At 36.6% G+C, this 115,996-nt stretch overlaps 4 protein-coding genes and 1 long non-coding RNA gene across 9 annotated transcripts; 3 read left to right on the forward strand and 2 right to left on the reverse strand.

Annotated features, from left to right (window-relative positions):
- Positions 1-297: 297 nt before the first annotated feature.
- Cyp305b1 (cytochrome P450 Cyp305B1) lies at positions 298-43,749 on the forward strand. Of its 4 annotated transcripts, XM_062670832.1 has the most exons (11): positions 298-560; positions 1,542-1,679; positions 2,075-2,297; positions 27,691-27,831; positions 31,577-31,831; positions 33,692-33,910; positions 35,891-36,072; positions 36,291-36,390; positions 37,289-37,466; positions 39,516-39,775; positions 42,612-43,749. In XM_062670832.1, exons 4-11 carry the CDS (start codon positions 27,741-27,743, stop codon positions 42,788-42,790), a joined length of 1,464 nt encoding a protein of 487 aa, XP_062526816.1. In that variant the 5' UTR covers positions 298-560; positions 1,542-1,679; positions 2,075-2,297; positions 27,691-27,740; the 3' UTR covers positions 42,791-43,749.
- On the reverse strand, positions 3,773-16,707 carry Gk (glycerol kinase). The gene is given in 8 exon segments (NM_001114863.1): positions 3,773-5,900; positions 7,425-7,560; positions 9,583-9,752; positions 11,900-12,148; positions 12,899-13,050; positions 13,324-13,471; positions 15,832-16,005; positions 16,335-16,707. Coding segments are annotated over 8 exon segments (1,545 nt in total). The 5' UTR covers positions 16,578-16,707; the 3' UTR covers positions 3,773-5,627.
- Positions 43,750-43,783: 34 nt separating the features above from the next.
- On the forward strand, positions 43,784-66,533 carry LOC101745146 (sodium-dependent noradrenaline transporter). 2 transcript variants are annotated; one of them, XM_038011481.2, is made up of 13 exons: positions 43,784-43,883; positions 43,961-44,090; positions 46,487-46,604; positions 48,246-48,418; positions 49,263-49,438; positions 50,827-50,941; positions 51,024-51,155; positions 59,028-59,351; positions 60,200-60,319; positions 62,927-63,127; positions 63,381-63,524; positions 64,714-64,842; positions 65,742-66,533. In XM_038011481.2, exons 2-13 carry the CDS (start codon positions 44,028-44,030, stop codon positions 65,898-65,900), a joined length of 1,854 nt encoding a protein of 617 aa, XP_037867409.1. In that variant the 5' UTR covers positions 43,784-43,883; positions 43,961-44,027; the 3' UTR covers positions 65,901-66,533. The 2 variants fall into 2 exon arrangements, with proteins under 2 accessions (XP_037867409.1, XP_062524543.1); XM_062668559.1 differs by lacking the exon at positions 48,246-48,418 and having other exon boundaries at positions 43,837-44,090; positions 49,307-49,438.
- Positions 66,534-74,352: 7,819 nt separating this feature from the next.
- On the reverse strand, positions 74,353-75,605 carry LOC110385845 (uncharacterized). The gene is made up of 2 exons (XR_002431095.3): positions 74,895-75,605; positions 74,353-74,634 (listed from the first exon to the last, which is right to left on the reverse strand). It is a non-coding gene; the product is annotated as an uncharacterized LOC110385845 (long non-coding RNA).
- A 4,805-nt stretch (positions 75,606-80,410) lies between these two features.
- RDL2 (ionotropic GABA-aminobutyric acid receptor RDL2) lies at positions 80,411-114,505 on the forward strand. Its single transcript, NM_001195700.1, is given in 10 exon segments — positions 80,411-80,499; positions 109,173-109,273; positions 110,311-110,378; positions 112,012-112,238; positions 112,311-112,393; positions 112,704-112,841; positions 113,100-113,384; positions 113,752-113,933; positions 114,011-114,160; positions 114,341-114,505. Coding segments are annotated over 10 exon segments (1,488 nt in total).
- Positions 114,506-115,996: the final 1,491 nt, after the last annotated feature.

Raw genomic sequence — 115,996 nt, forward strand, 5'->3', positions numbered from 1 at the left:
CCGTAATACCGTAATCAAACTACTATTGAAATTAAGTACTTGTCAAATGTCAGTAGCAGTAGTTGTTGTATTTTTCCAACTGGAAAGGCAAATGTATCATACCATACGGCCTATACGGCCATATTTTATAACTTTTTTGTGAATAATGTTAATAAGAATTGAAATGAAATGAAAATACTTTGGAACACTAATCAAATAGAATGAAATTAAATTAGTCAATTCAATTGGCAAAATATTAGTCATTTACAATTTAGAAATCTAAACATAATGTGACTGTCAACACTGAGGTTTGAAATTGACATTTGACAACCTTTTGGCGGGAACATAATATCTTCCATTTCCCCTTCCTCTAAGTCTCGGAAATCTAAAGTTTTAGATTTGTATAAATATAAGCAAGACTTATAAATTAGTTCGCCAAAAAAGTTTCACTTCTGAAATGTGTACTTTGTACGCACGCACTTTTTTTTGTGCAGTAATTGAAATGACGGACTCCACCTGTAGATGCGCAAACTAAATATGGAAAACCACGTGACTGTATTAAGATTGTGAACAACTTTACGGTACGTAATTACCTACACAAAAATTTGTGTTTGCCCCGCTTTAGAAAGTAAATTATATTCGCATGACTCATAAAAGCTATACAAAGAATACTATAAAAAACAAATTGTTTTAGTTGAAGGCACACGAGCATATGGCCTATTTGATAATAACAGGTTACGTCGCTTATGGTGAAATGTAAAACTCAGATCCAGTCCTTCTGTAGACCCAGAGGTTACAAAAGATCCGTGTGATAAGAATTATTGATAATCCGAACGGCCTCTACTGTATGGAGTCAAATGAAACTAGATACTTGGGAGTTCCGACTGATAGAAATGGCAGAAATACCTACCTACTACGCGCGAGACCGAACACGTATTTTGTAAAGCAAGACCTTAAAAAACCGTGAAATGTCCATATGTAGTGGGTACTAAAATTACCACCAATTGCCAATGTTCATAATTATACCCGCTAACAACCGACAATTCCAACGCAGGACAGATTTTTTTACATAATTATGCTAAGTCACGTTATCCAAATGCAAATCTACACAATTTTAAAATGACCGTGTACAATGTAAATTACTATTTTGCATCAGTCCAGTATTCTTAATGTAAATGTTTTCGATTTCAATAATTTTTATTTACCTACTTAATTAAATAAAAGAAAACGTTGTCCTTTTAATTTTACTTTTGCATACAACTGGCGTTCATGGATAAACAACATCGCTAACGCCGGGTTAAGCTTGAGCTCATGCTTACGACAAAGGTATCTTAAGTGGCGGCCTTCTTCAGGATGTTGTATATTGTGTGCTTTAAGAAATCATTCGATAAATAACCATGCATTTAAAGTACAGACAGGTGTGGTCTGGATACTATTACAAGTTTTTTTTTATTTACACGCCGACACCGTAGTTTGTTTTCCTTCATGCAAAGTCGCATATAACCTCATACTTGTAGTTTTTTCTTTCTGTCTTATTGACAGCGCAATTTTATCTTTACTAGATCATTATCAACCACTTATCAACAGCCTCAAGAGCTACTTGACAACGTAGAACTATTGTGAATAAATGTCAAATTTCGAGACCGTCGTGTAAAGATTAGGACGTGCGTTTTGATGATCTACCGTTGCTTGCTCCGGTGGTAAGTCGATTACCTGTTATTCACTCATAAATCATTTTTTTCCTTCCTAAGCTGAGAGCCTTGAGAGGCTATATCAGCGTAACCTTTACTAGTAGGTGAGCTCACGGGGCTCAAACCTGACGACGTTGCTAACACAAACCCTAGCAAGAGCCGTGCTTCGCAGAATCTACCACCGGACCGGAAACGCGATCCACTGAGAAGATTCGGCGAGGAACTCAGTGGGCTGTGTCTTTTAGCTCAGGGTTAATTTACTCGTCGAGCCCTTCCTCGCAAGCGACGAGTTCGACGAGAACGATGACCAGTGCTTGAGGTATCTAAAAGCACCGTTAGTGGATCAGGAGGATTCGAAATGACGTGTTTGGGGCGACTTCGACTACTTTCCATTTTGTCCGCAGGATCGGGAATGTAGTTACCGGTGGCCACGATGAGAAGGTTCTCGTGTCGTGCCGCTTTATCGAAGTGGTCAATCATAACAAAACAGTATACGTAGGTACATATGCCTATTTAAGCCGCAGCAGCTGATGCTAATATTCACGATGCAGGAACAGCTCTTCCCGTCATCGCATAGCATAGGTATATTTGGTACCTTCTACCGCGGGTCAACTGTCCCTTCGTAAGGTGAGAATGAAACTTCTATACATAAGTGAGTGTAACGTTCACCCATGCGGGCCGCACCCACTTGTTCCTTCCAAACCCCGCTTTTCTAGGGATAACTTTCAAAAAACAGTGGTGAGGAGCGTCGATCTTTACCATAATCTACCTCTCACCAAAAACCCCTTATCTTCTAAGCAGATCGCGATTCCGATCTAGTGGTAAAGAGACTTAGACTTGCGAGGCCTGGTTAACCTATGAAGGCAATTCTCATGGCAATAAGCCTGGCGAGTCCCACCAACGATAAAAAGGCTATTGTTCACAAGATCAGTGTCACATCTTGGAGAAAGCTCGACATCACCCAAAACACGTCATTACAGATCCTCCTGATCCATTAACGGTGCTTTTAGGTACCACAAGCACCGGTCGCCGTCCTCGTCGAATCCGTCGCTTGCGACGAAGGACTCGACGAGCGAATCAACCCATAACCACAGCCTACTGAGTTTCTCGCCGGATCTTCTCAGTGGGTCGCGCAGTGTATGTGACACCGTTGAAACCACCCACTAAGATACTACAATGGACTCTTAGCTGGACGTCCGAGCTCCAAGCGTAACCTGAGCGGTAGTGACCGCGGTCAACACTATCAGATGCCTGGCCAGCCCATAGACTTCTGATATCGGCGGTCATCGGCGAAAATGACCAAGTCGACCATAATTGCTAATCCATTATTTCATCACTAATCAAGAAATAGCTTTATTGTAACTATGCATGAAAGTAACATAAATTCACATTAAATATTCACAATTCTAAAATCATTGTAGCCTCATTAAACCTGGTAAGAATTGTGGAAATGTCGGATGATCTAGTGTCGGATGATAGTACTAATGTTGTTTATCCTAGATCATTATGATCTCATGATTACCCTGAAACGTGCATATTCAAACTCTTGCATCATCACTAGAAATCCTGTCGAGTTTGGTTTCACTGGATTTTTCTGAACGAGGCCATTCATAAAACGTACTTTTTATTTAATTTAAACATATTTCACCGTTTTATTGTCGCAAGAGATCAGTCTTCCAAAATATTACATAGATTAAAATATTTTATACCTTTAACTATATCATATTGTACTCTCATTTTTATTTTATAAACAGAATATTGCAACAGCAATCTGATTTGTATTATTATGTGACATAAAACAAATTTATTTAATACACTAAGAAAATTTAAGTTAAAATCTAATCAGAAGCGTTCAAAAAGTGTCAACCAAACTGCAAATGTTAACATGATTAAAAAAATTAAACGTATTTATATATGAATACTCCTTTAAACAAAGTTTTTATTTGACGCGATAGCCAAGCAAGTTAATTTTTCTTTTATTTATTAATGCGCGCCATTGAAGGCGGCCTATTTTCTAAATAATAATACAACAGTTATGCGACCTAAATAGATCAAATTATGAATAATTTAAGCTTAATATAAAAAAAGAAAACAAGAAATAATGAACAAAAATATAATATTGAATAGAACAATCTAGTAACATTGAATCTTAACCAATAAGGTAAAATTTAGATGAAATAATAATATATTTTGGATATACGCAATTGATAACATTATTACAAATAATGTTATTTATATTTCTGAAAATCAACTTTTTTACCATTACAAACAATTCGTAGTAAAATATTGAAATTCTAATGTCAAGAAAATTAAAAACATTACAAACTACAGACAATATTTTAAATCGTTGCAATTTCAATTATGAGCTACTTGAGTAGTAAAATAGTCGGGTTTTGTAATATTTGTAAAGTAACGATGGCCTTTTTTAATAAAGCAAAACGTAGTCATTCTTATTTCGTATACTTGTAAGGCCGATAAATACCAATTACATTTAAAAGTACAAACGGTAATAGAAACAAATTCCTATACCTCTTGTATTAGGAATTTCTCACCAAGTTTCGCAACGTGTTCTTTTGTATAATCTGTGGAGCGGTCTTAAAGCACATACCGCAAGAAGTTTGAGAAAGAATTAGATATTACGCGCCATCTTGTGAATCGCCATTTTGACAAAGGGGCGCGCACATGCAAATTTAGGAAAATACAAGTACCTATAGCAAAAATGCAACATTTTAATGCAACATCTTTTATTTCGACATAAACATTATGAATTTAGGTTTTTAGTATATATGACGATTGAAAACTTTCAAAATAATATCAATGTGTGAAATGTATATACCGTAATATATGTGTATATATAATTATAAGCGACAACTATGGCTAGCATAGCACTAGAAAAGGACTTTTAAATATCAGGTAACAATTATGATTTAAAACTAAACCGATCAGAATCCAATGCTTAGACTACCTACTGAACGTTGGGGTTTCGAATTTAGACTCGTTGTAACAATTAGTTTCCATAATTACAGTATTTAATAAAAAGGGTCACAATAATCGCATAACTACAAATATAACGAACACATTGCCAATTACGTCACGAAATCTTAGGATCATCGTGATTTTTCTTTATCACATATCTTGTTGTTATCTGTACACACACATCAAATCAAATCAATCGAATTATAAATTTTAATATCACCACAAAAATTGCACTTAAATTAACGTCTTATACAACGATTCAAAATTAATGAAGCAATAAAAATAGAACACAAATGTCAAACCCTAATAAAAAAATGTCAAAAAAACAATTTAATCAAAATATGTATCTACTAATACATTTAAAACAATAGTTTCGTTTGCTAACTACTATATTCAAGTCTATATTGCGAGAATACTTTTACTACATAAAATAACGTTACCTACAATAGGTACTATTGAAACAGAGAATGTCACATTACATTTTTTTTTTATAATGGCAACAAAATTTCACTGTACTTATGTAACTGTTATTTCGATGTCCGGTTTCCTAATCAATGATAAATAAAAAAATATAACACTACACTAATATGTATACATATATATATGTCTTTCCCATTTGTTAATTACCTAATGCCTAATTGATACAAAAATATACTCGATTCTAATAAAAATGACCTCACGGACGACATGAACATTAACATTATAACAAATAATTTATTGCATGTTTTTTTTTAGCTCTTGGTTCCACTTTGAAAACGATACCTGCATTTTCTCATGTGTGACATGCCAGAAAATTTTGAGATGAGAATGAATGCAAAATATTTTTTCACAAAATGACTGGATGACCAGCCAGGACTATGTTTGATAATCTACCAACCGAGCTATGCAACCATAGTTCGACCAACGTACACTAAGATGAAAAAAAACTTAATGTCACATCTGTGAAGCCATTACAACAATTATATAAGGCACGAACTGTATTTAATTTTGTTCCCATCCCAACGATCTCTCGACGGCCATCTTCCACTGTTTGTATCTCATGTCGCGTTCGTCGTCGCTTATCTTTGGAGCATATGTGTTTCCGCTCGTCATGGGTATAGGAACACCCTGTATGTCTGTCTTGACGCCCCAATAGGCTACCATGGCGGCCCCCAAGGCAGTGCTCTCGGAAAATCCAGCTTTTATAACCTCTATGCCAACTAAATCAGCCTGCATCTGCATAAGTAATTGGTTTCCCGTCATACCACCGTCCACCTAAAATACATATGGGATTTGTTATTTGAACCTTCAATGAATTTCGTCCACTTTAAAACCCATCGCCCCGTGTACTCGTATCGCCGGAGTTAAAATTTAGGCGCATACTTTTATGTATTTATAACGAGGAAATAGGTACATCGTGATAATAATATAAAGTCAAAGATTTATCTGGTAAATTCGATTTTCCACGGATATTTAACACTATTCTGTTCGATTTTTTTATTTCTAGGGTAATTAACCTTAAATATAAATAATATAAATAAATAACCTTAGCTATTTAGCCTAACCTGAAACTATATAATATGTCACGAAGTCTTTCATTGGTAATTTTCATCTTTTAGACGTCTGATTAGCATGAAAATTTGCACACGCATCGACTGATGACAATATTATAGTTTTATTACTTTGGTTTCATAACCAAGCCTATTACTTTATTAAAGCGTTTTTTTGGCGATTTTTTTTATTATTTTTAAATAGCGGTACGAGACCTCAACCTCAAGTTTCAAAGTCGGGCTTCAGGATGTTTTATTTTGCTATGTCTAATAACTAAGTAAGCCTTTAACTATCTAATTCGACTAAGCTTGTACGTGGATATAAAACACGAAAAAGACACCGTTATTTGAATAAATGTTAAAAAAAAGTATTTTTCCCTGCCATCTATCTTGCGATTTGGAAACTACCACAGAAAACAGACGTTAAAAACACGTTTTCGCTCATGTGGGTAGATGGCGCTGATCGACAAAAGTCGAAATTCAAACATCATCCACATAATGTATCTACTTTTAGTAGGTACCTATGTAGGTTACAGCTATCTTTGTGGACAATGTCCAGAACTACCTGTCCTAAAAATGTATTGTATAAGCAGCCGTTACCCATATATCATTGAAATTTTAGGTACCTGAGGAATAATGTAAATGATTTATGTGTTTTAAAATATACTAGTGGTACGGCGGTAGTCGAAATTCGACTATAATTAGTTGAAATTATAAGTTTGAACATTATTAGTACATATTCATTACGTTCTATTGTCAAAGACTATTATTTTACTTACTATAATCATAGATTTCGCCAAGACTACGTTATAGACAAACAATATTAATTCATTCTCAATTTGACTACAGACTTTAAGCAATAACATAAGTTTGAAAATAAACGAAGAGTATATATGCGTGTGTGTGTGTGTCAAATACATGGTAGTGTATGTCATGTTTCTTTTATTGATTTAATGTATTATTCAGGCATAATCTAAAAAAAATTTAGCATTCTGCACTCCCTCTCTATATTCTCTATAAGTGTGGAAAATTTCATACTCCTCCGTCCGCGCAATTTTCGTAAAAAGGGGTATAAAGTTTTTGCTTCACGTATTAATATATATGTAGATACAATACTATACATAATATTCATGTCAATATGAAAAAATATTGTGAGGTTTAATTTCTTTTCAAATTACCGAATAAAACTATAGAATAATTATGTTTTTGTTCAATATTGTAATGCATGTACATTGACTTTCCAAATTACCTTCAATACTTGTAAAGGAATACCGCAGTCCTCGTTCATTGCATCGAGAATATCTCGCACTTGGAAACATACTGCCTCCAGAGCCGCTTTCACAATATGATTGGAATTAGTGTCTTCAGTTATTCCACAAATCACACTGTAACCAGAATTATTTACGACTCATTAATAAAAAATACATTATCATTATTTTCACCATTTTCATTTGCTCATTTGCATTTTGAAGTCGTCGTCGCCTAACGGATAAGACGTCCGATGCATTCGTGTTGAGCGATGCACCGGTGTTCGAATTTCAGGCGGGTACCAATTTTTCTAATGAAATACATACTCAACACATGTTAACGATTGATTTCCACGGTGAAGGAATAACATCGTGTAATAAAAATGAAACCCTCAAAATTATAATTTGCGTAATTACTGGTGCTAGGACCTCTTGTGAGTCCGCGCGGGTGGTTACCACCGCCCTGCCTATTTCTGCCGTGAAGCAGTAATGCGTTTCAGTTTGAAGGGCAGCCGTTGTAACTAAGTATACTTGAGACCTTAGAACTTATATCTCAAGGTGGGTGGCGCATTTACGTCGTAGATGTCTATGGGCTCCAGTAACTACTTAACACCAGGTGGGCTGTGAGCTCGTCCACCCATCTAAGCAATAAAAAAAATATATCATAAAATAAAAGATGAGACTCCGCTGTCATTTCAGGGCAGTCGTTGTGACCATACTGAGAGCTTAGAACTCATATCTCAAGGTGGGTGGCAGCATTAACGTTGTAGATGTTCATGGGCTGCAGTAACCACTTAAGGTCAGGTGGGCTGCAAGTTCGTCCACCTATCTAAGCAATAAATAAAAAAAGTTGCACACATTAACAATAGTCTATCTTATTACGAAGCTTTTAGTCGTTGCTCTCGTCATCATATCATCAATCATCAATCATAGAAAATTTTCTATATAAATGTCGGAAAGCGATTGATGCACCAGTTGCATTTGCTTTGGATGCATTGTTTATGAAACATTTAACATTCACACATACATTTTTTTTTTCAATAACTGGGAACAAATCACTCTCCGTCATCATCAAATTAGGTTTCCCTGTATTATGAGTACCAGAGACTGACATACATATCTATAAATATAAAAATGAATTGTTGTTCGTTAGTCTCGCTAAAACTCGAGAACGGCTGAACCGATTTGGGTAATTTTGGTCTTGAATTATTTGTGAAAGTCCAGAGATTTAAAAGGTAGATAAATATGAAAATGCTCGGAATTACATAAAAATAACAATTTTGTTTTTCCTTTGATGTGTCCCCCGTCAGACCGATTCCTTTTGTTTGTTTTAAGTTTATTTTATACAAAAGTTTAGGTATATTATTTATCGATTGAGGCACTACAAAGTCTGCCGGGTCAGCTAGTACTTAAATAAATACGTTTCATGATAATCGGTTCCTCTTGGCAGAGCAGTCGTGGTAATGTGGAATTCTTGTTTATTAAAGCCTTGACAGATGTTTCCCATAGTTTGCGAATTGAGGCTTGGCGCACACACTCGTTAAGTTTCTCTTTATATGCGTTTAAATATATACATAGTTGATAAACACCCAGACAAAGAGCAAGCAAACCTGTTCATCACACGAATGTTTGCCCGATGTGGGAATTGAACTCACGACCATCGTCAAAACAGTTACCGCTAATTACAGCACCACTGAGTCCAGCTTTATTAATTAATATCATTTTCTGTTTATTGAAACAGTAGCTTTATGCTTTTGAGATTCGGTTACCTTACCGACTTCAAAAAAGGAGGGGGTTCAATTGAATTGTATGGTTTTTTTTATGTTTGTTACCTTATAACCAGTGCTGATAATGGTAGCCATGAGAAAACCATATATGTCTTAAATTTGTATTAAGTACGTAGGCGACATATTTTTGACGTTATTGAGTTATTCATCAATAGAGACTCAATATCACGCCAACCGATTTCGATGATTATTGTTTTTAGTATATATTAATTTGTTTTGGAATATCTTTTTTTTTTTCTATTTTAAGGCGGTTTTTTGTTAATGCATATCTATTTAAAATTATTTCCTACTTATGCTGATAGCCTTGCGAAGCTATATCAGAGTTACCCTTACGCGTGTTACCTTAAATCTAAGTGTCGGTTTATATACTAACCCTCTAGCATCTTGACGCCAATACGGCGCGTATAGTCCACTAAAGGCGGGCACAAACACAACGCTACCGTTTTCTGTTGCCGTCTCTGCAATCGTTTGCGATTCCTTAGCAGTATCCAATAATCCAATATTCTCCTTTAGCCATCCTAATGCGGCACCTGCAACAGCTACCTAGAATGTTTCATTTTTAAAGAGTATATACTTCGCTTGGCACAAATAATAACAATAATCACTGTTTAATTTGATCACCTCGTTGGAGTTAGTCACCCTACATACACATGGGAATTACGTTTTAATGGAATTATTAATGTTTGGTCAGTGTGTTTAAGGGTCGGTTGTGCACGTTCTTATCGACTGTGTTTCGAGGACTTAACAGAAAAAATAAACTAGAAAAGGCCCATTTTTTTTTATATAGTACAGTTTTTTGGGTAGAAATTGGAATGGAATTCTACGAGTAACATCCAACAAGTGAATCGGTCTACACGTTTGGATTCGTCTAATAACAGAGCGAAGCAACGTCGCATTCACAGACACATCGATGAGAAACGGGAGCCAAGCAGCAAAAGCACTTAATTTCGAACACAATGAACTTGATTTTTTAAGGGATTTTATGACCTGGTAACTAAGACCTTTAAGTCATGTCTTATTTTAATTTAAATTCTTATTTTTATGAAAAATAATAATATGGAGTAAATGAAATGAAATGAAGATGATTAATTTGAGACATTAATCAACTGCGATGAAATTAAACGAAATGGGATGAAATGTAATCTCAGTAAAATGGTGGTCATTTATTAAGATTTTTTCAGTGGACTTTTTGGAGGATCCCGAGAAGTTACATCCAGCGACTTTGTTCCATTTTCCCACATTTGTGCACTTTCACGGATATTAAACAGTTAATAAACCACCGTTTTTACACATTTAAACCCGAAGAAGCACTAAATAGACAAAATAAAACAAATCACACAACTTCACTCCTCGCGTTCCCGCCAAAAAGTCCCACAATGAACTTGATGACTCAGGGTGGACATAGACCAGTGAATGCTGTCAATTGTGCAAGCTTCAAAGTCTGTGTCGTAGTCCCAGGTGCGTATGTGCATTTATGTGTTCTCTGAATCCTTGTCGTACATCATAGAACCAGGATACCTTGCTGGGCAAGTTCTGTATTATGCCCCGCCTAGGGTTCGATTGGTTTGTCCAGATCCAATGCATCTAATACTCATTTAACCGGCTATACCATATTAACTGTGCCATGCACAATGGTTCACGCAGAGATATTATTATTTTATCCTCATTATGGTTTTGATTACAACATTATTATTGTTGTATGTAGTTGATTTTTTTTATAAGTTCGATGGTCAGATTTTCATCATAAACCTGGCATTTAAATCAAGCGAGGAAATATCGACAGAGTTAGAAAATAGGAAACAATTGTCACAAGAATCATAAGGACACACTGCATGATCACAAGCTAGACCTTATGACTGATCTGTGAGAAAAAAGAAGAACCACTCTTTAGATGCTGTACTGCTGCGAAGTCTTAGGCAGCAAATAAATACTTACTGTGCAGAAAGCACATCAACTGTTCAAGATGATTAAGAATATCAATCTCAAAAAAAGTTCAGCATATGCTGGATTTGGAGTTACACAAAGATCCCTAATACTTCAGGTCGATCAATAGCTATATGTTTGTAATAAATGTTTTCAGTGTTTCTGATTGACTTCGGGGAAGGTAGTAGTACTAATGACTGAAGAGATTTCTGACATAAGGCACCTTTAAAATTGAAGTGGCTTTATCCAAAATTCTTGTTTTTGGTAAACACCAAAAATGTAATTGAACTGTAATCTTTTAGTTTTACGATTTTAATACTTTATTGTATGATTATGTATGTGGTGATTTTAAAGAGACGTAAAGAGTATTTTGTCCTTTTATAAACTACTAGCGACCCGCCCTCGCTTCGCTTCGGAAACATTAAAACACACATGAAACAAAAAAAACAAAAAAAATAATAAAAAGTAGCCTATGTTCATCAGGGACAATGTCGGCTTCTAATGGAAAAAGAATTTTTCAAATCGGTCCAGTAGTTTCGGAGCCTATTCGAAACAAACAAACAAACAAATCTTTCCTCTTTATAATATTAAGTATAGAAAAGAGACTGTTTAATTTTATAAACAGATAGAATACATGTTTATAAGTAGTTCAAAATATAAAACTAATTTTCTTAAAAGTTTTAATTAAGACACTTCAATTCTGAAGATGCGATATGAAGGGCAAGAGTAAAAATTAGTCATTAAAAGATAAAAGTTTCTCCGCTTACCGATCCTTCTAATGCGTAGCTTGGGGGATTGTTGCTACCTAATTGGTAAGCAACTGTGGTAAGCAGACCTCTTGTCGAGTTTACTCGAATATCGCCTGTATTATAAAGGACAAAGCAACCAGTTCCGTACGTGGCTTTTGCTTGTCCTTTCTGGAGGCACATCTGTCCGACTAACGCGGCTTGTTGGTCTCCGAGGCAACCGGCAATCGGTACACCTTTGAGAGGACCATCAGCAATGTATCCGTAAACCTGTAAAATAAAGATTAAAAACATACAAAATAAAATAACTAATTTACCCAGCAAGCACAAAGCAGCTTGCTTTGGGAAATTAACTAAACCAATAATTTCTAATAAAAGAAGTGCCTTATTAAATGAAATTGAAACCAAAACTTTTGATTCAAAGTAGCATTTTTATTATAAATTGATTTTAAAGTGGCAACTTTATACAATGTGTATGGTGTGTAATTTTGGAAACGCTCAGGATAAATTTAAATTTATTTTATCAACATATCAGCCACCCATCGGCCTTTTGGATAAGATCAAAGTTCTTTTCAGCCTAATAGCCACCCATGTAATATTTTTAAATCCAATTGCTATTATATTACATAATTTGGCTCTTATATTTAAAAATAAATTAATCCAGAAACAAGTGACAAAAATAAAACAACACATCTAACAATATCTAAATTGAGACTTTAAAAACAAATGAGGTTCATTTGTTAGCTAATAATGCAGGCCATAAATTAGAACCAATATAATTTTAAAGTTGTTTTGTATACGATTGAAAAAGAAAAAATAATGGTAAAAATGTGTTTGGCAGTGTCTTAAAGAAATTCAAGATATTCTTTGAATGTTTTTTTAAAATAAGTTACATTTACCTCAGGTTTTTTTGCCAACATTGCATATGAAAGTCTTACCTCTCAATTTACATTTGTTAGGAGGTAGATAATAATATTATATTCAGAGAATCTATAGTAAACACAACACATATAACGTTACCTCTGAACTGGATTTAATGTCTGGTAAGACGGACTTAGGCACTTCGAAAAACCTTAATAGCAGTGGATCCCAATTCAAATTCTCAATATTCATTAACATTGTTCTCGATGCATTGGTGACATCAGTGACATGCTTCCCGCCATTTGGACCACCTGAAAATATTTATTGTATAAATCTTACAATATGCACTGCAAAAAAGCAACTGAAGTAATATATGTTATTAATAGGAATAATTTCTTAACACACACAAATATTACTGTTTTGGTATTAAATTAAATTAATAGATTAGCCTCAGCATATAGCAATTACAAATCATAAGAGTGTGTAGTCAGTGTTGGTTTACATACATTTGTGCCTATGGGTGGATGAATGGATCCAACAGTGTGTGAAATATTTTAATTGTTGCTAATATTATATTTTCATACCTGTCAAGTTCCATATGATCCAACAATCAACAGTACCAAAACGACAGGTACCCTTCTTCATGGCATTCTTTACAGGATCAACATTGTCACTAAGCCATCTCAGCTTAACAGCACTAAAGTAAGGTGAGAGTGGAAGACCACATAATGGCTGCAAAAGTTTTTTTATATTTCATACTAGAGGTCCCGCAGTAGTCGAAATTCGACTATAATTAATTGGAATTGTAAGTTTGTACACTATTATGATTGTATTTTCAACGCCCAGACTACACTATAGAAAAATATTAATCAAGACAAACAATATTTAATCTATTCTCAATTTGACCACAGACGTCAACAACAAAACTTTGACAATAAATAAATATGATGCATGTGCGTGTGTGTCAAATACATGGTAGTGTGTGTAATGTTTTCTTTATTGGTTTAATGTATCTGTTATACATTATTTTAAAAAAATATTAGCATTATGCACTTCTTCTCTATATTCTCTATAAGTCTGGAAAATCTCCTCAATCCGCGCAATTTTCGTAAAAAGGGATACAAAGTTTTTGCTTCACGTATTAATATATAGATTTCATATACTAGTAATTACATCTATTTCATAAACATTGAATTTTCATTATTAAGATGATAACCATGATAGTAGTAGGTCTGATAGCATGCATCTGCAATCTGATAAATCGGTGAAATAATAAAAATATTTGACACTTGATCAATCAAATAATAGTGTTTATCTATAGCACTGAGATATGTGAGATTCGAAATAAAGTTTTACAAATTTGTTTTTAAATTTTAAATTGTTGTTAAATATACCACCTGATTGTCTATATCTACTACTTGCTACTCAAAGATGTTGACAATACTAGAGAAGCAGCCAAAAAATAATAATTAATAGATTTCATTCGATTCCGATCCGAAATCGAATCCGGATCTGATTAATATTAGCAACGCGTCAGGTTTGAGCCCCGTGAGCTCACCTACTTGTTTGGGTTATGCTGAAATGATCTCTCAAGACGAAAAAAAAAAGAAACTTCGATAATGAAATGAATCATTTCTAAGAGACTTTAAAAGACTAAAACATAAATTCTTCTTCTTCTTCTTTTAGATAATTTGGCTCCAACGCCTTTGGCATTGATTTTGCCAATGTCAAAGTATTTACAAAAATGACAGGTGCTTAGAGAGGGAAAAAATTACTAAGTCTAAATACAAATAAATTTGGTCGGTTTTTCCATACGTGAATCTGTGGTTTTAAGAACAGCACAAACAAATATATGTTAGACTAACTACTTTAGAGATAAATATTATTAGCAGATAAAAATGTACACAGAATATTTACATGTTTAGAATAGACTAAAGTTAATAAACAATTAATATTAATAGGCCGGGGAATGTCATTGGGAAGGATATCATAAAGAGGGGATACGATATTGGGGCAGTCGAAGAAAATGTGATCCAGGGTATCCTCATCTAATCCACACTCACAAAGAGAATGGTCACAGACCCTAATTTTGGCAAGAAAAACAGGGGAGCAAACATGGCCAAGTCTAAGACGGATTATAGCTGAGACAATTTTTTTAGGAAGATGGCAGTGGGAGGAAAACCAACGCTTAGAGGGCAGGGTCGGTTGCAAGTTACTAAAAACATAAATTAAAAACAAAAATCCAGGCACTCAGTAACAGAAATCAACATAATTACTTCAGGGGACTGGTGATCTACATGGCAGTCAATGTGTTAATAGTCCATAATGACCCTATAGAAGAGTGTGAAATTGAAAATATATCTAGACATTTCTATAGTGCTATATTGTAAACATCTGTGTTTGTCAATATGTTAGGGAAATCATAACGGCGAGGCGGTGCAAGGTGACTCCTGTGCGCGGCCCACTTTGTTTCTCCCGAAATGACGTCCTTCAGAATATTCCCAGAGATGAAATCCCGCCGTATCAACATGACGGGTACCGGTGTACCGGCGGGCTTTCGGCGCGCATTGCGGTACTGTAGGTTTAATGTAGCTGGTGTGGTGGAGCTCGTTGGGGTTAGTCGGTAGTCGTTTTGGCGAGGCGAGCGCCTCAGGCGCCCTTTTCCAAGGCGTAGAGGAATTGGGGTGAGTGTTGGGTTGAGATCTTAGCGCTCTTCGTCTCCCTCTTCCTCTCTGAAGGCGCCAGAGTCCGACATTTCGGTCTGTTACCCCTCTCGACTAGATATCCGTAAATGTATTCCCCAGTGTTAAAACATAACAAATAAATGTTTTGATGACTCACTATGTAATTTAGACAAACTGTTTAAAAAATCAGAAACTAGCTGGTATAATGGAAAAAAACTAATTGAAAAGGAAAATTTATACTGCACATTTTAAAAATGCACTACATCATTGTAGCCCTTCCTAGGATTATTGCTGTTAAGAAGTGCTTGTAGCAGAAAATTACTGAATAGTGCTTTTTTGCAAGTCATTTGCATGTATGGATATTTTTGTTTTTAGATAAGTTTATTTGAGCAGGTATGACAGGCTTACCTTTAGGTAATTTTTGTTTCTTGTTTTGTTTGGCACCGTGTCAAGAAGCTTGTCAATAGTGGAAGATGTTCTCATATCCAGCCAAACAATTGCGTTGTACAAAGGTTTCCCTGTGCCTTGTTCCCAAACTATAGTTGTTTCTCTTTGGTTTGTGACTCCAACTGCTATTATATCCTGGAGACATAGTACAACATAGGATTGCATTACAAAAATAAATTAATATTTAAGATCAAAACTTATCAGCAATGTCGATACCACAAATGTTAATATAATTAAAAATGTGTAATTGTATCAGTAACTGGTAACCATTTAATGTTTGACAAGCATGAGCCTGTCTGCACATTCGAAGTAGTTAAAATTTTACAAAAATATTTTCAAGTAAAAACAACAAACTTTACAAAGTCAATCTTTTGAAGGTCAAATGTTGAATACCTATCACGCAATAAAAGCATTACGATAGTGCATGCAATCATGCAATGTCAAACTATATTTTGAAAACAAACCTCTGGATTTCCCCCCAATGCCACCAAATTCTCCACTGCTTTTTCTATGCACGTTTTAACTACGGCCAATATTGCATACGGATCTTGCTCCACCCAACCTTCTTGAGGAAAATGCTGTTCTAACTCTTTTTGATGGTATGCAACCACATCGGAAGAATTAGCTTTGAATATAATAAACCGCGCACTAGATGTGCCTTCATCAATTGCCCCTACCAAAGGCCCAAATTTACCGAACTGGCTCATTTTTATTAAAAAATAAGTAAAGTCACAATAAAATTACATAAGTGTACTTTGAACATTTAATTTGCAAAACTCCTGCATTAATATCATAAAATTTATTACATACAGACTCGTACCTACTTCCCTATCCCCACTTCACTTCTATAATCAGCATCATCCAATCCCAAGATTCATCATTCAAATTAAAATTAATGAAGTTTCTGTTCATGACATTGACATTGACAATCAAAAAGGTACGAAAATAACAATGCCAATTACATTAGGTAGCACTTCTATGAATGTGAATTTGATACACTAAAAGTTTAATAAATAATCAGTTATTTTCTATGTCAATAAATAAATAAATACATCGAATATCTATAATTTTTAAACGAGAATTCATCCTTACTTTTATCGTTTCAGCGCCATCTTTCAAATTAAATATGAACTAAGTTCTACTATTTAGATATTCTTAGTTCCATTTGATTTCTATATTTCATCATAGGTGACGGATAGTACCTACCAAGTTTAATATTTTGAATTTTCATTGATATAATATCTCAACGACAATAAATGTTTATATTGCCTTTGTAGGCAGACCAGCATACGGCCCACCTGATGGTGAGTGGTTACAGTCACCCATGGACTTTAGCAATTCCAGGAGCAGACCCAAGCCGCTGCCTACCGTTAAGTACTCTCCACAAGCCTCGTTTGAAAAAGTATATGTCTTGATGATTATTCATATTGATTAAATTATTCAATAAAATGAATATGTTAGGTATGTACCTATGTTTAAGTACAAATTGAGTTTCGATTTTATTTTATTGCATAGACGGGTGTATGAGCTCACAACCTATTTGGTGTTGTCACCCAAGCTCATAGACAACAACAAGTAGTCAACAGTAGAACCAAACATTTAAATCGGAACGCATTACTGCTACACGATAGAATTATGCAGGATGCCGGTGCCTACTCCTACGGGCGTACCTACCTTCTTCTTCTTGTTCTTATCTCACAGTATGTGGGGTCGGCGCTGAATGTCCTGTTATCGTGTTGCCAAGCAATATGGCATGAGTTTTGCGATCGGCGAGCAATCTGGTATCAACCCTTATTTGCTTACAAGACGATCAACCTCCAGTAATTGCGCAAAATATATTATTTGCCAGTTTGATTTATATTGCCCGATGTTAATTCTATGTCGCGGATGTCATGCATAGCATTTGTTCACCCACACGTCATTACAAATTAGTGCGTGCCAGTGGCATTCGAATACAGGCTTATTCGTATCGCACGATACGAGTACCTATACCAGGCGTCTTATTTATTAGGGCACAACGTATTTGAGACTTAATAAAGGTACAGCACCTCTCAGTCGACGATGTCAATGGGTTCCGGTAACAACTTAACACGGATGGGTCACAAGCCTGTTCATCCTCTATACAAAAAAAACCCATGAAGATGAGACGGTAACGGTTGTGATTTCTTATTATTCAAAAGTCGAATTAATGATCGTGTTTTATTAATAATAAATAATTTTGTACAATAATCTTAATCAATATTTTTCATTAAGTTCTTGAGGTTAGCCGATGTTCATAATGGTGAGAACCTAAGATTAAAATCTTTTTCGTATTAACATCAACGTAATGTGTTAAAGTAGCAAAAAATGTTCAAATTATACATAAACATTAACTCCAGCGTTTTTCAAAATTCATCGTGAAAAACTTTTTTTTTTTCAGAAAAAGAACTAACAAGAAGGCTGTTAATATGTTTTGATTTTATCAGGCCACGTGAAACTAGCGAAATAAAAACAAAAACTTGAAGGATTTCAGAGTAATTTGTTCAAGAGTAGTTAGAGGGCACATTGACAAAGCATTATTATACCACGTTCTTACACTAATAAAGATTGGCCGCCTCTTCACAAGGGAACGCGCGATCCCGTTCGCTCTAGCTGTTGTTAAATAATAATAAAAAATGTCTTTGTAGGCAGACAAATGTTTCCCCCCGGCGAAGGTCATGGGGCAACCTGATGGGGTTGAGGCCTTCTAACGCGCCGCCGAGGAGTTCACTCATACTGTTATCATTGTGAAAAAACGGAACCGGTTGACGGTGTACCGCGTTCCGACCAGGGACACCAGTGGCACCATCTGAGTGGCCTAACGCGGTTTGCTCTCTGGTTGGAACTAGCCTGCCAGGTCAAGACGCGATACACCAGCAACTGGTTGCCTTTATGATAACAGTCCTGGTCGGCGTGTTTGAGTGTTGGTAGCACGCCGCGCGGATTAATCCCTCTCAGGTCACCTCGTGATCCCCACTGGGGGAGGCCACCGCCTACAGGGGCCTGGATGTACGCTTTGATCACTCCTCCATCCCCCGAATCGGTGCGGAGACGGAATAACTCTCTCTCGTTCCGCCACCTCCTTCGTCGAGCACCGCCGAGCATTGTAGCCACAACGGTCGTCAGCGACAGGTCCTCTCTCACGAGCGCAATAAGGTGGCGTGCTACTTCTGGAATTCAGATCCGGAAGATTCGGCCGTGAACGCCGTCAGGGCCTGGGGTCGCATTCTCAACATGGCCACACGGATCTCTGGCCAAGACCCTGCATGTTTGATTGTATTTAGCTTAGATGGGCGAATGAGATATTGAACTGCGTTGTACTCAGTGTTTACCAAAGACCACAGTTTAATCCGAGTGGATCGCGAAGAAGTATGCCAATTATCACCATTTAAAAAAAAACCTCAATATGATATAATTTTTCGGTAAATTTCTGTAATTAGTTAGTTGCGTTTATAACGTAAGAAGAAATTTTTTCAACAATTACGTAAGTTCGCAAGGCGCACTAAAAATTGAACGCCTATTAAAAAATCGTTGCTAATTTTTTTATCAGATTTCCATTACTTTTCTAGGAAAATATCTAACTGAACGTCGCTCAATTGGAATGATAGAGTGTGAAAAATAATAAACACGAGGTACATAATCAAAGGAATTTGCGGGATATATTTTCCGAGAACGGCGAAGTCAATTAATTAGCTTTGATAGGTCGGTGAAAATAATAAATTGCTTCCTGCAACGCACACACGCTGCAACATTAGCTTGAATAATATTAAATACAGAGTTGTGTTAATTAAATAGTTAATGAAATCTCGAAATTTAAAAGCTTACAAATGTGTTTAGACAATCTCAGGTTTGACAAAAGATGCCAGGCAAAGCCGATGTACTTTGCTTTGGAGTTCAGGAATACACAGTAAACATAAATTAAAAGCTCTATTGAATAGGCAACCATTACATATATGATTGAGGCTATGATTAGGAAGAGAGCAAGAGATCTTTTCTTCGAAGCAGAGCTCGTGGTCTGTTTGCATTTGTTTCCATACTCTGTTTGATTGGAATACTTTCAGTAGCATTGGAATAATAGTTACTATGATTCGTCACGCACATACGTGTTTCTACTGCGGAGCATTATATTTGTATTTAATCTCATACAACTTTTTTTAATATCGCTTAAAACGCACACCATAGGATAGAGCTAGTGGGGTAATTCTGGAAATAAAGTCTCACCCACTAAACGAAAATTTTTTGTTTAGTTTTCCTAAACAAATTTTTTTTTCCATTTTAGGCAGACGATCATACGACCCACCCGATGGTGAATGGTCACCATTGCTCATGGACATCAACAGTGCTAGAGGCACGGCCTGATGTCTGCCGAAATAAGGTCGTCGAAGCTTGAGGACAAGCTTCTAACCCTAGCTGTGCTAGGATGGCTCGATGATGTTCCTTCAATATGTGGCCAATAGCACACGTATGCTGTATTGTCATAGTCACCGGTGGTTGCCATCCGTTGACGGCTCCTACATACTTCCGAAAAGATCCAGCATATCTTACATACGTTTAAATAGTTACGTCATGGTTGAGATAGCGAGTGCAGTCATCAGAACGGGTTCAACCTTAATCATTTCGAAGAACATACTCTGAATTGGAATATATCTTTAGGATTTGGTTTATGTAACTATAAATTTGTCATACAATGACTAAAGGGATACAGAAACGGCCATGTTAAAATAAAATTACGTAACTTTCGTTCCATTTTGTTCTATTTGAAAACCATTCGGATTGATCATTAAGAGCAATCAGATGCCAAGTGACGCTGCAGACCTATAAGGTGCCTTAAGGTGGAGTAGTTAAGTCATAAAATTGAAATCGAAGCCGATGGATGCATCGGTGAGTCGAGCTCGTTACAGTAACCACATTGCGTCCATGTGTCGTGAACGCATTAGTCTGTTTTAATACATCAAAAGCAAAAAATACGAGAATATTGAATAGTGAATGTTATAAAGTTATTTGGAAACTGAAAGCTGTTAAAATCAATTGAAGTCTGGCTTATCATTTCTTAGCCTTGGAGGGCGCTGTTCAAAACGAGTACGTATGTATAAATTTATTAAATTTTGTCCATTGTAATAAAATAATGCGAGCAATACATTGCGTGCGAAATTTAAGATTTTAAATTTAGCGAATTCAATAACACCAATGATTTGTCAGTTATTTATTAGAGGAACACGTTCCTTTGTTATTCTTAAAAAATTAAAATTTAAGTTATAGAAATCCCTATGAAAAAAAAGACATACCGCTAAGGATAAATTAAATCTTAGTATTCAAATTTCGTCATAAAATGTAATCCTGATATGACATTAAACATTTAATCTTAATGATTTCGGAAAGCTAATTTCGTCATTAAGCATAACTCATTTAGTTTAAGTTTTAACAACGTTAGCTGATCCCATGTTCGACTATACTCTATATGTTTTGGAAGATGAATGCATTATTTTTTCAATGTTAATATATTAATATATTTATTATAAAATGTATTGAATGTGAATTTAAATAGTGAATAGACGATGGAACTTGAATTGATTCGCCCCTACCCCGCGACTTGTCCTCCGACCGCGTCCGACAATTTCGCTGTAGCGATCGACTTTTTTCAATTCATCAACTTGGAGCCGCCGCCTCCACTGCACAAAACTTCATCGCCGTTGTGCAAAAATACGCCGACGTATACGCGTCATTAAATACGTACGTCCTCCCCTCACTCCGCCGGTTATCAATGGCATACAACAGTAGAATGAGAGTCCTATCCGTAACGATAAGATTTTTTAACTGTGACGTGATCGTCGACAAATGAACGTGATCAGGTTTGTGATTTTTTGCGTGACCATCGAATTGACATCTTTTTAGTGCAGAAGACTGTACTTAAACCCGCGGGTCGCGACCCTAAAATCGCGAACTATAACATAGTTACGAACAAAAGCGTCACTGCTCGTAGTGGTGGTATCGTCATCCCGCTCGATCCCCCCGCGCTCGCCAACATCGAGGCATCAGTACATTTGCCGAATCGCACTGCGGGACACGCACAGATCATTATCGCGTGTTTATCTTCTACCTGATAAGATCATTTTAACCAGCAATATCGATGCGCTGCTCGGCATCGGAAGCTCTGTCATTCTGGCGGACGAGATGCCAGATGGTTTAATTTCTTAGAAGGACTCGCATTCTCCATACGGTCTTACTACCGCTTAGCTCGTACTCTCAAATCGGGTACAATAGTAACTATGCCCCTCACGCGTAGGCCACTCAGGCCGACTCGCGCCGTTTGATGATGACGAAAAAGAGCTGCTGGCCGATACATTGCAAGCCCAGTGCACGCCCAGCACTCAATCCGCGGATCCTGTTTATTTAGAATTAATAGACAGAGAGGTTGAACGCAGAGCCTCCTTACCACCCCCGGACGCGTTATCACCCGTCATACCGATGGAAGTTAAAGATTTGATCAAATATCTACGTCCTCGCAAAGCTCCAGGTTCCGACCGTATATCTAACAGTGTTATTAAACTTCTACCTGCCCAGCTCATCGTGACGCTAGCATCTATTTTCAATGCCGCTATGATGAATTGTATCTTTCCCGCGGTGTGGAAAGAAGCGGACGTTATCTGCATATATAAACCGGGTAAATCAAAAAATCATTGATAAACAATTCGTATTCGGCGCAAATCCGTGCCGCGTTTATTCTTGGCAGACCCTACCCCATGATCTGAAAGCGGAGTAAAATGTCGGAACAAGGTGACGCTTTACAAAGCTTGCATAATGCCCGTCATGACTTACGCGAGTGTGGTGTTCGCTCACGCGGCCCGCACACACATACCTATACACACCCTCAAATCCCTACAATCCCGCTTTTGCAGGTTATCTGTCGGAACTCCATGCTTCGTTAGGAACGTTTCCCTACACGATGACCTGGACCTCGAATCAATCCGGAAACACATGAAGTCAGCGTCAGAAATTGAAATAATCACTAAAAATAAAATTAGAAGACAAAATGACATTTATTTGAATTAATTTTATATAATATAATAATATATTGTACATGTCGGCGATAAGCGAGTATTTTCACACTTAAGATCCATTACAACAAAAATACAACACAATTTTATGACACGTTTCATAACGTGAACACTACTCTAAAAGCACTGCCTTAATTTTACATAGTCAGCCATTTTATTTGTTTTGATAGATAAATCAACTGCAACTTCTTTTATCAATACAATTGAATTGAATTACCTACTACGAAACGATTAATTAAGTGTAGCTTAATATTGAAAAGAAATATTTAAGTAAACTCTAACAATAACTCCCAAGTTATTTATTCTACATAAATTACTTTTTAATAAACAAACATTAACATTATTGGTGGGAACAAACTTAATTCAAAGATATTTATACCAGGGAGGGGAGTATCACCAAAGAGTGATCAGAAAGAGCGGCAGACCGAGGCTAGGTAATTTTGATATGAGTAGTAGACGTACGTACCTGCCAACTCGGCTTCTTGTAGGCTGCAGTGTCTTGGAAACGTGACTAGCGGACGACACTTAATGGCGGCGGTTAGCTTGACGGCTGGAGAGCTCTCCTCTAAATTAGTTGTTTTCACTAAAACAGGTATGACACTCGCGCAACGACGAGGATGATCGTCCGTAGTAGTTCGTAAGAAAAAATTAACACAAGTCCAAAATATTGAGACGTAAAAAGCGGCGGGTGCGCGTAAACGCGCGCGATGCGGTCGGCGAGAGTCTTTTCGAGTAACTGGTCATGCGATAGGTTCGATGACCGCTCGTGAGTTGACAAGTATTAGATCTACCCTCATAAAAAAAGAACCAATTATACATTCTGATAGATGGCGCCACCGTCATTATTTGCTACAACAACTACAATATTTTTTGAAAGTAATCATTAATTCATGTTAACAGGTTTTGTTATTAAAATTTATGCTTATTAATATTTGAGTATTTTGACAGCTGTATGAGTTTTTAAACAATAAATTAAGATTATTTTAAACGTTTTCGCATATTTTTTGCCTTCGTAATGCTAGCAAAGTCGAGGCGTCGAGGTGAAGCTTCACCGAACGTGTAAGCCAAACTCATAAGGCTCAGCCTGGGAGACTTTTCAGCATTTGCCCTAGCAAGACCAGTGCTACGCTGACTGTACCACTGGATGTAAATCGCGACCTACAAAGAAGATTCGGCGAGAAACTCAGTGGGCTGCGTCTGTGGGTTAATTTTCACGACAAATCCTTTGTCACATTCGATGGGCTCGACGATAACGGTAACGGGAGCTTGGAATACCTAAAATCACCGATAGTAGATCGGTAGGAACCGAATTGACGTGCTTACAGCGACGGTGAATGTTTACAGTTTGGTCGTCTGGATCGGGTATATACAGGTAGTTTCCGGCGGCCACGATTAGGGGGTTGCGGTGCCGCGCCGCTTTTCCGAAGAAACGTACGCTGTCTTCAGATTCTTAAGGATTGAATTAAGTTCTATGTCGTCTACATTCCTCACGTATCACGTTGCTCCGACAGCTATCCTGTAAAAATGGGATTAAATGACATGTAAGGTATTTATGAGAGTGCGGGCCGCGTGAGCGAACACTACGCTTGCATAAGTCATGAACGGACGAATGCAAGTTTTGTAGAGTTTCACCTTATTTCGAAGGGACAATATACTTAGCTTGTAAATCATCGGGCAAAGTCATCCGAGTAGGAACGAGGTTCGGTCGTGTACCTTCTTTATGTGGGGACGGGGAATGTTATCTCTTTGTCGAGGGTGATGCTTAGTCTTCAAGGCCCATGGTATGGGCTGGCCGAAGAAGGGGATGTGGCGAAAAATACTATCATGCTTAATACAGTGTAGAAATTCTAAGTAGATAGTATCGGGAGGGTGACCTCTTTTGAAGAGCACGGCGCTACTTTTTGTGGGGCTGATGTCGATGGGTCATTTTTGGAACTACTGTCCCATTTGACGACTTCCCTCTACACGAGTATTAAATTTCAGTATTATCGGCGAATAGAAGGTCTCCGGCGATCGGGCAATACCGTTAATATACAAACTTAATAATTAGGGGGACAGAGCGGAGCCTTGCGGGATTCTGGCTATTATTTAACGAGAGCTTCCTCTGCTCGTTACCGAAACGAACGGTTCGAGAAGAAGTCTCGTATGATGAGCACGACGCCATCTGACACGCTCATGTTATGTAGTTTGTAAATCAAACCGTTGTGCCAGACTTTATCGAAATCCTTCGTGAGATGGATGAAGAGGGTTCCTGTGAGGACGGGTCTGCGTTTATTAAGCTCTACTAAGATGTACTCCGTAAGGCGGTGCACTTGTTGGACGCACGAGTATCCGGCGCGGAATCCATGTTGCTTGTCGACTAGTGTGCCTTTTAAGGTGACAAAGTTCTAAAGGCGTTTAGGAAGGAGGAGTTCGCAAAATTTACCTATCGCTGGGAGTAAGTTAATCGGACTGTAGCTTGCGGGTTCGTTTTTTAGTTTACCCGGCTTATGTATGCCGATAACGTCCGCTTCTTTCCACGGCACGGGAAAGATGCAGTTTGCCACAACAGCATTTAATATAGGGGTTCAACATAACTATCAGTTGGTTTGGTAATTTTCTTAATAAGAGGTTACAGATACTGTCGGAGCAGGGGGCTTTCCGTGGCTGTAAGTTTGCTTACACAGCTTCGGTAGTGATAATGGGGGTGGTAACGCATCCAAGAGTGAGATTTAACATCCCGCTATAGACGACGCATCCGAATTCGGCTTGACTCCGTGGGACTCCCGGGGAACAGATAAGATGCTGTGGAAGCAATCCTCCGCATTGATTTCTCTGAATGGCCTTCCTATTGGGGAAGATAAATGGTTCGTCACGGTTGAATCCGAGTTACAGAAGTGGATTAGTGGGCGGCTTCGGCCAAGCTGGTGCTCAATTTATGTTTTCTCATCAAAACAGTGTCTACTAAATATTAAATATAATAAAATAACAGTTCATGTTACTAATGACAAATAAATATCAACATAAAATAAAATAAGCTAAGATCATGATTAATTATTTTCAATAATGGCGGTTAGCGCCCATTTATACGTTTAGAAAGAGAGTGAATATAACGAGCATCTTGGTGTATTGCAACAAGAAATAAATTTTATTCTGAACGAAAAAGTTAAGTTACCTCAGAGCTCTGAAGCGCCACTTAATTTCCATCAACTATCACTATAGCACTGTTCAAACTTTACCTTCAGCGCGGGGGAAACTGACTCTATTGATATAGTAGGAATTGTTTGAGTTAATCCCATCGTATCTTTTTTGACTATCGCACTACAGGCATCCGTGGTAGATTATAGCTCACAATAGAATCCTCCTCCTCGAATCGTGTTCCTCATGTCTGAGGGTCGTGACCACCATCACCCATGAGCTTCAATCTTAAGATGTTTTTCCACTTTCCCCTGTCCACGGCGTCATGCAGCGCGCTGTACACTGTACTGTCCAAAGTGGTGCGGATCTGATCGGACCAACAAGTCGGGCAGCGGCCTCTAGATCCGTTGCCTTTAACTTTCCCTGTGATCATAAGTTTTTCCACAATAGAATAGATGGAGTGAAATAAAACCATCTTCCCCACACTTTGTTGCTTGAGAGCGATGACATGTCTTATTACAAACACGATTTGCAAAAAGTCTTGAACGTTGATAAGCCTCTCCTATTATGTTATTGCTGTCAGACAGTGACCCAATAATCCCCAAGAAAGACATAAAACTTACTACTATTAACAATAATTTTATTGTAGGAGTCATGATATGGACTTAAATAGCAACGGTATTGCTTAGCGTTTCTTCCACTTATCAAACAGAAAATCATGGCTGTTTCCCACTGAAAATAGGCTAAATGGTAACGTTTAATATGCAAAATCATAACTATCTATGTATTAATAAACAATAATCGAAATCAATCAACTGTTTTTAGTAAAATGAACTTTTTGAATCAAATGATAATACTAGTAAACTGCAACCAAAGTTAGTACAAAAGTAAAAAATCCAATTTATTGTAAATACAGTTGTAATTATATTTCTGATATTTTTATCGTTCATCTAGTAATTAAAATTTTAAAAATAATAACAAAAACATCGTAAAAAGCGTAATAACAAGACATACCTAATAAACATATCATATCATAATAACAATAATCTAGCGCATTTATATGTACTAGCGGCCCGCTCCGGCTCCGCTCGGGTCTTTAACAATAAATTTCAACGATATTTGAAGTTGTTTTATTTTTAAAAATAAAAGAATACTCATTACGACAACCATAGTAGTTAGACATATCCTGTCGCAACACTTTTTGCAAATAATAATGTGTTCTACAAAGTCGTAGTACGTTATTTTATTCTGTCATCAATCGTTTTCGCAGGGCACGCAATATAAAGAATATTTTAGCTAATTTTTTACACCTTGGGTTACATTATTGGAGTTTTAGTAAAGAATCCAATTTTTTTTTTTAAATTATTGCCTATGTCTCTCGGGAATAGTGTAGCTTCCAAACAGTGACAGAATTTTTCAAATCGGTTCAGTAGTTTCGGAGCCTATTCAATACAAACAAACAAATCTTTCCTCTTTATAATATTAAGTATAGAAAAAGAAAAACAAAAGGTCGCATGACGGAAAAACATTAATAAACATGAAACGAGGACTTAAAAGATCGCATATTAATTGTTTTTTTTTGCATTTGAATTTAAGTTTTGTCTCGATTAACTCATATCGTTTGTTACAGTTGTTCATCTACATTTCTGAAGACACAACTATTGACGATTGCTTTTCGCAATGCTGCCAGTGCTTGTTTGCATAATAGTTATCGTATTAATCTGTTGTAATGTCATCAGAAGTGTAATCAAACCCGAGAAATTTCCTCCAGGTTTGTAAATTTACTTTCATCATAGTAGTAAAAAAAGGAAATAAGTTGCGGATGGATATGCTCTAATTGTAGGAGCGCTTGTTTAAAGGCTCAGTTTTTAAAATTCTCTTACTGCTTTGATGTTTATTCATAATTTTGACAAACTAACAAATCATTAAAAATTATAGTCGTGTTATAGTATTCCATACTACTAAGGCTGTCTTTCTAATCATTAAAAGAATAAGCAGTAGCAAATACATTATAATGCACACTCTGGCCACTAATACTGTTAAAATAAAAAACAAAATTTTTAAATTTAAATTAGGAACCTGTCATTCGCTTAGTAAAATGTGAATTCATCGCGATAGTATTTTATCTGATATTAAAATGGAGTAAACCGAAATGCTGAGATAGCATTTCAGAAAATAGATACCGAGCTAAAAGTATTTTTTAAGCCCTCTATCCGCTTGGTATTACGGAGTCGTTTTTGTACTGAGCTATTTATTAATAGGGAAAGATCAAATGCTTACCAAATTTTCTACTGAGCCTGTAATGCCGAGGACCATAGATATGAATTGAAACAAATAAAAATATAAAAGCTTTAATTGAAATTAAATATTGAGTACCTATTCAGGCTTCGCTATTTCATTAGTTCTAGTACCAGGTTTTCAAGTGGAAATACTCCTGTCGAAGCTCTCTGGTGTCACTAATAAATGAAAAGTTTACGCTCAATTCCATATTAAGTGTCGCTCGTTCAACGGGCTCGGCTTTGAAATGTTCTTGAACGAGGAATAAATTTCTTAAATTTTTGCTTTATAATGGACATATGGACTTAGGAATGTCTGATTATTAGTGATTACTGGAGATCAAGGACGTAAAAACGTCGATGCCGTCGCGCTCTTATCGTGTTATTTTTTTTTTGTTGCTTAGGTGGGTGGACGCGTTCACAGCCCACCTGGTGTTAAGTGGTTACTGAAGCCCATAGACATCTGCAACGTAAATGAGCCACCCACCTTGAGATATAAGTTCTAAGGTCTCAGTATAGTTACAACGGCTGCCCCACCCTTCAAATCGAAACGCATTACTGCTTCACGGCGGAATTAGGCAGGGCGGTGGTACCTACCCGTGCGGACTCACAAGAGGTCCTACCACTAGTAATTAAGCAAATTATAATTCTGCGGGTTTGATTTTTATTACACGATGTTATTCCTTCACCGTGGAAGTCAATCGTGAACTTTTGTTATGTACGTATTTCATTAGAAAAATTGGTACCCGCCTGCGGGATTCGAACACCGGTGCATCGCTGGATACGTATGCACCGGACGTCTTATCTTTTAGGCCACGACGACTTCAGAGTTAAATAATAATATTTATATTTATGTTATGTTCAATATTTATATGTGTCCTCTTATATGGAAACGCACAAATGTATCGCGACGGCAATTACTGTAACCATTCTTGACTAGGCAAATTAGGCTAAGCAATAACTGAACGTATTATCTATTTAGAAGTCCTAGTTTAACTCTAATATCAGTTTAACATATATTACTTATATCAGTAGCAGATGTACTTAGCAGTTGAAAAATCCGTGAAATTGATTGACGTTCTTGATTTTCAATTACTGATATTGTAATTACTAGAGGTCCCGCAGTAGTCGAAATTCGACTATAATTAATTGAAATTGTATGTTTGTACACTATTATGATTGTATTTTATACTTCTATAATCACAAACTTCGCCAAGGCTACACTATAAAAAAATATTAATAAAGACAAACAATATTTAATCTATTCTCAATTTGACCACAGACGTCAAGAACAAAAGTTTGACAATAAATAGTATGCATGCGTGTGTGCGTCAAATACATGGTATGTAGTGTGTGTAATGTTTTCTTTATTGATTTAATGTATCTTATATGCCTAATTTAAAAAAAAATTAGCATTGTGCACTTCTTCTCTATATTCTCTATAAATGTGGAAAATTTCATACTCCTCCGTCCGCGCAATTTTCGTAAAAAGGGATACAAAGTTTTTGCTTCACGTATTAATATTAATATATAGGTATACTTTTATTCAGTTGAGTTTCATTCAGGCTAATAAGAAAGGCTTGTATATATAAAGTATTGTTGTGATAGTCCTAGAGTACCCCGCTGGTACATAAGGCCCTCACAAGTTGTCTCCAAAATTCAATGTCAAAAAATGTTCGCGCCAAATGACGTTGTTAAAGGGTTCCTTTCGGTTATAGATCAAATAGTTATTTCATATAAAATGTTAATTAACGGTATATATCTATTTATTGTATGTATATTATATTTTCTATAATAATGTATTGTTAATGCTGCACCGCTACATACCAACTATATTTTCCAGAATTTCTCTAAATTAAACGGTTGCCTGAAAGAAATCGTTTTTAGCGATAAAACCGCCTAATGTACAAATCTATTTGACTGTTTTTTAATGTGAATTGTTTTTTGGTGTGCATTAAAGTGTATTCTCTCTCTCTCTCTCTCTCTCTCTCTCTCTTTCTTGTTTTGGGTTTCACAAATTACTTAAATTGAAGGACATGCAGGTCTTTAGCCCACAGAGTCCCGATCACGACGATGGGGATGCCATTGTTGTGTCGGTGCCCACAGATCCAGACTTTCTGAACCAATGGTTCATGGCTCCTGGTAGCCTTACCGCGCGGATTAGCTCACTGTGTTTTCACGGTCAATACTCACTGGACTAACCCTCCTCCTTTTGCATCCGGGCTTGGGACCGGCAATAGCGGAGTTTTATATGTGTTGTACAAAGTATTATTCTATATTAATGTTGTTAATGTTGGTGATTGTTAAGAGTTCAAGATTATTTAGACTTTAAACAATTATCTGTACACAAATTAATTGCTGAAGTCAAGTGGACTAATTAAGAATGGTAGGTATACCTAGAGCCTAAAAATATCATTAATTTTATTTCAAAACAGTACACTTTTAAATATTTATAGAAACTAGTTTTATGTTGATGTCGATCAAATTTAAATATGAATTTACGTCAGTGTCTGAACACTTGCGCAATTCTGAATTTGTTATGCGTACTTAATTCGTAGTAGTATTTTTTTTTAAATTATAATCATTCAATATTTATGAGACTGAAGTCATTAAAATTGTTTTGTGTATTATTTACTACTACAATGTACTGTTTAAGCGCAAAATAACTATCTAACTAGTGCTTAGTAATTGTGATTGCTGTAATGGTAAAATGTTAACGAGGTAATATTCAATTTTGCTATTAAACGAAATACACTTATACGTTTTTTTTTTTTTTTTCTTAGATGGGTGGACGAGCTCAAAGCCCACCTGGTGTTAAGTGGTTACTGGAGCCCATAGACATCTACAATGTAAATGCCCCACCCACCTTGAGATATAAGTTCTAAGGTTTCAAGTATAGTTACAACGGCTGTCCTACCCTTCAAACCGAAACGCATTACTGCTTCACGGCAGAAATAGGCAGGGTGGTGGTACCTACCCGCGCGGACTCTCAAGAGGTCCTACCACCAGTAATTACACAAATTATAATTTTGCGGGTTTGATTTTTATTACACGATGTTATTCCTTCATCGTGGAAGTCAATCGTGAACATTTGTTGAGTACGTATTTCATTAGAAACATTGGTACCCGCCTGCGGGATTCGAACACCGGTGCATCGCTTCAACACGAATGCACCGGACGTCTTATCTTTTAGGCCACGACGACTTCAAGTTGAACTGTAAATGCATTTGAACATTTTAGGTCCGATATGGTATCCATTTTTTGGCAGCAGCTCAATTGTTCAACAAATGACAAGCAAACACGGGTCGCAGTGGAAAGCGTTACTGGAACTTTCGAAACAGTGGTCCACTCAGGTTCTCGGCTTAAAACTAGGAAGAGAATTAGTGGTCGTCGTCTACGGGGAGAAGAATGTTCGTCAAGTGTTCTCGGAATCCGAGTTCGACGGTCGACCGAACTCTTTCTTCTATAAGTTGAGATGTCTCGGAAAACGACTCGGTGAGTAATTAGTTGGATTTTAGAAAATCATTCTATGATAAACACGCTTGCATCTTGTATTGTGAACTAGGTTAAACTTCGTTTCCCCGAATTGTTTGACGCGGAAATAAATAGTACGATATTCTGATAACATTGTCTTTTTTCGTATGAAAGACATCTTGCTTTGCGATGTGGAGGTATTAATCGGTAAGAAAATAATTTTCCATGGGTTCTAATTTTTACAAAACATCTGATCTGCGATGGGTTGGACTAGAGCAGGGATTCTCAAAGTACTTTGGGTAAAATATCCCTTTTCCAAAATAAACCTAAGTACTCCATAGCCAAATTACTTTAAGATCTTATGTCTAATCCTTTTTCCTGAAACAAAATACTTACTAATTTAAAAAGATTGCGGTTTGTTAAGTTATCGTGGGTCTGATTCCTAAAAGTAAGAAACACAAAAGGAATGAATAAATAGACATTATAATATATGTCATATTTAGATCATATTTAAGTCATATTGAGGTCATAATGAGATCATAGTGAGGTCTTAGTGAAGTCACAGTGAGGTCATAGTAGGGTCATAGCAGGGTCATAGTGAGGTCATAGTGAGGTTATAGTGAGGTCATATTGAGGTCACATTGAAGTAATATTTAGTTCATTTTAGTGCGGTACTATTTTGCTAAAATGAGTAGGACTGAAAAATAATTTGGCTTATACGTTTTGTCAAGGACAACAAGAAATCGCAAGTCAACATAATTGCGAAGGCTTAATAAGGATTTCCTAGGTTGTGGATACACAGACTGAGATGACAACAAATCGCTATATAATAGTCCATTAGCAGTTTGAATATTCGTCCATAGATCAGTCTCCTTAGTTTCTAAGTGGGTAGCGATTGCGATCCGGTAGTAGCTCCATTCGCCAAGCAACTGCCTTTGAGTTGCTAGGTCTTCTTCGGGGACGTTCGAGCAGATGTTAGTAAATTTCACCCCTCCTACCCGTGCTTGCCTTACCCATCCACTTGTCCCGGTGAAACTGGCAAGGAGTCCGGGCCACCAGTAATACTTACAAAAAAGTTTGAATATCATATAGTCATTACATACTTGGCATATACATTGAAATATTTAACAGCTTTAGCATTTTTCTGATGTACTTACTGTAGGTAAGTACTGATACCTAAAATAAAATTAGAAATTTCGAGAAACGTACAAGGTACGAAAGGGTGATATACGTGAATTTTTGAATAACCAATATTTTCTGTTTGAGCTGTAACAATGTTGCTCCTTGGCAAGAGTTTTGCTGATTTTCCGTCTAAATTTCGATAGCCTGAGGTTACAGTTGCGGGCATCGGAATAGTTACAGCATACCACAAAGCACAGTTTCCTCTAATGAAGATTGTTGGTTCAGTCTCTACCTTTCTTTGTTGTAAGGTCCTAAACTATAAAACCTACTTTATCTGCATCATTGATTCTTAAAGTATGTATTTGTTTTCGTATTGATATATTATTATTTATTGTAATTTACAGAGTATAAATTAAATTTAAGATGCTAAAACACTTTTATTATATTCAACAGACTGAGGTCACAAATATAGCGAAATCTATTAAAAATAGGTATACATAAATGTGTTGCTTTGTTTGAAACTATTGCAAATATCGCGTTTAATACTATGCTGTTTTTAATTTTAATTATATTGAATGATATTTAATAAAAGTGAGATATCTAAAAAAAGTTTGATGTTTTTTATGGAAAATATATTTTATAATCATTAAAACCTTATATTTATAGCTTACCCTAAACCTCGCCTTACCTTAAACTTTGTAATATACATATTAAAGGTAACATTTTTAATTTTGTGGTAATACTATTTCAACATTTCAGGCGTCACCTTTGTTGATGGTCCTCTTTGGCGAGAACACAGACAGTTCACTGTAAAACATTTAAAGAATGTTGGTTTTGGTAAGACATCGATGGAGCTGGAAATCCAAAACGAATTGAAGTTGTTACGTGAATACATAAATGATAATAAACATAAGCCAATAAAAGTTGATAGTATGTTTTCATCGGCCGTAATGAATGTTTTATGGAAGTATGTAGCAGGTACGTAAAGGCTGGCTCCGGCTTCTGGCTCATTATAGTTCGTTGTAAGCGAAAACCACAATTTTATCTTTGCATTGTCTGCGCTAAAACTTTGATTACTTTACCATGGAAAAGAACCAGCTTCTTTGAATTCTGATTCACAATCGACGAGCGATCGAATTCGCCTCTAACGACATAATTCTCATCATTTGTTACAGTCCGTGGGTCTTTGTGTTGTGAATAGCAAAATTTTAAGACTACCTTGTCATTTTCGCAAAATAAAGTGATGATTCTAAATACGTATGCCTCTTTTTAAATAATGCTTGGTAGATTGGCAACAATTATTTGGTGTAAAATTTAATAATACTAAATGCTTGCTGTAAAAATATAATAATTATATTTATTTGTTCCATTGTAACAAAGAAAACTACTTAAATGTTCTAACATATATACATGCGTACATATAGATATATGGGTATAGAATAACATCGCTGTGCAAAATCTTATAGGAATAATTTGCCTATATAAATACGAATAAGTACCGGTAGTGATAAGTATTCTCTTCGCATAGATGTGTACCACTAACTGGTTTCGATTGCGAAATTAGTGCCATGATAGTGATTATGACAATAATGTTGAGACGTGGATCTATTGTCCAAGATATTCAATGGGTTCCGGTAACCAATTAATACCTCGACGGTAAAATCCGTCTGCTGATTTACAGTAATACATGAACTATAAATATTGAACGAAACGATTTAGTATTGTGAGATGAGATGTAACTAGAGTCTCAATCTTTTATTAGATTCAGTTAATCTTACAGTCTGAAAATGATAGATAAGTAAGTGTGTTTCTCTACGTTCTTAAAACCGTACGTCTGAGATCGTGTAAGGAAATTAGAATTTAGATAGGTATAAAAGATACGCGGATTTTAGTCCAATTAATTACATCAATGAAAGCGTAACAACGTTTTCATTTTTAAAAAAAGAAAATTAAACTATTATTGTATGGTAATGAGATTGCAAAAGTTTGTCAGTTAGACGATAGTTTAGAGGTTTCTGAAGTATTTACATAAATTACAACGTTTTTATGAAACAACACAAGGAAATAACATCATGTAATTAAAGTTGATTTCAAAGAATTCGAATCATGAACGTGCTACGCTTGTAAATCTTGAATGTCAACACAAATTTCCTAAATTACCTGACAAGCTAATTAGCGAACTTCTATGTCGAGTTCTCATGCTAAGACACGAGTTTGAAATTGAAATCGCAGTTTTGTGAGAATTCCATCACACTGTGAGGAATTCTCGGAACCACCGGTGCGTCATTTAATCCACAACTTGATACTTAATTATGACAAGCAAGTAATAAGATGACATAATAATGTAATGTTAATTTTGTGATTCTGGTTTATGTGTGGACATTTTGAATGGTTACTGGTTGGATAAAAATGTCGCACAGAGACAGTTTATATACTGAAATTTTTTACTGCTTCTTTCGCCATTCATAGGCAGAATGCTGGTACCTACCCGCAGAGCTCCTTACGTCACATCAGTATTTAATAGATATACATATTTTATACCGAGCTTGGCTAGGTTTTTTTGTTGATAAATTGTGTTTTTTAGAAATTATATTAAAATACGAATTACATATTGATATTATATTATTTGTTACTTTCTTTCAATAAAAAAAAATTTATTATTAAGTTGATTATCGATAAGGTTGATTATTGAAAACACAAATAAAACAACATTTTCTGAAAATAAATCGTAGCTAGATCGATTTATCGCCCCCGAAATCTCCTGTATACTAAATTTTATGAAAATTGTTGGAGCCGTTTCCAAGATTCAGATTATATATATTTATACAAGAATTGCTCGTTTAAAGATATAAGATAAGATAATATATTAAATGTTGATCCTTAACGAAAGTTCGACATTTATGGTCTTGAAGAGGAGCATCCAACTCCTGAATTAATTTGATTATGATTACTTTCCAGGCGAGAGAATCAGAGAAGACAAATTAGAACGTTTACTTGAACTATTCTATTTGAGATCGAAGGCGTTCACTTTGACTGGTGGCTTGCTAAGCCAAATACCTTGGTGCAGGTTCATTATACCCGGCCTAAGTGGGTACAAACTAATAGTTGACTTGAACCAGCAGATATCTGAAATTATTGAGGTGAGAGACTATCGATTTCACGTTCACAAAGATTCTAAGTCGAATTCCGGTAAGTTTATTTCACGGAATGTAATTATAAAGAATTTCTATAGACTCTTTAATCACATTTTGACTTTTTCGAAGCGACTCGATGAGATTAACGAATATGTACAGTAAAGCATAAACAAAATAGTTATTGTTAAAAAAAAAACGAATTAATATTTTTTTTATAATTTCAGGAAGCCATAAAAAAGCATTTAAACAAAGAAGTGCAACAGAACGATTTTATATATTCGTTCTTAGATGAAATGAACGAAGAGAACAAGGCATCATTTACGTGTAAGTTTTTTTTTTAATTGTAATAACTAATGTTCAACCTATAATCGAAATTCGACCCTTATCACCGACACCTCAACTCATTTCATTCAATCATTTTAATGAGAATAATTCTTTTCAGTAAAAATTACATTATCAGCAATAAGGTTAATAATTACTTAGAAAAAATAAACAATAGTTTAAAAAAACTAACCAAATACGCTTTTATAGAAAATCCAACTAAAAAATAGAAAATAAATTTTAATAAAATTGAATTAAAAATAGTGTAAGAAAAAATGATTTTATTGTAAAAAAAGCATGGGGTGCATGGTATCCGTAGTTATAAATATTTTGTGAACAGATATGAAGTAGAAGGGTTATTTTGATAATATCCTGAAAAGCACCCCACGCTTTTTTACAATAAAATCATTTTTTCTTACACTATTTTTAACTCCGTTTTATTAAAATTTATTTTCTATTTTTTTGTTGGATTTTCTATAAAAGCGTTTGGTTAGTTTTTTTAAAGTATTTGATTTTTTTCATTTTTTAGTTGAATATCAATTTTTTCAATTTTTTTTTTCATTTTTGTTTTTAATATTGTATTGTCATCAGTTCTTAATAAGTGTACCAAATTTCGAGTTAATCCGACGTTTTGAAGGGGGTCAAAATCATGTGTAAAGATTCCGTTACAAACATACATACGTCTGAAGCTAATAAAAGCGTATCAATAGTCGTTTTGACATACAGACGAGAAACTGGTAATCCTTAGCTATTTTGTCAGTCCTTATTTAACATATATGGATGGACATATACACTGAAATAAGTATTTAATTAAAATCAATGATTTACGTTTTTTTTTTAATAATTATCCAGAGTCCTTTGAATTGCTAAACAGAATTAATTTTTTTAAATGGTTTTACAGACGATCAGCTGAAAACCGTGTGCCTTGATCTAATAATAGCCGGATCCCAAACAACAGGGAACGCTGTTAAGTTTGCTCTTCTATCAGTTTTGCGAAACAAAAACATTCAAGAAAAAATCTTCAACGAAATAGAAAACACCATTGGCGATTCTATGCCTTGCTGGGCTGACAGTAGCAAGTATGAAAACATTTTTTTTTAAGTCGATGGTTCACGAGTCTCTAACGTAATTGAGGACAACTGATAAGTACTTATATTCGATAATAATATAAATGGGACTAGTCGTAGCTTCATAGATAAGGAAGACACCCGGTGCATTCGTGGATCGTTTTCAAATTTGGGGCCAAATGCGAGTTATTTGATTTAATTCTCATAACCTTAATATTACCGTAATTTTAAGTACAGTAAATTTGTTGTTATAACAACAGGCACGTGGTCCTATTACTATATATTCGTAAACAAATTCAAATTGTAACTTGTTTGCCATTTTTCCAGTAATCCGTGTTCAAATTCAGTAATTTTATTTAATCAGTATATAAAACAATAATAAAGGAAAACTAACTGGATATTAGAACATTATTAACAACAAAAGAAGTACGATTTATAAACTTTAAAAAAAGTTTCTATTTAAATTGTCATCCGTGTTGCCGTTATCAAATGCGTAAAATTAAAAATATTAATTAATATTGTATAATATTATCAATAAATGAGTGATTGGCTTGATTGTGATGAAGCATTTTTTATTCAGAACACGCCTAAATACAAAATAATGGAAATTTGAGAAAGTTTAAATTCATGAAAGCATTACTTTAAAGGACCCTCGTATTGAGCGATGCGTCTGTGCCTCAAAATTTTCAGGTACTAATTTTTCGAATAAAATACATAATATGTATTTAACAAATGTTCAGAAATTACTTCCACTGTGAAGGAATAACATGATGGATTATGGGACGCTCCGTGTGGAATATCCCCCTGATTGGCGGCTATTCATAAGTAGCTTTATTAAGTCCCTGTCGCTGTTGTTAGTGCTACATATGGTTCAGTCTATCTTTTAGTTCAGTCCGACTTTACTACAAATATATCTAGGTATCTCAGCGGTACAGGTATTGTTTGATGCTTCCAGTGCTTCTCCTACGAAGGCTTTCATATGGTCACCACAGAATTTCCCAAGGCTATTTCGGTACCTACCTAGTTGTCGGGATATTGATACTATAGATTTCTTAAGAGGGAAAGGTTGATTTTATTTTATTCTTCATATTATTTTCCCTGTTCAAACTACAAAGAATCAATCAATCTTACCCGAATGTATTAAGCATGTTTCTCTAACTGTTAAAAATGTATTTACTTAACAACAATTGGCCGTGAAATATTTCACGTATTTAAGCAATGAAAATAAAAAAAAAAATATCTTCAAGACCCGATACAATATACGATGATAAATATTTTATTATAAACCATCTCCCGCGAACTAAGACAGAATTATAAGCATTTGAGTACATTACTTTGATCTGTCTTTCATCTGTCCAATAATTTTACACGTAAGACGTATGTACATTTGGATATTCTCCGAAACAAATTTAACGTTGTTTCTGAGAAAAAAAGTACAGGGTGGTAGACAAGCTGTAGGTGGCACTTATTTGGCACTCAGACATACTAATATCCACTCAGACTTTCATATTGGACTTGATGTTGTTTATAACATCAAAGCTAAAAAACAAATTAAAAAAATATGAGAAAAATTAAGTGATAAGTTATTCTTTTACTGGTTGTTGAACATTGAGTGAACTCGGAATGTTTTTATCACGAAAACGTCTTTTTCAAATGTAAAGTATGTCCTTTATTGACACTTATTTTTATTAGTTTCGCCTGTACATCATTATCTTCAATGCAACGGAATCATTAAAGGTACTTTTTACATACTTTAAGGCGTCCAAATAAGTTGCTCATATTCGCACGTTTCAAGCTCCGCGTCGCAATTTATATTTTATCTATTACTTTTATGTTTTAATATTGGCTACGATCGTTACAATAATAAATAATAACTTAAACGTCACAAGTTAGGCATATACAATACATAGAACAACGTTAAATATAATATTACTCTAACCACTACTCAAACAATTATAGACACGAAATATGATTATATAAAATGAAAAAGGTGCTTATTACTGTAACGGTTTCTAGCAAATATCATTGAAATATAATTTTAAAGTACTCTTTTACTTACAGACTCGTATATACATCGGCATTTCTGCTGGAAGTAATGAGAATTCACACAATAGCGCCCCTGGCTGGTCCTCGAAGAGTTTTACAGGACACAGTCATCGACGGCTACGTTATACCTAAAGAGACGACGGTTCTGATATCCTTGGCCGATATTCACTTGGATCCGAATCTGTGGCCGGATCCTCACGAAATAAAGCCGGAGAGGTTTATCGACGAAAAAGGATTATCGAAAAGTAATGAACACATCTATCCTTTTGGATCAGGTAAGTTACAAAACCTATACGTTTTTCTTAAAAGCCTTTGTGTATTTTTTTTTGACCCAATCAATGTAATGTTTTATTTATTTATTTTTATAGCGTTAGTGCGAAGTTGCTTTCAATTATCTAATCATTTTATTAAACATATTTCAAAACAAACGCTTTGTGATCGATAGAAAATGGTAATTAGTGTTATTTACATATGTACCCAAATATGTACTTTGAAAAGTTCTTCATAATTACGCGTTGTGAAAACCTAACGTTTGCATTGACATACAAGTAAGTCTGTCACAAAAAAGGTTAGTTCATATTGCTGGTGGCTTGAATTCAGATTTTTTTTAAGGAGAATAAATCATAATAACTATTATGACGGTTTCCAATTATCAAATTCTAAGATAAGCTTATAATAATTATTATAAGTATGCCAGTGGTTAGTTCAAATTACTCAAACCCGTTATTTAAGACAAAGGATCCATCTAGGATCTGTTTTAGTAACAGTTCATTTGTTAATAAGTGTGAATATCGCTACCAATTCTCAACTTTAATTCTATAATGGCTGTGCCGACCAACTCTGTTGTGTAAAATTAAAAAAATATAAAATATAAATATTGTTTTTTATGTTTTCCTTAAGAACTAACCAACAAATTTTATTTAGTTACAGGAAATTTAAAAATGAAAACATAAAAAGTCCATAAAACACCAATGTTTTTTTAAATAAATAATTTCTTAAACAGTTGGATTTATTTAGGTAGTAATAAATTCCAAAATTAAAAGAGGTGTGACAATTTCTTCTTTTACGTACTGACCCTTCAGTAATTGATATTCTATGATATGATTCTATGATATTCAACAGATACCTTTATTAATTTATTCCTAAAAAAACTTGGAATTTAATTAATATATTTATTTTATATTATACTATTATTAAACTATAATACTTATTTAGCAACTCTAATTGCTTATAGAGTATTTTAATTGAATTAATTTGTCATAAAACGAGCAGTCCGTAAAATTATCTCTTCTTCTAGTTAGAGTATCGCATGGCTGCCCGTACCTACATAGGATTTGAATTACGACAACAATGTTGAATTTATATGTGACATGAGTTGAAATGTACTAAAATTTGATTGTAAAGTATCTATTTTAAAGGACGAGAAGGAATGGTATTTGAATTTTCAATTTTATTGCAAGCACAGGAAGCCATCTCGACAATGCAGCTATCCCGGTCGCTGACGTAATTTCTGAGCTCGGTTTATTGTTTGGTACCGTTGGAGAAATCCACTTAGTCCGATCAAGTGACATTCTGCAGCGTTCACCATGAAAGGAATAGACGATACCGAATGCACTATGAGAATTTTTGCTCTTGAGATGTTCACATTGCACAGCTTAGAGTTGATCAATAAATTTAATGTGCTTTGTAAACGTTTAGTTCCTTTAAAACTTCCGTAATAAAATTGTGGCCTCAACTTATTACAGCAGTAATATTTATTTGTTGCTTAGATGGGTGGACGAGCTCACAGCCCACCTGGTGTTAAGTGGTCACTGGAGCTCATAGACATCTACAACGTAAATGCGCCATCCACCTTGAGATCTAAGTTCTAAGGTCTCAGTATAGTTACAACGGCTGCCCCACCCTTCAAGCCGAAACGCATGACTGCTTCACGGCAGAAATAGGCAGGGCGGTGGTACCTACCCGTGCGGACTCACAAGAGGGCCTACCACCAATAAGGGCAAATCAGTGATAAACGAATTGAGGTTGTATGTTATAATTAATTTTATTCTCACTACGAAGATGACGTAGTGTTTTGATTGTAAAGATCACGTCCTACTCTGTGTTAAATAGTAACCAGGGTCTACAGACATCACTGCATATGATATATGAGCAACTGTCGTATGATGCGCTTTAAATATGAATAAATATAAAATTTTCAAGAAGAATAATAATATGCCCTATCATCAGCAATCCAGAGTTACATTTTGCTTATTTTTCGTGCCTAGAAATTATATGCGATTACGTATATTTTGCACCAACTCAAAGAAATATTTACAGATTTTTTTTTCTTAGATGGGTGAACAAGGATGCAGCCCACCTGGTCTTAAGCGGTACCGGACTCCATAGACAATAACAACGTAAATGGCGCCACCCACATGAGTCTTAAGTTTTTTATAATGCAACGGCTGCCCCTCCGTTCAAAGCAAAATGGATTGCTTCGCGGCAGAAATTGCCAGAGTGGTGGTACCTACCCGTACGGGCTCACAAGGCATCCCACCAACAACAGTTACGCAAATTGCAATTTTTTCAGGTTTGATTTTTAATACAAGATGATATTCCGTCACCGTGGAAGTCATTCGTGTATAATTGTAAAATATAAATTTTATCGGTACTTGCCTCCAGAATTTGAGCACCGGCACTGTCGCATCGAGTTAACCGAGCGTCTTATCCTTTAGTTAGGAGACGAAGAGCGACAACTGGTCGTCATCCTCGTCGAACCCATCGCTTGCGACGAAGGGCTCGACGATCGAATTAACCCATAGATACAGCCCACTGAGTTTCTCGCCGGATCTTCTCAGTGGGTCGCGTTTCCGAGCCGGTGGTAGATTCTGCGAAGCACTGCTCTTGCTAGGGTCAGTGTTAGCAACACTCCGATTTGAGTCCCGTAAGCTCACCTACTAGTTAAGGTTACGCTGAAATAGCCTCTCAAGGCTATCAGCCTAGGAAGAAAATAAAAGAGCGACAACTACGACTGTGATTTCATCTAAACTTTTAAATATATATTCTAAGAAAAAAAAAAACTAATTAAATGAAAGTAAACTAATAATTTATGTTTTAAAACTTCAACAGGTCGGAGACGTTGCCCAGGCGATTCGCTGGCCAGGTCTTTCGTCTTTATCATATTTGTTGGGATCCTGCAGAAGTACAGAATAGACTGTGTCAATGGAGTATTGCCGTCTAACGAAGCTGACATAGGCTTGCTTGCGGCTCCAAAACCTTTTGTCGCTAATTTCGTATCAAGAGAGTAAATCGCCCAAAAATCTATCTTATGATTATGACCTGGTGGGCGTTAGGTTAATGTCTGTATGTGTTTGGTTTTAAATTACTATTAAGGTTTTTATATGTAGTTTGTAGTTTCAAAAGTGTAACTAGTAAGCATTTATTAGGTATATTATAGTTATTAAATTAAGTTACGAACAAACTGTGTATTTTCTCTTCTCACGGTTTGAAGTCACGTGAAGCGTGAAATAGTTTATTTGTTAAAACTTACCTCATTTAAGGGAGATATAGATTGTTCAATTCCTTACCGCAAGCGTACATTGAGTTTTCTTGCATTGTATGGTTTCTAAGAAGTCATTGTAGGGGCATGAAATGCAGGTCCATTGAGGGTCATTGAGACTCTGTCTTGTCTGTGGGCTAAAACAAGAAGAAGAAGAAAAATTAAAATTCAACTACTAGATCTACGACGTGTTGTGATCTGGCTCGGATTGGTGCCACCTCTCTGCCGCAAAGCAATGATTCTGGGTGGAAGGACAGGATAGACGCAGTACAATAAAATTTAGCCTACAAACTCATGTCTTAAGGTGTATGATCGCATAGCATTGTAATATCTATGAGCTCTTAAGCTGTCCTACTTTAAATTGGGTGATCCACTTCAACAACGGTCATCGTGAGTGTACTCATATTTCGCAATATGATAACCTAGCAACTGAAGAAATATTTTTAATCTGGTCCGCGCCCAGTCAAGTCAACTATAAATGCGTTTTATAATTATTATAAGGTCTTATAAGGTAGTTCAAATGGAAAACAATACTTATTTGAGTTACTCGTTTAAGAGTCAGTGAAATTGTCCGTCAAAAGTTTATTGTACTGTTTTAAATTCCATGTTTAAGGAGTATTGAATAATTTAAAATAAATTGTACTTTTACGCCTGTAATTGAGAATTTTCTGTAATATTTACTCTATCAAATAAAAACTGTTTCAATTCTTTCCTCGTTTTGACATTAATGAGTGTTAAAAACTTCAGGAATACGTATGTATTGCATAATGTATTGACAGACTATTACATCAGTAAATAACATGCTTTCAAAATATTAATGAAAACTTATCATCAATTTCGATGTAATTTTCCCTAGTGTAATGTTAATTTGCGAACTCGATATGGATACAATATTTTAATTATATTTTTTCGATTTAAGACTATGGAGCGACACTTTTAAGTCTTACATTTTTATTTAAAGTTTAATTATAAAAAACTAAAACAAAATGCCGCTTCCAAGCACTGTTTTGGATTTCACTTCAAGCGTGTCCATTTTTTCGGATAAAAGAGTAAGTTATTTTCTTTTTATTATTATTATTTAATAACGATTCTAAGATTATAGAAATTCAATCCTATTAAACAGTAAACTAGTCGGACACGCTCGGCCCCTTTACTGTCCCCTTTTCTGATACTAGTAATTTGCTTATTATTATTATTAAGTGATTTTATGACCTGGTAGCTAAGATCTTTTTTAAGTCATTAATTATAATTTATAATCTTATTTTTATGAAAAATGATAAAAATGAAATGAAATGAGCTGAGATGATATGGAATGAAATATAATCTCAGTAAAATGGTGGTAATTTATTGAGATTTTGTCAGTGGACTTTTTGGAGGAGCCTGAGAAGTTACGTCCAGCGGCTTTTCCCAGCGGCGTTTCATTTTCCCACATTTGTGCACTTTCACACATATTAAACAGTTAATAAACCACAGTTATTACACATTTAAACCTTAAGAGACACTAAATAGACAAAGTAAAACAAATCACGCAACTTCATTCCTCGCGTTCCCGCCAAAAAGTCATTTGCTATTAAAATCTGATTCTGATCAACAATTCTGACAATTTCATGGATTTCAATAATTTTATGCGTGGACCAGGAATTGAGTTTCTAAAATAAAAAATAGCCTTGGTTATAACGTTATCTAGCTGGCAGTTAAATTCCCGTCGAAATAGCTCCAGATTTTTTGGAAGTTGCCGGAACAAGCAGTAGGTATAGAAATTATGTTTTAGTGGAACCGTGTAAACTTTAATTTTATTAAGTATTTGGTAAAAAAAAGTACTGGTTTCTGACATTTCATAGTGCTGATATATATAACTACATATATAATATAATAACTATACTGAGACCTTAGAACTTATATCTCAAGGTGGGTGGCGCATTTACGGTGTGGACGAAAAAAAGGGTGACTAGTACAAAATACTACAAATAAGAACCTTTGTTATGATTGTAATAAAATTTTAATACGAAAACTGTTACTGTACTTGTAGTGAAATTTTTATTTACTCCGTAAAATTATAATGATCATATAATACATTATTATTTTAATAATAATAATGCCCCCCTAAGTCCTACATTACGCCCGAGTCGACCATCAGAACACGTGAGGGGCGGGCAACGTATGCTATATAAACTTATACGGCTAACAAGGCAAAGGCAAACCCAGTAAAATGGAGAATCATTTGAATAAAGAGCGTATAGGGCCGCTCCCCGAGGGCGATCGCCGGGGCACGTCTGTAGCTGGTGGCGGACGTGGCAGAATGCTAGCCAGCGACTCACGGCGTACCGGCTGGTCGGAAGTCGGGGACAGGGAGGTTTGGGGTAGGTCTACAGATGCTACAGCCGAAGAACTTAACGATGTTGCTTTGCGGGGTAGGGATATGTCTCCCACATGCTCTGCCGGCACATCGTCATCGACCACAGGTTCTATTAACGATGACGCAAGAAGGAAGTGGTCACGAACCGAACTTGAAGAACTTATATTTTGTTTCTATCTAGCAGGAGAGCCTGGCTATATAAAACGACTAAAAAATACCTTTTAAGACCGAAATTAACATATCATAAAGTTTAGAAAGTTCACAGGAAATACACTATCCAATCAGGCACGATACAATGACATAGAGAAATTAGATGCGAACATCAACACACACATCATGCAGAAACAAGCTGCCATACACACAGTCACCATCATCACGAAAGTCTTGGGAGATACGGTCTTCGTAGGAGGGGAAACTGAGCCACCTTTTCCCTGAGGGTCTCGGAGCGGGAGCTTAGCAAGTCGAGCCAAGAGCTCGAGTAGAGGAACAAATAATATAAAATTAATATATTCTTATTTTAATTTTATTATTATTTAGATTCCTCCAAATCATTCCATAATTCAACCCTGTTGTATTATGCTTGCTTTTTTGTCTCTATTTTAATTATGAAAATAGTCAGTTTCCTTGACAGTTATATTATCATAAACCATTCGGCTACAAGTATCACAGGATCTACTTAACAATGGTAACAACTCATACTGGAAATTATATGGGGTCGATCTGTTTTCCATTATGCTTTCGAAGGTGTTTATATATGTAATGTACAGAAGGTACAGAAAGACTAACATTTGTCACACTATTACGTGCCGCAAACCAGAAAAAGGCTTATTAGCAGCTATTTCACAGAGGATGAATTTCACCGGAGGATTTGTATTGTAACTAAACTTGGCTCTCCACTGATCGTTTTGTTGGTACAGGGCAATCGTTTCTATTAGCTTTCACTCTTTTCTATTAACTTCTTTTTTTGTTACAAGAAAAGTAAACCGTATTTTGCGTAATATAAAAAAAAGTTAATTTATTACACTACTTCAACAGATCTTTCGAAATGTTAATTAATCCCTTTAATTAAAAACTGTTTTATTATTTTAGGATTACGCATTCGACAACCGCCTCCGATGGAACAGTATAAAGACATTTATTTACTTAGCTTGCACATATTCAGGTTCGACATACAATTTCGATTTATTCTCCAAAATTTGCGAAAAAGGTATTTATATAAGTTATGTATGTCATCATTCCAGTAGACAAGTAGATATTATACTGTCGCTAGGTACATTAATTAATTGATACATTGAACTCTGAGACCGAATGGCTGTCGCTTCGAATTACTATCAATTGTCAATTAACGGGGTCAGCCGTATGTAAGCGGTGTGAATTGTGATTCCAGTAATTGGGCGAAACACGTTTAATTATTATAGTATACTAATAACTACGAACAGTAATTGTTCCTGGAATATAATATGTATCAATCATGATTTGATTTTATTAAATTAAATCAAATATAACCGCATTCATTATTGTCATTATTAGATTAGTGATATCATTTATTTGTTTATGGTCATCGATTGTTTGTAACAAATGAGTAACAGAACAAGTAACACAATAGAAATAATACGTGCTTCCCTTAATCGATCGTGTGTTCGTTTCCTACCCTAATTCGATTTACATTCGGTAAAAACCCATATCAATGTCGAGAGCATAGAATTTTCAATGCTGATCAATGTTGCGTGAATAGGTGACATTGATAATATATATTTCACATTATAATACAAAACCGATATTATAAATATCAAACGTTTGACGTAGGTACCGAATGTTGGCCTTTATTCGTTTCGTAGAACCTCTTTCAATAATATAGACAAAGTTACCGAGCATCTTGAAAAATATTATTGAATATGTAACGGATTATTTATTGTAAAGTTCGTCCTTGTATTGGACTGAGAGGCGTTCATGTGTTGAGTTGCACTATTTTTATTGAAGCTATTATTCGAAGGTCAATGTTAGAGGTATCGAAGCGTGGAGCATGATACACTGCGTACTTGATTCAGTGATGCATACATGGTCGGTCGTGGGTGTTGTCCTAGCGCTATTTATGAATCAGTACGCCATGAAGCATGCACTTTTTTTACTCTCATAATAGAGGTTATTTAATTGACAAGATTAACTGTGATGGTGTTAAATGATCAAAAGTTTGCCGAGAATCGATATTACACACGAGTTTTTTGACGACAGTTGAATGACTTTTATTAATTTACGGGTTCTAAAGTCGTTTTTACACTTCATCCTATAAGTCTGCTGGGACAAAGTGTATTTTATTGTTTGTTGGACGATCCATCGTGTCACCTCGTGTCAACATTGATCAAAGCGCACTTCGATTATGGCGCTCAAACAAAGTGGTATCGACCGCGTTCAGCTTTACATAGACAGCCATTACGGGATTGAATGATGTTGTGAGATTTAAAATATGTATCGAAACATATCTCAAATTAACCCTTAAAACGCAAAAATATATCATTTTAAGGTTAAGTTTCTTTTTATTATTTTTATTGCCTAGGTGTGTGGACGAGCTCACAGCCCACCTGGTGTTAAGTGGTTACTGGAACCCATAGACATCTACAATGTAAATGCGCCACACACCTTGATAAGTCGAGAAGGAGAGAGATTGATGACTCGTCTTTGAAACGCAATCTCTTTAATTTATTAAAAACTATTATATTTTAATCAAGGATGATAATTTAAATGAAACATTTTGTATTTTTTATTTTAGTTTTGAGTTTCAACTCTTGTTATTTGAAACCTCAGTCAGGTTTCATGTATCTAACATTTTTATTGTATCTCTTGAATGCAGTGAGAATATATGAATTCGTTTTGTGCGAAGTGACGATAGGCATGCCTTATTTGTTCATGGATAGTTTTATTAAGCAATACACGAAAAAAAATGATTGCAACAAACACTTGAATCCGCTTCTACGGGGGATAAGCTTCGGTTTGTTCCTACAAACTGCACTATGGACATTATTAGTAAGTATTATGAAGATTTTTTAGTAAGAAGCCAAGCTCGAAGAGTTTAGCCATACGTTCCCGGTCTATTAGACAAGACAGCCGATGTATTCGGAATGAGTCGTGAGCGTGCTTCGATAGATAGATTAAAACATTGAGGCAAGTACCGTTTTTAAATTCAAAGCATACCTAACAATTTCCGCGAAAGCCTTTCAATTCAAAGGAAGATTTTAAAAAATTTTGACAATCTCCATAGGCATGATTGCTTTCCACCAACAAAAGCCGAGATAGTGGTACCAATCCATGAATAGCACGATTAAATATCAGTTCTCAATATAGGAATTAGCAAGACACGGACATAGAAAAAAATGTTACAAATGTTTTTTTTATTTTATTGCTTAGATGGATGGACGAGCTCACAGCCCACTTGGTGTTAAGTGGTTACTGGAACCCATAGACATCTACAACGTAAATGCGCCATCCACCTCGAGATATAAGTTCTAAGATCTCAGTATAGTTACAACGGCTACCCCACCCTTCGAACCGAAACGCATTACTGCTTCACGGCGGAAATAGGCGGGGTGGAGGTACCTACCCGTGCGGACTTCCAAGAGGTCCTACCACCAGTGATAATGTTGGGTTATAGGTCACTAGTTGTATTAACGCTTCGGAAATGGGATCGCATATTTAATCCAGCTAAAGGTGAGCACCAACCAGAGACTATTACCTATTGCCTTAGCTGTTATGTCCTTCAAGCCCGAATACACAATTAATTTATGGAAAAAATATTGGACGTTACATCTGAATTGACAACGTAATTTTGAAGTTAAGAACGTTTTACTAAAACAACGGTATCGAATGCCAGAACGCGGCGTACTTAGCGGACTCAATGCGCTACCTAATCTACAGCTTACAAGAATACCCGTTGTGGACGAGATGCCAAAAAGCGGAACATTGTATTCCGGTCCAAGACGTTATATCGAGATGCCGCGAGAACAATGTCACCAAGTTTTCCGTTACATCAGCTCATCTCAACTACATGTAAGTATATGATATCTCAAGGTGGATGACGCATTTACGTCGTAGATGGGGCTAAGGGCTCCTACAACCACTTAACACTAGGTGTGCTGTGAGCTCGTCCATACATCTAAGCAATAAAAAATACACTCAGTTGAGCTCTAAAAAAATTTTTTTTTTTTTTTTTTAATAAATAATTATTTACTAACAATCACGCCACGTTAACTGGTCCCGTGATAAGTTCGTAAAGAACTTGTGTTACAGGTACCAGATAACGGATATAAATGTAAGATTTTTATTATACACATACATATATTTAATATACATCCATAACCCTGGAAAAGACATTTATATTTATCATACACATATCTTCCCTTGGCGGGATTCGAACCCGCGACCCCCTTGTGTAGTGACCATGTCACTTACCACTACACCAGACGGCCGTTAAAATAGACGTGTGATGAAATTATTTTGTTATACTTTTTTTGCAATCCACTCTAAAAATAGAACGTAGGGTTATAAGCACACGTAGAATTAAATTAGTTAAAAAAAGAGAGAAATCTAACATTAATATGTTCAGGTGTTAAGGTTTTTCCGCTATTCTACTAGCCCTTGAAAGAAACTAACCTAGAATTACTTTGAACATAATATTACGCCACGAAGCCAAGATCTTGCAAACAATCTCATCCGTCTTTGCTCTATGCATTTATTTATGTGACCGTGAAAAGATTTCAAAGCGTTTCCATCAAGTTCAAAGTTTAAATATTTACATGGTAATAACAGTGAAAGGTCAAAGGTATCGCGATGAATATTTCTTGTGAATATAATTTCGTTGGTGTTTTTAGCATAATATTTTATTTGCCAGTGAGTGTTCTAGGATTCATTTAATAGTTAGCTGCGAATTGAAAGGTTTTTTAAATTTTTTTATTGCTTATAAGGATGGACGAGCTCACAGCCTACCTGGTGTTAAGTGGTTACTGGAGCCCATAGACATCTGCAACGTAAATGCGCCACCCACCTCGAGATATAAGTTCTAAGGTCTCAGTATAGTTACAACGGCTACCCCACCCTTCGAACCGAAACGCATTACTGCTTCACGGCGGAAATAGGCGGGGTAGTGCTACCTACCCGTGCGGACTCCCAAGAGGTCCTACCACCAGTGATTACGCAAATTATAATTTTGCGGGTTTGGTTTTTATTACACGATGTTATTCCTTCACCGTGGAAGTCAATCTTGAACATTTGTTGAGTACGTATTTCATTAGAAAAATTGGTACCCGCCTGCGGGATTCGAACACCGGTGCATCGCTACATACGAATGCACCGGACGTCTTATCCTTTAGGCCACGACGACTTCATATTAAGGTTGTTAAGTAGATCGTCGAAAAATTAATACGAATAATTTGTTACAGGGAGACATTTTCACAAGTTGACAGACACGTGTTGACTACGAAATTGTTCATAATGGCATTAGTCTGGATATTCAATTTCTTTTTCTCTACCATTCAAACCGATTTATTGATTAAGGTTTGAACAAATTTGTTTCTAATCGTACATTATGATGTTTAAGCGACAATTTAAAAAAAAAAAACACGCCTTTTGTTTACAGTTGTTTCGTTTGACAGCTATGTTTAGATTATTTTCAACACTTATAACTGTTTTGTTTATCGTGATGACAACGAAGTCATACGCTGCGACAGCTTTTGTACAAATATTGGATATAAAGGCACCTCACTCGTACGTAAGTTTTTTTTCCTTTTTTTATTGCTTACATTATATATGTATATAAATGAATTGCTGTTCGTTAATCTTGTTAAAACTCGAGAACGGCTGGACCGATTTGGCTAATTTTGGTCTTGAATTATTTGTGGAAGTCCAGAGAAGGTTTAAAAGGTAAATAAATATGAAAATGCTCGGAATTAAACAAAAATAACAATTTTGTTTTTCCTTTGATTCGTCCCCCGTCGGACAGATTCCTTTTGTTTGTTTTAAGTTTATTTTATACCTACAAAAGTTTAGGTTTTTTTATTAAAATTTATCGATTGAGGCACTACGAAGTCTGCCGAGTCAGCCAGTAATTAATATAATCTACCAAAAACAAAATCTAGCATAAGAAAGAAAAAAATGCGCCGCTGTGACTCTTAGTGTTTGTTATATACAAATTTTATTGGTTTTAACAATGCCTAAAGGCTCGACAATGAATCAACATAAGGTAACATCATGACAAGAACGTGGAAAGAACACAGTAGCGTATTTTTTTCTCTTTCCACATTTATTCATTAATTATCGAACACATGAGAAGTTTTATTTATTTTTAAGCATCACACTGAAATTATAGCATAAGAGTATCTGATGCAATCTATATTTGTTCTATTTTTAATACGCTTTTATTAGCTTCAGACGTATGTATGTTTGTAACGGAATATTTATTGAACATGATTTTGACCTCCTTCAGAACGTCGGATTAACTCTAAATTGGATATTGTTTGAATTCGGAACGTCAAAGGTGTCAACGAGCGACGTCCGCTATGACGCCTTAAGCGTCTTATTCACGTTCCATCTTGTTGTACGTTCCGCCAAGGCCATGCACGATGCACGATGCAAAAGGATCATGAATAGGCTTGACGTACGTCGATAATTATTATTAATTGTTTGCTGGATTTGCACGACCAATTTTTCATCCAGCGAGCGCCCCCACCACCGCGTACGTCGTGCAGATAGACAGTGAATAACGCTGACGTACGTCACAGCGGTCCTGCGTCGTGCGTGCTTGATCGTGTATAGACTTGCTGTACAGCAGATTTAACATTTAGAGCTTGTTTCGAGAGGAGACTGCACGTCAAAATGGATCGTGAAACACTTTCAAGATTTATTGAAAGATATAAGTTCCACATGTTTGTGGAATGTCTCAAGCTCAGACTATATGAATAAACCAAAAATAATAAACGTATTACAATTTTTAAGGCCCATTTTAGGGGAAGCTGCAAGGATTGAAAGCGTGCGTAAAAAATTATATTAATTATTTGAGTATACTCTGCACGTTTAAAAAAATCATCCAAAACCTCTTGCTATTTTTTGCCTCTCTTCTGCTGCTGCTGACAACATCAGAAGGACTCCCATTTTTGGCGTTTTGATAAAACAGCTGGCATTTTAAATAAATTAAAAACCTCATTTAATTCGTTCGATTTATTCTGTTCGCGCTTAATACATCCAGCACCGCGGCCTTGAGCTGACGTACAGCCGTGATGGATCGTGAATAAAGCGCTAAATGCATCGTGCATCGTGCATGGCCTTGGCGGGACGTACAGCAAGATGGAACGTGAATAAGGCGCTTTACCCTTTTCCATTTCCAGCCGTCAAGGGCGACACATCTGTTTCTTATTTCTTATAGTCCTTAATTTTAAATTCTTTATTTTGTCACTTATAGATAAATAATACAGTAAAAATATCAAACTAATAATACAGTCCACTCTTATTCACAACGCAACAGATATACTTATTATGGACCGATGACAATTCAATATTAGAAAAAATATTGAAATAATTGAAATTCAACTAAAAAATGAAAAATAAATAAAAGTTTAAAAAAAACTAACAAAATACGCTTTTATAGAAAATCCAACTAAAAAAAATAGAAAATAAAAATACATTAGAATTAAAAATAGTGTAAGAAACTATTATCAATATTGTCGTCCATAATTATTATAAAATATTTTTTGTGTATCTCAGGAACGTGGACAAGATAGGACTATCATAACAATTACATTATTATTTTAGCAACGTTTCGGTCTTTTATTAGACCTACATCAGGCATCTGAAAATTACACATAATTGATAACCTATAGTGCAGTGTAAGATAGGGATTATTTAAATTCATATTATGGTAAATATGGTAGTTTCGACAATTGTTGTTTTTTGTATTGTAGGTTATCAATTATGTGTAATTTTCAGATGCCTGATGAAGGTCTAATAAAAGACCGAAACGTTGCTAAAATAATAATGTAATTGTTATGATAGTCCTATCTTGTCCACATTCCTGAGATACACAAAAAATATTATATAGTGTAAGAAAATTTGATTTTATTGTAAAAAAAGCGTGGAGTGCATGGTATCAGTAGTTATAGATATTTTATGACCAGATATGAGTAGAAGGGTTATTTTGATAATATCCTGAAAACCAACCCACGCTTTTTTTCAAATAAAATATTTTTTCTTACACTATTTTTAATTCAAATTTATTTATTTGAATTTTCTATAAAAGCGTATTTTTTTAGTTTTCTTAAACTACTATTTATTATTGGCAGTAGTGGGAGTTGAGCATAAGACGCGCCTGATGCTAAGGGGTTATAGCCGCTCGTGGACAACGGCAATACCAGAGGCTAGGCCGCTATCTACATACTTACCTATTTTGTTATTCATTTTAATTTTTGACCTTACAATCAATGGCTACATAAAAATGGAAGTTTATTAAAATATAAACGAGCATATTGTTATATTCAACAAAGATTCTATATAATTATGTAAATTAGCTTGTTCATGACGTAAATATAGAAAATACCTTTATAACAGAAAGCTATATTATATCAGGTAAAACTAGCTAATTATTGTTTAGAAGCTCGTGTTGTGCAGAGAAACATTATTAAGTTTGTAATAACATGAAACTAAATGAGAAATTCTTAGCATCAACAACCAGTTTCCAAGGTTGCCTGCTTGTTTTTCAATAATCTCTCTCTTATACAAGTAATATTATATTATAATTTGCTTTCTCTAGAATATTCCATCGCATGTATTTTGATAGACTTAACGCCCTTAAAATTTACAAGGTTGTCTGGATAACGTATGTGGACTTTAGTTCTTGTTCTTGTGTGGAAATCTCCAAGGTATCCAGTAGGGCTTCCCGTTAAGCGGAATAATTTCAAATCGAGTGGTACAATTTCAAAGAAATTAATTTACAAGGACTATGAAGCCATCAAAATGTTGTTCGTTTGTCCACTTCAAAGGCATAATATGATCATTTATCCAACTTTAACAATTATTACAATTGATTAATTTCTGTTGTATTAGATCTAAGTGACCATTTTAAGATGAAAGATTGAGTGATGCAGCGGTGTTCGAATCCCAGGCGGGTACCAATTTTTCTAATATATGAAATACGTACTCAACAAATGTTCACGGTTGACTTCCACGCTGAAGGAATAACATAGTGTAATAAAAATCAAACCCGCAAAATTATAATTTGCGTAATTACTGGTGGTAGGATCTCTTGTGAGTCCGTGCGGGTAGGTATCACCACCCTGTCTATTTCTGTCGTGAAGCAGTAATCCGTTTCGGTTTGAAGGGCGGGGCAGCCGTTGTAACTATACTGAGACCTTTGAATTGATATCTCAAGGTGGGTGGCGCATTTACGTCGTAGATGTCTATGGGCTCCAGTAACCACTTAACACCAGTTGGGCTGTGAGCTCGCCCACCCATCTAAGCAATAAAAAAAATGTTGATATTAATAAAATGGTTTAAGCATTGCAAGTCAATATAAAACCGAAACTAACTAGATATCGACCGTCTTCTAGCTTTAATGTTAGATTCAATTTAATTTATTTTTTCTTTTCTTTTGTCTATATCTCTGCTTTTAGCCTCTAGGACCAATTCTGGATTCGCTATGACTGGTAGTCGAACTCACAGTACCGAGCCTGAAAAAACTTGCTCACTCAGAAGAACAGAGAGAACAGTGTTTCGATAAATCTCGCACGGGATTAGAATCGCGACCCACTGAGAAGATCCGGCATGAACTCAGTGGGTTGTGTTCATGAGTTAAGTTGCATGTCGAATTCTTCGTCGTATTCGACAAGTTCGACGGAAACGATGACCTCTGTTTGGAATGCCTAAAATCACCGAGAGTTAATAGAGACTTTCCGAGAGAGAATTTCCTAGTCAAACATGCAACATTTTTTAGTTTTTACAATCCTTATTTTGTAAAAATTCTATCATCTACTTTGTATTTACATTGGTACATTGTAGTCAAATTAATCCAAATATATCTTAAGCATATCTTTTGGAATCACATAAACTTATACCGGAAAATAACCATATAAATTGAATGGTTTATTTCTGATTTACAAATTCACATAATCATGATGGATACGTATAAGCGAAATGGTTGTATGTTTACATCGGAAATCCATTGAAAATTTACCGATACACTGCGTAATTAATGTTGAACGTTGCATTTTCGTTGGCTCGCTGTCAACATTCTACGGAGGTTAGTTTACAGGCATCACTAATGGATACCTCGTCACACTAATCTCGTAACATGCATCCTGTACATAATTGGATATGTGACGGAGCATTCCAGTTTATCGAAAATTTCCATGTTTCACAGGCTACATCAGTTTTCGCTTTGAAATTAATTCGTTTCGCTGTTACGGATTTAATGATTACTAAATTCTGGTTTTAGAACTTCTTAATACAAAAAAATACGATATACCCTAAGGTATAGGTGAGGTTGCTCAGGCAAAGCTGATTTTGATATACCTTAATATTATTCCCGACTGATAAAAGCACGCTGCAGAGCTATTCAGGCGTAAATCTTTCATCTTGCGAAGTAATTAAGTGGACTTATCTGAACCAACCTCTTGGAGTTGAAACTCGGTATTTCTAGCACATTTAACATAGCGTCTCCTTCATTTTATATGTATGGTGTATGCTGGCGATGATTAAATAATTGCTCACTTGCGAATTCTAATATTAGAATTGTTCGATTAGGTAAATCATAATTTGAATTATTTTGTTGTTCTATGACTTTTTTTATTGGAAATCAAATCTAAGCATAGCAATTTTACCGAGAAATATAATAGCATTGGCCTCACGTGTATAGCAGCAAAAATCACATTTGTGGACTGCAATTGTATGGTGCGGTCACCACTATCACAACAACTCTATTGAAAACATAAACAGATAAGATACTGATTATGCATCGTCGTCGCTTATTGAAAAGCCACCTTGTCGTCTTAGTTTAGTATAATTTTAAAGATGTATGATAAGTCGGATCGTCGACTATGCGTTAGTGGGATTCAGATGTGTTTTACGAGTGCACGTTTATATTGTGTCAAATATCCACAGTAATGAAGTCGTCGTGGCCTAAAGGATAAGACGTCTGGTGCGATCGAATCGTGTTGAGCGATGCACCTGTGTTCGAATCTCAGGCGGGTACCAATTTTTTCTAATGACATACGTACTCAACAAACGTTCACGATTGACTTCCACGGTGAAGGATTAACATCGTGTAATAAAAATCAAACCCGCAAAATTATAATTTGTGTAATTACCGGTGGTAGGACCTCTTGTGAGTCCGCGCGGGTAGGTACCACCCCCTTACTTATTTCTGTCGTGAAGCAGTAATGCGTTTCGGTTTGAAGGGCGGGGCAGCCGTCGTAACTATAATTGAGACCTTAGACCTCATATCTTAAGGTAGGTGGTGCATTTACGTTGTAGATATCTACGGGTTCCAGTAACCACTTAGCATCAGGTGGGCTGTGAGCTCGTCCACCCATATAAGCAATAAAAAAAATCTTAATGATGTATAAGTCGGACCGTCGACTATGTGTTATTGGGATTCAGATTAAACACAGTGTGTTTTATGAGTGGACGTTTAAAATGTGTCAAAATAAGTATCCGCTGTCAAATATCCATAGTTAGCAAGCGTTTCTATAAGTGTACGACTATTCGTACACTTCTTGCAGACCATCCGACGAGAGGTTGCAATTTTTTTTTTTTTTATTGCTTAGATGGGTGGACGAGCTCACAGCCCACCTAGTGTTAAGTGGTTACTGAAGCCCATAGACATCTACAGCGTAAATGCACCACCCATCTCGAAATATAAGTTCTAAGGTCTCAGTATAGTTACAACGGCTACCCCACCCTTCGAACCGAAACGCATTACTGCTTCACGGCGGAAATAGGCGGGGTGGTGGTACCTACCCGTGCGGACTCCCAAGAGGTCATTCCACTAGTGATAAAAGAAAAAAATGAACTCATAAAGTGAACTGGGTGATTGAATCGCTGAGTGACTACGTGACTGATTTTATTTCACGCTTATAAATATTAACGAATTTTTCTACTTGCATATTGCAAGTGAACCTCATACTTTTACATGTCATGCTTAGGTAATGTTCTCATCTTGCAACGTATAAGATTGTGATTAAATTTTACATGCCTCGTACCACCGGTATATGAACTTTATGATTTGACTGGAGCGGATGATGTGTTATGTATTACCTTTGGACTGGTGAGATAAAATTGAATCACAGACTCCATTTTGTATTTATTACTAGTCACTTGTCGAGCCATATGATTTTCGTTGAGCGAAGATCATGATAGTTAGCAATAATGATTTTCTTACCCTCATTACTATATGATCAATTAATTTAATTAAGTTCGATCTATCGAAATGTCATTACTGCTTATATAATAAATTAATAACCGTGGTTTTTTTTTATTGCTCTTATAGGCAGGCGAGCATATGGTCCACCTGATGGTGAGTGGTTACCGTCGCCCATGGACTTCAACAATGCCAGGGGCAGAACCAAGCCGCTGCCTACCGTTAAGCACTCTCCACGAGCCTCGTTTGAAGAAGGATATGTCATAGCGCTCGGGAAACACCGCGGAGGGGAGCTCATTCCAAAGCCGGGTGGTACTTGGCAAAAAATATTTCAGGAAACGCACTGTGGATGAACGCAGTGGTTCTATACGTACAAAAATATGGCAATATACGTACAAAAATAAAAATCTATCGTGCACTAACATATCGGTACCAAGTAAAGCAGAAAAACGTATTTTGAGTATAGTTTGTTGAGCCGTTTATAGACCGTCTATATCTAACCCTCGGGGGATTCATACAACGGCCACTATATATAAAACTATACAGTTATATTATGTAGTTAGTACTAAAACGACTTTTATAGTTTAAAATTCAATTTTCTCGTTTTTCCTATTAAGAAATGTAGTTGCTTTGAATACTTAACAGATTTCGTGATCGAGAACGTAGCTCAGCTGTAATGGATACAGTAAAAGTAGTCTTAATGGTATTTCCGACTTGGGAAAAAAAACATAAAAAAATAACGAAGAAAATTTAATTGACAAATTGAAAAAGAACATTAGCAGTATTTAGACATTCTTTAAATCTGTTTTTATTGTATTTTCTTTTTGTGTACAATAAGTATAAAATTGGTATAGTACAGTCTCGAATGGTGAATTTCTTCGGACACGTTTTGCGACGAGATGGCCGGTCCATAGAACGCCTCGTTGTACAGAGAAGCGTTGATGGTAAAAGACCGCGCGGGAGGCCACCAATACGGTGGACCGACCGAATTAAAACTGCAGTGGGAGGTCCCCTAAATGAGTGCAGTAGAATGGCCTCGAGCAGGGAGAGATGGCGCAACATCGTGTGACGCATCAAGTCTGCCCCTTCGAACACTACATGACGATCACGACCACTCTGTCAAGAGTGACACGACTGAGAAGAAGAAGAAGAAGTATAAATAAAAATAACATTTAATTTAAATGGCTATGAATGTGCGGCAAAATAAAACAAACACTAATTATGTGACTGTTGTTTCAGACATTATCTATAGATCACATTTCATACACGTTTGGAATTGGATTTTTGGGACTGTATGACTACGGGTCCGTGTCGCCTTATACGATGGTCGATAATGCTGTAGTCGCTTTTACGGTAGCATTCACGACATCCGCTTTAGTTCGAGCGTGGATCGTGAGAATATTGTATTTGGCCTTGAAAAGTTGCGTAGAAGTGGAAGATTCTGTGAACCCGCATTATCTTGTATTCGCTATTTTACCTATGAGCACTGAATTTCTTCACACGCACAAATTGTATACGTTCTACATATATTTTAACATCATGTTCGCTTCGATGGCGTACCTCGTAAGTGAAAACAATATGCACGTTTAAATAAAACCACCTACTAACAAAATAGACGGGGTAGTGCTAAACAATGACTTAACAGCTCAAGCCAGTTTCTACATGAGTAGGTACAGTCTACTTTTAAAATTAAATGATTTTGAATCGCAAATTATCGATGTGAAACATCTATAGCCGCATGTAAAGCCGATTTCTGGCGTGGTGACGCATGCCGTGGCGACGCGTCGCCATGCGCAATCGACTGTGCGATTCTCTCCCACTCGATCCGGCGTTAAGCCATCTCTCTCGCTACACTGAGCTCGGATATCTATAGTGTATATTTTATTTTATCATTATGATATATTTAGTTTCTATCACAATCTGTTCTTTTCTGCATATTACTTTTACAAAATAATGTCGATGTTTCACATCTGCCAGGCGTCCCGTGACGGATCACATTTTTTAATAATAATACGCTATATTCGATAATAATATACAGTAATAAGCTACATGTTTATTATAATTATGAAAACTTTTGCTTGTATCTACCGCGAAAAAGTCATGTGTTCCGTTTTGGAGGACCGGATAGTTGTTATATCGTATATTTGAAATTTCGAATTTGTGTCTCAGGAGTCGTGAATTCAATGTGAATTTATATAGGCTGTACAACTTAACATTTTCTGAACCATGAGCTCACTGATACAATTACAACAATGAATCGTCTAATTTATTTGAAAGAAATAACCGTAACGTTGCTTATTTGTTGGGTGTTTTTAACAAATTTGATGAGGCAGTAAAATTCGAGTTATACATAGATATGAGTTCGAAAATTTGCTACGTCAGTTTTATTAATTCCATGTCATTTCTTTCAGACGATGTTGACGACAACCATGTCTAAGCTATTACAGAGCGAATTCAGATCCGTTAAAAACATTTACATTATTGGGATTCTTTGTTTTCTTGGATTCAGTTTGTCCCTTCCAATAATAGTGGTTAGTGCAAACCTCTGCGGAGTTTAACATATTGAAATTATTCTTATTCAAACAATATATTTGTATGTAATGTTATAAATATTGTAAATATTTAATTATTTTATTTCGAATTGAAATAATTGTAAATAACTTTTGCTCAAAGTCATGATAAATTTAAGCTTTTAATACAGGTAAGATTTATTTTAAAACAACAAACTTGTAACATAATACTACTAACTTAAAGTATCTTTTAACACGAGATGAGCTCGAATAAAATTCTTCTTTTTCTCCACCTTATCCCACTGGGTGGGGTCGGCACAGCTAATATTTCTCTTCCATTCTCTTCTATCAGCCGTCATCTCAACACTCACTCTTCTCTCTCTCTCATATCGTCATTCACACACTCCATCCATGTCTTCTTCGGTCGACCTCTTCCCCCTCTAGCTTGCACTACCATTTCCATACATCTCCTAGTCACATGCATCTTCTCTCTACGCATCACATGTCCATACCACGCTAACCGTCCGCTCCTTAATTTGTTGCTTACCGGGGCCACTTACACACTTCCTCTGATATACTCATTCTTTATCTTTATCTCGAGCTCGAATAAAATTAATTGTTTAAATTCGATATCTTAGATTTGTTTTTTTTTTTTTGATTTGTTTATATGTAGAATGTTAAATGTAAATCGAACGGCGTGAGGTCATAAATATTTTTCGTTAGTTTCTGTCCCAATGGAATTTTGTATAGTAAAATATATTTTTAAAGTACCTACATATACATATAAAGTAGCTCCGAAGAATTCGCGTAATTAGAAACGTTAAGTCGTATAACGTATACTCTAGTATTCGTATTCGCAAAAAGTTGCCTGCTCCATAAATTAGGTACTGTTTGTGAAGCTAAATCGTCAATTTTAAAAGGTAAAATAAAAATAGAATCCACAAAAAAAAAAAAAAAACGTGGCACCACAGAATGTTTAAAAAAGTCATTCCCTTTAAGCAACTCGACTGGCATAAAACATTCAGTGGTCGTACAAAAAATTCATTGTCCCAGTTGCTTCAGTTCGAATATCGTATACAGAACTGCCTTGACAAGGTTTCTTCGTGTACACAAAAACTTACTTTGCCTCCGTTTTTGGAATATAAATAAAAGAATAGTGTCGTATTTTAGGCCCTTAAATTCTTTTTTTTAGGTTTGCTTATTATCTGGCAATAAGCAGGAAACATCACACAAAATACCTTGACTTGACTTATTAAAAGATGACAAAATAGGAAATCTTATACCTTAATCTGAATTTCGGAAACGGCTCCAACGATTTTCATAAAATTTAGTATACAGGGGATTTCGGGGGCGATAAATCGATCTAGCAACGATTTATTTTTAGAAAATGTTGTTTTATTCGTGTTTTGCAATAATCAACTTTATCGATAATCAACTTTATGACTCTTCCCGACATCTATTGGCGAATAATAATACTATTTTTACTGCTTTAAAGATATAAAAAGATGGCGTTATAAAAAAAAAAAAAACATCACCTAGTGAATATTTAACTTACATAATTCCATTACGATTTGCATTTCAATATCATAATTTATACTATGTACATTTAAAACATCACCAGTCAGTAAAACAAAAGATTTTACTCTTACTATACTTGAGTAAAGTGATTTAAATGAATTTAATCACATATTTAGCAAGATTTATTAAAAGTCGGTCTTGCCAGTCGAGAATTTGTATAGTGACAAAATATGCTCTTATGAAGTAAGTAGCGTTGCTTTTTAGTTGTGTTTGTGTGAGATGAGCATTCTTGGTTATATTACATGATGTTGCCAAGAGGCTGGACGATTTTCTCATGAACTGCACTAATATTTTGACATCTTATACATATAAAATGTATATTACTCCCAAAATGGCGCAACTGCCATCACCGTTTAATAATTGTAAAAAGCAAGCGCACGATAGGGTGAAGTGGAGACAACTTGTGAGGGCCCTATGTACCAGCGGGGTACCCTAGGACTACAACAATAACAACAACAATAACAACAACAAAAACCATCATTGAAGCTTTTTAATGTCCACATTTAATCCAACGGAAAAATTTAGAAGCTTCTGTAGAGCTTTGAGCGTGAAATCGGTTAATCTTCTGACTAAAATGCTGCTCAATAGTAGTATTAGTCTAGTCTATTACTCGGTATTATTTGTATGTCATCGGTTACATAATAACTAATGCATGTCATCCAAGCTCTTGAATTCCTAAGACTTCTTTTAAAATACACGTACGGAGTGATTTTGTTCCATAGCTGCTTTTTGTAATGTAATTCTGTCTATCCGTTTTAATATCACAAGTGTTTAATAAGGATTGAAAATGGGAAATATTCACATCTCACAGTACATATTCATATCAGAATGACTAGTTCTGAATTCAAATGTCATATTATTATTGTTTTTTTATAGTGTGTGACGGTATTATGCTCAGATTATGTATAGTGGAATATGGTGATTTAATTTTTTTAACATTTTATATCAAGTGCCTTGTAAAGAGGAAAATAACATCTAAAGATGGCCTTTACTGCACAAAATTAATTTTAAGTTTACAGTTTTGTACAAAAAGCTTGTTTTTCGTTTCAGTCCGTGAAAACAGCGGGTCCAATAAAAGGTCTGTTATCTGGATTGAGAGCTACCGTTCTATATCTGGGTGGCTTCAGAGTGGCCGTAGTCATGTGGGTGTACGGGGTACAGAGATTTTCGACCGATATACATTTCTGGCTCGGCTTCAAGCCAACTAAGTTTTGGACAATGTGCTGGACGTTGTTGCCTATAGTGTTATTGGTAAGCGGGGATCGGATGATATTTGAAATGTTCTTACGTAACGTATTAGTTAGGGAATGTCCTTCAATGCGATTTTGCGGCTTTTGTTGCAGATTTAAAAAAAAAAAATCGCCTAAATCAATTCACTTTATTAACGCACGCGTCTAGTTTATCGTTAAAATGGTTTTGCTGACTTTAAAAGATATACTTTTTTTTTAACGATTATTTTTATGATATTTTTAAATTTAAGTGTTAATAAGCTAATACGTTTCAGATGTTTTTGATACAAAAAATCTATCTTTTAACTCAAGTGACAGATTTCAGTCACAACGTATCGGCGGTTTTGTGGATTGTAATATCGCTGACGACCGTGGGGTTTTTTCAGATCAAGACACTAGCGAGATATCTCGTTCGGAATGTAAGTTCACGTTTTTTTTTTTACACCTAATACAAGTGTAAGTTGGTTCCAATTTTGTGTTATTTTTTTAATGAAGTGAAAAAGAAAAGACGCTAATCTTCATAATTTAATTTGTATATTTTTATTAACTATGTCTATTATCAATTATCAATTACTAAACACCTTTTGAGCTTTAGTTTAATAAGGAATACAAAGGTAATAATTTAAATTTACCTGTCGCCTGTGTTTAATACCGAAAGAAGTTACTTGAGCTGTTGTTGATGGGAATAAAAAAAATAACTTTAGTCACAAAGTTGTCTCAAAAGTCGAATCATTAATTGGTGAATAAAATATAAGGCGCTTTAAATTGCTGAAATCGTATTTATGTGAGGTTGCCTAGATCACTTGACAAGTTCCAAAAAGTCAGAGAGCACTTTGGAGCAGATTGGAGCATTCCAACATACTCTCTCTCTTCGATCGGTTCCTCACTGCTGAGGATCGTGACTCCGTCCGATTTCGTCAACCAACTGTCTCCATCGATCCCGCCCTGCAGCCCAACATACACAGCCTTTTAAAATAAAAGCCGAAATATATAGCTGAGAAAAAAAATCAATAATACTAATATAATACAAATTGGATTTTAAAATAATGCGGAAAAAAGAAAGTGATTTTAGATATCTCAAATCAATACCATATTTAATTATTTTCGATTGATTTAATAACATATTTTGAAAATCGTTGACAACGCCTCGATTTTAATTAACTTTTCAGTAATTTTGTGTCCAAGTATATAAAATATAGTATAGTGTATTATATATATTTGCCTTCCCTGGAAATAGTCTATATATTTAAATCAAAATTATTTACCTAACTACCTGAAGATATGATTTATTGAATAACTGTTTGTGTTCTACCAAGTTTATTACTTTTGAACTAGATATCAATTAGTAGACTTCTATACTCGCTCCTTCACTAAATACGCGCGTATAAATAAATTTTAAAAGGAATATAGAAAAGAAAAAAAACTTTGTTACCGTACAATTTTTTACATTCAGAACATCTATTCTAATCTTAGCACTGCCAGTTTATTTGCAATAATTTTAAAATTATTCATTAACATTTAAAAACGTCAACTCTGATAACGTTAATATTGATAATTAACTAAACATTTACAGACCCCATTTGAGTCAAACAAAGTTGTCGCTTTCAGAATTTGGCAGCAGTTTTCAATTCCAATAAAAGATACGGACCGCCTGATGCGGAAGATCGTAGAAAAAGGGAAAACTACGACGAAACAATAAGTCATCGACAGTGTAAACACAACTGTAATATCTTGGACGTGAGTGTTTGTTTTAGCCCATATTAATCTGGAGAAAAGAGTCACAATACACCGACGACAAACTGTAAAATACTTTCTGATGTGATTTCATGAATTATAGCAAAATTATTCAAACTCAAATAGCTCCCCTTATCTATACTTCTATACTAATATTATAAAGAGGAAAGATTTGTTTGTTTGTTTGTATTGAATAGGCTCCGAAACTACTGAACCGATTTGAAAAATTGTTTTATTGTTTGGAAGTTACACTATTCCAGAGTGACATAGGCTATAATCTTTTTCGAAAAAAATTTGGGGTCCTTACTAAAACTACAATAATTTAACTAACCCTAGGTGTAAAAAATACCTAAAATATTCTTTACGTCGCGTGCCCTGCGAAAACTATTGATGATAGAATAAAATAATGTGCTACGACTTTGTAGAACACATTATTATTTACAAAAAGTGTCCCGACAGCATATGTTTAACTATTATAGTTGCGCCGCAACAAGTGTTCTTTTATTAAAAAAAACAACGTCAAATATCGTTGAAATTTTTGTTAAAGACCCGAGCGGAGCCGGAGCGGGCCGCTAGTAATAATAATATACCGAATTAAGCTTTAGTCGAGAACTTTAACTGCCGACCGCAAGGAATGTATTGAAGTCTCCGACTCAAATATTTGTATCCGTCGCGATGGCTACAATCTGGACCATCGATTGATAAATGGCCCCAATAGAATTCGCAACAAATAAAATGAATAATAAAAGCAGTCTGAGAATTGCAAGTATACAAGTCCAATAAATTTCACCGGTGAAATTCCTTTCATCGACTCGGAATCACATGTCAAGGCCAAAAATCAAAGATGCACGACTCGCTGCGTATCACTCTATAAAAAAATCTAAATGGTTTCTTGTTTGTAGGACGTCATCGATTGTGATCATATGCCAATTATGGTGAAGACAAAGTCCACTACATCATTGTCAAGCTTAGATAGGTCTATGACAAATATTTATGAAGCCGATCCTTTGAATACATTAACGACTTCTAGTGGTTGGTTCAAAGCAGAGTCAGACAACTGAAGCTTATTTATAGATTTTTTTATTTTAACTTTTATATGCATTTGTGATAAGTTGAACTGTTGACAAGGAAGCATTTTTGGAAAGTAGAATTCATAAATGAAATTAAAACAACACAAAAATACAAATCTCAAAAATACATATCTGTGATTTATTCGTGTAGAAATATAGATTTTCAGAGATCGCAGACATTCAAATTTTTAAAACCAATTCGATATATACATCAAGTGTGGCTATAATATAGCAGCAAAGAGGAAACGATTCTAAGCACGCTTGCCACTCCGAGAGATAAACTAATGGTACCATACACTAACAAGATTCGCGGAACGTTGAGAGCACGGTTGCAAACTCCAAGAACATCAGGCCATCCCGCAACTTCCTCGATAATTATTTTAAGGGAAACTTGCAGTCGGGCGTATGCCGAGCTTAAAAGCTGTGTTTTGTTTATGCTGCGGCACTTCAGTCTATCGGTAATTTAGTTTTAATAATGTTACGTCTGCGGCTGAGTGTGTTGTCATTTATCATTTTAGAAAACGTGCTAGAGGATAATGTTTGAATTATTAGTATTGTGTATGTTTTTCATTTGTATGCTTTTGTGTGCTTTCAATAATACCAATATATTTTTAAAAGTTTAAATTGATTAGTTATTATTTAGATTATACGATTTCAAGATCTTTGAGATTTGCTTCTAAAATCATTTTAAGTTTAACGCGACTTCTTTTCTCTACAGTGTGTTATATGAAATATTGTCAGGCATTGCAATTTCACATTATAAGATTCAGTGTTCGCGGAAAGCGATTCCAATATCATTCCATTTTACCGTTCAATTTTATTTGTCTTCAATATCGCGAATTGTACGGTTCAAAATGTTTGACTTTCGGAGCGATGTCTTTACAATCAATGTCGTTTCCTATCCTTTCAACAAACATCTTTCTAGTGCGTTAAAACTTTATTTCGTTTATTTTTGTTGTATTCTTTCCGAAATGAAAGTAGCGCAATACTTTTCGCTTACATTTTATTAGCAAAATAAGGTCTCGCTCACGGCTCGCCTTCTGGTAAGCGAATATCGGAGATATACATGCGAGCTATGAATGCGACCGCTCACTTTTACCCACGACACTGAATTCCCAATAGTGTTCCTCAACAACTTTCTCACTGTTAAGAACGGAAAGTGTTTTTGTTTTGCGGTTGGGGAAGGTCATCCTTTAACCAGCCGTGTGAGCACATAGTATATATACGGTAGACACAATACGCTCAACCACTAAATGCTGGTTAGGGATCCCAGTGTCTTGATACAAGTATAATACCCGGAGAATGTTGCCTATTCTCTAGTAAGCCCCATGTTCGCCTTTACGACACCTACGGGAAGAGATGAATGGTGCTATTATAGACCCACACCACACACTAAAAGTTTTAAAGCTTATTTATACAGTGGAAAGAGAACTCATTTTGGACTAGCCCATACTATGCCCTTTGAATCATATTGAATCACAATAGGACCCGCATTTGATCACAAGGAGCACTAATTGTATGGATGAGCGTAATTATGAAATTCGACCCTGGAAGGTCTAGAATATCTGAATACTTTGCTGATTTTTGTCGACAAGTTACCTGTGACTATTTATAAACTGAGAAACCCAATTTAGATGTATCAGTGAATGTTCTAAATTTTTAAACATGTTTACTTAAGCAGCTTTGATTTATTATTCTATTTCTTATTCATTTAAATAAATGATGCTTTAAGTAGGTACACGACTTTCTCTTTTATATAGGTATATACTAAAAAAAGATTTTGACTTTAAGCAAAATGTTTTAAATAAATGTATGTTTACGTTTGAATAGGTATCTTTTGTTCTAAATTTTAGAAAGCTGATTTTAGTGTATAGTTTTTGGTATTATTTTAAAATCAGAGTTTCGAAATTATATCGTTCTAGACTACGTTGCAGAGCTCTAGCTACATGCAATACAATGAATATCTTAGTTTCCTCGCTTGTCCAGTATAATACATTATGCATATACATATACATAGGTTTGGTTTGTTTCGGTTTAATAATCAAGTTGCTCGGGGACTGAAATCCTATTCAGCATACATGGAATTGATTGTGTGCCTCACAAGTCTATCGATATGTACATACGTGAAAACATGGTAACGCAATATTGACTAATGATGGAACTACTAAGTGAAATAGAAGATTGAAGATTAAAAATATACATGCGTGGAAAATGCGTCTATTGAAAATATAGCTCATGGCACATCTGCTGCTAAATGGTTACCGCAGTCTATTGACTTGATTACGTGAATGCCGTTCCCACGTTGAGACATGAGGTCTAAGTATCAATAGTGTAGTATCAAATAACAACTGTAACATTATTAAGAAGCGTGAAATTTATACATTTATAATTAATGTTGGTAAAATATGTAAATATTTTTAACAAAGTTCATCGAACTTCTGACACTGCCAAAACTTGGGGGTACCGCACCAGCTTGTTTGAGACGATGTGCGTGCTTATCGGGACGACTTCCTGAGACTTCGGATTACACATAGCGATTCGATCTCCGCTCCAGGGGGAACCGCGTCCCAACGAGCAGAGAGGCTCCAATATCGGAGGACCGTGCTCGAGTCGTGGTCTTACCGACTGACAAACCCCGCCTACGGGCGACGCAGGTGCTCACGGGACACGACTGCAATGGCTGCAAGGATACGCGGAGCTCATGCTCGTGTACAACTATGCTTTCGCGGAGCAGCGCGGCGTAGCAGTGGAACGGGAGAGGCAGAACTCTTCTTCTCTCTCAGTGCCGTGTCACCCCACGCAGCCGGTAATCGGAGAAGCGAATTCGTCCAGCTCTGGCCCCTGTAAGAAGGCAACCTCCTCCCGGTGATGGTCACGGAACGACCTGAGGCGATGGAGGCTGCACCGCACACTACCGTCATTCTGCCGCGCTGGCAGCAGGAGGATAGGACGAAGCGTTGGCAGCTGCGGCCCCCGTTGCCGTCGTCGAGGTCGTGAAGAGTAACCCGGTTGGCGGTGTATCGCGTTCTGACCAGGCAGGCTGGTTCTGACCCAGCAGGGTATCCTGGAATATAAGTGGAATCACCCGGGCGGCCTGACCGGATGCGGTACCATGGAGACTGATAGCGTTGGTCGTCGTCGATTGCCTCGACGACCGTCAGTCGGGCGTCTTCGGGTAGGCGCCGCGGGTCTGGTTGTAATGTTAGTCGAGGGAACCCCCCTACTGTAGCCGGGTCCTGACCCCGGGTCGAGATTGGACGTTGGGTTAGAGAGTGTAAGATTAGTCTCTTAGGGTAGTTAGACTCTGGGCCTGCGGTCTGCTCCGCGAGCGACTTTATATGCCCATTGATGTCAAAAAAATACATTTATGCAATTTTTATTTTTAATACGCTTTTATTAGCTTCAGACGTATGTATGTTAGTATGTAACGGAATCTTTGAACATGATTTTGACCTCCTTCAAAACATCGGATTAACTCGAAAGTTGGCATACTTATCAAGGACCGATAAAAAATATTGAAAAGATTGAAATTCAGTAAAAAAATGAAAAATAAATAATAATATTAATAAAATATAGAAAATCTAATTAAATGGAAAATAAATTTTACATAAATTTGAATTAAAAATAGTGTAATAAAAATGATTTTATTGTAAAAAAGCGTGGGACTCTTTTCAGGATATTATCAAAATAACCCTTCTACTCATATCTGTTTCATAAAATATTAAAATTTATAACTACTGATACCACGCACCCCACGCTTTTTTACAATAAAATCATTTTTTCTTACACTATTTTTAATTCAAATTAATTAAAAATTATTTTAAATTTTTTAGTTGGATTTTCTATTAACGCTTATTTTTTTAGTTCTTTTAAATTATTATTTCTAATTTTATTGCTTCATGATCAATGATCAGCCGTGATTTATATTAACTGCTACAACAAACCGACACCTGTGGACGGTAATTAATCGTGAATATTTGTACCTCGCGGCGTACACAGATTATGCTATAGGTGATGATACTTTGAATGCATCCATACGCAAGCGTGCAGCTTTGAATACGTTGCGCGCGCGTGATCCCATTATATTTCGAGCGCCTTACTACTGAGCCACGAATGTGTTTATGTAAATCATTTCATGTAGTCACGTCACTAGGCATATCTGTTCAAATATTTTTGTTGCGTGCGCGTCTTTTCTACCAGCACCAAATATAAAGAAGCAGTGTTTGTATTACGAATTCCCGGCTGAAATAAAGGGAGCCGGCTGATTCTTCGTTAGATCGACATAGTTAATCTCCAAGCTAGTCCAACTTGAATTAGTTTAATTTTAATAAGGATGTTAAGTAAATTCACCAAATTTAAATGTAATAATACAAGTAGCTGTATTTCACCCGATCGCGTATCACTATCAAAGTCGTCGTGGTCTAAAGGATGTATTCGTATCTAGCGATGCGCCGATGTTCGAATTCCGCATGCAGGTACCAATCTTTCTAATGAAATAAGTACTTAACAAATGTTCACGATTGACTTCCACTGTGAAGGAATAACATCGTGTAATAAATAATCAAACCACCTCGTCCACCAATATAGGCAATAAAAAAAACTTCATTGAGGCGATTACTAGCGTAATACGTAATATATTCTTAAAAATAATATACGGTGGGCTGTGGTCTTGGATGTAAATCTTTGTTGTTATTAAAGAAAAAATCTTAAAGATAATATAATATTACCGCATATTATTATGTATGTATGTACCTATGTGTCTCTATTTTTTCGGGAACAATGTAAAAATATTTTATTGGATAACAACAAAGTCTTACTTACGTAAATAAATACCGGGCCAAAGAGTATTCTTCCGCGACCGTATATCTGGTTACGTTAATGCTTAGGTTCCACTAAGACAATTGTAATAGCGCACGTGCCGTACAATGGAGACACAACAACGCCATTACGGCATCCTCCTGCCCGGTAATTGTATTTGAGGGTGCATCCAGTTGGAAATGTACGGTCATTGAAAAATTGGCGTTGCGGGGAACACGGTCCCGGCGTAGAGTGCACTCCGGGACTTGTGTGGCAACGGCAGACTCTCAACCAATAATGTCGTGGAAAATGTATTTCAGTGACGGACCCAATTACAGTAGAGTAGTTTGCTTTGAAAAGCAAACACGCTGGATTTGAAATCACAGGAAACGGTCGTATAGCCGAAAGCGATTTCTTTCGTGACGCGGACAACGAATAAGAACAAATTATAATCTGCGCTTTACGTTTTCACAATCTGTGCTATTCGTAATATTTCAATGAAAAGTGTGGATATGACAATTACATATATAAAAGAAACTCATATATCACTACATAGTATAAAACAAAGTCGCTTTATCTGTCCCTATATCCATATGTATGCTTAAATATTTAAAACTACGCAACGGATTTTGATGTGGTTTTTTTAATAGATAGAGTGATTGAAGAGGAATGTTTATATGTATAATAACATCCATTAAATAGTGGAGAAATACTGTTTTCTGTATACTACTATCTGTTTACTAACGAGGAGGATGCCCATTAACATTTTTATAAACGTCACTAACTTACAAGTAAAAATATACAACTCAGTTGATGACCTTCCCAGTTAGTTACAGGTGCGACACATTCGGGTAATTGGATTATAATATGATATATTGTTTTTGTAAATTAGCAATGCAAACAAATTGTTTTGGTTGACCCTACGAGCAGTAAATTTAATGTTTAGTGAAAACTGTGATTGCAATTTTTTATCTTTTTAACATCATCATAATCATTGTTAATTATTTAATATTTTTTATTTTAATATTTTTATAATTAAGATAAATTTTGCGTATTTAGCGAAATGTCGCTTAGAACAGCCTTTCACCTCCGATATCTATACACAGGCTGGTGTTTTGATAACTCTTTCAAAAATATCTGCCTCAGCCACTCCTTTACAACTAACACCCTACTAAAACTCCACCGAAACCAAATATTATTATTATTATTAATACTTTATTTCTGTTTTTTTTTTTTTTAAAACCATACCATTTGGTTAGTAAGAATTACTTATAATCTATGTTAGTAACTTAAAAAATCTAACACATAACTATCATTATAATGCCCACGTTGTACTGTAATAATTATTATAGAAGCTTCTGTAGAGCTTAAAGCATAAACTTGGTCTGTCTGTTTATTTAATGTAGCTCAACATTGGAAACTTTCGCGACAGTTTTTTTTTTCTTTCTGTTAGCGTTCGACCTACGAAGTTATTTTTGTCACTTTATTTATTTTTAAAATTTCGATTAAATTATAATAAGTGCTTCTACTTTAACTGCTGGTCATCAACTACATAGTATAAAACAAAGTCGCTTTCTCTGTCCCTATATCCCTATGTATGCTTAAATCTTTAAAACTACGCAACGGATTTTGATGCGGTTTTTTTTAATAGATAGAGTGATTGAAGAGGAAGGTTTATATGTATAATAGCATCCATTAAATAGTGGAGAAATCAATAATAAATTACAGTTTCCGAAGCGAATCGAGGGCGGGTCGCTAGTTGATAATATTTTAAAATAGACAACACCAATTTGAGTGTTATATACGTTTCCCCTAACGAAATATTCTGATAATAATATCAATATACGTAATTATTGGTGGTAGGATCTCTTGTGAGTCCGCGCGGGTAGGTACCACCGCCCTGCCTATTTCTGCCGTGAAGCAGTAATGCGTTTCGGTTTGAAGGGTGGAGGAGCCGTTGTAACTATACTGAGATCTTAGAACTTATATCTCAAGGTGGGTGGCGCATTTACGTTGTAGATGTCTATGGGCTGCAGTAACCACTTAACAATAGGTGGGCTGTGAGCTCGTCCGCCCACATGAGCAATAAAAAAAAAAATTTTGGACAACATTTCTTCAGATTCTTTCCATCACTGCTATAACAACAGTTTTGTTTCATTTGTCATCCTACTATATTTAAAAATCACATGCAAACTATAGCAAAGAATGGTGCGAAATTTTAGAAAGTATGTATATTTTATACGAAAGTAACCGATTCTAAATTCAAATGTGATTTTGCTGTTTTTTTTATTTATTTATTGTGGCAGTATTTACGTATCTACATTTTTCTGTTTTACAGAATTACGTAGTTTGATATTTCTAATGGTAGGCGTCAAGTTCAAGTTCAAATTTTAATTTGCGTAATTACTGGTGGTAGGACCTCTTCTGAGTCAGCACGAGTAGGTAGCACCAACCTGCCTAGTTCTACCGTGAAGCAGTAATGCGTTTCGGTTTGAAGGGTGGGGCAGCCGTTGTAACTATACTTGAGACCTTAGAACTTATATTTCAAGATGGGTGGCGCATTAACGTTGTAGATGTCTATGGGCTGCAGTAACCACTTAACATCAGGTGGGCTGTGAGCTCGTCCATCGATCTAAGCAAATCCACAAAAAATCAAAACCTAAATGTGAACACGGAATCGCTGTACACCACTATCCTACCTATTTCTATTGACATTAAAATACGCTCAGCTTCGAAAGCTAGGCCAGTCAAGCTTTTAGTGCAATTGGGGCTTCGACATCGTCCATTTCTCAAAATGAGTGGCGGCATTCACTTTGTGATGTCTGTGAGGTTCTGTAACCGCTTGATATCGGATACGCTGTGAAGTGGTCTACCGAATATAAAAAGAAAATAAAAATGGTGACAGTAAGTTATCTTCGTGGAGGACGCGAGCAACGCCTGGCGTATAGCCAAGCTGCAGCCTGCTACTATATTCGAAGACGTTATTTCGATGAAACAAGGACGAATATCATCAATATACTTATTAAAACAATAGGTTCCGATATTTGTGCATTGAAAAAAAGTATTAAAAATGAAAAGGCAATGACTAAAATAGAATATCTGTAACAGTGATTTTAGAATTTATTTCGCGAATGTCTATAAAACGGATTTCATGTAGTTTTTACATATAGACCGAAACTAATTTTGAGTAGAATAATATTGAGTTACGATGGACAGTTTTTTTTTTTGGTCAGGAGGAAATCGCCGGACTACCGCCCTCCACTGAACCGAACCTTGCATGAGACAGCCTTCATCCTAGCAATTGTTGCCCCCCTCAGAGTACGTGGGGCAGCGTGCTTCCACCGAGGTGGAAGCACGGAGGTATTCTCCGCCCGACTCGCGGGCGGTACCCTCCTGGGGTACTATCTTTTCGCAATTGGCCATTGTCATGTAGGTGTTCCTTTTTTATTAAACAGGGGTTTGGTCCCCTGTGATCTATGATACCCTCGGGACTGGAAACCCTCCAGCCATACAACCCATCGCCGGGTGTCGAGCTTGAGATTGGGGCATTTTTGAAGAGGTTTGCATCCTCGCGGCTCCGACCAGTAAAGGTATAAGTAGTTACAAAAATTCAAAAATTCTCATCAGTTCGAGTCAAACACAATACGATGCAACGAATCGTATATTTAAACTTCAGTCATAAAGCGATAAAGATACCCTTAAAATGGAAATAAGGAAGTAAAACGAAATACTCATTTGAACAAATTCAATTTGTTTTTGTTGCACTTCTTGATAACTTCCATCTGAACGCCGTAGTGATTGTTCGTGCTGTATTAGATTGTAATGTAATATTTTCATTCGCATATCGGTTACGATATCTTGAAGCTATATCTGTGTAGATTATCTTAGTTAAAATTGAATAATATGCAATTTCGAAAATCGCACATCTCTGAAAATGTAAAATATTCAGGAAATGAAAAAAACTGATTATCTTCTAAAGCAGTGTAAAATTTAAAATATTAACTTTTGAGATATATTTTAGTGTTAATTAGCAATTGAAAATTACTGGAATTATTATAAAATGGGTGTAGGTAAGCCTCAAAACTACATGTATATGAAAAAACGTATTTGACAAAATATGCGACATGTGCCCTTTTCGAAATTGCATATTCAATTAAGTCTTGCAGGTAATGAAATAATATTGATTACCAAATTTTCGGTTTCTCACGACTTGATGAGAAAATTCCAAGTTTCATTTGTAAACGTTAGTAAAACGATAAATAGTTGGATCTGAAGTTTAACTTTTCTAGTGTAGAAATAAATCAAACGTCAGTTTGTCTATGTATCTTAATTTAGTGTCAGTTCTGCGGTGGATTTGCCTTAAAACATAAATAGACAAATTTCAAATCACTACGGCTTCTACGTAAAGAGCAACGGACGTTTCAATTTAATTTTGTTTACCCTTAATATCTTGCCATTTAATATTTTCCTTCTTCAGACTTTAATATCGTACATTTCCGTTTTTTATTTTTTATAATAAGTCTTGAAGAAACTTGATAAAGGTGCACCAGGAAATTTTTCTAAAGAAATGCAGCGAGAAATTTCTCGACAAGAAGATGGATGAACGAAGCTATGCAAAATACAGACGGTTATTGGATAATAAAACCTTGCTTCTTATAAGTATACCGCTAGATTACCTTTTGATAGTTTATCAAATTAATCCAAAAATAATATTTTTTAAAAGCCTCTTTTGGACCGAATTTCCATAAGGGACGATGCGAAGGGGTACCCTAACCGGGAAAAAACGTCCGTAACGTAAGATTTTTATTATTTATGTATAGTCTTAGTATGATGGCTATACAGTGTCTAATGTATAGTCTACGTGATGATGGTTATTATTATTATTCATACAAATAGCTGTTTCTTTGTATATATTATTATATATTTTTTATAAATCATTGTGAATAAAATAAAGTTGATAACTTGGTAAAGTAGTTTTTGTTTTTATTTTTATCAATAAAAAAATCATAATAAAAAATGTATACCCGAATAATTATTTTCTTTATACCTCGAATAGAACTTAAAATTAATATTTTTATAATAAGAAACTTCGTTCCTATCCGGTGTCCCGCGACACCACACATCTTTTTTTTTTTGGTGGTTGGTCTCAGTACAATCTCCCCATCACTAAATCTCTCAATCTTAAATGCAAATACTATCCTAAATCGATTTCAAAAGTAAGACCTTTGCAACTGCAACTTTTAATTTACAATTAGATTAAAAACTGGAGATATGAGATTGAAGTATCAATTATATATTATTTCCCTCGCCCTTTTAATTCGAGCTCATGGCCGCTTCAGCCTTATAAAGACTTGCGTTATTACGAAAGTTTATAAATATTACTTGTCAGATTTTATCATGCGAATACATTATTTTTTTCGTGGAAGTAAGTACTTGGTCGTCGTCGGTGCTTAACGGATAAGATGCCCGGTGCATTCGTATTGAGTGATGCGACGGTGCTAGTGTTCAAATCCCGCAGGCGAATGACTTCCCACACGAATGACTTCCACGATCAAGGAATAACATCGTGCAATAAAAGTAAAACCCACAAAAATTATAATTTGCGTAATAACTGTTAGTAAGACAATTTATAAGCCCGCACGGTCAGATGCTTCCACTCCGCCTATTTTTGCCGCGAATCCGTGATGCGTTCCGGTTCGAAGTTTAGGATAGCCGTTATACTGTGGCTTTAGAGCACAAGTTTCCAAGTCGAAGGCGGCATCTACGTTGTTGATTTCTTTAGGCTCAATTCCACACTGGTTGACCCGTGAGCCTCCACGTAATAAATAAAAAAAATAGTATAAATATATACATAACATATAGATCTATATATATGTACATAAATATAATAAATAGACTAATAGAAATCATTTTCACATTTTCTGTCCTCTATTATTAATCGATTTCCTTTTTTTTTATTTATTAGTTATTCTCGAGTTTTATCTGATACTTTGTATGGGATTTACTTTTTTTTTATTATAACACGCACGGGACAGGTCTTTTTGGATATCAAAGTCGAGAGAGGACTAGGCTGTAATACATTTTGAGAGCAAAATATGTCACCCGAATTACGGTACACGGCCCTACACAATTTTACTTCAGCGTTGATCATCCAATGAGCAGCGGATACTTGTGCGTACGAGTATGTTTATCATTGTTTCGATGTCAATAAGAATACATAGGCATGTTATTTTAAAACCAACCAAAGCGTTAGAACAGAAAGAAAGATAATGAATACACTTGAAACATAGTAATTACGCCTTTTTGTTTTTTTTTATTGCTTAGTTGGGTGGACGAGCTCACAACCTACCTGGTGTTAAGTGGTTACTGGAGCCTATAGACATCTACAACTTAAATGCACCAACCACCTAGAGATATAAGTTCTAAGATCTCAGTATAGTTACAATGGCTGCCCCGCCCTTCAAACCGGAACGCATTACAGCTTCACGGCAGAAATAGGCAGGGCGGTGGTATATTCCCGCGCAGACTCACAAGAGGTCCTACCACCAGTAGGACTATTTGAATATGCGTTAATGTCTCAAACTTTGATAAAAAAACAAGTTTAGAGGTGTTGATTAAGACAAATTGAATGAGTCGAAACTCAATGAGTTCACTAATAGCCGTTTATGAGTTCCGTTACTCGTCTTCCACTTTGTTCAGACCGGATAGATTATTCTACAGCTTCAGCGCAGTGTCAATATAATTATTCTTAAGTGTCATTATGAAACAACACTTAAAATTTAAGTTAATATAAATCGTTAATTCACAACTATCCACAATATAGGCACTACTATTCAGCCCACTGAGTTTCTCACCAGATCTTATCAGTGGCTTGCCATTTCGATCCGAAAACGATTCCGGTTCGGAAAAAAAACACTACTATTTAACCCGGTAAAAAATAATTAACCTGTTATACAATAGTGTGTATAAAATAGAAAACCTGCTTAAAATGTGAATTCTTTCACAAACATAATATTTTAAAACTCCATTTCATTCTTCACAAACTTCAGGGCCACGTGGCTTGGTGTAATAGGTAAACTTTCAACGACTTTTCAATACCTATGATAACGATAAACTAGATGACATGCTGTGAGATTTCATATTTCGTTTGTTAGGACAGTGAAATATATTGATAGCCCTTGGATGAGCCCGTGCTCGCCGCGTGTTCTGTTGAAACTGGAAAGACCTTCGGCCTTTTTTTATTTATTGCTTAAATGGGTGGACGATTTCACAGCCCACCTGGTGTTAAGTGGTTACTGGAGCCCATAGACATCCACAACGTAAATGCGCCACTCACCCTGAGATATAAGTTCTAAGGTCTCAGTATAGTTACAATGGCTGCCCCCACCCTTCAAACCGAAACGCATTACTGCTTCACGGCAGAAATACTCAGGGCGCTGGTACCTACCGGTGCGGACTCACAAAAGGTCCTACCACCAGTAAAGCAAAGGCTTCAAGTACTCCTTCATTCTAAACAAATACATAGCATGCATGTATATATCTGCTTTCTGGTTCGAGAGGTAGGACTTTCTCTTCAATATACTAGAGTTGAGACATTCAGCTTATGTATCATGTTAGAGGAATTCGTATTTCGGTACCAGGAAGGCATCGTTGTCCAAAAGATGAGACGCCCAGTCTATTCGTGTCGAGCGTTACGATTATGCCGGTATTCAAACCTTACAAACACTTATAGATGCATCAAATATTCTGATGAAATTCGTACCCAACAAATGCTCATGAGTTCAACGACGTCTAATCGCTGATGGTAGAGCGTCATAAGCGCCCGTGTGGTATGACCACTGACCTTTTCTGCAGCGAAGCAGCCGTTATACTACATAATTCATACTTAGAGCCTGTGTCTCAAGTGACAACAGATGTACTATACTGATTTATTGAGAATATGTACGCAATTGACATCTATATCATATTTGAAAGTGGCACGTTCCAGTGACCCGTCAATACCAGCCTTTTTATAAATAAATAACAAGAGAAAGAGTAGTAATAAAAACATATATTAAGAGACTTTCCGTTATGACTATGGGTTGGGTACTCAAACCTTTCGGTTTTAAAACTGAAGTGTTACAATGGTTTCTAATCATAATACAAGGAAAATTATTTGATGCTAAATTTACCCTGTTTGTCACGAAATCATAGAGGTATCACGTCATCACTGAAGCCCATGGTCATCACAGCACGACTGAATGAGCCTCCGAAAGTAAAACAACAGTAACTATTAGGGTTGAGGATATATTTTATGCATTCACTGCGCTATTGTATTGTTAAAATATATTATGGTTTTTTATTTATTTTTTTATTGTTTAGATGGGTGGACGAGCTCACGGCCCACCTGGTGTTGAGTGGTTACCGGAGCCCATAGACATATATAACGTAAATGCCGCCACCCACCTTGAGATATAAGTTCTAAGATCTCAGTATAGTTACAATGGCTGCTCTACCCTTCAAACCGAAACGCATTACTGCTTCACCGCAGAAACAGGTAGGGTGATGGTACCCACCCGCGTGGACTCACCAGAGGTCCTACCACCAGTAATACTTACTTACGAGCGAGCACCAATAAAGAAGCATCATTAAATTAGCATACCAAATGATCTTCGGGTTCGAAGTCGTTTAACATTGATAAAATATTTACCATTAAGCGAAAAGTTATTTTGCATAAGAGTGACGACGGAGCGCAGCGGAGAGGCCGTCCTTGACTCGAATGAATATTCTCGGGTACAGTAGAAATAATCAACCACAATGAATTCCGTAAATTACCTGCACTCTTGAATGAAGCCACATTGCGGTGAAAATAGAACTAGATAAAGAAGTATGTCATACAAAAGACTTCGTTGCTTATATGTATATTATATGATTGTGCCTGCTTCGGGTAAGGCAACGTTTTTGTCATTGTTTAAGTTTTAATTTCGAATACAAAACAAAATTTTGTGTTATTGTAACTGATCTCGGTAATTTTTTTTACTGTTGACTATTTTATGAGAAACATAATTAGACAATTGTTGTAATGTAATTGTATAATGCATGTACGTAGAATCGCACTTCTTGAGACCTGTCGATTTTATTACTTGAAAAAAGAAGAATGCGAGTAGTACAAGATATCTTGTTTTAAATTCAAATTTGAGGTTTTTTTGTTTTTTTTTTTATTGCTAAGTTGGATGGACGAGCTCACAGCCCACCTCGTGTTAAGTGGTTACTGGAGCCCATAGACATCTACAACGTAGATGGGCCCACCCACCCTGAGATATAAGTTCTAAGGTCTAAAGTATAGTATTCCAGCTAGTAAACATAAAAATATTATTTCGTAAGCAATACGAATTCGTCAGGCATCAAATGCATCCGAGGATTTTTAATTTAAAAAGTTTAATTCGAACTAGGGCCGCTAAGGTTTGTAAGTGATAAGCGATAGCGAGAAGTTCTGAGTTTCAGTGCAGTAGAAAGCGTTTGTCGCTCAATAAGGCTCACGGTGAGGATCTGAGCGTGGCCGCGACGAGCGGAAGGAGACGGCCGGGCCTCGGTCGATAGGCAGCTAGGCGCCTGCGCGGGCCCTTGCCGCCGGAGAGGCTGCGAGAACACGCCAGTCCGCCGGCAGCCTGACACGCGGCTGCCCGCAGCCAGCGTCCAATAGGACGCACGCGGACGCGCAAAACATGCATAACACGAGCCGTACTCGCGGTGTGCATATTGCTGTGGTTCTCGGTCTAGCAATCGCCTGGTTGCCACATGCAGATCATGCGGCGTGAGTATTATTTTTCCCACCACTATTTCAATTGATCACCTTGCATGACAGTAGCCAGATCCGCGCGTGCCTCTCACGCATATCTGAAGCCTACAGCGTGCGTGTAAATCTCTCAAAGCCGCACCATCACACAGTTCGATGCGCGTCTGATTTGTTTATAGCACAACCTCGGTACATATATTGTTAATAAATTCAAACAGAACGCAAATGACGCTCAAAACTTTTTGTTAATATCGAATAAACTGCTATTTGCCTCAAAAAATTTATCACAATCAGCTTATAACAAAAATATGAATGAACTGAAAGAAAAAGAAAAAAAAAAACATTTTTTTATACGAAATAATACATATAATATTGTATTCAGCTGCAAAATATACGAGACAGTATTTATCTTATAGTCCGAGCACACAAATTTTTAAAGCAAATTCTGTGAACTAACTGTCGTTGATATTATGGCACAAATCAAGGGAATAATATCGACGAAATTGAGAACGCCATAAGCTCTCCAGGGAGCAACTTTTCGTTTTAGCGCTGATTTATCTTCGTGACATCCCTGCAAAATGGTGCTAGACTTATCTTTCAGTATTTCGTTACATTTATTAACAGGAAGATAGAAAGAGAGAGAGGTATATCTGTGATAAAAAAAATCTCGATGTATATAATGGAAGCAGCTGACGACGAAAACCGACCAAATAATCGACGAAAAGACCTTTAACGTTTGGAGAAAGCGCTGATACCTTTGAATTACCCCGGCTAACCACAAAATCATGTTTTTTTTAAACTGAACATCCATTATTGCTATTATAAATGCTTCTAGAGAGCATTCAATACTTGTGATCTCTAGGAATTAGGTAAACAACAATTATTTTTTGAATAGTATTATTCTTTTTGAGATTTGCACCGCGACGTAATTATGATGCGGCAATCCCGCGGCTTAACTTGTAAAAGTTTTCTTTTGGTAGACGAATTCCAAAACTCGGTTCAGCCGTAATGTCTGAAATAAACGGGTCTAGTTGCGAATTTGTCTCGCTAATTACGTCTTTAAACTTTTCATTTCGACAATGGTGACTGGTTTTCATCTTTCTTTATGTAGCCTAGATTCATGACGTCAATAACTTTAACGTTTAGAGAGATTAACGAGGATTTGAACTTTTCGTAAACCGTTTACTGCGTACTGAATTAAATATGTTTTCATCCATCAGAAAATTGCACAAAGGATGTGACGTATAACCTTAAAAATTATATATCAATCTGTGACGGAGATAAAATAGATTACTAAAATACCTTTAATTATTAAACAACATTTCTCAAGTTGCACTATAAAATATAGTAACTGACATAATCAAATCGATGATCGATAGTAGTACAAATTTTAAAATCGGGTCAACGAAGAATTTCCTTAAAAAGTGTATGTATCTCCTTATATGCATGGGTGCATAAAATAGGTTATCATGATTAATGTCTACTTCGATGAACTGTTTCAACCAGGAATGTCGATAATAGACAAATTGTCATCAGATCTAAGACATAAGACTGTCTAATGACAAGGTTTTTATTCACAAAACTGTATTGGTATAACCATTTAAATGGCTATGGTCCTACCGATCATTTTGCCTGCTTTTGAGTATACCACTCCCCCTGGTGCTGCGTTTATAGTGAGTTCTGACCTTTTATTTTAGAAATGTTATCAACTTATAGATTTTTCTTGTACTTTTGCGCAGTAATCGGTTGCATGGAAGTCATAGGGCATGTTCCTGGTATGTATAGCAAATAAATTTTATTAAATATCCACGCATAAGATATCTGTCTAGAGTAACCGTATTTTTAGCATTTTAGTTTTTATCAAGCAGATGGGTGGATAGACCATATTATTATGGTCCACCATATGGTTGTAAAATAGATTGGCGTCCGATTTATTCTACACCTCTAGTGACGGCCATTATAAGAACATTCCAGTGGTTTTGATATAAGCATCAACGCTTTTTTGAATGACATTCTATGAGACGAGCTCTGAAGTAAATCTACAATTCTAAAGTGCTTTCTATGGTAAATACTCTATACTCAGATTAGAAACAGTTCCATCATCATAAATATCATCATAAATGTACAATCATTTTGATTGACGTCGATACCTATCGGCTGCAATGGAGCAGCGCCGTCCGAATGCCGCTGTCAGCGATCGTTTGAAATACGAGAGCAAAATGTAATTGCATTGGAGATTTTGGTTGCATTGCCTTCTGTGTTCCTCAAAACGAATTAAATAATTTATAATAGCCTCACAGAAGCAATAGTGGATACCTGTATGCTCATACGTCCCTGGTAATTTAGGAACATTTTATTCTCAGATGCGATTTTGTGTTTTTTCTTTCATGTAGGCGGACGAGTAAATTGTCCACTTGATGGTGAGTGACTACCGTCGCTCAGGGATTCAAAAGTGGGCTGCAGCAACTATATATCTGGAAGCGCACGGGGGGTAAACGCAGTTTTTCTAGGAAACTTTGTTTTGGTGGCGGGTAGTGCGATAGTAAAAACGAGATGATCGGATAATCTCAACTAATTCATCGTAGCACTCCTTATGGAACATATGGTACCAAAAACAGAGGGAATCGAAGTCCGTCCCTACGCATTTTCGAATGCCCTCTATTTGGTATTTGCGCAGAGTTAGCTATCATTCAAGCAAGGCTTGAAAACAGCTTCGGAATTTAACTGTATTATGATGACCACCTGAGATCAAGTGAGTTGTCAGTTGGTCTGTTTTCGATGGCTATCAAAGTTTTTAGTTTCAGCGTAGTCATATCTAACTTCATAGATAAACACAACCTAAAATAAATAACTGCCTTATGATCGAAAAATGGGTACATCAAACATCGAACCCATCATTATTGGATTGAAGAACTACAAAAAAAAGAATAAAAATCTAATACACTTTGCATGCCATTAGCCGAGAGTTGTTATAATAAAGTTTTGAATCAAAATCAACACGATCGGTTGCAGCACTATGCTATCTTTTTATCTACTACTATCTTTTTCGGCACATTGGAAATGTAAGGGTACAATAAAAAGTCAATATTACATATAAAAAAATGTGAAAATTATCGTCAAGGTTCGAACGATTGCCAACTGGTATATTCACTGTATAAATCAGTAACAGGTCATTATAGATTACGATACGATGCCAAAATCGCCTACCTAATCGCTAGAAACTTAATACAATGGTTAGGGCGAAATACGCTTCGGCGAGACCACTGATCATTTGGCTACATATCAACTCAGCTGCTGATGGAGGAGATTAACCTTACCCAGAAGAATGCCGAAGATCGGGAAGTTGCAGAGGAGGAGAGATTTGCAAAGAAGCTTAAGTTGGAAAGCGGACCCTGACAATAGACCGGGAAAACGCTAGCCTTTCTAGCGCTTGGAGGTTACCCTCAAGCGTGGGAATGTCATTGATATAGAGAGCGTAGAGGAATGGTGCCAGGACGCTCCCCTGCGGAACTCCGGCCGTGACTGGGCGTACCGACGACATGGCGCCCTCGATCGCGACAAGGAAGGATCTTTCCTCCAGGTACGACCCCACCAGTCGCAGGTAGGCGTGCTGGAGGTCCGTGTTCTGCACAAGCTTGTAGATCAGTCTCACATGCCAGACACGGTCGAAGGCCTTCTCGATATCGAGAAAGACTGCGGCCGTGTACTGGCGCGCGTTGAACCTATCTGCCAAGTGATGCATAACGCGGATCAATTGCAGCGTTGTCGAGTGACCGCTACGAAACCCGAATTGCTCGGGTCTGAGAAGGATGTGCGGCGACACCCTTCTCAACAGCAGCCGTTCGAACAACTTTCCCACGTGCGACAGCAACGTGATCGGACGGTAACTGGAGGGATATCTCCTGTCCTTGCCAGACTTGCAATAACCTTGGCCAAATTCCAAATTCCGGGAAGTGTCCTGTGGACAGAATGGAATTGAACAGCCGTCTCATATATGACACGACCGTTTCAGGGAAGTGGAAGAAGGCGAGGGAGGGAATACCGTCCTCGCCCGGTGCCTTGCGCCTCTTCATCCGCTTGATGATGAGACGCAATTCGCTGGGAGTGATGAAATCACCATTTCCCAACGGTGGCACCGGGGAGGAGAGTAGACTTGCTACGCTCTCTTCCACCGGCCTCAGAGGCCGCATTCCACCTCTAGCATTTCGGCCAGGATACCGGCGCGGACCTGAGCCGAGAAGCATCGGTTGCCCCTCTCGTCCATTACTGGACAAGTGGGGGCAGGCCGATTCGAGAGCTGACGACAAAGCCGGTGGAGGGATACTGAGGAGGGGTCCTTGCGGGCCTCCTCGATCCTCTCCTGCCAGGCATAGCCCCGGAAGGTGCTAATTTTTGTCGCCAGCTCCGCTTCCAGCTCATTAAGCTCGCGCTTTATCCTGGGGCAACGAGTCGTCGCCCAGAGCCTCCTCAAGCCCCTCTTCCGGCGAATGATCGCCTTCAGATGAGCCGGGAGTCTACCTCTGGGCCCGCCGCTGGGCACAAGAGTCGTCGCCTGGTCGATCGCTCCCCTGATGTAGTCGACAAGGCAGACTGCCGCATCGTCGACCCCATCAGGGGTGTTGGGGTCCTGAATTACGGGAAGGTCGACTAGTCGTCTCTTAAAGAGCTCCCAGTCGACCTGCGGTCGTAGGGGCGAGGTCGTAACCCGGGTGAGCCCCATTCCCAGTGTGACCAGGATAGGGAGACGGGGGGTACCCAGGTCGTACAGTGCCTCGATTGTTACGGGGCACCGTAGCCCCTTAATCAGCAGTGACGATTGGTTAAGGGATGAGGTTCAATGTGGGTGTTGGTACTAACGCTGTGATGTGCATAGGCTCCAATAATAATTTAGCAAATGAACCATGAGCTCGAGGACCGATGTCAGCAGCAATAAAAGACAATTAAAAATGCCGTTAACCAATGTCAGCTGCTGGTGGAATGCACTTAAAAAATATAATAAATTATCTAACTCCTGAAATACTCTGATTGTGTAGATGACTCAGTTAAAAAATACTGCCAGGTCTCAAGACACTGTTAGTTCTGTTCGTGTGTAGACACAGATAAATGTCAAAAAAAAATTTTTTTATTTGACGAAAGTTGCACAGTATTGAAATTTACACGTATAACACCTTAGTGTTGTGATGATTAAAACCGTAAAGTATTTTAAATAAACCCGAGATTAAATTTGAATGTCAGAGTGAAAGTTGAATTTATTCAAATACCCAAAAAATCATCCAAAATCAAAGCTACCAATTACATAGCAACTCGAAGCTGTACACTTCTCACCATTTTCATCACAAATGTAAAAGGAACACCGGAGTGGTCCTTTCGCTACGTTCAAATTAAATGCTACCGTCGTTTTATTACAATATTTCAAACGTGAAACTTGAAAATCTCGTACAGAGGAACACGTCAGACATTTCAGATTATTCCATACCCGTCGAACATTTACGTGTGAACCTTTGCAGAGTATTTTCACGCGCTCAGTTTTTGTTGAATCTTTTCCTGTTTGATTGGTCAATCCAGGTCAGTTTGGGCGATCGTTCCCGTCAAAAACCAACAGAGTACCGGCCCTTTTCTACTTTGTATAGCGGATTGTTGGTTAAGCTGCTCTGTGTCTTTTTTACAAGAAAAACTGTGGAAGTATGAATATGAAAATGCCGCAGTTTAGATGGCGTTATTTAAAAACACTTCTGTTTGATGTTTAATGATAATATAATATGTACCTACTAAACCACAATAATTAGAATTACAAAATTATCTAATAAAACCAAAAAAAAAAAAAAACCAAACAAATACTTTATTGCTAAGTATTAGGGATCGCAGAATTATTATTTCATATCGAATATTAAACTGTAAAATTACCTTGTGCATGTATTATATTACATCCTGTTGTTTATGAATATTTCGTCTTAGATACAAACTCTCTAAGGAAGTTAGTGCTTATCGAGCTAAGTTTCATCGTGGATTCAAGAAGTTGAATATTTAATTTGTATATTGTGTGCCCCTTATGATTTTATGTAGGTATATTCTCTTTTTGGATGCATTCGTCACCCTATTGTAATAGGGTGATGCGACTATGATTGGGATTTTATCCTAAATTTTAAATTTTTTATCGTTTACCAATGAAATTCTCAAGAATATTTTTCAAGATAAAGGAACATCAAAGAACGTGTTGGTACTGTTAAAGTTTGGTAGTCCAAATCTACTCTTTTCTCTTTTTCCCGTACCTCTGTTGTTACGCTATCTGTCAAGTCATTCTCTTTGTGTTCTTTGTTACACCGTGGCAGGTTTGTTGGTTGGTTTCTATTAGTGGAGGGTGTCACAGCACGACTGTATAAAAACATAAAACCACGAGAATTTATAAACTTGTGTTGATAATGGAGTTGGATGATATTTTGCGTACTGATAGATAGGAACCATGCGTGGACACGAGTTTAAGATTGGATGTTGATTCAGTCCTTAACAAAATGTGGGACAACAACAAAGTTCCATGGTGTTTCTGAGCTCCAGAACCACCTACTACGAGGGATCGTGAATAGTTTTTATCATTAATATAGGCTATATTTACTTTGGATCATACTTATGTTCTCATTTTAATTTTACACGGTTTTTTTCTGACCAACTAGTAGAATACAGTCCTCTATAACTTCCGTTAATAAATCTATAACAAAGAAGATTTATTATACTGAAACTTAGCGCAAGCTTCTCACGAAACTGGACTGGCACAGACAATTTTAATTATATCTCATTGATCCTTTCAATAATTCAATAATTAGAAATAAATAGGAGATAAAAAAGTAATAATAATAAATTATGCTAAATTACGTGCTAGATAGTTCTAACTTCGAGAAAGAGGTCATTCGTCGAATTCAAGTTGGTTATGCATGTCTGAGAATCTGCACATCATCTTCTCATTCCAAATACCGCATTGTCTCAAGATGAAAGTCTTTAATCAGTGTGTGTTGCCAGTGATAACATACGGCAGTGAGACGTGGTCACTCACAATAGTCTTATAAGAAGGCTTAAAGTCACCCAGCAATGGCGAGGACTATAGTCGGAGCTTCCCTGCAAGATCTAATCACGAATGGGGAGATTCTGAATGATGGTCCGAAAGTTTGTGGTCTGGAGCTGAAAAGTTCTCGAGAATCTACTGCGCACCAGAAGACGGAGCACTGGGTCTCCCATGAAGTGAACCGACGACCTGGTGAAGATCGCTGGAAACCGCAGCACAGGATTGGACGTTATGGCGAACCTTCATAAAACAAAAATACCCCAAATTGACTAAAGCAGATAACTGCGTTACGGTAATGACTCGGTATACTTTTTTAAATTTGTTTCGAAGAAAAACAATAAAGTAACAAAATGATAAGCGTGGGCATTAATTTTTAATGGTAAATTAAGTAAATGGCCTTAAGGTAAGCAATTATCTTCCTTTAATACGATCGCTATTTAGGAGAAAACTTTGTTTTAATCTCGAAGCTCCTTTTTGATTGCCAGTTATGAAAAATAATCAATGTAACAAAAAAGTATTTGTTCATTTTGTTATTACTTATTTAGATCTGGAAAAAAATTTTGTAATTAAAAAGGAAAAGATAAAAGATTTTTTTTATAAATTTTCTTGTAAGTATGAAAAAAAAATTGTAGTTAAAATATTTCTTTAATAGTCCTGTTTGTGTTACAAATTGTGTTGAATAATTAAAAAATATATATATATCAAAATTATCAAGTTGTTTGCTTGAAAAATGCTTTATTACGAGAAAAATATTTGTTGTTGAAATTGCATATTAGTCGTATTACGGAATTGGACCACTATGGAACCTCAAGATTATACCTAAAATAAAAAATCTGGTTCTAGAATGTTCTTTATTCCTGAGACTACAACCTTATAATACATACAAATAAAAATGTGCGTTGTTTTGTCTTGATCTAATTATATTTTAAAAAAAGGATGCAGATAATATTTCTTCAATTCACTGGATATAAATAAGCTGTTTTGGCTTATAAAGCATTCGGTTTCATTAAATTAAAAGATAAAAAAAAAATTTGAAGTTGTTGTGGCCTAACGGATAAGTTGAGTGATGCAACGGTGTTCGAATCTTAGGCGGGTACCAATTTTTCTAATGAAATACGTACTCAAGAAATGTTCACGATCGATTTCCACGGTGAAGGAATAACATCCTGTAATAAAAATGAAACCCGCAAAATTATGGTTTTCATAATTACTGGTGGTAGGACCTCTTGTGAGTCCACGCAGGTGGGTACCACCACCCTGCCTATTTCTGCTGTGACGCAGCAATGTGCTTCGGTTTGAAAGGTGGGGCAGCCGTTGTTACTATACTTGAGTGAGACCTTAGAACTTATATCTCAAGGTGGGTGGCGCATTAACGTTGTGGATGTCTATGGGCTCCAGTAACCACTTAACACCAGGTGGGCTGTGAGCTTGTCCACCCATCCAAGCAAAAAAATAATAAAAAAACGGTAGCCACATTCGACAACAATGAACGAATTGTAATGATTTCCGCGAAACACTCAAATGTCAATGTAAACACCCTGTGTGTTATTTACGTTAATATTTATGGTAAGGTCCTGAACGAGTCAGCTGGTTTGTCGAATTGATACATTTTGTGCTCGAACATGCCGTATAATTGGATGCCAATTTACGTATTTTGATGATGATAAATTTCTCATCGATTTTCATCATCGGTCATGTAACGTTAATGGCCTTTTCGTTTTATTGATATTCTTCGCGAAATTACCCTTAATGGAATTATTATTCTTCCAATTTCGACAGCTTTGTAAAAAATAATAATAATATTGTATCAATATTTAATACCATTAAATAGTTTAAATTGGAAATATTGCTTTTCCAATCGAACTTTATAATGTGACTAGCTGTACCCGTCCACTTCGCTAGGCATTTAAAATTAACATTATTATTTCTCACCACCACAAAGATTCTCATCATTAACGCCCCCGCAACTGGTGTAGAGAGTCCAACATTGATATAAATATTAGCTTATCCATTAAGTACATGTATTATCTACATGGATACCAAGTTTCAAGTCAATCGGACGCATGGTTCACTAGTTATAACGGAACATCCGTAAAAACCACTGTAGATTTATATAATAGTATAGATGAAAAAAAAAACATTTTTCTGTGAATTTCCCACTATTGCAAGTTCTGAACATTTTACGTTAAAGTTGTAATTAAATGATCTCAAATTTAGCTTTGTTCCCTATACTCGAAGCTCATATGCCCCGGAGGCTTTTAAACTACGGTTTTAAATACCAGAGTTGAAAAGGCTTAACTGACTGTGACGTAAAAGCAACATTCCCTCTCGAGTTTCCAATTGTACGGAGGTAAAGCTCCCTGCATATGAGCGATCGCTCGTATTACACACGTCATAGCGGATTCTCAGAGATATTCTCGGTGAGTGGGCTCAAATAGCTGAAGGGAATGTCGTGTATATTGAGATTGTCGCTTATCGCTTATGGTTCACTTGAAGCTTAGTATGTCACAGTGAGTCTCATGATTGGCTACGATTAATCTTGAATTAATATTATTTACAAATACAATTTAATACGTTTATCTTATTTAACAAATATGCGCATGAATAGTTTCTGTTACCTAGCTTAGGATCTATACTACTGCTTAAGTTAAGTAATATAATTCTTAACTCATTTTTGGAAACTCTTAGGTAAATATGACTCAAAGAATGTTCGCAATTACCGCAAATTGGCATCAAAGCCGCAAAAGGCTTATTAAAAAATCTCTTTATCCTTAGAATAATACTCATTTTTATATTTATATAATATGAATATAAAAAAGTATATTTTAGTTTGAAATTAATCTTGTTAAAAGAACCACTCATTGTATCTTTGTTAAGAGTACCCTACAGTCTTATTTCAAAAGTGAAAGCAAAGCAACTTAGCTACCCTTAAATTTTAAATGTGTAGATAACTAGATTTTGGTTTTTGTAATAACCTAATTACTTACCTACTACCAAACTAAATTAGGTATTAGAAAATTATGAATATTTCTGTCAGTTTTTAAGTCAGTGCTATCAGAATTAATTGCGAGCAATGAAATGAAAACAATTTTCAGCTTTTGAAATTGACACGCAAAAATAAACTCGTAAAAATATTTACACGAAAATATATATTCAAATGAGTTTTAAAACTGTACATACTAGATTGTTATTTGCATTATCATCTTCTTCCTAGTCGGTATGGCTCTTGATAGAGTGATCGTGGTCATCATTTTAAGCGTCGGTGGCAAGCTTCACAACACGCCGCCACACCTTTTTTTTTTTATTGCTCAGATGGGTGGACGAGCTCACAGCCCACCTGGTGTTAAGTGGTTGCTGGAGCCCATGGACATCTACAACGTAAATGCGCCACCCACCTTGAGATATAAGTTCTAAGATCTCAGTACAGTTACAACGGCTGCTCCACCCTTCAAACCGAAACGCATTACTGCGTCACGGCAGAAATAGGCAGGGCGGTGGTACCTACCCGCGCGGACTCACAAGAGATCCTAGCACCAGTAAGTACACCTCTCTGACGGCCGCATAAACCTATCTATTCTCAAAATTAATAAGTGGTATACTATCTTTGTGTTCTTCTACAACACAACTCTCAACATAAAGTATTCTTGCCTACTTATCTCTCGTCTTCACGTGCAAGTTTAACATCAAAATATAAGCCCAATCTAATTATAACCTACTAAATACTACAACACTATAATGCAATAATATAATACAAAGTAATATACTACAACATCTAAATTTGGTAGTTCAAGCTATTTGAACTAGCAAATTAAATACCACAACGCTAGCACAGTTGTCATTGTTACTAAGATTTCCAATTTCAGTCCAGTTTTTTTTCGTTGAATAATACGCGAAATAAATGTTCAAAGTTAAAAATCAGCACCAAATATCGCATTCTATTTTCCTAGAAGAAACAGTAGGTAATTAATATTGAAAATTTTTGAAAGAATAATATTTTAATAAATCAAGTACATTTAAATAGGTAGTAAATAGCCTCGCATTTGTTTTGAAATATTTTATTTGATGTACATTCTGACTACGTAAGTTCCGGTCGTGGCATTTTCTCTTCCGCGTAGAGCCTGCAATAGACTTTATGTCGTCTATCCACCATTTTTTTTCCACCATGGCAGGATTTGGGGGAGGCCTATGCGAAAGCAAAACAATCTTAGCCGATGTCAAATGCAAAGAAAAAGAAAAAAAAACACGTGTGGCATTCGGAGACTGCCGCGGTAAAGCTATTGCATAGCATTTTTTATCAACTTATGCAATTATAAATCGACAATAATAATTTAATATTAAAACAACAATAAAATAAGACCACGCTATATTTATAAACATTAACAAAAGCAAAACATTATCTGTCCCCTTCACACTCATAAGCTAGACCGCGCGAGAGAGAGATAGGCAGATTTTTCATGATGCGCATGCAGTGTGACGTCACGCCACGCGCTTAATCACAAACACTACACAAGCGCAACGTGTAAATGTGTTGAGCACGAGCTACATAGTAGGCGTAGTGGGGGTGTCAGGTTATTTTCGTTACGGGATTAGGCGGATTCAGTAGCCGCGCTCAAAGCCCGCGATAAAATCTATGTAATAGCTTAAAAAATGTTTAGTATGTACCTAAATATGAATTAAGGTTGTTAATAAAGGCTTTTTTATCTTTATCTGACTACGTAATGTATTCCAAATGTTGGAGATTGTGAAATATTTAAAAGAAAGCCTGGTTTCCGATAAAATGTCAGTCATGTTCACATTTAAACGTCGAAGAAGAAACACAAACACGAAGCGACTGAAAATATTGTTTCTATAACTGCAAATGTAGAAAAGTTCAGCGTGTTGAAGTTTGCCCGCAAAAAGTTTGAATGTACATTCGCCGATACATGTCAGGTTCTTTGGTTGGAGGGTAAAATATTACAACAGGTTTTGTTCTTGTGGTTCAATTAGAAGCGGATGTGGCCAAATAGGAAATTCGTCCGGTGTGTTTGTTGAAGAAGGTGCGCACTATTTTGGTTTTAATTTTTAGAAACGCTCACAGATTTTTTAAATTACCGCGTCCTTGATAGATGTTTGTAAACGATTTCCACAATGAAGGAGTAACATTAACGCTTTCTTTTATAATTATGTGAGTTTGTCCATTGAAAATAATTAAAAAAAAGTTGTTTTTTTTTTTCGATTTAGACCGACTTTAACTTTTGCATTGCAACAAAATTAAATGTTCAGTTTTCAACGACAATCGGCACGGCGAATCGTTTTATTAAAACAAAAAGATTTAGACTTACTTCACCTCGTGCGCCAGCCACCGTTATTGTTGATACTCAATCATGAAGCTCTCCGTATGAAGCTTTAACAAATTTTTTTATTGCTCTTGTAGGTAGACGAGCGTACGGCCCTGATGGTGAGTGGTTACCGTCGCCCATGGACTTCAGCAATGTCAGGGGCAGAGCCAAGCCGCTGCCTACCGAATTTAACGCAGACATTTCAATATTCTTAATCAGTAGAACAGCTGTGACTAGTACTGTCTGCGTACTACAAGAGTGACTTTTGATAATGCCTTAAAAAGTACTAGTTTAATCATTTTTTATATTTACAAACAAAATAATATTAATAAGAAAATCGGTTTACATTTTTTCATTGTTTACAAAAGAATCCCTCTTAGATTTGCTGTATCGAATTAACAAACAAAGGGTCGACATCCATACCCAGATCATATTTTTCTCAACGTGCATTCGAAAAGGAAACCATTTCAGCTATAAAATTTATATGATATGCACTATTTGAATTTTACGTTTCCTTTACACGGGAGAACTAAATCTTCGCAAACAATGAAACTTCGTATTTTCTGACAAAGTTTGCAATGGCTTTTGAGTTATGAATATGAGAATCGTCAGCGCTTCGTATGCATCGGGGAATCTCAAGAAGTTAAATTGAGGAAACTTTAAAGTATTGCTTGCTCCCTTCAAGAATACCAGTTTTAGATTTCTATTCAAATTTAATGTAATTCTTCTGTAATTCAAACCATAAATGTTTATAAAACCTTGATAATATTTTACTTATCATCGCTAATACATATCTTCATCGTCGTACGAAAGAGGATGACGTTATGAGTCATTTAAAATTAATTAAACTAATGAATGTTCCGTGTGGGACTTAGAATATGCATATGAAGTATAAGTAAGTAAGAATAAGTATATTCAGACCACAGATAGCCAATATGGTGGTATATATAATGGTGGTAGGACCTCTTGTGAGTCCGCGCGGGTGGGTACCACCACCCTGTCTATTTCTGCCGCGAAGCAGTAATGCGTTTCGGTTTGAAGGGTGGGGCAGCCGTTGTAACTATACTTGAGATCTTAGAACTTATATCTCAAGGTGGGTGGTGCATTTACGATGTGGATGTCTATGGGCTACAGTAACCACCTTACACCAGGTGGGCTGTGAGCTCGTCCAACCATCTAAGCAATAAAAAAAAAAAGGTTAATTGTTAATCTTTTATCAATATTAACATGTTTTTGGACACTTTTAGTGTTTATCTACCACCATATAAAAATTAGTAAGGAATTTGTATTGTGCCTTAGAATGTTGACGTTATTAAACAAAATAATGTGTTCCATATCTAATATTAAATTAAAACTTATTTATTTCAACAGCTTTTAATTTTCATTTGGCTTTGTTAATTGTCGGTTTTATTGTGTGACAGTAAAACAAAATGAGCAATCATTTAAGGCCTATGTTCAGAAGTGGGCAGATAAAGGCTGATGATGATAATGCTGCAGTTCTCACACTTTCACAATTGATTCCATTACATTCGTATCTACATCATATTATTATTATCACGCATGTGGCACTAATTTAAAAAGCATTAAGAATAAGAAAACATAACCAACTCGAGCTTCATTTACTTGTGTTATTGTGTTTTCATTGCAACAGTTTCAGAACTTTCAGAGGACAATTGTTCCTGGAACTTATAAATCATTTCATTGCTGCAGCTACTTTTGTAAACGTTAATCGTCGACAAACTTCCCCTTAGTGTTGTATTCGAGTTAAATCGATTTTGGTTTTGGTTCGTTAAGCGTCGATATTTATGACTCAAACGAAAACTCCGAATCGTAATCCGAGTTGGTCACGCGAAGCATTAGCGAATCTTTGTGGATACTACGTATCGGGACTGGCTAATTAATCGATGCTTGAGATTAATGTGCTGGAAATTAAATTTTAATAGTCTCTAATGTCGAAACAAGGGCAGAAGAGTAAATGGTCCACGGGATATTAAGTTAAGTAGTTACTTTGGCTCAGCCTTCTCCTTCCGCTGATAATCCTCAATGCCGAGGATCGTGGCCTCGTGAGGCTTTTTTGGGAAAATACACGTGTGCGGTCACATAGTGCGGTCCCACGTCCTTTCACAGCGGTGCTTTTGGAAGAGATTTAATTCTTCGAGGCCGCTGAAGCCTTATTAGAGTCCGGCTAATTAACCGCCGCCAGACATTCGATGTTGTCTGATTTACGGTGGAAAAGTCGTACTCAGCCCTCCTCTTTTCTCATCTAGGCTTAGGATGTGGCTCATGGATGTCAGCAAAATTAAAGGCACAACCAAGCCGTAGCCTACAAATCTGTTACGCGATCAAGTTTATGTGAACAAGTTACAATAATTCCACTTTACGTAAATTACATTGAAAAGAAATAAAATAATTGCTTTGTGAATATCTTTCAAGATTAACACAGATAGGGGCTAAGCGGAAAAACAAAACTCAGTTCCATAAAAAAATGAAGTATTGGTTTGATTAAACATTTAACTACAAGTATATACAACAAAACAAAAATAAATACTTTTATTAAAATGTGACCCAAACCAAACAATATTAAATCGATACCGCGTGATAATTATAAATAGTTATGCTAATTGAACAGACGCCTGTTAATTTGGTCTCGATTGGTTTAGATCACTGCTAATTGAAACAAATTACCGAAATATTGTCTGACCACATTATATAATGAGATAGGCAGTAGTAACCTCGTTTCCATTTCTGCAATAAAAATATAATTCATTTCTAAACTTATTAAAATAGACGGTCTCAGTTGGAATTCGAAAAATAATACTTAAGTATCGTTATGAATATAGAACCAAACATAAAATAGTACATTAAATATATATCATTTTATTTAAACTATCTATTGAAGGAGCAATAGCTTCCTGGCTGCTATATTTTCTGCATGTATATAACGTAACGAAAAGAGCTTATTCGTTGAAAGTAAGTTCTTATTATTTTTACGTGATTTTGTGTTAAACAGTAAAAACAAAGAAATTACTATTACGGTTTTGTACGAAATCTTTAAGCTAAAAATATTCTATATTAACAGGATTAATCTGAAAACCGAAATCGTCATTTTTTTTGTCAAATCTTCTGCTAGGAAAATTCAGATGAAGATAATGAAATTACCTGTAAAATCAACTCGAATCACTGGTAAGATTTTTCATTTCTTCTACTGTACACTGTAATTAATTAAGTGTCTGAAAATATTGCCTTGTCCGTCTTGTTTGTAACTTTCTTGATATGTTCGTTTTGAGGTGACGGAATAATTTCACCTATCCTTAGTATCTATACGTCGGAATACGTATTCTGCATCCAGAATCTGCTGTACTTATAAATCTCTAAAAATTTAAAATGAAAAGCAGATAACTAATAATTCTTTTTTTTTATCCCGATCGTTAATTTGAGAAGAGTAGGTAATTAACAATTTGCGTATTTTCCTTTATTTCTAGCACATATTGTATCACCTCACGGAAACTGTCACTAGTTTTAAATACTGTATAATATTATTTTATTCATAATATATTATTATTTTTCTTCTATTAATAAATAAATAAATAAATAAATATTTACTAACAATCACGCCACGTTAACTGGTCCCGTGATAAGTTCGTAAAGAACTTGTGTTACAGGTACCAGATAACGGATATAAATATAAGATTTTTATTATACACATACATATATTTAATATACATCCATAACCCTGGAAAAGACATTTATATTTATCATACAAATATCTTCCCTTAGCGGGATTCGAACCCGCGACCCCCTTGTGTAGTGACCGTGTCACTTACCACTACACCAGACGGCCGTTAATAGACTCTCCAACTGATAGCGACAGTAGAATAATTTAAAAGATTACATTTAATAAATAAATTCAAACTCGATTATCTGGTGTATGCAAAGTTCGACTGAAAAGCAGCACCTCCAATAGAGAATCTTAATGAAATGTGCAACATTCGTACAACGTGTATTCCGTTTTCATAATGAAATGCAAAGCTGAGGAGATTTGATAATACTATTACTGCACCTAGTTTTACTGTTCATACGAATGATTTGAATATTAAGTTACCAGCACGACGCGCTGTGGAGTATAACGTAATTACAATGTACGCTTTGTGTTGACTAGGCACCGCTTCTGTTGAAACAGGAGGACTCGAGGAGTATGACATATTTATTTACAACATAGGGCATCGTCAGTTGTCCTTTACTGGCAAATATGTACATATTTATGTCTAATAAATTATAAATTAATTACTAATTATTGTTTTTACGCTACCATGCGTAGGAGGTGTGCATCTCTGGTAAGCAGAGTGAGGGCCAGCTCCAACAGTATCCTGAGCATGATCGCAAGCAGGCTGGACTGTGTATACATGGGTCGCTGTGGTGCCATCTCCCGTGGGATGTTACGACAGTAATTCATTGTGATGTAAATATAACTACTAACATAGGTCTAAATCTTATTAACAATTTATATGAGTCATGGTTACTTGCAATAAAAACATTATTATTATTATTATTATTAATATATTTTAAGAAGCCCTCAAAACTAAAAATGAAAACTGTAGCTTCGAATGAAAACAAAACTATGTGAAAAAACTAATACGAAATATTATTTTTGTATTCGAATTTTCTCTGCCAAATCTAATAAGATTATTTAAAAAAAAAGGATGTTATTAATATGAGCTCTTCTATTGATTTCCTAATCAAACTATTATACAAATCGTTTTTTTCTGAAAGCACAAAAGAAAAACAAAAGATTTAAAAAAAATTAGGAACACAGAAACAGGAAAATCTTCTTCTTGTCCAAAGCGTACAAGTAATATGAAATAAAATTCATTATTCTTCACATTTATTACTATAATACAAATTTGATGATACCACATTAAATCAAGTTTTGTGAACGGAAAACCCGTATACAAAGCTTCATGTAAATTGATAGCGGCGTCGCTGCGATGCAATATGGATAGCATCTGGGACGGGTCCGCCTAATCATGAATTTAGAGCGGCGAAAGCTCCCGGGACCAATGGACGGAACGTACTAAAGATAAGTTTAAGCTCCGCCAGCGTTTATGCGGTATGATGCATTTCCTTGATCGGTAGCTACATTTTCCAGTTTAATCTCAGAAATGTCAAGGCGCCTTAGGCTAGGCTAATCTTAGCTTTACATCGAGCAACTTTGAATGAAATGTTCTGAAATAGAGAACAACTATTTTTGGAGCTTGTCCGGTATTTTCATCGGGGCCTGGCGACACTGTAATCTTTTCATTTAAAAGTTTTTCCTGTAACTTTCAGTTGATATCTTGACTTGACGTTATCGATAAACTTCTTGGGATATTTTAATTTCATAACGTGAAAGTTTCACGGAAGCTTACATGTCGGTTACGAATTTTTTAAATCAATTTCTCAATTGTTTTATTTATTTCTACATTATGTACAGTTATTGTTGTCTAAGTTACGTGCTTGCTTCTATGATAGGTAAGTTGATTATTTGTTATATAATAACATGATGTACCTAATGTATGATGTGCGATTTTAATTTAATTTAAAACTATACTTAAAATTTCAATTTAAGTAATAGACAATAGAGCTATAACAACAGGTTTAATAAAAGTATGTTTATCGTCGGAATTTCACAAATATTCTTAAGAAAGTGAGCCATCGATTCGAGAAGCAGATCAAAGTCACAAGTGTGCCTTTCGAGAGCCTAAAGCACTTTGGTAAGGGCGCATTGAGAGCCACTTCCTTTTGTCTCGTCGTGATTAACCCTTGATATTCTTAAGGCCAATTTTTACACAAAACTTATTCACATCAAAGAGTGCCATTGAAATTAAACGAGCTACAGGCTTACTGGTATGGTATAACTGCCTAAATGAGAATTTTAGAATCACGATTATTGAGCCACACATTATAATATTAAAAATAATATTAAATGAGTTTTGTATAAAAACGCTGCTTCGTTCGTGAATAATAATAAAAAATAATTACGTCAAATTTGAATTCGTATCAAAGCATGTTTTAAACACGAAGCCCTGCAGTAAGATGAAGACAAAATAATTATGTTGGTATGTGGGAGTTGAACTTTACTAAAACACTTGCCGCTTACAGCCGGCGCCCTATCCCGGACCGGGCCTAGTCGGGTTGAGGTCAGGTCGGGCCAGTTGAGACGGCGGGACAGGGTTGACACCGAACATACTACATCCATCCCGCCATACCACAGATGGACATGGCCACCGGTTCCCTCGGGCGGCAGGCCGAGAGCTCGCCTTGATGCCAACGCACTGCACCTTCCTCCGCAGCGTCCGGGGGAACGCGGTCTGCCATCACCCGGCTTCCTATCATAGGCGAGTGTGCAAAGCACGCCGCCCCATGCCTGGATCTCTCTCCGCATAAAGCAGGTGGAGCCTAAAGCTCTTAGGGGGTCGGATCACGGATGCGACCCCGGTCCCGATCCCCTGCTCGGCGGCGTTGGATTTCTGCGTAGTGAGGAGAGCTTAGCCTCACTCGCCCCGCCGCTTTCTTCTGCGATATGATACACTCGCAGAAGTCGAGTATAGCCTTCCAAGACTCATCGCCGCCAAGCATCGACGCCACGACGCTAGCCAGTGACAATTCCGGTCCTATCTTTGCGACCAGGACCCGGCTCTGCAACACAATGGTGACACCTCGTCTTTAGCTCAGCTCCTACCCAGTGCAGGTACTTTCCGAAGCATCCGTGCCCGGTCAGCACCTGCACCAGACGGAAGGTGACGCGTCCTCCGCCACGATTCACCCAGTCATCAAAGACCGGGTAAACCACCTCGACGGTCCGTAGACCCCACGTGGGGTTGATAAATCGCCTCGACCACGACTCGAACAAAAGCAAATAGCATATTTTTCTATTTATGTTATTGCTTAGTTTGGTGGACGAGCTCACGGCCCACCAGGTGCTAAGTAGTTATCGGAGCCCAAAGACATCTACAACGTAAATGCCGCCACCTACCTTGAGATATGAGTTCTAAGATCTCCAACGGCTGCTCTACCCTTCAAACCGAAACGTATTACTGCTTCACGGCAGAAATAGTGATTTTTATTACACGATGTTATTCCTTCACCGTGAAAGTCAATCATAATCGTGAAGATTTGTTAAGTTCGTATTTCATTGCAAAAATTGATACTTGCCAGCGGGATTCGAACACCGGTGCATCGCTAGATATAAATGCATCGGACATCTTATCCTTTAGGCCACGACGACTTGTTAAGTGAAATCTAATAAATATTTGTAATAATTCCGTAAGTAGTAAGTACAAATTTTCATCAATTACTTTGCACAATGCCAGAATATACATATCAAAAGCCAATTTGATGAAACTGCTTAAAGGAGTATTTATTAACATTCCAAAATTTTTTTTTTATTGCTTCATTTGGTTGGACGAGCTCACAGCTCACCTGGTGTTAAGTGGTTACTGGAGCCCATAGACATCTACAAAGTAAATGCGCCACCCACCTTAAGATATAAGTTCTAAGATCTCAGTATAGTTACAACGGCTGCCTAACCCTTCAAACCGAAACGCATCACCGCTTCACGGCAGAAATAGGCAGGGCGGTGGTACCTACACGCGCGGACTCACAAGAGGTCCTACCACCAGTAAATCCCACCAATATCTGGACGCATAACAAAATGATAATTATGTCGTCTTCTGATACTGTGAATATCAGATAAGGAAGTTAGTGGAGTAAGTTTGCTTATCCCGAAATAGTATAAGAAGTTATACCCATAATTAACTAATAAGGATGTCTAGGTTAGTTTAGAAATTTTCATTATTAATTAGCAAACATTTTAGGATGGCTGAAAACTTTTAAACATGGGCCTTGAAAATAGTTTTCGTGTGTAGGTAGGTAGCCGACGTGAATTACATATTCGTTGTCTTTTATTGAACTAGAGGTCCCGCAGTAGTCGAAATTCGACTATAATTAATTGGTTTTGTAAGTTTGTATACTATTATGATTGTATTTTATACTTCTATTATCACAAATTTCGCCAAGACTACTTTATAAAAAATATTAACAAAGACAAACAATATTTAATCTCAATTTGACCACAGACGTCAAGAACAAAAGTTTGACAATAAATAGTATGCATGCGTGTGTGCGTCAAATACATGGTATGTAGTGTGTGTAATGTTTTCTTTATTGATTTAAAGTATCTTTTATGCATTATTTAAAAAAAATATTAGCATTGTGCACTTATTCTCTATATTCTCTATAAGTGTGGAAAATTTCATACTCCTCCGTCCGCGCAATTTTAGTAAAAAGGGATACAAAGTTTTTACTTCACGTATTAATATATAGATTGTTTGACTCGACTATAAATAGTACCTATACCAATTTGAACTTCAAAGTATTTTTAAAAACAATGTGTATGTTTTTTTTTTTTTTTTTTTTTTTTTTTTTTTTTTTTTTTTTTTTTTTTTTTTTTTTTTTTTTTTTTTTTTTTTTTATTTTTTTTTTATTGCCTTTGTAGGCAGACGGGCATACGGCCCACCTGATGGTGAGTGGTTACCGTCGCCCATGGACTTCAGCAATGCCAGGGGCAGAGCCAAGTCGCTGCCTACCGCTTAATACTCTCCACAAGCCTCGTTTGAAGAAGGACATGTCATAGCGCTCGGGAAACACCGTGGAGGGGAGCTCATTCCATAGCCGGATGGTACGTGGCAAAAAAGATCTCTGGAAACGCACTGTGGATGACCGCAGTGGCTCCAGGTAGTATGGATGAACTCTACTCCTGTGGCGGGCGGTGCGATGGTAAAAACGAGATGCCGGTATCATCTCGAACAATTCCTCAGAGCACTCCCCATGGAACATACGGTACAAAATACAGAGGGAACCGAAGTCCCTCCGCAGACCCAGAGGCTCCAAACGATCCGAGAGAATGGGATTATCGACAATCCGAACGGCCCTCCTCTGTATGGAGTCAAATGGAAGAAGCTGGTATTTGGGAGCCCCGGCCCAGAGATGGGAGCAGTACTCCACGCGAGGCCGGACTTGTGCTTTGTAAAGCAAAAGTCTTTGTCCAGGCGTGAAGTACCGCTTCGCTCTGTTGAGGACTCCCAGCATTTTGGACGCCAACTTGGCTTTGCCTTCCAAATGACTCCGAAACTGGACATCGCTCGAAATGTCGACCCCAAGTATCCCGATACTCTCGGAAGGTTGCAGGGATACTCCTTGGAATTGCGGCGCCATGACAAAGGGGTCCTTCTTCGCAGTGAACGCGCAAACCTGTGTCTTCAACGGGTTGAATTGAACTAAGTTCGATTCACCCCATTTGGAGACTCGCCCCAGAGAGTTCTCCACTTCAGACACAAGTTTTGATCGTCTCTCTTGCACCACGCTCCGAGAGAGACTCTGATGGCCGATATATCGCGCATCCCCCGTGCTATCATCTGCATAGCAATGCATGCCATCAATAGACAGCATGTCATTGATATACAGGATGAAAAGCGTGGGGGAGAGCACCGAACCTTGTGGAACGCCAGCGTTAATGGTCATGGTATCAGAACAGTCACCGTCTACAACGACCGTGATGCTCCGCCCATCCAAAAAGCTAGCGATCCACTTGCAGAGACCCTCGGGGATTCCGTAAGATGGTAACTTCGATAGAAGTGCCCTATGCCAGACCCTGTCGAAGGCCTTCGCGATATCAAGGCTCACAGCAAGAGCCTCGCCCTTGCTCTCCAAGGCTTCAGCCCACCTGTGAGTAAGGTATACAAGAAGATCGCCAGCTGAGCGACCGTGACGGAAACCGTACTGTCGGTCACTGATCAGCTGGCGATCTTCAAGATACTTCAGGAGTTGTGTATTTATAATTCGCTCCATCACCTTGGAAAGCAAGGAAGTTATCGCGATAGGCCTGTAGCTCGATGGGTCCGACCGGTCACCCTTCTTGGGGATAGGGTGGACGTGGGCGGTCTTCCATGAAGACGGAACCCTGTTAGTGCAATAAGAGAGGCGATACAAACGCGTTAGCGCAGGTGTCAGCTCAGGGGCGCACGTTTTCAAAACCACTGCGGGGATGCCGTCTGGCCCACTCGACTTATGGACGTCCAGGAGTCTGAGCTCCCGCCTGACTGCACACTGTGTGAAGCAGATTTCCGGCAGGGAGCTATCACACCGGGGGATGTTCGGTGGTGTGGCACCCCCGTCGTCCACAGTCGAGTTCGAGGCGAAGAGTTTGACCAGAAGGTCAGCCTTCTCTTTCGCGCTGTGGGCCAGATTGTCATCGGACTTGCGCAGTGGTGGGAGACTAGACCTGCAGAAGTTTCCTTCTGCAGCTTTGGCGAGCGACCAAAAAGCACGGCTCCCGGAGGGATAGCTCTTCAATCGCTCGCCAACTCTAGCGACGTGCTCCGACTTCGCCTTGGCAATTACCTTCTTGTAGGACCTGGAAGCGGCGTTATATTTCCGCCTTTCCCCTGAGATGTTAGGATCCCGACGTCTCCTGGCATTATCCCATGCCACGTATGCGGACCGCTTGAGGTGTGCAGCATCCCTGCTGGCATTGTTATACCAGGGTCTGCTGCGACCCCCAACGGGCACTTCAGAGGAGGGAATAAACAATTCCATCCCCTGGAGCACCACGTCTTTAAGACGGTCCGCACAGACGTCAGGATCAGCAGAGGAAAAGCAGAACCGCCCCCATGGGTAGGATGCGTAAAATTCACGCAATCCATCCCAGTCTGCTGACATATACCGCCAAACTCTTCGATACCTGGTCGTCGTTCGACGATCAGGACGAGAGAGTGGCACGGCAGCACGAATAAGGCAGTGATCAGACGATCCAAGCGGAGCGTCGACCACCACACTGTATCCGGCCGGATCTGTGGTCAGCAGAAGGTCCAACAAAGAAGGCTCGTGCCCCTCGATATCTGGGACACGGGTGGGCTGTGTCACTAGCTGGGAGAAGCCGTAGGCCAAGGCGAAATCGTAGGCAGTCCGACCCGGGAGGTCAGTGGTTCTGGATCCCAACCACTCTTGGTGGTGAGCGTTAAAGTCTCCAAGAACCACCACCTCCGCAGATGGGTACTGCTCAAGCACGCGGTTAGTCCCCTCTTGCACATGCTCAAACAGAGCTGAACCTGCATCACTGCTGTGGGACCTGTACAGGCACGCGTAGATTCGGCTACGGCCCCCGTGATCTACGCGCAGCCACAAGAGGGACAGGTCCCGTTGTTCGAGGCCCCGAAGACGGCGACAACAGACATCAGCCCGGACGAATACGCACACCCCGGCTTTACGCAGGAAGTTGTGCTCCAATACGTAGCCGGGGTATTCAAGGTATGAGGTATCATCCGGAGCAGATATCTGCGTCTCCGTTAAAAAAAGCAGGGCAGGCTGCGCCGTCTCAAGGTGGTGGTGTACGGCGTCAAGGTTGCTATGTAGGCCCCTGACATTGCTGAAATCCACATTAAATGTGGAATGGGGGACCGCCTGTGAAACCCTTTTCCTTTTTTTTTGTCGTCTTCATGATGTTTAAGTTTTCGGAGAGTAGGATTAGGAGAGGTAGGATGTTGGAGGTGAGATCGAGGCAACACCTGAATGAAGCGCGGAACATAGTACGTGCTCGACCACGGGTTACGTGAGAGACTGACGCAGGGCATGGAAGGGCCCCCAGTCCACTCTGCGTGCGATCGCCGGGATCCACTCCGGTGTCCGACTCCGGCACGACGACCGCACGGCAGGATTTTACACCGGTTGGCGGGACAGCTTCCCGGGGCGGAGTTTAGTAGAGACAGCCGGGTTCAGGTCCCCTACTGACCGGCGGGCGGCAGCGGGTACCGTTTCACTGGGTCTCCCTATACCCCCGTTAAACAATCACGCCCCGTGAGTTCGCACGCACGTCTGCTCCGCAAGTTCCAGTCGTCACCAAGACTCAACCCCAACAAGGAAGGGGAAAGGGAAGGGATAGAACTGGCTCTCCAACCCACACGCCGGAACACAGCTAGGCTATTTGGCGGCGGACTCTAGTTGGAGGGTGGTCGCCAGCCAGTCGGACTAGGTCCTACCACCGGTTATGTTTTCGGCTCCCGTTTAGCACCACCCAGGGGTCACTTGTAGGGAATCGCGGGTTAAACCTACGGAAGCGGGAAGCACCAACCCCCAGTTGTTTGAAACAACAACGTGAATATTTCCTTTTGTTTTAATAAAGCAGCGTTTCATGATATTTTTATGCAATATTATGGGATTATGACACACTTAAGTTCATTTTACACATCACCGTAGAGGAAAAAAAATTAAAATAAATGCTAGGTAAACTAAAAAAGTACGATTTTCGTTTAATACATTTAAAAGTTTTTAGTCCTGAAACATCTCAAAGAGACTCGTTAATTATGCAGGCGTTAAGAAGCAGAAAATCTCACAGCGATAGTTGCAAATGTAAAGGCGTCCCTAGAGATTAAGTCTTCGCGCCGAGTTATAAAGCGCAGTCTTTTGTATATTTCAATAATTAAAGTGGACTGATTCAATGCATACCCTGCAGAAATGCTTTTATAATTGTGGACGTAATCAGCGCTGGGAGAAATCGGATAACTTAATCAATTCCACGGGAACTGATAGATTTTTTTCCATTATTTATATCCCAAGAGTACAATTCCATAATACCGAAGAGTTCCAAATCTACTAATGAAAGACACGTAAAATATGTGTTTGTTAGCTATTAAAAATTATAGTTTACGTGCCATTTAGGGAATATAGGGTAGGCCTTCACTTTTATTCTTTTATTGGAAAAAAAATTTAATATCCATTTTTTTGTAACAATACGAATCACACTACGTTGTATTGCTATGATTTAATACAAATAGGCTTATAATCTAATTAGGGAGCACTTTTGATTGATCTGCAACTGATCTCAATCTCGATTCGATATAACTATTTAATTTTCATATAAATAATATAAAAATAATAACGCTTCAGTGAAATTGCGTTAAGTTAAATAAGTTTTATGTTTATTTTATTTTTCTTAGACGTGCATTCATCATCGTCTTAGTTCTCAGCGAATGTAAAAGATTTCTCGAGCTGTTTAAAAAAGTGACGTCATAGTTCACGGAGCAACGCGCTGCCCAGCTGGGACCGAGAGTTAATGAGAAGAGCTGTTAATTAAGAGCGAGCCTTAAAGGGCTTTGAGTAAATACAACCCTGTTTTTAGTCTAATTATAATTATGAAACCGTTACACATGAACACATTACAAACAAACACGGAGTGTGTCAATACAGTAATTAATCTTAAACAGTTCGAAGTCCTAATTCATAGTCCGTTAAATCGTCGGGAAAACTAGCCAAAACATGAAACTACTACATTGATTTATCATACAATTACATAGTACGGTAATGAAAGCTTAACGAATTGTAGCGATCATCTGGCTATATATGGAGAACGTGGAATTTTCCGATATATTGGGGACGAAATGTAATTAACTGGTGGTAGGACCTCTTGTGAGTCCGCACGGGTAGGTACCACCAACCTGCCTATTTCTACCGTGAAGCAATAATGCGTTTCGGTTTGAAGGGTGGGGCAGCGGTTGTAACTTTACTGAGACCTTAGAACTTATATCTCAAGGTGGGTGGTGCACTTACGTTGTAAATGTCTATGGGCTCCAGTTACCACTTAACCCCAGGTGGGCTGTGAGCTCGTCCAACCAACTAAGCAATAAAATAAAATATACGCATGCAACTATATTATAAGTATTGATAAAAGGTTAACAAACAAAAAGAAGTCCTATTATATTAGAAGGTCTGTTGTGTGTACTATTATTGATTCAAATATCCTTCATTTTAAACTATAAGGTTGTGGGGGTGAAAAATATTAATGACTTTTACGTAGATGTTCGAAGCTGAAAATTTAGTTGTAGTCGATTAAGGAGGCGAAATTACTCTTTGATTGAATTAAACTATGGCCATTTCCATTATCAATTTAGGTAACCAGATAAATAAATATATAGAGAATATATATACAGATAAATTTATATACCTGTAGGTATTGGCCTTAAAATACATGATGTAGGCAATCAATATGTTTAATGCAATGCTATTTTTCACTTAAAATATCTTTAAGAGTAATCATAGCATCATTGTTCAAAAGTGATTTTGTTTTAACTAAACTTTATCTTTTCGAAGAAAATAGCATCAAGGGAATCGTTTTGATAGGATTGTAGAATAGCTGTCAATTAAAACCAGTTGAGATTTGACATTTACATAACTAACCACAGACCTCGAAAGTTAAATAATCCAAAAATATTCCGTGTATCAATCTCATTCGTGAATTCATACATACCTTACATCTTAATAGGCACTTTGGAAGGCCGCGTAAAGAATTAGACGGTCAATAATACAACAGTATATCATTGTAGCTCACATAGGTCCTGATGGAGGAATACATACCACCCCAATAAAGGTCTCAGTTTTTAAAACGAATGTGTTGACTGGCTGTGATATTCCATAACCGTATAAATCCTATAAAACTATTAATAACTTCCATTACCGTAAAATATTTATACCACAGGAAAGCCGCGCTCGAGTTTATTAAATAATTTAATATGAAGTCGAACGAGTGACAAATTAATGTTACCGTATCGTATTAGCACCGCGAGACCTCGTGTCGCATCCGAGCGTAATGCTATTACTCAAACATACTGCATAACACATAGTATAAATCAGTTTTTGTTTTCACCAGCTTTAACTTTAGTGCATATTTCAACTGATTTAATTAATATATGTGTATCACTACTGTCAGGACTTATAGGACCGGGATATATTTCGCTTATTTTTTGCATACCCGCATGACGCTCTGAGTTTCACTGACTATCCTTTATTTCCTTTTCTATTCCACATCCCATTGCATTTGGGGCCGGTTTCCTCGTATTTTTGAGCAAATGGTTCTGGTGTTGTTAGAGTAATCTTGTTGGAATATTTTCATACATTTAACTACCACGTGGGAGACATTACATCTCTACCGTTGAAGCGTTTGAGAATGTTCAGAAACTTGTAACAGGGTTGGTCTTCTTCTTTGCTCAAGAGGTTGGCTTCACTACCGCAGTTTGTTATTTTATCACATCTTTTTACTGATTATTCTATGCCAACGATAGCGCCAATGATTTTACTGCTCCCTCTAAACGCAACATTTTGGATCCGTTTTTATTATTCTTTACTTGTTAAGACGGCCGAGCCAATGTTAATAGTGTAACCTACGTTAAGTAGTTACCAGTACCCCATAGATATCAACAGCGCTAATGCTGCCACCCACCTTGAAACATAAGCTCTAATTATAATGTTTCTAGTACAACTGCTGCTAGATCTTTAAAAACGAAGCGAATTACTGCTTCACTCACAGCAGCAATAGGCAGAGCGGTGGTATCAACCCGTGAAGCCTCACAAGATGCTATACCACCAATAGTAAATTGTTCTTTTCGATGCACCAACAATTTGATCTAAGAAACGTTATTGGCCTACAAAAAAAATTTACTTATCACAGGGTTTAATTAAAGAACTATTTAGGTATTCACCATAAGTAAAGTACTTGCCCACTGTCGACAACTATTGAAAAAGACTAAGTTGAAATCACAATACCATTTTTAACGGAACGGAAATATTATATGTATTTTTTCAATTAACAAATGCGTTCCCTGCAATTTGTTTTTTAGTTCGTTTCTGTTTTGTCCCTGTCATTTTGTCTAGGACTAGCCTAGCTGAGTAAAAACATTCATTTAGCTAATGCATGGAAGATATTCTCCTGGCTCACTGAAAACTGACACTATGGTAATTGACTTTACGTAAAAATTGTCAACGAGAAATGTTTCTTGTTGTTGTTTGCGTCAAAGGGAATATAATCTCCAACTTTTGGAATAGAATGTAACGAACAAACAGTACTAGATGGTGAATTGAATTATGAAATATATTTTCTTTTGGGAGCTTATTTTTCACATTTGATATGCTTTGTTTAATATATTTAGATATTTCTAGAAAATTATATGTGTTTGTAATGAAAGATTGAACTACCCAATAAAAAACAAATACAATTAACTAGTTTTGATACTGGTAAATCCCTATCATGTATCATCATAGGATCATTTTTTTCGTGTAATTAAATAATCTTACATGTTAGAATCGCACGATACTTCTCTTGCATTACGAAAGAAAACCAATATTGCATCTATGCTATGCTGTCACTAAATGTCCATATAAGATACAAAACCGGGAATACTACTTTTATAAAAATCATAAGGTTATGTTTTTATTATTTACGTATCCTTGAATTTTAGGGGAACGGGAGGAGGCGGGATGTTTGGCGATGTCAATATCTCGGCCATTCTGGATTCCCTGAGCGTTAGCTACGACAAGAGAGTTCGACCAAACTACGGAGGTAAGTGCCAGTGTAGAACGTGGAATGACATACAATACTTTTTACAGCTTTAGCATATTCCACAAAGAGCATAGTCTCTGAAACGAGCTCCAATTACTAAGAAATACCAAAACGAATTTTATTGAAATACAAATGCACAATATTAATTACGTTGGCTTTAAATTTTTTTACGCTCATTTGCTTATTAAGTAAACAGACTGTGCAAAAAACAGTCTTAAAATTAACGTCTCAGTAACAACATATTTTTTTTCGCATACAGATAGACTCCACCAAATTCAGCGCGGAATTAAAACTAAAGGAGGCGTGCTATATTTCCATTTTAAAGCAATTAGAAGTTTGTAGTTGTGCAACCATACCGTAAAGTTGGTGTTCGGGTGTAGCACTGAACCTTTTGTACTACTAACACAATGCACTGTTACGGATGTCGACGACAAATAGGTCTTCTACCTCTACAGGATCGCTTAATTAATTAATCATGCAAAGATTTATAATAGCTTAGGTATTTAAGTTATTCAATGCAGCTATTAGAACTCCGGCTAATAGAACATTCATTCTTCGAATGAACAGTCTAATAAATTTAACTTAATATCTGTTTTTTTTTTTAAGTGAAACTTCTTTATCGGCGTTGGAAAAAAATTTACCGTCACATTTTTCGGTTACGCGTCACATTTTTCCGTTACGCGCCATCTTTTTTGTATTCATGTCTATGATAATAAAATCCTTTTGTTTAAACTTTATCTAATTTAACTTTTTTGTATTCATGTCTATGATAATAAAATCCTTTTGTTTAAACTTTATCTAATTTAACTTTATTTAACCAATTTCTAGAAAGTTGCATGTAGATCATTTTTCGAAAAATAAGGCCATAAAGAAGTTTCACTTCTTACGTGTGTACACTAGTACACGCACACATTTTTTTTTAATTATAATACAGAAACAAACAAAGGTTATTTCCGTGACCTAAATGTTAAATTGGCCGTTTTCTGCCACTTTAGGATTTATATTTAATAAGCTTTGTAATCGTTGTAATATTGCAGGACCACCCGTGGATGTGGGAGTTACCATGTACGTGCTCTCCATCAGCTCTCTGTCTGAAGTGAAAATGGTATATAACGAGATTACTTATATGCTTTCGAGCGTTCAATCGAGAATTGACCACAATACCGATTAGGGTCACCCTCGATTGAACGAACGACTTGAAAGCTTTGTATGGCGTGTGTAAGTTTTCGTTCTACCGAGGGTTCTGAGTTTCGATGTATGTGCTCTCTATCAGCTCCGTCTCCGAAGTGCTCATGGTACTCGCCACTGTCAGCTCACGCTTGTCTCGGTCGTGACGGCTGCGTACGCGCCGCTGCGACCGAGCAGCCCCAGACACGAGGCTGCGAGCATGCCGGCCCTATGGAGCGAAACGCTCTGATGGCGACGCACCACTTTCTTTGTTCTCCTAAATTTAAAACACCTTTTTTTTTGACGATTGGCATTTAACGCAGTGGTGCGCTCTTCTGGGCGCGTCTTCGAAAGACAAGCAAAACGCAAAATGTCATGACTTACATCCATCCACCCATAATAAAGCCTGAATTTAGTTAGCTCTTTTTTTTGTTATGTGCTTTCTATGTTTTTGAGTAGGTATTTATTGTGTTTGGGGTATTTTTATTTTTCTTCTATAATCGTGTCTGAAAGTAACAATTCGGTACTTGTCTATTCTTTACTATGTTGTCTTGTGAATTTTATTTTTTTGTATTATTGTTAAGTGAGTTTCGGTTCAACCATTGATTTTGTTTTAATGATATTGTGATTCGTCATTTAACTTAATATAGCTTTAAACAAATTTCATGAATACATCTACCGGAAATTTTATTAGGTACATACTACTTGTAGTATTCAACTATTCATTGAAAATATTAATTAAAAAATTTGTATTTTATGTCGATTTTTTTTTGCTTTTTCATATCCTTTTCTGAAAAACAATGGATGACGTGAGGAATTGGCGAACCTGTTCCAATGAAACCTTGATATCGGTTCCGAATTAAAAGTGTCACAATTAGACCAGGGTAGATGACCCCTAGTGGAAACCAAATCAAGGAGACAAACGTCACTTTAGAACGTGACCCAAATCGGTTTTAAGAGATAGAATATAGTTATAGTCATATTCCAAGCGTAAACTACCAGATATCACTATTTTTTCACAAATTCAGATTACCGTGACTATAAACGCTTGTAATATTTGATATCTACTTATGTATTTACGTATGACAAAGTCTGTTTCTTTGACGTACGCAACAGTAAAAGGTGAAGTGAAAATACTATTGCATTCTTCAGTACGTATTAAAGTCTTCAATTTGACGCCAAGCGGTATTTGAGTTTTTTAAGAGACAGTAGAACTGAGAATAATGTATCCTTTACTTCTGAAATCATACTACCGAAAGGATAATGTTTCGAAATATTTAACTTTAATCTCCACGTTTGACATCAAACGTACTGAACAAATTAAATTAAAACATTGTTTCACGTACAATGATGTACAATAACCCGGTACCCTCTTGTTTGAAGAACTGTGCCAACAATGAATGCTGTTCGACCATGCACATAATGTTCTCATACTATTCATGCTACGGTGTTCAGTATTGCATAGCTGCGTTTCAAGCATACGAGACTACATTCTGAATGACACGTATTGTGTTAAAGTTTAATATTTAAATTGAATGGACTGTTTCGTACACTAGCCATGAATGTTTCAGGATTTCACACTGGATTTCTACTTTAGACAGTTCTGGACAGATCCGAGGCTTGCTTACAAAAAACGGACCGGAGTTGAGACCCTCTCTGTCGGATCTGAATTTATTAGGAACATATGGGTACCTGACACGTTCTTTGTGAATGAAAAACAATCGTATTTCCATATTGCGACTACTAGTAACGAATTTATTCGTATTCATCATTCTGGATCTATTACTCGAAGCATAAGGTAATTTAGGAATCGAATTAGCTTAGGTATATACTGCATCTACAACATGCATAATTTTGTTTTTACTTGCAGACTGACCATTACTGCATCTTGTCCTATGGATCTTCAGTACTTTCCAATGGATCGTCAATTATGCAACATTGAAATCGAAAGCTGTAAGTTCGGTTTTTCTTACATAGCACTAGACAATTGTAATAGTACTTTACTAATAAAATATACTGTTCTCTTTTCTCCTATTCGCTTCACGATATAATCATATAAATACTAATTTTTAACGTGTTCAATACATTTGTAATATAACAAAGCTTTGGAAAGCAGTAGACTAACATTAATTCCAATCTAACTCATACTGGTTTACGTCACCGTAAGTAGTTATGAAATTATCGAACCATCAACATGTGTAAAAATTAAAAACCCAGTGCAATGGGCGCTTATTTTATCGTTCCATATATCTGCATGGTACAGTTGGGTACACCATGCGGGACATCCGTTACAAGTGGAACGAGGGACCCAATTCAGTGGGTGTTTCAAGCGAAGTATCACTGCCACAATTCAAGGTGTTGGGCCACCGTCAGCGAGCAATGGAGATTTCTCTCACGACAGGTATCGAGCACCAGAACCACTAGAGCACTTTTTAGGGACCATTACTAATTGGTTTCCTGCCTTCTTCTCTATTAAAGCTTTTCAAACCCGGCATGCGATTTTCTTAATCGTGGACATTGTAATAAAATATAATTTTTTGCATAACATGCATCTGGAAATCGCTTCTTGTGATAAATACTGATTTTCTAAACTAATAAAATTATTTTATAGCATGATAACTCAAAATGCTTAATGTTAAACTGGGTAACATTCTTTCAGGAAACTATTCGCGGCTTGCCTGCGAAATCCAATTCGTACGCTCAATGGGATACTATTTGATCCAAATTTACATTCCGTCTGGGCTTATCGTTATAATATCGTGGGTATCCTTTTGGTTAAATCGAAACGCTACACCAGCTAGAGTTTCGTTGGGTGTAACAACTGTGCTGACGATGACCACGCTTATGTCTTCGACGAATGCTGCTTTGCCGAAAATATCTTACGTCAAGTCTATTGATGTGTACCTGGGTACCTGCTTCGTGATGGTCTTCGCAAGTTTACTAGGTAACAAATGTGGAACGGTAGTATCCTAAACAGGTAACACCTATCCAGATTACAACTTTTTCCACATTATTAACTGAATTATAAAATCAATAAAACTGGAGTGTCATTGCCAATTACTAATTATTTGATTTCTTTGAAGAAAGTTTTTACTTTGTGGTCAATACCATAAACTTCTATGATTAATCATCATCATAATCGCTATCAACTTATCTCAGCCTCATCGACTGCTGAACATGCCCAACCAATCTATCTCCAGCACAGCCGGTCTGTAGACACCTGCATCCAACCTGACCCAGCGATTTTCAGGTCGATTTTTAGGTCGTCGATCCATCTGGTATCTATGATTGATATAAAAATATAATTACAGAATATGCTACCGTCGGATACATGGCTAAACGAATCCAGATGCGTAAACAACGATTCACTGCTGTGCAAAAGATGGCTGTCGAAAAGAAGATTCAAATCGATGGCCCCCCTGGGCCATCAGAGCCCTTACCTCCACCACGTACTAGCACGCTGTCACGACCTCTACCACCTAGCCGATCTTCGGTGAGAAAAATAAAAGTTAAAAATAATCCTAGAGATAAATTAATAAATAGATATACAAAAAGAAATTGTGTATACAGGAAGGAAGATTTAAGGCACATGACTCAAAATCTTATTCTAAGGGTAGCACCCTGGAGAATACTATTAATGGAGCAAGAGCAGCCGTACCTGGACCCGCACCGCAGCCCGACGAAGAAGCAGGAGGACAACCCCAATTGATTCCATCTAAGGTACTTTGACCAACACAAAACACGTATGAAAAATGTATCAGTTAAATTGTCCGCTTAAGCGATATCGTTTGTGTGAGTGCGTGTATATATGTGTAAGGCAATAGCGAAAACATTTGCTAATTGCGATTACTTTTCACTTTCCCTATCAATGATCAAAGTGCAGCTGAGTATAATTTTCAGGGTATTAACAAACTACTGGGCACAACTCCTTCGGATATCGACAAATACTCTCGCATCGTGTTCCCGGTCTGCTTCGTCTGCTTCAATTTGATGTACTGGATAATTTACTTGCATGTCTCCGATGTTGTTGCTGATGACTTGGTACTCCTTGGCGAAGAGAATTGAACTGGAAAAATGAAAAGACTACTACATATATTTCGTCAATGCACTTTAGCACTTACACAATCTAGGGTGCTCGTTGTCAACCATCCATCACTTATATTCCATAAGATTAACATAATCTTTATTAGCTACATAAAGTTATTCCACACAAGCTTATTCCAGTTAATTACTGATGAGAAATAGAAAACTATATTACAACAATATGGATTTTGGATTTTATGTAAACGGCACCAGAGAATTAAGTCTTTTAGGTGATAAGAATGCAGTACTGTAAAAGGAAAAAGAATATCTTTGAAGTAGTTATTATCGAAACTTTGATTTCCCTTAGCACGTATTTTGAATGTGTAAGAATAAATTAGTTTCCTCTCTTGACAAGACTAGAAATTATTCTATTTTACTTCTATTTATTCTCAGTAATGAATATTAAATATATACATCTAATTGAGCATCGTCAAGAGCATTTCTAGAAGATTTAAATAATTTAAATATTTTTTCTTTGTCAACATTACACATGTTATTAGAGCAGGCTGTGTTACTGTGTGAAGATTTTAATTCGTTTTCATAATATGAAGTAGATAATCAAGTGAAACTACCCTCAGGACACAAATTCAGTAAACCTAGTATTCATTTTATGTAATTCGTAAACTATCTAATGTAAAATCAACCTAAATATCGTCGTAGTATAATACATTTAGTTTGAAAATGAATTCAGGCATAGTGAAGCATTATTTTGTTCATTCACAATATATTTTCGACTAATATAGAGCACCGCAGAAATTCTTTCCCTGATTGACTTTTAAATAAATCTAAAATTTTGTCTCAAAGTAAAGTCAATGAATTCGTAATAAGCATGTAATTTTCTTTTAATGTAAAAGTATAATACAAATAATAATTAGAAGTAAAAGACATGCCATTTGAAATCTACATTCATATATGCAAGTAATATTATTATGATATACTAATACAAAATATTATAATCTAGGAATTTGAAAGTATTTCGTTCATTGTAAGCAAATATACACCGGTAATTAATACACTTATATAATTTATAGTGCACGAGACACTTTTTCTACGTAGAATTATACTACCTAATATAATATCAAACGAGTATGTTCGTATCTGAGTCATAAAACTCGATAATTTACAATGTAAGATTGAAATTTAAAGCTCAATAATTTTATTCGATTAGGTATTGTCAATAAATTGTTGCTTAGTTGCACCATAGCACAGGTAAATAAAAATAAATTATCTTATATATTTAAGAAGTGAAAATTGTTTTAACGCCTCTCTGAACAGTTTTTTAGTGTGAAAAGAACGAAAGATGATGAGGCTTACCGCGTCAAGCAACGAATGGAAAAGAATGATTTTGATGTTGACGATCGTTCGATTGCTTTTTTTATTATTATTTAAACTATCGTCCTTAAAACTCGGTGTACTTATTGTACTTTGTCGATTTTAAAGTGGTGCATCAATTAAGATTGATTCTTAAAGCAA

The sequence above is a fragment of the Bombyx mori genome, chromosome 1 (genome assembly GCF_030269925.1).
Source record: "Bombyx mori chromosome 1, ASM3026992v2".
Classification (NCBI taxonomy): domain Eukaryota; kingdom Metazoa; phylum Arthropoda; class Insecta; order Lepidoptera; family Bombycidae; genus Bombyx; species Bombyx mori.

Excerpts from the sequence above, each read along its gene's own strand:
- Cyp305b1 (XM_062670832.1), top strand. The coding sequence starts at position 27,741 with ATGCTGCCAGTGCTTGTTTGCATAATAGTTATCGTATTAATCTGTTGT. Across the intron at positions 36,073-36,290 it reads AGATATCTGAAATTATTGAG|GAAGCCATAAAAAAGCATTT; the intron begins GTGAGAGACTAT and ends TTATAATTTCAG. Across the intron at positions 39,776-42,611 it reads CATCTATCCTTTTGGATCAG|GTCGGAGACGTTGCCCAGGC; the intron begins GTAAGTTACAAA and ends AAACTTCAACAG.
- LOC101745146 (XM_038011481.2), top strand. The coding sequence starts at position 44,028 with ATGCCGCTTCCAAGCACTGTTTTGGATTTCACTTCAAGCGTGTCCATT. Across the intron at positions 59,352-60,199 it reads TCGCTTCGATGGCGTACCTC|ACGATGTTGACGACAACCAT; the intron begins GTAAGTGAAAAC and ends CATTTCTTTCAG. Across the intron at positions 63,128-63,380 it reads TGTTGCCTATAGTGTTATTG|ATGTTTTTGATACAAAAAAT; the intron begins GTAAGCGGGGAT and ends AATACGTTTCAG.